The sequence below is a fragment of the Mauremys reevesii genome, unplaced genomic scaffold (assembly GCF_016161935.1).
Source record: "Mauremys reevesii isolate NIE-2019 unplaced genomic scaffold, ASM1616193v1 Contig4, whole genome shotgun sequence".
Lineage (NCBI taxonomy): Eukaryota > Metazoa > Chordata > Testudines > Geoemydidae > Mauremys > Mauremys reevesii.
Window position 1 is genome coordinate 1,443,343 of NW_024100851.1, and position 141,294 is coordinate 1,584,636.

The window sequence follows — 141,294 nt, forward strand, 5'->3', positions numbered from 1 at the left end:
AGCCAAGCAAGGAGCAAAGAAATGTTTGCTCCGGTCACTAGGTCTCTGTTTCTATTGCTCGTTGGCTCTCTCCCCTTCTCTGATAAGGAGCAACGGTAAGAGAAGAAGAGGTTAAACCATGTGCGAGGTGGTGGCTGGGTTTGGATGACAAATTTAAAACCATCTCAGCGCCCTCTAGTGTGACACTGACACCATCAGCTTCTCACCTTTCACTCACACTTCATTAATAACAGTTTCCCTGAACTACTTTGCTGTGATTATTTCAATGGCTCCTACACCGATACCTGCTGCCCCTTCTGGCTGGTTAATTGCACTATTTGGAACCTGCTCCTAAAATTACATCCTTCCTGGGAGCAAGATTCAGAACTGCCCGAGGAAACCCCATTGGGTTTCAAGTGCAGCCCAGGCAGGGTGGCAAGGGGACAGCCCAGGGGTCTCAGAGCTTCTTCTTCTTCCTCACAGAAAGAAGGTTAAGGGGGGGGCACTACTTATGACTCCTGGGTTTTAGTCCTGGCTGTGGGAGGAAAGGGGTGTTTAGTGGATTAGAGTTGGGGGCTTAGGACTCAAAGAGGAAACATCTCCCTTTTCAGCTTCAATGCACATTGAACAAGAACATGGCTTCTCATCTCTTCGGTTTCAGAGGAGCAGCCGTGTTAGTCTGGATCCTCAAAAAGAACAGGAGTACGTGTGGCACCTTAGACACTAACACGTTTCTTAGGTTCTTTTGCCATCATGTGGCCATTTCATTTTACTTCTTATTGTTAAAAGGTTTGGGTACTTCAATAAGGCTAATCATCTAGTGGAATGAGCTCCACAAGGGACGTGGTTAATTCCCCATCACTGCCGTGTGTATATGAAGACCACAGCTCTTGCTGCAAGACACCTGGTGTGTGGGTGTCCCTGTTCCCCCTTCAGAACCTGTGGGACATGGTGCTTCCCTCCTCCCACTTCAAGATCCCCATCACGTGGGTGCTCCCATCCAGGATCTCTGGTGGGTGTCTCTGTCCCCCCCCCATGAACTAGCTCCATGTGTGGTTTCCCCTGCCTGCCCCCATCCGGGGTCTGTGGGTGTCTCTGTTCCCCTTTTCAAGATCTGTGTTGCAGGGGGACGTCCCTCCCCCCAAGTCAGAATCCCCAGTGTGTGGGTGCTCCCATCCCCCCTTCCAGGCTCTGCGGGGGGTGTCTGTATAAAAAGAGACTGTGTCTCACTGTCTTGCCCAGGCTACGCTGCAGGGTCTATTCACAGGCGCAACCCCACTACTGATCGGCATGGGAGTTTTGACCTGCTCCATTTCTGACCTGAGCCGGTTCACCTCTCCTTAGGCAACCTGGGGACCCCAAGCTTCAATGGGATCACCATATTGATGCTGAACTTAGTGTGGACACCCGATTCGCACAGACTGCAGCCCAGAAGCCCAGAACTCCTGGCCACTGCAGCCCAGAACTCCTGAGCTCAAGCGATCCACCGGCCTCAGCCTCCCCAAGCGCTGGGATCACAGGCACCAGCCACAGGGCCCAGCTGCTAACAGTGTCTCCCGCTTCCAATTTCAGGCTCAGCCTGGGAGCTCTGTGCTCAGAGCGGGTGGAAGTGGAGCCTGGAACTGAGCTGATGCGCTGAAGGTTATTTGCACTGTGCGCTTCACATGGAGGTGAAAACACGGGGCACAGATCTTTGAGCACAACCCTCGTCCTGAGGAATGGGGGGGGGGGCTGCATAAAGAGAGACCGGCTCTCCCTGGCGGGGCTGCAGCGGCTCTTCACAGGGGCAGTCCCACTGCCAATTGGTAACAGAGTTTTGAAAGCCTCCTTTTATTGGGCTGGCCTGGCTCCCCTCTCCCTAGGGGGAACTGGTGGCCGCAAACTTCCCAGAAACCAGCATAACGAGGCCAACCTGAGCACAGACACCTGCTCAGCACCCCGGGGTGCAGCCCTGAACTCCGGCAATCAGCTACACTCAGCTGCCCACCCAACAAGCGTTACACGCAGGAGCCTTCGTGCCCCACGTGTTCAGGTCCCTCCCAGCGCCAGCTTTAAACTCTGCTGCTCAGTTCTAAGCTTTGGCCACACGGGGGCAGCCTGGAGCTCAGCCAACGCCTCCCGTTGCTGGTTGCGTTTCCCGCTCCTCGTGGCAGGTTCACACCCCGCAGGCAGATCTCTGAACCGGAGCCGAACCGTTCCCCAAATCCAGCGCTTTAGCAGCAGCTTTGCTAGGAAAGCGCTGACGTCCCCAAGTAACGTAAGAGCCAGAGCGCTGTGTCCAGGATCTTCTATTGGGCCCCTCACCGTGGTGTCTGTCAGGCGCAAGGAGAAACCAGGGAAATGTTTTCAGGGTGTTTAAGGGCAGAAGGGGCCATTAGCTCAGCTAGTCTGACCCCGAATAACACAGAATTACACCATGACACACATTGATCCCACACACCTTAGATAGATCAAAGCGTTTCAGCCCTCAGGAAGGAGGCTAAACTGGGTACCAGAGGCAGCGAACAAGGGGCCCCCAAGGCAATGGCAGGGAGCTGACGAGCTGAAATATGCCCCGATGATCCCAGCAGGCGACCCACCCTCATGCTACAGAGGTGGGAGTCCCTGTTCCTCCTGCCCTTAAGAATCTCTGGTGGTAAGTGGGTCCCCCCAGTTCCCCAGATAAGAATCCTCCATGGGATTTCCCTGGCTTCACCTCCAAATAAGAACATTGTGTGGAGGGGGTGGGAGGAAGGTTGTCTGGCAGATCTGTAAAGGGGGACTGTGTCTCCCGGTCTGGCCCAGGCTCCTGGGAGGAAGTGATCTCAGTATGTCTGGCCGTCTCCATTCGTCCCACCCATAAGAATCCCTGGTGTGTGGGTGCACCCTAGACCATTAAGGATCTCTGGTGGGTGGGTGTCTCTCTCCCCCTAGTCAGGATCTCTGGGGCGTGGCTGTATAAAAAGAGACTTTGACTCACCCAGGCTGGGCTGCCATCATGGAACAGACCAGGTCCTTCTGTGGAGGGTTTGCGTTCCTCCAAGGCCGTGATCTCAGTGTGTGTGGGTGTCCCTGTCCCTTCAACCCTTAACAATCCCTGGTGCGTGGGTGTGCTGGGCCCCATTACAATCCCCTCTGTCTTACCCCCCATGAGGGATCCGGTGGATGTGGGGGTTCTCCATGCTACTGGGGGTGTCTGGTGCCCCTGTCCCTCCTCGTTAATAGTGGAGTGTGTGGGTGTCCCCCCGCCCGTTAAGGATCTGTGTTGTGCGGATGCCCCTGTTCTTCTCATTAAGAATGGTGCAATGGAGCATATGGGTGTGTCCCCCACCCCATGAACTAGCTCCCGTGTGTGGTTCCCCTGCCCCCATCCAGGCTCTGTGGTGTGTGGGGGTGTCGCTGTTCCTCTTTTCAAGATCCGTGTTGCTTGGGTGCGTTCCTCCCCCCAAGTCAGATTCCCCAGCGTGTGGGTGCTCCCATCCCCCCATCCAGGCTCTGTGGAGTAGGGGTGTCTAAAAAGAGACTGTGTCTCACTGTCTGCCCAGGCTACACTGCAGGGGCTATTCACAGGTGCAATCCCACTACTGATCAGAATAGGAGTTTTGACCTGCTCTGTTTCCAACCTGGGCCGGTTCACCCCTCCTTAGGCAACCTGGAGACCCCAAGGTCACCATATTGATGCTGAACTTAGTGCGTACACCTGATCGGCACAGCCCCCTGCAGCACAGAACTCCTGAGCTCAAGTGATCTGCCAGCCTCAGCCTCCCCAGGAGCTGGGATCACAGGCACCAGCCATGGAGCCCAACTTGTTTTGCAGCCTGGCAGCTGGAGCTTTAAACTCTGCTTGTGAGCTCTGTGCCTTGGCCAGACGGGGACAGCCTGGAACTGGGAAATGCTCCTTCTCCCCTTGCCCCCGTCTCATGTCGAGCTGCAGGCGCCGCTGTCCTCCCAGGTAAGATCCCGGATGTTTCGGTGCCTCCCATCCCCCATCCAGAAGCCCAGGTGTCCGGGTACCTCTGCCCCCCATACAGAATCCTGGATGTGTGGGTGTCCATCCCTCTGCAGAGGATCCCGGAGTGTGGATGCCCTTGTCCCCCACCACAACATCCTGGGTGTGTGGGTGCCACTCTCCCCACCGTAGATCTCTGGTGGGTGGGTCCCCAGGGTGTGAGTGCTCCCATCCCCCGATACAGGCTGGGGGGGGGGGTATAACTGGCTCTCCCTGTCCTGCCCAGGCGGTGCTACAGCAGCTGTTCACAGGGGCAGCAACCCCACTGTCACCCTGCAGCTTTAACCTGCTCCAGGGGTGACCTGCTTCACCCTCCTGTGGGAGCCCGGGGACCCCGAACTTCCCAGAATCACCTGATTGATGCCAAGCTTAGCACAGACACCGGCTCAGCCTGGCAGGGAGCTGCCCTGAGCCCTGACAATCAGCTTCCCTCCGCCTCCGGCTGCACAGCGAGGATCCCACGCGAGAGGCTTTGTGCCCAGTTTGTTCAGGAGCGTCCCAGGCTCCAGCTGTAAACTCTGCTGGTCAGTTCTGATCTTTGGCCACACGGGGGCGGCACTAACGGTCCCATCTAAACGCTGTTTGCGTTCGACCCTTCGGATCGCAGATTGTAACCCGTGGGCAGATCTCTGAGTGCAGCCAGATCCCTCCCCAAACTAAACATTGAAGCAGCAGCTCCCGTTGGAAAGATCAGGATTTTTGCCTTTAAAAACAAGGGAAATGTCTGCAGCGAGAGACTGAAGAAGCTCAATTGATTTCATTGACTCCATGAATGTTCCTCTGTGTCCCCCTAGGAGTCATGCCCCACATTTTGGGGACCACTGAACCCTACTCGCTAAGCAGGGGCTAGTGATGCCAAAGCCCAGGGAAAGGGAGAACAAGTGCAGGCCCCCCAGCACTGGAGCCATGTGAAGGGGCTGCAGGAGAGGAGCAATGGGTGGTGGCACAGGGAGTTAAGGGCAAAGGGGGCACAGGAGGGGGCAGGAGTTAGGGGTGAAGGAGGAGCAAGGGTTGGGAGTGCACGAGCTAGCGGTAAAGGGGGAGTGGGGATCGTCCAGGGGCAATGGGGAAGTGCCAAAGTACAAGCTTTGCCCAGGGCACCATTTTCCCTAATGCTGGTCTGAGCAAACAATTGGAAATGACCCTTCAGTGAGAACAGAACCATCGTGTAGAAAAGCCCCTTTGTTAAGTGGTGGTGGCTGAGGGCTTAGGGAGATGGGTTAGAAAGCAACAGGCATTTGTCTGTGGAGGTTTGATTCTTGCTTGCTAGGCCAGGCTGGTGTGTGGTGTCTCCATGGCTGCACTTTCAGTGTCTGATCTGCCACAGGGAGCCAAGTCTAGACATACTCAGAGGCTCTATGCCAGGGTTTCTCAAACTTCCTTTCACTGCAACCCCCTTCTGTCAAAAAAAACCCCAACTTACTACCTGACCCTAGAAAGACGCACCAAGCCCCTCTACATTGAGCACAGGCAGAGGAGACAAAGCCTGAGCCCTGCCCTAGTTAGGGGAGGGCAAAACCAGAGCTTGAGGGATTCAGCCCTGGGTGGTGGGGCTCAGACTTTTGGTTTCAGCCCCAGGCACCAACAAGTCTAATGCCAGCCCTGGCGACCCCATTAAAACAGGGTTATGACCCACTTTGGGGTCCTGACTCACAGTTTGAGAACCACTCCTCTATACTGAGGGGAGAGAGTTTTCCTGGGGGTGTAGTTAATCCACTTCCCAAGAGGTGGCAGCTCTGTCAGTGGGAGAAGCTATATCGGTGGGTGTGCAAGCTGTGGTGTTTGCCACATTTAAGAAGTTTAATCAAACCCCATTTTTAAAACCACCTGTGGTCTGGGAATGGCAACAGAGCTTGATGAAGCAGGGTCTGTCCTTCAAAGTGCTGGATATCATGATTCCATAGTCCTGTTGTCATGAGGATATTGCTCAGTGTTAGAATGCTTGACTGTAGTTCAAATAGTCCTCAGTTCAAACCTGCGTGTTCTCTTATAACCCTCTTTCTTTTTTTTAAAAAAAAAGGAAAACATTTTCATTTCCATTCTCCATTATGTTCAGGGGCTCCTCTATACAGGAGTGCTTGATATGAATGTAAACACTCAACATTTCGCTGTCCAAATGCATAAAAACCTAGCAAAGCTGTCCATCAGCTGAAATCAGTTTCAATCCTCAAAGTGTCAATTTATGTTTTCATCAGTTAAACAAAGGTATCATACAAATGTACATTCGCAGATCCCTCTTCTCCAGGAGCTGTGCTCTGCAGAAGAACAAGAACCACATCCAGCTGCAGTTCAGGAATCTGATGACCAAAGAGCCAATAAATGTTCTGAAGGCTGAAGAAAAATGCCTTCTAGTGAGCTACTGAAGGAGCTCAACCTGTTTAGCTTATCAAAAGAAGATTGAAAGGTGACTTCATTGAAGTGTTGAAGAGCCTTAATGGAGAGAAAAGATTGGGTATTAAAGGGCTCTTGAATCGAGCAGAGAAAGGCATAACAAAACCCAGTGGCTGGAAGGTGAAAAAAGACAAATTCATATTACAAATAAGATTCAAATATTCAACAGCGAGGATGATTCACCACAGGAACAAGCTACCAAGGAAAGTGGTGGATTCACCATCTCTTGATGTCATTTAATGAAGACTAGATGCCTTTCTGGAATGTGTTTGCCCCAAAAGTAGCTATTGTGTCATACAGGAGGCCTGTGATATGCAGGAGGTCAGATTAGATGCTCTAATGGTCTCTTCTGGCCATCAAGTCGAATAATTTCTGAAAAACTGAGTGTAGCATTGGGAGCAGCGTCTGATGTTTTCCTGTCTAGCCGGCTTGCTGCCTAGAACGAACGTTCCTTGAGTGGGGTGATCCACAGGGAGTAGCTCAAACCTCCAAAGTGCCTGGCCAGGGGCAGGACATTAGCACAGCAAGGGAGGGGTGTGGCAGTGACATCACAAAGGCCTTTTGCAGGACCTCAGACTATTGGTCGAAGGTGGTGGGGAGGTGGTGACCTCACAGAGAGATGCTGACATCAGCCAGGCAGGACAGGGGCGAGGGGCCAGGGAAACCTCAGAGACCCCTGTGGCTTTGCTTCAGCAAGTCTCCTTCTCCAGGTATCTCTCTGAGGACTGAGAGAGTATTCGGGTTCATGGACGTGAGCGCCAGGAGGAACCTCTTTTGAGTTTTCTCCTTCCCTTTAGTGATTTTACTAGAAAACAGACATCCCTGTTTAGAAGGTAAGAGCCTCCTCGAGGGAAGGGGTGTCATGGGTGTGTCACAGTTCGGATGCTAGTGGCCCCCCTACAGGAAGTTCCCACCACCCGGCTCTCTGTTCGCAGGGCGGGAGAGAGCAGCATCCACGGCAGTGATTTGCTCCTGGCTGCCGGAGCAGAGCAGCAGGCTCAGCTGTCAGAACTTCCCAGAGCGATGAAAGGGGAGGGGCCCATGGCTCTGTAGCAGGAGTGCAGGGCAGGCGAGTTCACGGCGGGCATTGTGGGATACTGGGAAGGCCAGTTATGGTGATATAATGAACAGCAGCATTTACTCTGTTACTTTAAGTTTGCTGCAAAAAGCTCTAGACCTCTCATTGAAGTCATTTTATTTTGTCACCAAAACAGGGCAGTTTTGTCGCCAGACGTGGCATTGCAGTGTGTGCACCAGCCACAAGCTGCCGACCGAGAGAGCGTTGTGTGTTTTTCACACACCTGAGCAATATAATTCTGATGAAACAACTTTGTAGTGCAGACCTGGCCAAAGATTCACTCACACACAACTTGCAAGGAAAACCTCACCTGCTCCTCTGCTTTGCAGAATCCAAACACAAGCAAAACTTGTCAGGCCCTGGTGGCGATGGCAGGGAGTCAGGTGTGGGCAGACAGTGTGCTATGGCTACGTACAGGCTCCATGGCTTAGCTGGTTAAAGCCTCTGTTTCATTAACAGGAGATCCTAGGTTCAACTCCCAGTGGTGCCTTGTTGACTGGTTGTTGGGGCACCTGCTATTGGCTACTGTCAGAAAAAAAGGTTCAGAGCTAGATGGGCCTTTGGTCCAGCCCAGTGTGGTTTTTCTTATGGTTTAAATAACACTCACAGGCACTGATAACAGAGTTACTGAATGTTTGGGAGTTAGGAGCGGGTAGGTCAGTGGGCCAGTCCCGTCCCAGATGACCCCCCTCCCTCTGGGACAGGGGCAGGTCTGAGCTCTCACCCAAATGCTCATTGTGGCTGCCAGAATCTGTGAGCAGCTTGTTTAGTTTACAGCAAAGGTTGAGTCCTGCTTTGTGCACAGGGGCGGCTCTAGGAATCGGGCTGCCCCAAGCAGCGCGGAGCGCTGCGCCGCCCTTCCCCGGTCCCGCGGCGGGTCCCCTCTTCCCGCGGCTCCGGTTGAGCTCCTGCCGGCATGTATGCGGCAGGTCCACCGGAGCCCGGGACGAGCGGACCTGCCGCAGGCATGCCGGCGGGAGCTCCACCGGAGCCAAATGCCGCCCCCCCGGGAAATGGCCGCCCCAAGCGCCTGCTTGGCGCGCTGGGGTCTAGAGCCGCCTCTGTTTGTGCACCATGTGTGAGAATGAAAATCCTAAACTGCCCTTTGAAATAACAAATGCAGCAGGACGTGTTATTGTCCCTGCCCCAAAACAGACAGACCAATGGAGAAATGCCATTGAGTCCACGGTAATACTCCCCTGCCATTTTACCTTTTTTGCTGGCTAAATTCCTTCTTATCTGCCCGGCCCAGGCTGTCCTCTGCCTCAGCTGCTGCTCCCGGCCTGCTCTAGAGTCAAACACGCAGGGCCCCCAGGGGAACAGAGGCTGGGACAGGGCAGCAGCCTGGGCTGGGCTGGGAAGATGCTGGGAGTTCTCGTTCCCTGAGAACTGGCCTGGCTCCCTTCTCAACAGCAAACAAACCAATTCCACGTCCTCTCCCCAGAAAAACCAGCCTGGAGCCAAGGGCAGCAGGGGACGATTCCCTGCAGTTCCCACCGAGGCAGGAGAGAACCCAGGGTGTTTCTAGCAGAGCTTATGGAACTGATGTGGGGAAACCAGCCTTTAACAACAGGCAGTTCCAATTTAAGCTCACTGTTTTTAACAATTTCTACAACATTAAATAACCCTTCAATCGTAGTGTCACCATCCATAAAATTGCTTCAGCCTTATAGGTTCCCAGGTGCACAACTAAACATCTCTTCAAATCCAAGGGAGTGGAGATCAGTCAGTGTTCAGAGTCATCCCACATAGAAGAACCATGTTGTGGTACATACTGGCCCCATCATGTTGCCATGGCCTTTACCTCCTCTCTGTTAAAAGTTTTAGTATTTTGCACAGAAACTTTCTTCCCTCAGGAGAGACCTGGGAACCAGGGCTGCCAGCCAGACAAACACCCTTAAGAGTAGGCGTAACCTGTCAAAAAATGATCTCCTCTCTTCAGTTCAGTGACACCCTGAAATGTTACTTATCCCGGCAGAACCAGAGGATTGAAAGCAGCTACATCAAACCCCTGTGTAGCTAACAGGAATGAACACAAACACTCCCTTGTATCCGAAGTAATGTTTAGTTTTACCCTTTGTTAACGGCAAGACTAAAGGGAAAGGCAGTGGTGGTGCCAGATATTAAGAGTGAAACACGAAACAATCATCATAGTTATGCCCATAGTGACTGCAAAATCTTTCTATATACTTCTTATTATCATCAGTGTATTATTTTGGCCTCAGAGCAGGGAATGTGTCCCTCATGCTGCTTTTAGGTCACTAGGTGCTTTGGAACTAGGGCTCTGAGTGTAACCTATAGCACACATGGCCCATATGGGGATGTAGCTCAGTGGTAGAGCACATGCTTTGCATATATGAGGTCCTGGGTTCAATCCCCAGCATCTCCAATTCTTTTCACCCTGCTGCTTTGCTCATCCCCAGAGGGGATGGGGCCCACCAGTCTCCCTGAAGGAATGTTAATCCTGCTCATGAGGGGCAAGTGCCAATTGCATGGAAGGTCAGGGTGGAGTTTCTGCTCCTAAGTCACCTTGGTACATTTAAGATTCCCACCAGCTGTGCTGCTTGGGACAATGGTAGATGAGAAGGGCGAATCCTCCAGCACTGGAGGGAAAGGTCCCGTCTGCAAAGACTAGATTTATTTCTTGTCTGGACCCAATCTTTTCACCTGGTATAGCCCTTGTTCCAGCTCAGGTGGTAGCTGGGGGATGTCTCATGACTGCAGCATGTTTGTTCAGTTCCACCCTCTTATACAGCTTTGGTACAAGGCAGGAATCTTTTGTCTCTCTCCTGAGGAAGAGCCCCAGGTTTAAGATGGATTCCTGTACCGGGGGACATGATCACATGTCCTGTGAGACCCCCAAGCCTTCATTCTTCCTGGCCTGACTCACAGATGGTGCAGGACAGAGCCATCTCCAGTCAATTGTCCTGGTTAATGGGAGCCATCAAGAGTCCAAACCACTGTTAATGGCCCATACTTTGCATCATTACAACAGGACCTCAGAGTTATAGTTCATATTTCTAGTTTCAGATCCAAGAATGATCGGTTCATACAAATAGGATGAACACACACAGTAGATTATAAGCTTTGTAATGATACCTCACAAGAGACCTTTTGCATGAAGCATTGTCCAGTCACTTTATATTCACACTCATTAGCATATTTTCATAAAATCCTATGGAGTGCAACGTCACAGCAGGGAAAGGGTTTTACTGCAGCACCTGGGAGCAGTTGAGTTGCATGTTCAGGCTGTGGTATGAGTTCCTCCAGGTTTCTCGTAAGCACACAGGGACCTTAGCAGGTGCTCTTGATACAGGAATGGCCCCGACATGATAAAGTGATGGGGATTGCATTTTCCTTTTTTATTTCTGTATTTCCAATGATGTTTGTGATTTCGTTTTGCTTTGTATAACTGTGTTTTCTCCTGGATTTGATATTTAATGGAAAAAAGAATAAGGCCTCAGGGTGCTGGATGGAGGAGCAGGCTGGGGCTAGGACTGCTAAGAGAACGAGAGTAGCAGGTTTTCTGTATTGTTTCCTGCCCTCATTTTTCATGATTAGTTTCTCTTCTGCAGGAAATTTGCCTCTTTAAAATGTGAGCCTGGCTGGCTCAGTTGGCAGAGCATCAGACTTTTAATCTGAGAGTCCAGGGTTCAAGTCCCTGGTCAAGCAAAGAAACACTTTACCCCCTGTGACATCCCCAAGGATTTTTAGAAGGACTCTCCTTGACTTTAGTTTTTCCTTTTCAGGACATGGCCTTTCCTAGGAAGGGCCCTTTACTGCCTGGGACTGAAGGTGCTACTGCCTCACCTGTCCACTGGCCTCACAGTCTGGAGGAAGAAAGGCCTCTGGGCCTGCAGCAAAGTGCCGTGTGCTGACTTTTTGAGCAAATGCAGGGCTGGTCACAGAGGCATGTTCCCACTGAGTCCTCCCTGCCAGAAAAAATTGTCCCCACAGACAGGGGTGGCTCCAGGCCCCAGCACACCAAGCGCGTGCTTAGGACAGCAAGCCGCAGGGGGTGCTCTGCCGGTCGCCGCGAGTGTCCTGCGACTTCGGCGGACCTCCTGCAGGCAAGCCGCCGAAGGCAACCTGCCTGCCGTGCTTGGGGCGGCAAAATGCCTAGAGCCGCCCCTGCCCACAGAGTCCTCCCTGCTGGAAGTCTACAGTAATCAACAGGTGCTCTGCTGGTCCCATGGTGTAAGGGCCAGCACTCAGGACTTTGAATCCTCCAATCTGAGTTGAAGTCTCAGTGGAATCTGAGAACAATTCCTGTGCCACAAACCCTGCTGGGTCTTCCAAGGCTCTGTCTTGCTTTCTCAAAGGCCATGAAAGCAACTACAAAAGGTTTTTTTTCTCCTGCTGATAATAGCTCACCTTAACTGATCACTCTCGTTATAGTGTGTATGGCAACACCCAATTTTTCATGTTGTGTGTGTGTGTGAATATATATCTTCCTGCTGTATTTTCCACTGCATGCATCCAATGAAGTTGGTTTTAGCCCAGGAAAGCTTATGCTCAAATAAATTTGTTAGTTTCTAAGGTGCCACAAGTACTCCTCGTTCTTTTTGCAGATAAATGAATGGAGGTTAAGTCCATGAATGGCTATTAGCCAGGATGGGTAAGAAATGGTGTCCTTAGCCTCTGTTTGTCAGAGGGTGGAGATGGATGGCAGGAGAGAGAGATCACTTGCTCATTACCTGTTAGGTTCAGTCCCTCTGGGGCACCTGGCATTGGCCACTGTTAGCAGATAGGATGTGAGGTTGGATGGACCTTTGGTCTGACCCAATATGGCCATTCTTATGGTCTTATGAAGGGAGGGGCAGAACACTGGGACAGAGTTTCTGTAGTGTAGTGGTTATCACTTTTGCCTAACATGCAAAAGGTCCCTGGTTCAAAACCAGACAGAAACATGTGGGTTTAATTTTCCCAGCTCCTAGTGGCCTGTCCCTGCTGTTGTAGGAGCTGCAGTGATTTCAATGCTGAGAAGGTCTGTTATACTTCCCCTGCTCCCACTTTTCTCTCCTCTCCCTCTCTGAATGCCTGTGAAGTGGCTTTTCCCCTCCCGCTCCCTCCTGGAATGCTGGTGGGATGAACGTTCTGGTTGAAGAGCAGAAGAGCTCCCAGGTAGACAAGGTGTCTGGGACTCTAATTAGGCAGCACTCACACACCCAGAGCATGGACACTGCCCAAGGTGGAGTGTGAACAACCAGATGCAGCCAAGTCATCTCTAGTCACAGGCCATGAGGAGCAGGTCCTTAAAAGGGGGAGGGGCCCTGTGCTCAGGAGAGCACTCACAAGCTTGTACCTCCAGTGAATGCCCTTTGCCCGACCGCCTGGCCAGTGGTTCTCTGCGTTGCATTTCATTGTGCCTCAGGGAGACTTACCTTCATCACACCATGCATCACGGTGCTGTGGGAAACTTCCCTTGCAGAATCCAGACATCTCCAGTGCCGTGCCTGTCCTGGGAGTGTGAGTGTGACACCCCACCCCCTTTCTTTTGAGCTTAGCTGTCAATATAATAAATGTGCTGCTTTCTGCCAAACTGGTGGGTCATTAGTGCTCCCTACGCTGACTAGCTGGCCCAATTTGGGGTAACACCTGCGATAACCCCAACCCCTGCATGACAGAGGGTAGTGAAATGAGCTGAGAAAAAGCCTTAGCATCAGCACGGGAAAGCTAGAGGATCTTGGCCAGTCATCTTTTGAAGCCTTGTGGCTTGGTCTCCTCTGCCTTGGAGGTTGGCCTATGGCAGCCGGCTCTTCCTGCTGCCTCATCTGCGTGACTTGCCAAAGGAGGGAGTGAGGCAAGAATGGGGCAAAAGAGGAAAGTCGAGCTGAGGAAGGCAGGGCAGAAGCTCAGCGCCTCAGTGCAGCTAAGTGGGCTTAGTAGAGCGTCACCAGTCGTTCTGCAAAGCCTGGGGAGGTGCAGTTGGCTGCTGGGAGGCAGAATCCTGTGCCTGCCTCTTGGCTTCCCAGGGATGGCTACTTGCAGCCCAGGAGAAGGATGGTTGTGGGTGAAAGGAAGACAAGCAAAGCTCTGGGAGGAAATTTGGGTGCGGGGTGCTGGCTCTGCGCTGGGGGAGGGGGTTGGGGTGTAGGAGGGGTGGCGCTTACCCTGGGCACTGTAGCTCCCAAAGTGACCGGTACACACAACCCTCTGGCAGCAGCTCCTAGGTGGGCCATGCCAGGGGGTCTTTGTGTGCCGCTGCCTGCAGGCGCTGCCCCCAGAGCTCCCATTGGCTGCAGTTCCTGGCCAATGGGCGCTGCGGAGTTGGTACTCGGGACAGAGGCAGTGAATGGAGACACTCCCCCCGCCCCAGGGGATGCCAGGACATGCCGGCCATTTCTGGGAGCGGCATGGAGGGACGGAGGCAGAGTGGGCAGGGACCCACCTCAGTGCTTCTGGCACATCTCCGCACACCCATGGGGGGAGGGGAGCAGAGGGCCTCCATGTGCTGCCTGGGGTAGGGGCAGTGCACAGAGCTGCCTCCCCTCCTGGGTCTATTACAGGAGTGGGTGGGTGGGGTCTTTTGGCCTGCAAGGTGCAGCAGGTCGGACTAGATGATCACACTGGTCCCTTCTGACCTTGAAGGCTCTGAGTCTAAAAGGGAGAGGGAAGTAAAGGGAAAAAAATAAAAAATAAACCAAACATTGTAATACCAGGACGACTCCAGCTGCTCATTGTATAGTCCTGCCCCTTTCTTCCTCCACTGGGTGTTTAATGACCTACAGCACATTGATTCTCTCATTCCATTGCTAAACTGATACAATGTGACTGAAATTAAACCAATTCCCAGCAGAGAAAACATCACATCCCTGTATTGGGTAGGAATCAAACCCACATCAACGGCTTGGGAGGCAGCGATGCTCGCCACTATACCACCAATGCATCTGACAAAAGTGCTGCTTATGCTTGCCCAATGAGGCTAGACCAGAATTGAGCATTTTCCTGCCTCTTAAAATGTACTGCAGTCTCATCACTAAAAAAAAAACTACCTCTATCTTCACCCGGGTTTGAACCATCAGCCTCTCAATTAGGTCACCCAAGTGGTTACTCACAGACACATGTAACGACCCTACTTCCCAAGCTTATCTATGAAGCACCTACAGGGGCACACCTGGCTAGGCAGGGAGGCACACTGCTGGGGTTATGAGTTCAGGCCTCACCCAAAGCATCAGTTTTCATTAGCCATGGAGCTTCCCCCACTCACTTTGTCTAATTCACATGGAAAGTGCCATACCAGCGTGATGAGAGCAAATTCTAAACTCTGAAATGCGGAGGTGGCCCATAGATTGGGATAAGGGGTTTGAAGAGAAAAAGCTCTAAGGATATAAAACCAGACAGTCTCCAGGGGCAGGTACGGTACAACGCCTCAACAGGGAGCCATTTGGGGGAGGAGGATTCACTTCCTCTGTTAAATGTCCTGAGAGGTATTTTAAGATGAAGATAACACCATGGCTCACAGGTGACTGGCACGTCCTGGGTTAAAGAAAGGAAGGGACTTGGGTTAGTAGTCAGAAGATTTGTGTTACCGTCACTGTCTGACCCTCCTTCAGTGCAGAGGTTTGTACGTTGCTGGGTGGAACGCACAGACTCCTGGAGAGCAGGGGCAGCTGTTTCCATGGCAGAGAGCCTGGCCCTTAGGAGACTTTCTTGACTTGCTATTTTCAAGCAATTCAATAAAATAACGGTGGAGCTACAATGTCCAGTCCAAAATTTCAGCCCCCCAGTGCAAAAATGCTATTTTAGGATCTAAACAGGAGGCTTCCGGCGCTAGGACACCTGACCAGAGAGCGCAGTGGGGGGTGTAAGAGCTGCTGACTCTGAGGGTCCTGGGCTAAATCCACTTGCAGGTGGAAGTGTTTTGATTTACTTGATGGATAATGAGCACCAGCTACCAGGGGAGAAGCCCTAACAACCAGCTGCCACTCCAGCTGCTGCCCTGGGGGGGGGGGAGCCCCAGGGGGCCTGCTGCTGCTCCGGCCACCCCAGGAGTGCTGCTGCCAGGGCCCACCGAGCTGCGGCTGCTCCTGCTGCCCGCGGAACCACAGGAGGGAGATGATTTTTTGACAGTGACGGATGCCTCGTCCTAAAGGCCTTTGTCTGCCCCCTTCTAGTGACTGTTTGGCACAGGAATGCAGCCCTCACTCCTGAGTCTCTCCTGGGGAAATAATGTTTCTGTGCAAAACTCCAAAGCTTTTGACAGAAAGGAAGAAAAGGAAATGGCCACACGCTGGGACTAGGACATAAGGAACTGAATCAGTCTTTTGTCTTTATATTCACAGAAAGGACAATCTCCTCATTCTCATATTGTCCTTGTCACTTCCACAGGGTTTCGATGTCTATAATTTGTCTTTGATGGTTTTCCATTGGCTTTTCTGGGTTGGTGCAAAGGCTGACAATGGAACAATACGTCAAATAACTGGCTAGCAAGGGACAGGTGCCAATTCCCTCCCACTGGAATGGGCCGTCCCCACCAAGACCGCTGATTGGGGTGACTCACTTTCACAACTATACCATATGGGCATAATTTTCCATGTACTTACATTACCCCTGAACCATGACTCGGACACACCTCTCGCAGTGATTAGGAGTATCAATAATTTACAAGCTTTCAGTAGAGATCTCACTGCTATGCTTCCTGGATAACTATCATAAAAGCAGTGTATTAGCTGTGGGGAGTTTGTCAGGACTGAGACAGGAGTTGCTTGTGAAGAACAGACACCTCTTTGCCAATTGGCACCAATGAGCTTTTGTCACAGATGCACTGAGCTATACAGTCACCCCCTGATAGAACAGAAAGGCCAGCACAAAAAACAGAGAGAGGAACAATAAGATACTAAAATGACAATGGCTGGAACTCTCCATTTCTCTCAGTCTTTGCATTCATGGGCACTAAGAGCTGTAGCTACAGTTGAGGAACCAGGTGAGCAGACAGCTGGCTCAGCCCTCCATACGAGTAACTTTCTCACATATAGGGAGATGGGTCAAAATTGGAATTGATGTTAAGGCTGTGTCTACACTTCAAACACTGGAAATATACTTCTGACAACCCAACACTGCCTACACTGGGGCTCAGGTCACATTAACTACTTCTCTCAGTGGAGAGGACTTTTCACACCCCTGAGAGATGTGGCTATGCCAACACAGCTTTTCTACATCGACCAGGCTTTAGATGGCTTATTGACCTGAAAGACAATGGATTTCAGTCTTTTTCTTTATATTGATGGTTGATGAGTGCAGCTGTGCTAACTGCTGGACACATCCTGTGACAGATGTCAGGCCTTTCCTTTGCAAATTAGAGAAGTGGGGAAGACAGTGACCCTTACATTCTAAGCTGGTAAAAATTTATACAACTTGTCACCTCAAGTAGCTTTCCTTTGAATAGAAATTGACTGAGGCTACGTCTACACTACCCGCCGTATCGGCGGGTAGCGATCGATTTTTCAGGGATCGATATATCGCGTCTCATCTAGACGCGATATATCGATCCCCGAACGCGCTTCTATCGATTCCGGAACTCCACCACCGCGAACGGCGGTGGTGGAGTCGACATGGAGAGCCCCGGACATCAATCCCGCGCCGTGAGGACGGGTAAGTTATCGATATAAGATACTTCGACTTCAGCTACGTTATTTACGTAGCTGAAGTTGCGTATCTTATATCGATTTTCCCCCTTAGTGTAGACCAGCCCTTAGAAACTAAACAAAATAAATTCTATTTGAAAACACAAAATACTAAAATCTATACTGGGCCAATATTCTCTTATACACACTTTCTCACACACATTCTCCCACCCCAACCTTTGGAGTGAGGTTTTCTACCAGAACTCCTTACACTACAGGGGGTAAATTAAATCAAATTAACTATTCAAGATTAGCCACCATTTCCTGTACGACTAACAAAACAAACAAAAAAAAAAACTTTCAGTTTTCCAAAATACTTCAGATTATCACACATTTAGTCTCTTCTTCTTTAACCAATAACTTCACCAATAATCTCATTTTAATAGATGATAAAAACATATTCAAAGATCACAAATTCTTATCATATATGTTAGTTTTCTTCTAATGCCCATTGCCAACAACTGAACCTTGGCTCAAGATGTGGTTTGTCCCAACCACTTCTGTGAGTTCATATATCTCAGGATCTTCTACAGTATGTGTTGGTGGAAGGGGTCTCCTATGTGGGAATCTTTGCATCATGAGGAAAAATACCTCTCGTGTCACACTTTAAATCTTTCAAAGTGAGAGAAGATAGAGAAGTGATGTAAATGCATAAAACACAAGAGAGAACTGTCTGGTCTACACTAAAGACATTTATCGGTTAACTATATTACTCCGATGTGTGAAAAATCCACACCACTGAGCAATGTAGTTACACAGCCCTAACCCCCTGTGTAGATAGCTATACATCAGCAGCAGAACTTCTCCTGCCAAAAGAGCCACTGCCGCTTGCGAGGGTTGGACTAATCAAGTCCGATGGGAGAAATCTCTCCCATTGGCTGAAAGCGTCTGTAATAGCAGCGCTACAGCAGCGCAGCTACATTGGTGCAGCTGCACCAACATCAGCTTTATTGTGTAGCCATAGCATCAGACACAAAACCATAGAATCAGAACTCAACATGCGAGTATCCAGAAGTCTGAAATTGGAACCTGATACATTCATTGCCTCATTGGTTACCATCATTTCTACAGCCCTGAAGTCCTTGTTACCCAATCAGGCAGCCAGTTTGGGATCCACGGGGAAGGAATGTCCTTTGAAGCTCTCTCTCTTTGGATCCAAATGGTAAAGGATGATTGTTCTCAATGTAACCTGGCATCCTTTGGAACTGTAATCAGTGACACTGAACTAGGAAATGGAGCTGTACAAACAATTTTCCTTGGGTCATTGGTCACCATAGCTTCCTTTACTGGGGTGGAAACCAAGAACGGGATGTGGACTCTTTCAGCCCCAGCTCTTTCCAAATCCTTGGCCTTGGGTAGGGTAAATTTACACTTCTCCGAAGTAGAATCCTTTACAAAACCACTCCAAATCTCAGCAGTGTTAGTGAGGCTTACCAAAACATGGAGGCTTACCAAAACATGCCCAGCTTTTCTTTAATTTGGTGGCACAGTTCCAGGCAAGGGACTGGATACAGGGCTGGATCACAATCTTCATTAGTGACCAGAGTTGGAGTTTCTATTAAAAAATAGCTATTTTTCTGCAGCTATTAGATTTCCAAAACTGATTTGATTCGATATACATTTTTAGCACCTACAAAGGATAAATTCAACAAAACTCCACTTCTATTTCCTCAACATCTGCATCATGAAGGGCAGCATCTCTGATACAATAAGATTAGCTAGGAAAGAACTTCTGTAGGGCCTGGGTTACAAAGGCTTTGGAACCAAATACCTGGGCATTGTGCCTAGTTCAAAAATCACTTACCATGGAATTTTCTCCCCAGATCATCTGGGACAATATTGACTTAAACAATTGAACTACACTGTGATCATATGCACTTCCTTCAGTTAGTTGGGGTTCTGCTGTTGTTCACCATTTCTGAGTAGAGATTTTAAATCACTGCTGTTTCTTTGTTAGCCTGTCCAGTAAATTGGAGAGTTCTCTAATGCAGACAGAACTGCACCTCAACCTTCTCCATGTTATCATGCAGGGATGGGGGAAAAAGCAAAGCTGAAGTGAGAAATGATGACTTTAGCAAATAGTCATTTGTCTTAAATTCTCCAATAAATCTGAGCTACATCCTATCAAACTGAACTACTATCCAATTGAGTGACCAAACAGCCTTCAGGAAAGATAGAAACCCACATCACAGAGAGCTAGAATACATGGCAATGAAAGTGTGAAGTGAAATTCCAGAGCAGGTTACATCTGATTATTCAGAATCAGGACAAGAGATTCTCCCATCACATTCTCCTCTGATCCATTCAAACATACTTCACTCAGCACTGTCTCAATAGCCAGTTATGTTTATTTACAAAATTTTTAGTATCCGAGCATTGCTATAATGGGGGACAAAACCATTCACCTTGCCAGAAGTGGCTTTACCAATAGATGGAACCTGGGATTTAAACTCCCAATGATCACACTGTGTTTGGGATCCATTTGAATTCCCCTTCCAGGTCTTTGACACTTTCATCTCCAGTCAGAGTGACTCTGATATAAGATTAAAGAAGGCAAAGCATCATCTCCAAGCACAGACAGCTGAGAACTGTTCCTCACAGGACACTTTGAGAAGTGGATGGATAGAATGTGATGATGATAACCTCTGCATGGCTCAGACAAAAGGTAACAGTTCTGCAGTGATGGGGAAGAAGGGAATCTCTGCGTCTTCCCATCTCCTTCCAGTGTCACAGAGGCTGAAATTACACTTTTTTTTCCTGCCCCTGCTCCTCTTCATTTAACTATAATTTGAAAAATTCCCATTATATCTGCTCTTCAGCACAACCCAGAGCAACGTGAGAACAAGTGGCAATGATACAATCTGTATCACTGGTGACTAACAATAACTTTGAAATAGGAAGAATAGTATAAATGTGATGCTCCCTGGTTCCTGATAGAAAGGGCACACTTGAATTACTCATGGGATAATGGAGTTGATAGAAAGGACAAATGGGTCCACCTCAAAACAGGGCAAACTGCAAAAGGCAAAAATGGGCCCCTCATCTGGTCAAACTGAGGGATAACCATGCTGCAAACAGTTCAAACAGCTTTAAAAGTTACTATGTGGGAATCAGGAAAATTATTAGAGAAAAAAAAGTATTGATAGCCCTAGAGGTGTTTATGTTGTTGATCTCCCTTGCAGATTCTCTGATGACTAACATGGGCTAAGTGCCCACAGAAGGTTTTCCCGCACTCACTGCATTCATAGGGCCTCTTCCCTGTGTGGATTCTCTGATGCCTAATAAGGTCTGAGCTGGTAATAAAGGTTTTCCCACACTCACTGCATTCATAGGGCCTCTCCCCTGTGTGGATTCTCTGATGTTGAGAAAGGGCTGAGCTGTTAGTGAAGCATTTTCCACACTCACTGCATTCATAGGGCCTCTCCCCTGTGTGGATTCTCTGATGTGTAATAAGGTCTGAGCTGCGACTGAATTTTCCCCCACATTCACTGCATTCATAGGGCCTCTCCCCTGTGTGGATTCTCTGATGGTGAGAAAGGGCTGAGCTGTCAGTGAAGCATTTTCCACACTCACTGCATTCATAGGGCCTCTCCCCTGTGTGGATTCTCTGATGCCTAATAAGGTATGATCTGTGAGTGAAGCATTTTCCACACTCACTGCATTCATAGGGCCTCTCCCCTGTGTGGATTCTCTGATGGTGAGAAAGGGCTGAGCTGTCAGTGAAGCATTTTCCACACTCACTGCATTCATAGGGCCTCTCCCCTGTGTGGATTCTCTGATGCCTAATAAGGTATGATCTGTGAGTGAAGCATTTTCCACACTCACTGCATTCATAGGGCCTCTCCCCTGTGTGGATTCTCTGATGCGTAATAAGGTGTGAACTGCGATTGAAGGTTTTCCCACACTCACTGCATTCATAGGGCCTCTCCCCTGTGTGGATTTTCTGATGGGTAAGAAGGTTTGACCTGCTAGTGAAGTTTTTCCCACACTCACTGCATTCATAAGGCCTCTCCCCTGTGTGGATTCTCTGATGTTGAGAAAGGGCTGAGCTGTCAGTGAAGCATTTTCCACACTCACTGCATGCATAGGGCCTCTCCCCTGTGTGGATTCTCTGATGTTGATAAAGGCCTGAGCTGCTAGTGAAGCATTTACCACACTCACTGCATTCATAAGGCCTCTCCCCTGTGTGGATTCTCTGATGTTGAGAAAGGGATGAGCTGTCAGTGAAGCATTTTCCACACTCACTGCATTCATAGGGCCTCTCCCTTGTGTGGATTCTCTGATGGGCAAGAAGGTTTGAGCTGCTAGTGAAGTTTTTTCCACACTCACTGCATTCATAGGGCCTCTCCCCTGTGTGGATTTTCTGATGGGTAAGAAGGTTTGACCTGCTAGTGAAGTTTTTCCCACACTCACTGCATTCATAAGGCCTCTCCCCTGTGTGGATTCTCTGATGTTGAGAAAGGGCTGAGCTGTCAGTGAAGCATTTTCCACACTCACTGCATGCATAGGGCCTCTCCCCTGTGTGGATTTTCTGATGGGTAAGAAGGTTTGACCTGCTAGTGAAGTTTTTCCCACACTCACTGCATTCATAAGGCCTCTCCCCTGTGTGGATTCTCTGATGTTGAGAAAGGGCTGAGCTGTCAGTGAAGCATTTTCCACACTCACTGCATGCATAGGGCCTCTCCCCTGTGTGGATTCTCTGATGGGTAAGAAGGTTTGAGCTGCGATTGAAGGTTTTCCCACACTCACTGCATTCATAGGGCCTCTCCCCTGTGTAGATTCTCTGATGTCGAGAAAGGGCTGAGCTGCTAGGGAAGCATTTTCCACACTCACTGCATTCATAGGGCCTCTCCCCTGTGTGGATTCTCTGATGGGTAAGAAGGTTTGAGCTGCGATTGAAGGTTTTCCCACACTCACTGCATTCATAGGGCCTCTCCCCTGTGTGGATTCTCTGATGTTCGGAAAGGGCTGAGTTGCTAGGGAAGCATTTTCCACACTCACTGCATTCATAGGGCCTCTTCCCTGTGTGGATTCTGTGATGCTTTATAAGGATGGAGTAATCACATACGTTTTCCCCAAACTCACTGCATGTATTTTTTCTCTTTCTGCTGAGGATTTCCTGTTGTGTTGTGGTTTCCTTGAGGTCCTTCTGAGTTTCCTGACAGGAAATACATTTACCCACTTTCTCCCCTGGCTGGTTTCCCTGCTCTCCTTCTGGTCTGTGCTGAATGTCATGGGATTTTTCCTGCTTATGACTCCAGGACACATTCCTTTTCGATCTTTGCGATAATTCTCTGTGTTTATCCACTTGCTCAACATTTTCCTGCTGAGAATTCTCCTCCTCTTTCTCACCTACCATTGCGTCACCTGCTGTGATAGAGACAGAAACCTCAAACACAGATGGAAAGGGGAAGGCCAAACCAATACAAGTACTGGAGAGAGGTCAAATAAAAATCAGGAACTGAACTCCCCCAAGTTCTTCCCCAAACAGGAGAGAGGAGGGGATCAATTCAGGCTTCACATTCCATCCAAATTCACAGGGGGAAGGGAGGAAGCTACTGCCTGGTGTCTGCTAGTGTCTACAGGAAGCCATGAGCTATATTTACCCTGAGGATACGACCCCTGCTAGGGACAATATTGAACTGAGAGACCTTCCAAGGGCATTGTAGGGCATCCCAGATGTTTCCTTCAGGCACTTACAGATTCTGAGTTGGTTTAATATTTCCTCACCTGTGCAGGGAGCTCTCAGGATCTCTTTTTCCTCTGAACCTTGGAGGTCTGGGACCCATGGCTCTTCCCCTTGTTCCAGCTGGGAGATCACATCAGGTTGGGAAATTGGAAACCCTGCTCAGATGAAAGAAAACAAAGGAGGTCACTTGATTTCATAACTTTGTCATAAAAAACATTCTATTAATTTAACTTCAGTGCTTAGTGTGACGGGTGTGCCTGGGGCAGTCCACACTGAAAATGCCAGGGTCAGGGCAGGATGAAAAAGGGAGAGCAGATGCTCCCAAAACTGGTGGTTAACACTGAAGTTAAACTCAACGACCAGTCACAAACTGTGCTTCTGATCCCACACACGGGTTATCGAGAAGCTGAAAAAAGAAATCACACGGCCCCTTTATTGCATTCCAGTTCTCCGACTCCCAATCAGCACCTAGGTCCAGTACAGTGAGAGGTTATTTAAAAACCCTGCTCATATACAAAATGTTTTTCTGACCCCAAAAGGTCAGCCACATTACAAGATCACTATAGGTTTGGATCTTACCCAAAAGACCACACTGCCAGCCAATCCTTTAGCATGGAAAGACAAGACAGGACACGACACAAAAAAAGTTGTTAAATGGGAAAGCAGTGAGATGCATTCCAAAATCTATATATCAGGTTATTAGCAGTATTGTTGAGCTGCTGGCTTGAAAGTCCGTCTGGAACACATCCACAAGTTCGATGGGTCTTTCAGTCCTTTGTTCCAGGCTTCAATTTGTAGAGAAGTTGCTCCAGAGGTAGGAAGAGGGATTGAAGACAAAATGGAGATGATGCAGCTGCCCTTTATATTCCCTTTGCCATGTGGCTTGTACTTCCTGTGTCCCAAACACAAGCTTCACAGCACATGGCATGGAAAAGCCTCGGAAGACTCAGCACACAGACATACCCCTGCATGTCTTGCTGACTCAATAAGTTTATGCCCTTGATCAGGGATGGGCAAATTACGGCCCACGGGCCACATCCAGCCGACAGGACCGTCCTGCCGGTCCCTGAGCTCCTGGCTGGGGAGGCTAGCCCCTCCCCCGCAGCCACACCACCGTGCAGGTAGCGCTCCTGCGGGGCGGGGCTGTGCGCTCCTGCAGGGCAGTGTGTCTGGCTCTGCGTGGTCCAAGTGGCTGCCAGACACGCTGCTCTGAGCGGCATGGTAAGGGGGTCGGGGCGTTGGATAAGGGGCAGGGAGTCCCAGGGGGCAGTCAGGGGACAGTTGGATGGGGCGGAGGTTCTGGGAGGACGGGGGCTGGATAGGTGTGGGAGTCCCAAGGGTCTGTCAGTGGGCAGGGGGGTGGATAGAGGTCAGGGCAGTCAAGGGACAGGTAGCAGCGGGGTTGGGTAGGGGGTGGGGTCCTGGATATGAACCCATATCCACACCCCCGCCCCCTGACAGACCCCGGGACTCCTACGCCTATCCAACCCCCCAGTTCCCCATCCCCTGACCGCCCGCCCAACTGTCCCCTGCTCCCTGTCCCCTGACTGCCCCCCAGGGCTCTCTGCCCCTTATCCAACCCCCTGGCCCTGGCCCCCTTACCACAGCCACGCAGCCTGCTGCAGCTAGACAAGGGGTCCCTCAGGAACGCGCAGACCGGCCCCCTTACCATGCCACTCAGAACAGTAGGAGCTCGCAGCCCCACCGCTGCAGCACTGCCCGGGAGCGGTGGGCCAGAGCGCTGAGGGCGCGGCATGTTGAGGCTGCAGGGGGACAGCGGGGGCGAGGGGACAGCAGGGGAGAGGAGGGGACGGGGGAGCCTCCCCGGCCGGGAGCTCAGGGGCCGGATGTGGCCTGCGGGCCGTAGTTTACCCACCCCTGACTTACACGTTAGTTTGTAAAAAGAACAGGAGTACTTGTGGAACCTTAGAGACTAACAAATTTATTTTGGTTTATCTGCATTTCTTTTGTAAACAATTCTGACTTTTATGACTTGTTACCTGTAGTCACTTAAAATCTTTTTTTTTTGGTAATTAACAATCTTGTTTTATTGTTTTATCCAACTAGCGTGTTTGGATTAAAGTGTGTTGGAAACTGCATTTGGGATGTAGCGGGGTGGACGTCCGCTCCTGCTCTGAAGGGTTAAAAAAGCAGCTTTTAGGCTGGGCTGATTGGGGGAAGTGGCTGCAGCTGGGGCCACACCCCAAACAGACTCAGCTGCCCTATAAAGGCAGAGAAGCCAGGGGCAGATAGAATCTCTCTCTGTTTGTAGAGGGAGATGGGCCCGGCTGCAGGGAACTGGACACAGGGTACCTGAGTGAAGCAGGGCTGGGGAAAGGCAGAGGAGCTGGGGAGCTCCAGCCTGGAAAGCCCCAGGCTGCGGCCTAGCAGAAGGCAATAGGTACTGGGGGGTTGCAGAGGGCAGCCCAGCGGCAGGCAAAGGCAGCAGGTCCAAACCCTCCTTGCCAGTGATGAGTGGCTGATACTGCAGCCTGCCCCAGGGTGTGGGGCTAGACAATGACTGGCCTTATACTGAGCAGAGGTGGGAATAGTGGGTGGGAGTTCCCTGGGGAGGGGAGACCCTAAGACTGAGGGGTTACTGCCAGAGGGCAGCACCCCAGGTAAAAGGGGCACCAGGTCCAGGGAGGGACATGGGGGGCCAGAGGACAGGCGGATCACCGGCCTGCAGAGGGTGCGCCGGAGCTGGAATGAGCTAATTCCCAGAAGTCACCAGCAGGGGGTGCCGCAGGGATGAGTCCACTCATCTACATGGGATAACAAGGCTGATGCATGTCAGTTTCCACTGATGAAATGACAGACGTGATATGAGCTTGCCTTGTTCAGTAGTGTGCTGGACAGGGAAAGATGCACATTTCTGGGGGAAGTCTGGGAACAGAGACTTTTCTGGGGTTTTCCTGTGCTGCACTGTAACTCCTGAGTCGCTGACTAGCAGCACTAAATACTGTGTAGCTGGGAGCGAGTTACATGCTGGAGACTGTGTGTTACCTGCCCAGGAGCGGCTGCTCTCACAGTAAAACAGTGTAAAAGTCACCCCAGCTTGGGAAACTGAGGGGACACAGCTGTTCAACACTCCAGATTGCACTGTGGTTAATGTCACAGACACTCAATTTCAAAGAGGCTCCCAAAACACAGAGAAAGTAAATCCATGTCCCAGAAATCCAAGACTCCAGAGAGAGGGCAAGTCTCCCTGCCACTGCTTCTTGCTGACGGAGAGGTCCAGAGACAATGAGAGAGTCCTGGGGAAGCTGGGAACAGTAACTATGGGCTGGTGGGGTTCAGTGGAGAAAGGGAACAGGAAGGGCAGGGACAGTACTGAATGCAGGATCTCAGCAGTACTAGATGTCAGGACAGCACATAGTGCAGCCCATTGGAAAACATAATCCCAACTATACATATAAAATGATGAGGTGTAAATTAGCTGTTTCCACTCAAGAGAGAGATCTTGGAGTCATGGATAGTTCTCTGAAAACATCCACTCAATGTGCAGCAGCAGTCAAAAAGCGAACAGAATGTTGGGAATCATTAAGCAAGGGATAGAAAAGACAGAAAATATCATATTGCCTGTATACAAATCTATGGTGCGCCCACATCTCGCATACGGCTGTAGGAGCTGGATTTTATAATGTACTGTGAGAATTTAATGTACGATTTGATTTCATCCTGTCAGCCACCCTGTTTGAATAGCATAAAGGAATGACAGACCAGAACAATCCTTCTGACTGATTATGGTCATCTTTTGTTTTAGGATAAGTTACACTGTCTACTATGGTTTCCTCTATGTATTACAAATTAGGCACTCTAGTTAAATCTACATGTCTTTGTTTTAAGGTTCAGTAAGAAAGAGACAGGATTCACTATTGTGTCTATGTTAAGTAGATTAGAGAAACATTGAAGGCAAGGTTTCATTTGCAATGCCTCTTTGCTCGATATAAAACACTACTGTTTGTATTCTCAGTGGGTTTGTGTGAATGAGGATGTATGCATCAGGAAAAGAGAAGGTGTAAAGGCCATTGTTATAGCCAGAGTCAAGGAAGAAGGAGTCAAGAGACTTAAAGGACATCAAAGAATCAACAACGCGCATCCATAATGAAGGGCAGATTGATGACCCTGAGGTCAAGGCTGGCACCCCTGAGGACAATTGATTAAATCAGAACAAAGGACAGGCTGACCCTCTCGGAGGTGCACTGGAATGTTTACACCAGTTAAGAAGTAACCGATCACAAACAGATACAGCAAAATCCATAGAGTTCAACAAAGGAAAAAACCCTATAAGAACCAGGGTGCTTGGCCATGGGACTTTGGGTTCATCTTGCCACACTCCCGGAGCATTGGATTGCGACCGACAAGAACCCAGCCCCACACTCGTGCTCAATCTAACTGGCCATTAGATTGACTTCAGCTACAACAGACCAGTAACTATGAAGAGAGAGAGAGAGAGAGAGAGAGAGAGTGTGTGTGTAAAAAGCATATGCTAACTGTTATATTCTCAATAAACGCTGTGTATTTACCTTCCTCTATAAAGATCCCGTGTGCTTTGTAGGAGCATAACACTGAATGCAGATGTGGTTGCCCCATCTCAAAGAAGTTTACTTATGCAAACAGGAGATATTTGACACTGTGCAATACTGTTCCTGTGTTCTGCAGCAGGGGAGGGTCTGTGGCAGTGTGTGGGTCACTGGCATATTGGGGTGATGCAGAGACAGGACAGAGCAGAGGTGGCATTGTGGGGCTGGCATGAACCGTATCTCTTCATTTCCCCTTCCAAGAACTGAGGGGACAGGAATCCTTACCCAGCGAGGTCACAGTCTCATAGTTCTCCTGCATGACGTCTCTGTAGAGGGCTCTCTGAGCAGAGTCCAGCAGAGCCCACTCTTCCCTGGAGAAATACACAGCCACCTCCTTGAAGGTCACTGGCCCCTGAGAGACCAAGAGTCCAACACTCAGTACCTGCTGCCCCACTCACAGCCCCACTATTTGTGGGGGAGAGAAGCCAATCAAATGCAAGCTCTGGGTGGATCACAGTCAGAGTCCCACCTCCACCCCACTCAGAGCATCCTGGAAACACCAGGTTAAGGGGACGAATAGAGAGTCCCTTTTCTCTCCCAGCAGATCCATCACACTCCTACTAGCCACAGACCGATACAGGAGATGGAGCCCCTAGCAGGGACCAGGGAGAGATCTCCGGTAGGAAGCCCAACACCCTCCTCATTGTGCAGAGCTGGATACGAAAGGAGGGGAATCTCCCCTAAACCTCACTAGTGGGTGCCCCCTTCATATCTCACAGCAGCCACTGGTTAGTCAGGTCAGGCTCCAGCACTGGGAGTCTGGTCAGTTTTCCTAGCCCCATGTAGGAGGGTTATTTTCTGTTTCACAAATTGGGGTATTTCCACCTCCTAATCTCATGGGTCTGTTCCTAGAATCTGGGCCATTTATTAAACTACCTCCAGCAGGAATGTCACAAGCTGTCCTCCTCCCATCCCCACCCTGTGCATTTCCTGCCCTGCTCCAAACCAGACTGTGCAAATCTTCCCATCTCTGGTGTATTTGCTGTCCCTCTCCCTCCTGCAGGAACCCACCAGCAACCCCCCGATAATCCCTACCTGAACAGGCTCCTCTGCAGCCATTGCTCTCCCCTGTCCCATGGCAGGATGGGATGAGCTGGACTGAAACACCGACGTCATTCTGCAGCCTGGGAGGGTGAGAAGGGCAGTTGTGGGGGTTACAGAACAGGCTTTAGTTAATTTCACAGGACAATTCTCCCAGGCCCTTTCCCTGCACACAGACATCCTAGATTCTGCCATCCTGGGAAAATGCTCAATCTCTTTATTACAGTGTGGAGCTGGCCCCTCCTGCCAGGCTAAGCCCAGAGAGAGATTTTTAACCTTCCTTCTCCCTCCCCCAATCGGATAACAAAGTCTCTGAACACAAGGCTAGAAAAGAGCAGAACCCAACGAGTCACTGTGGGGGATTCCCTCGGACACTGACCCCCCGGCAGTCACACCCCAGCAGGGGGAATATGGAGTCAAGAACCAGCTTTTCCTCTGTCTGATCCTTTTCTTGATCACTGGAAAGTGGTTCTGCCCAGGGATGCTGCAATACATGTGTCTGGGTGGACTAGAGAGCTGGAAATCTCTCCCCCCCACTCATTTCTCCCACTGCCCCTTTCAGTCTCTCCTTCCCCTGTCCTCTCTCCCTGCCCCTCTGGCTGGGACAGTCCCATTCCTGGAGGCTTTGCTCTCCCATGGCTGGATTTGCTCCTGGCAATTGCTAATGGGAGGAGAGGCTGTTTGTACAGAGTCACTTTCTTGCCAGTCCCCAGCACTTTCTCAGAGGTCTTTCAGTTACCTGGACTCTGGTAGAATTTGTATTAACGGGGCCCAGGGCTGCCCCAAGGGGCTAGTACCAGCTGCAGAAAGTCATCACCTGGGCTGGGCAGCTATTGAATAACTAGAGGGAAAAGGGGGACTGTTTGATTGGATTTTATATTACAGTCCAATACATAAACATAGAGGGTGGGAGTTCCCTGGGGAGGGGAGACCCTAAGACTGAGGGGTTACTGCCAGAGGGCAGCACCCCAGGTAAAAGGGGCACCAGGTCCAGGGAGGGACACGGGGGGCCAGAGGACAGGCGGATCTCCGGCCTGCAGAGGGTGCGCGGGAGCTGGAATGAGCTAATTCCCAGAAGTCACCAGCAGGGGGTGCCGCAGGGATGAGTCCACTCATCTACATGGGATAACAAGGCTGGTGCATGTCATTTTCCACAGATGAAATGACAGACGTCACATGAGCTTGCAGTGTTCAGTAGTGTGCTGGACAGGGAAAGATGCACATTTCTGGGGGAAGTCTGGGAACAGAGACTTTTCTGGGGTTTTCCTGTGCTGCACTGTAACTCCTGGGTCGCTGACTAGCAGCACTAAATACTGTGTAGCTGGGAGTGAGTTACATGCTGGAGACTGTGTGTTAACTGCCCAGGAGCGGCTGCTCTCACAGTAAAACAGAGTAAAAGTTACCTCAGCCTGGGGAACTGAGGGGACACAGCTGTTCAACACTCCTGACTGCACTGTGGTTAATGTCACAGACACTCAATTTCAAAGAGGCTCCTAAAACACAGAGAAAGTAAATCCATGTCCCAGAAATCCAAGACTCCAGAGAGAGGGCAAGTCTCCCTGCCACTGCTTCTTGCTGACGGAGAGGTCCAGAGACAAAGAGAGAGTCCTGGGAAAGCTGGGAACAGGAAGCATGGGCTGGTGGGGTTCAATGGAGAAAGGGAACAGGAAGGGCAGGGACTGTACTGAATGCAGGATCTCAGCAGTACTAGATGTCAGGATAGCACATAGTGCAGCCCATTGGAAAACATAATCCCAACTAGACATACAAAATGATGAGGTCTAAATTAGCGGTTTCCACTCAAGAGAGATCTTGGAGTCATGGATAGTTCTCTGAAAACATCCACTCAATGTGCAGCGGCAGTCAAAAAGCGAACGGAATGCTGGGAATCATTAAGCAAGGGATAGAAAAGACAGAAAATATCATATTGCCTGTATATAAATCTATGGTGCACCCACATCTCGAATACGGCTGTAGGAGCTGGATTTTATAATGTACTGGGAGAATTTAATGTATGATTTGATTTCATCCTGTCAGCCACCCTGTTTGAATAGCAGAAAGGAATGACAGACCAGAACAATCTTTCTGACTGATTATGGTCATCTTTTGTTTTAGGATAAGTTACACTGTCTACTATGGTTTCCTCTATGTATTACAAATTAGGCACTCTAGTTAAATCTACATGTCTTTGTTTTAAGGTTTAGTAAGTAAGAGACAGGATTCTCTATTGTGTCTATGTTAAGTAGATTAGAGAAACATTGAAGGCAAGGTTTCATTTGCAATGCCTTTTTGCTCGATATAAAACACTACTGTTTGTATTCGCAGTGGGTTTGTGTGAATGAGGATGTATGCATCAGGAAAAGAGAAGGTGTAAAGGCCATTGTTATAGCCAGAGTCAAGGAAGAAGGAGTCAAGAGACTTAAAGGACATCAAAGAATCAACAACGCGCATCCATAAAGAAGGGCAGATTGATAACTCTGAGGTAAAGGCTGGCACCCCTGAGGACAATTGATTAAATCAGAACAAAGGACAGGCTGACCCTCTCGGAGGTGCACTGGAATGTTTACACCAGTTAAGAAGTAACCGATCACAAACTGATACAGCAAAATCCATAGACTTCAACAAAGGCAAAAACCCTATAAGAACCAGGGTGCTTGGTCATGGGACTTTGGGTTCATCTTGCCACACTCCCGGAGCATTGGATTGCGACCGACAAGAGCCCAGCCCCACACTCGTGCTCAGTGTAATTGGCCATTAGATTGACTCGAGCTACAACAGACTGGTAACTATGAACAGCTCTGGCAGAGGGGGTGTGTGTGTGTGTGTGCGCGCGCGCGCGTGTGTGTGCGTGTTTACCTTCCTCTATAAAGATCCCGTGTGCTTTGTAGGAGCATAACACTGCATGCAGATGTGGTCACCCCATCTCAAAGAAGTTTACTTATGCAAACAGGAGATATTTGACACTGTGCAATATTGTTCCTGTGTACTGCAGCAGGGGAGGGTCTGTGGCAGTGTGTGGGTCACTGGCATATTGGGGTGATGCAGAGACAGGACAGAGCAGAGGTGGCATTGTGGGGCTGGCCTGAACCGTATCTCTTCATTTCCCCTTCCAAGAACTGAGGGGACAGGAACCCTTACCCAGCGAGGTCACAGTCTCATAGTTCTCCTGCATGACGTCTCTGTAGAGGGCTCTCTGAGCAGGGTCCAGCAGAGCCCACTCTTCCCTGGAGAAATACACAGCCACCTCCTTGAAGGTCACTGGCCCCTGAAAGACCAAGAGTCCAACACTCAGTACCTGCTGCCTCACTCACAGCCCCACTATTTGTGGGGGAGAGAAGCCAATCAACTGCAAGCTCTGGGTGGATCACAGTCAGAGTCCCACCTCCACCCCACTCAGAGCATCCTGGAAACACCAGATTAAGGGGACGAATAGAGAGTCCCTTTTCTCTCCCAGAAGATCCATCACACTCCTACTAGCCACAGACCGATACAGGAGATGGAGCCCCTAGCAGGGACCAGGGAGAGCTCCCTCGTAGGAAGCCCAACACCCTCCCCATTGTGAGAAGCTGGATATGAAGGGAGGGGAATCTCCCCTAAACCTCACTGATGGGTGCCCCCTTCATATCTCACAGCGGCTGGTCAGTCAGGTCAGGCTCCAGCACTGGGAGTCTGGTCAGTTTTCCTAGCCCCATGTAGGAGGGTTATTTTTTGTTTCACAAATTGGAGTATTTCCACCTCCTAATCTCATGGGTCTGTTCCTAGAATCTGGGCCACTCATTAAACTCCCCCCAGCAGGAATGTCACAAGCTGTCCTCCTCCCTTCCCCACCCTGTGCATTTCCTGCCCTGCTCCAAACCAGACTGTGCAAATCTTCCCATCTCCGGTGTATTTGCTGTCCCTCTCCCTCCTGCAGGAACCCACCAGCAACCCCCCGATAATCCCTACCTGAACAGGCTCCTCTGCAGCCATTTCTCTCCCCTGTCCCATGGCAGGATGGGATGAGCTGGACTGAAACACGGACGTCATTCTGCAGCCTGGGAGGGTGAGAAGGGCAGTTGTGGGGGTTACAGAACAGCCTTTAGTTAATTTCACAGGACGATTCTCCAAGGCCCTTTCCCTGCAGACAGACATCCTAGATTCTGCCATCGGAAAATGCTCAATCTCTGTATTACAGTGTAGACCTGGCCCCTCCTGCCAGGGTAAGCCCACAGAGAGATTTTTAACCTTCCTTCTCCCTCACCCAATCTCATAACTAAGTCTCTGAACACAAGGCTAGAAAAGAGCAGAACCAAAGGAGTCACTGTGGGGGATTCCCTCGGACACTGACCCCCCGGCAGTCACACCCCAGCAGGGGGAATATGGAGTCAAGAACCAGCTTTTCCTCTGTCTGATCCTTTTCTTGATCACTGGAAAGTGGTTCTGCCCAGGGATGCTGCAATACATGCCTGGTCTCCCAGATCACAATGGAGGCTGCAGCGTCTGACCCAGGAAGCTGAACCCCAATATCCCGGGCAGAGAGGGACAGAGCGTTTGAGCAGCTTCCCTCCTTTAGCTCTCTGGGGAGAGCAGCTAATGAGAGCCCCTCCTCACAGGGAGAACTGCTGATCTCATTTGCCCCACTGTCCATCTGGAGTCACTCCTTGTCTTTCCATGCAGTGACTCTGGATTAACAATGGTCTCAATGAAACCAGATTTCAGAATGAATGAGTCCAGAATGTTGTGAAAGAGACCATTGTGTGGCATTTCTAGCCCCCTTCCCACCTGCCGCTCCCCCAAGATCTAGTGTAAGGACTCGGGGCACAAATTTTCCCAATGGAACTGGAAGGTCCTGGAGTTTTCAAGATGTTTGATAAGTGGCTAGAAAGTTATCACGGTGACTAGGCCTGGCTGGGGAATGCTGGGATGTGCTTGGAGTCAGGATTCTGGCACAAGCTGATGAGCTAGAAGGAGCATGGTTAGTAGCAGCCCCCAGAGCCTCCATCCAGGGCTCCCCAGACACCCCCAGTACCCAGAGCCCAGACCCCGCAGCCAGAGTCCCACCAGATATTCCCTGGGACCCAACCCCCAAAATCCCTGAACAGGGACTCCAGATACCCCTCAGCACCCCACTGGCCAGAGAACCCCCACCAGACCATCACTGGCAGGCTGGGAATCCTAAAGGTTCCCCCCACCAAGAGCCCCCAACAGCCAGGGACACCCCCCCAGGGGACCCCTCACTGGGAATTCAGCCCCTCACTGCCTGCCCAGGATTCCCTGCCTGCCTGCCTAGGACACCCACCTGTCCTCCAGCAGGACCTGCCAGGCCGTTTGCCTGGGACCCCCTGATGCTTTACAATGGGACCCCTCCCTCTGCTTGCCTGGCATCCCGACTTAGCGCCTGGCACTCCCCCACCCAGTTCTGTGCATTGGGCATGACTGAGCCCCTGGCACAGCACCAGGCTCCCTCCAGCCCCCTGCCCCGCCTCCCCAAGAGACGCCCACCCTCACTGTTCTGCACCAACAAGTCCCCAGTGCTACCCACCTCCAGGACCCACAGCCTCAGGGCTGGGCACATCAGAACCCCAACCTCCAGAACCCCCTGCCCAGTCACCCAGAGGCCTCCCCCTCCCACAATGCCCCTTCAGCTTGAGCTGCAATCTCCCCACACAGACACCCCATCCCCTACCCCAGCAACAGTCACCTCACTGTGTCTGCTAAGTGGATAGAAAGTTATCACTGCCCCCTGCTGGCCAGTCACCCGGGCAGAGGGATCCCTGGGCGGTGCTGCTTTAACAGGAGAATGGAAGGCCTGGAGGGCAAGAAAGGTCCATGCCCTGTCACTAGCTACATCTTCGCACTGCGGGAAGTAACCCCTCCCAGAGACCATTTGTCATGGGCTTTGGGACACTTCTGGACCCACATTGCACTCAGAGTGACCTCCTCACCCAGTGCCAGCTGGAGAAAAGAAAAGGGTCCAACCAACTCTCCTGTTACCAGCTGGGAACCACTGATCCCCCAAACAGGGGGAGGCCTCTGGGTTTGATGGGTATTAAATCCGTTTAGAGAGGAAAGTGGAAAATCAGAAGGATTTTATATCAGGTGTTGATACGACGTAAAATCTGAGTGTTTCACATCAATATCTGATAACTGAATAGAGAGAAAATGGGCAACATTTGCCAATATTTTATATCCATGTTCAGGAATCTGAGAAAAGGTGTAAATTTGAGATTTTCTTAGTATTTTATAATTAAAGAGACAGGGAAAAATCCCAGGCCATAGTCATTTAGAAATAGACAATTAGAGAAAAAGTGGGGCTTAGGATAATTTTTAGATTTGCAGAGAATACATATCAGAAACTACGCAAGTGATAACATGAGAGAAGGGGGAGGGATAGCTCAGTGGTTGGAGCACTGCCCTGCTAAACCTGGGGTTGTGAGTTCAATCCTTAAGGGGGCCATTTAGGGAACTGGGGTAAAAATCTGGGGATTGTTCTTGCTTTGAGCAGGGGGTTGGACTAGATACCTCCTGAGGTCCCTTCCAACCCTGATAGTCTATGAACACCACCGAGATCTGAGGGGATTTTATATTACTGCTACATAACTAGAGGGAAAAGCAGGCCTGTTGGACTGGATTTTATATTACAGTCCAATACATATACAGAAAGTGATGGCTCCTCCCACCCCCACAGGCAGCAGGGAGCCCTGTGAGGAGCTGCTTTAAGAGGGCAAAGGGGGAGGGGGGGAGCTGGCAGGTCCCTGGAGGAGGGAAGGGGGCAGCAGTGGGGGATGGGCAGGTGGCTGTGTTGGTAGTTAGGGGCAGTAACTGGGAAACCGGGGTCCGGGCAGCCCCCACGGGGGACACGTGCCCCTCCCGTCCCCGCCCCGGCAGAGAACCGGCATCTCACCCCCCCCCCCCCCCGCCAGGGGCAGCCACGTGCTGGGGACTGACCCAGGGCAACAATTTCCCACCCGGACACGGACAACTCGCACCAGGTAAAACGGGGGGGGGACCCCCCATCGGGGAGATTTAAATGGACATTGGAGACTCATGGAGAGACCGGGGGGGGGGACAGGGGAGCCGAGAGAGCGGATCGGGGGGGGGCGAATCTCCCCGGATGTTACAGCCCGAGCGAGACCCCGAGAGAGAAACGGGGCAGAACCGGAGAGACTCTGTGCCGGGGGGGGGCGAGAGGCGCCAACAGGGACAGGAGCCAATTAACCCCCCGCGTCCCACCGACCTTCCGCCCCCCCGCAACTCCGGCTTCTCCCCCCCCCCCATCCCAGCGGGGGGGGGGGCGGATCCTGCTGCGGCTCCGCGGCTTCTCCCAGGTTCCCCGGGGCAGAGTCACGTGCCCGGCCCCCCCCCGGGGTCTGTCACTCACCGGCTCGCACGGAGGCGGCAGCAGCAGCTTTGTTCTCCCGCCCGCAGCGGGGCTCGCACGGAGCATGCGCAGTTCCAGCTGCTGACCCCTCCCTTACCGAGGCTGGGGAGGGCGGACGCGCCCCCGGGACAGGCTGGGAGATGTAGTTCCGGGCTCTCAGAGGAGCGGAAGTGACGTAGGCGAGGGAGGTGGAGAAGGGTTTGTGCCGCTGGGGCTCTGGGCATGCGCAGATCGCGGCGAGAGAGACCTTCATTAACCCCCCCGTGCCCGGCCCGGGCCCTCCGTGGGAAAGGGGGGGAGAGGAGGGAGCCGGTGACCCCCGAGGAGCGGGGAAAGAAAGGGGGGGGCTGAGACCCCCTCGGATTTACCGCTGCCCCCCCCGTGGGGACCCCCCTCCCCTCCCGTCCCGCCCCCTTTCTCCCTCCAGCGCCACGAGCAGCCCCCAGGGTGACCCCCCCTCCCCCAACCCCTGAGAAGTTCCCTGTCTCCCCCCCCCCCGATTGTGCCCCATTTTCTCTCCCCTTCGCCAGTGTCCAGCTCTCCCTGGGGCTGGTGGGGCTCTGGGGGTGTCTGGGGCCCCTGGCCAGGGACTCTGTGTCATACAGGAGGCCTGTGATATGCAGGGGGCAGATTAGATGCTCTAATGGTGTCTTCTGGCCATAAAGTCGACTAATTTCTGCAAAACTGAGTGTAGCATTGGGAGCAGCGTCTGATGTTTTCCTGTCTGGCCGGCTTGCTTCCTAGAACGAACGCTCCTTGAATGGGGTGATCCACAGGGAGTAGCTCAAACCTCCAAAGTGCCTGGCCAGGGGCAGGACATTAGCACAGCAAGGGAGGGGTGTGGCAGTGACATCACAAAGGCCTTTTGCAGGACCTCAGACTATTGGTCAAAGGTGGTGGGGAGGTGGTGACCTCACAGAGAGATGCTGACATCAGCCAGGCAGGACAGGGGCGAGGGGCCAGGGAAACCTCAGAGACCCTGTGGCTTTGCTTCAGCAAGTCTCCTTCTCCCGGTCTCTCTTTGAGGACAGAGAGAGTATTCGGGTTCAGGCACGTGAGCGACAGGAGGAACCTTTCGAGTTTTCTCCTTCCCTTTTCCTGATTTTACTAGAAAACAGACGTCCCTGTTTAGAAGGTAAGAGCCTCCTCGAGGTTTGAAACCTGTTCAGTCTGATCCATCTGGTGACAGTTGAATTCTAGGCATGGAAAACACGAGCTTAAGGAGGCAGAATTTTATTTCACACTTGGGATTTTGTCCCATAGAATCAATGGGGACATTAAGGTTTGTCCATATTGTTTCACCTTTTCCTCCATCCCTCCCTTCCTCCTTTTTCTTTGTCTCTTGTTTCTTTTGTCCTTTTTCCTGTTTCCCTCCCAACAGCAGGAGTGGGGTGTGTGTGTGTGTGTGTGTGTTGCAGGGGAGTGCTCGGCAGCTCCCACTGTGGGAGGTCCACCCAAAAATGTGGGGCTGAAATAGTGCTCGGGCAGTGATCCCCACCAGTGACCTGGGCCATCCTTTGGGCTCTCCGGTGAGAACCCTCAGCCTCCCGTCCTGTGTCTCTACCCTGATTGGCTGAGCAGGGGGTTATTGACAGGGAGGAGACTCAGGTCCTTGTTGTTCTCTTTTAAGACCAAGGAAATAAGTCAGAACCAGTTCTATGTTTGATGAATTTTGCTGCTTCTCTGAATTAATGGTCTCTGAGCAGTTCATGATTCTCTCTAACATTGCAGTTCTCCTCAAATACTTGATGAATAATTACTGTGCACTGTTGTTGGTCTGGAGCTCATATGAGAGCACTTTATTCAGGTCATTCAACATCTGAAATTCAAGATCTGATGGTTAGTTTGAAAATCAGGGCTCTTGTGTCCTACTCCCAACTCTTCCACTGACTGGCTGTGTGACCTAAGACAAGTCAATTCTCCTTTCTCAGCTTTAGCTTCTCCCTCTATCAAGTAGGGATACTAATGATCCGCTCCTACCAGGGCCGGCTCCAGGCTCCAACATGCCAAGCACATGCTTAGGGCAGCATGCCGCATGGGGCGCTCCACTGGTTGGTGGGAGGGCGGCAGGCGGCTCCGGTGGACCTCCTGCAGGCGTGCCTGCGGATGCTCCACCGGAGCCGCGGGACCAGCAGACCCTCCGCAGGCACGTCTGCAGGAGGTCCACCAGAGCCGTGGGACCGGCGACTGCCAGAGCGCCCCCCGTGGAGTGCTGCCATGCTTGGGGCGGTGAAATTCCTAGAGCCACCCCTGGCTCCTACCTACCTCACGGTAGGTGGAGGCAGGGCCGGCTCTAGGTTTTTTGCCTCCCCAAGCAAAAAAAATTTTGTCTGCCCCCCCCCCATCCCGTTGCTGCCTGAGCCCTGGGCTCTCCCCTCCCCACACCTGCACCCCCTGCCTCCCCAGCTCTGGGTCTCCCACCACTCGCACCCCCCTGCCTCCCCAGCCCTGGGCTTTACCCCCTGACCCTCAAGTCCCTGCCAAGCCAGCCCTGGGCTCTCCCCCCCCCACACACCCTGTGCTGCCCCAGGTCTCGACTCTCCCCTTTCCCCCCTACCAGTGCTCCCCCACCCACACCCGCCCTGCTGCCCCAGCCCTGGGCTCCTCCCACCACCTGCACCCTCCTTCCGCCCCAGCCCTAGGTCACTGGTAACTTTCTCCCAGTTTAATAGAATAGAAAAAAGAGAGGATTGAATGTGTAACAGGGAGTTTGGTAAATCTTGGTTATTTTAATTTTGCAACAGGCTCCTGTCCACCCCCAGTAGAATTTTCAGTCCCAATGGCAACTTACTTACCAAATGTAATACAGACTAGTCCATGCCTCCCAAGTGGACGTGGTTCTTGTTTTTCTGCACATTGTAGCCCATGGAGGCCAAGGACCTGCAAATGTGTCTTCATGGGCCTTTGTTTAGTTGATGAAAACATAAACTAGACACTTAGAGGATTGGAACTGATTTCAGCCGAGGGACATGTTTGCTAGGTTTTTATGCATTTGCACAGGAAAATGTTGAGTGTTTCTATTCATCCGTAGACAGTGGAGCTCCTGAACATAATGACAATGGATATGTAATTCTTTTTGTTGAAGGACCAGGCTTTTAAAGGGGCACTTAGATTTGAACTAAGGACCACTTGATCTGCAGTTAAACACTCTACCACTGAGCTATACCCCCCAACAATTATGTTGGCAAGTCAGTGATCTTAAGGATCTTGAAACCTGAGAGTGGAGTTTGTTTCTTCCACACCAGTGTTGCTGTCTGTGCATTCCGGAGCTATGGGGTGAGTGGGGAAGGCCCACAACTAGCTTGTCAGTATCAACAAAGGAGCAGCCGACATCAGGACCAGTGAGACATGTTGGTGGCCCATCAGGAAGAATCCACTCTCCCAGAGACTTCTCGGCGAGGGCAGGGTACACAATGGGGGCTACCTACCCGCCACGTCCCAACAAGGGTCTTTCTAGTCCCACTTCAGTGTTACCCAATTTCTAATCAGTCTTTGGCCCAGATTCCCTCCCTGAGCGGCACCAGCACATGCCTGGGCCCCCTGCTAGTGTTAAATCTGCCTTGAGCTGGGACCCAGCTTGGCAAAGAGCCTGCAGCCCCCTCTGTGCTGGGGAGTGAGAGCAGCCCTGGCACTGGGCAGGGCAGCCCTGAGGAAATGAACCCAATGTGCCCGTGAGGCCCTGATCCAGAACCTCTGCCAGGCAGCTCGTGCTGCTCGGGCGTCTCTAGTCTCCAGCGAGGATTCAAAGCTTCTCTGCTCCAGGGGAACCCCTGGGGGAGGGAGGCAGGGCTCCTGCAGGATAAATCTTCCTGCTGGCAGAGCTCCGGTCCCCTCCTCATGGGCACAGGGCATTGCACATGGCACCCACCACATGCACACACCCCTTTGTGGGGAGAATCAGCTCTGGGATATTGGGGTCAAACCCTTCCCACCTCCTCCCTGCAAACCTTCTCCTGGCTTCAGTGAGGGAATGGGGGTGTGAGGGGCTAGTGCGGTAACAGCAGCAGCGTGGCCGTGGGGCTCGGCCGGTGGCTGGGGCCTGTCACCTGAGCCAACAGGATCATAAGAACATAAGAAAGGCCGTACTGGGTCAGACCAAAGGTCTATCTAGCCCAGTATCTCTCTACCGACAGTGGCCAATGCCAGGTGCCCCAGAGGGAGTGAACCTAACAGGCAATGATCAAGTGATCTCTCTCCTGCCATCCACCTCCATCCTCTGACGAACAGAGGCTAGGGACACCATTCTTACCCATCCTGGCTAATAGCCATTTATGGACTTAGCCACCATGAATTTATCCAGTCCCCTTTTAAACATTGTTATAGTCCTAGCCTTCACAACCTCCTCAGGTAAGGAGTTCCACAAGTTGACTGTGCGCTGCGTGAAGAACTTCCTTTTATTTGTTTTAAACCTGCTGCCTATTAATTTCATTTGGTGACCCCTAGTTCTTGTATTATGGGAATAAGTAAATAACTTTTCCTTATCCACTTTCTCAACATCACTCATGATTTTATATACCTCTATCATATCCCCCCTTAGTCTTCTCTTTTCCAAGCTGAAGAGTCCTAGCCTCTTTAATCTTTCCTCGTATGGGACCCTCTCCAAACCCCTAATCATTTTAGTTGCCCTTTTCTGAACCTTTTCTAGTGCTAGAATATCTTTTTCTTGATCACAGCAAACAAAACCAGCTCAGCCCACAGGGGAAGAGTTCAGTCCAGGGCCTGGTGCATTCTGGGAGCAGAGGCGGTGCAGAGAAAGGGCAGATAGGGGGCAGCTCTGAACACTCCGCGCAGAACTGCCTGTCCTGTCCCACAGCCCCTGTTACAGGGGGCTTTTAGCCATCGTTTTAATCAGGCCAATAAATTGAAACAACCCCCTGTTAAATCATTGCTCAGCCCGAGCCCTTCACCCACATTCCTTAGGGCATTGGGTGTTTCATTTCCTGCCTCAATTTCACACAGAGACACAATTTCCTTTGCACAGATCCGTGAACAGCAAAACCTCCCTGTGTCTCTGGTCTGAGCCAGGGCATTCGATTCCAGTGAACCCTTCTCTCCTGCAAAGCGATGGTCAGACAGAGGGGACGTGGCACCTGCATCCCTGCCAGGGAGATATTGGCTCCGCTCTTTCTTTCTTTCTGCTGCTGTTGTTAGTCCATGAAACATCAAGGATGGAATGCAAGGCTGAGTTCATGCACCAGCCCCCTGAAAAAATTTCAGTGCCCCAGAGAAATCCTGCCGCCTGCTATTGGAATGATGTGCTGGAGATTTGAATGGGAAAGGAACTGTCTGAATTGTCAGAGTGGGGAATGGACAACAATCTACAGCAATGTCATTAACACAGACACACTCTCATCCTGCTCCAGCCGGAAGGGAAATGGGCAGGAATTCTCGCTGTTCACCTAAGGACACATTACACTCATGCGCAGCCATGAGTGGGCTGGGGAAGCTGGTCTGAGCAAACCATTTGAAGTGACAATTCAGTGAGAAGTGAATTATCGTGTAGTAAAACAATTGTATATCAAGTAGTTGTGGCTGAAAGGTTAAGGCGATGGGCTAGAAATCCTTTGGGGTTGCCCCGCACAGGTTCAAATCCTGCCAACTATGCAAGCACTGTTGTTATGATTACTCTAGTTTTAGTGCCTAAGCATCCACAGTGCAAACTGGAGCTAAATCTAGTTTCACTCTGTCTACACTTAAAATGCTGCTGTGGCACCTGCTATAGCACTCTGGAGTATACAGTCAGTGGAGAGGTTTTCCCATCCCTGTAATAGCGGCATTGACAGAACAATTCTTCCTTTTCTTTAGCACTATCTAACCAGGGCTTAGGTCACTGTAACTATATGGGTGGACGGGGGGTTTCACACCCTGAGAGACGTCGCTCTGCCAGTGAAGTGCCCAGCGTACACCAGCCCTTAGATCCCTTTTGGTATTTCAGTGCAGGCACTGACCTGTGAGAGGAAAACATCAGCTCACAAACACAGAGACTGAATTTCCCACATTTAATCTCGCTGCACTTTCCAGAAAGTCACAAAATTCAATTCTTTCTTGCTAGGACAGAGAAAAAATAAGTGACACTAAGTTTTTGTCTTGGTTAAATAAAATTAAGTGTTTAATTAATATAGTAAAAATCTGTACTGATTCCTCTAACTAACACCACAGCGTGAAATAGGAACAGAGACAAAGCTTGTCAGTGATGACTAATTTTGCAAGTGATCTTCCCATTATTAATTTCCACGCTGCCCCCATTGGAGATCTGGGCATCTCCAATGTCATAGCTCTGCATTCACCTTCCCCGTAGAATTGTTATCGGACATTCACCTTTCTCTGCAGCATGGGGCACAGGTCACTTGCTGGAGGATTCCCTGCACGTTGAAGTCTTTAAACCATGATTTGAGGACTTCGATAACTCAGACATAGGTTAGGGGTTTGTTACAGGAGTGGGTGGGTGAGATTCTGTGGCCTGTGTTGCGCAGGAGGTCAGACTAGATGATCATAATGGTCCCTTCTGACCTTAAGTCTATGAATCGATGAATCTATTCCCAAATTTGGAAAATTGTGCAGCTCAGAATGTGAATAGTGACCCCATCTCCTTCCTGCACCTGCTCTACATTGCTCCACAGCAGCTTCTCCACCTGCAGTCACCCCAGCACTGCAGTGCAGCCGCCCAGGGTTCAGCAGGGGCCCCTGGCAAGGACCGTGGGTGCAGCTAACAGCCCGGTGTGCCTGGCCGTGAGGCAACTGTAAAAAAGCAACACCCCGCCCCCCAGAAGTACAGAGACTGAATTCCCCAACTTTAACATCATGACCCTGTGTAGAAAGCCACACGTGTCAGTTGTATTTTCACAGGGAGATGCAAAAATCAAGTGACACCAATTTTTAAGTTGAGTAAATAAAGTTGAGGCGATAGTTATTAACTTCCCAAAAATATACTAAAGATCCCTCAAGATAACACCTGAAGGTGAAATATGAACAGAGACAAACCTTGTCAGCAAAGGCTCATTTCCCAAACTATCCTCAAAATGTTACTAATGCCCACCCCTCCTCCACAGGAGCTCTGTGCAGTGTAACTGTTCTGCAGGCAGCTTCCCATTAAATGCTGTTGTGGGACATTCCCAGGCCTGGAAATGTACCAATGACAGAATTTGAAGAGCAAACCTGGCTCCCCGCACCAGGCGGGATTTGAGTGTTTTGTCTTTGTCAATAGTACAGACGCCATGGGCAGGACTCCAGGCTCTGCTTGAGGGATCCTGGCACAGGGCTGAGGGAGGATTGTAGATTCTCACCTGCCTTCTGGAGAGGAGGTAATAATTGAAGGGGGCATTTTCCACTCCTCCCCGTCCCAGCGCTCCAGGTGAGGTTTGAACTCACAATCTCAGCATAGCTCCTCTCAGCACTGCCCTATAAGTACTGTGCACTAACCAATTGTACCACTGGAGCACCTGTTGAATAGCTTTTTCTGAACCCCCCCTAGGCTGATAAAGCCAAGGCGTGACCCCCAAAATATTCTCAGTGAGGCTGGGAGCAGGTAGCGACAAGTGTTGTACTTGGTGGGGTGGATTCTTCTTAAGGGTTCCAGGCCCCATTTCACCCTTTTGTTCTTCCCTGTGTAATAACCGAGCTGGTTAAGACTCAATGGAGAGTCTTGCTGCAGCCCAACAGATCTGAAATCACTGATAACCAGCTCTAAGCATTAGTCCTGCTTTGGGACAGCGTCTCTCCTGCAAGAAACTGCCCAGTCTGCGCTAGCAGTGAGGCTCCCTCACTAACAGCTGAAATCAGGGAGAGCTGTGTGACGTGCAGGGCCCCCAGGGGTGCCTGAACAGGGGGGAACAACACCCCAGGGCTTTTAAAAATGGGAGGGCTCTGCCTTGCCACTTTCTAATGACCATAAGGGCGAGTGAGGGTGGGGAGGGGACGGAGAGCAGTGAGCGGGAGGAGGGGTCTTGGGCGATGAGGCAGCGTAGGAGCCTCTTGTGGGAAATATCTCCTGCCCCACTGCCAAAAGGAGCCCCTTGAGTGGGAACGGTCAGAGGCCCCACTCGGGGGCTGGCCCTGCTTTCCTACCTGCTTTTCAACTGCTGCAAAAACATCCCGAGCAGAGAAGCAACAGGCCAAAATACTTTTAAGCAGCTGCCAAAGTAGCTCAGTTGGGTGCGTGTTAGACTGAAGATCTAAAGGTCCCTGGCTTAACCCCAGCCTCTGGCAGCTTGTTCTCTGGAAGCACAGCGGTGCCTGCACCCAAGGTGAGCAGGGCTGGCCTAGGGCAAAGCAATTCTGGGGGCCCTTTCCATTAAAAAAGTTGCAATACTGTATTCTCATGGGGCCCCTGAGAGATGAGAGCTGTCTTTCCGAACGTGGTGGCCCTCAGGAATGGTGCCAGAGGGCTGCTGGGCAGTGGCAGGCAGGCATTGGGGATGAAAACTCCTCTGCGCAGTTGAGCAAGGGCAGTACCAGGGAAGGGGCATCTGTGAAAGTGGCCATGTGGAAGGTGGCAGGGATTTGGGGGCCCAGGAGGAGGTGCTTGCTGTTCAGTGCCTTGGAGCAGCTGGACTTGGCCATGGTGGGTGTTCAGGAAATGCACATTAACAACTCTAGGGTAGCTCAATAGGCAGAGGGTGATTGGAGGAAGGGCCTCCTGGACAGGGAAGAACGATGGGGCTGGAGTCTTGTTCTTCACATTCGCGGTGCGAGTACAGAAGGTGGTGGAGCTCCGACCAGGGAGGGCATTGCTGGTGGCTTTGTGCTCTGTAGCACTGATTACTGCTATATTAGTGTGTATGGTCCCCAGTTAAGGCATGAGAGGGAAGATCAAAGGCTCCCTTCCTCTGGACTGCATGATGTTTGTTGTTGGGGGGGATTTTAATTGTGTCAGCCGGCCTGAGGCCCGCTGGTCCCGTTTTCCCAACCTTCAGAGGAAACATTTTTACAATGAGCACTACCTGGCGCAGGTCTGTAGTGAGGTCGGCTTAGAGGAGCTCACTCCAGCCACAGAGGGGGTTCACCTTTCTGCGGGGACAGACCAGGACTCACACTGACCGGATTTATGCTTAGCTTTTGTGTCTTTAGCGTGTTGCTTCTCAGATTCTTTCTTGGCCCGACTTGTTAGACTTTGACAATTAACAGGCCAGAGTTTGTGCACCTTCCTATTATCCTCACTAGGATCTGATTTCCAAATTTTAAGGAATGACTTTTTGCCTCTAATGGCCTCCATTACTCTGACGTTTACCTAGAGTGGCTTTCTGCTGGTCCTCCTATTGTCGTTTCTGATTTAGGGCAAACATTTCATCTGAGCCTCTAACTGCGGTGGTTTTAAACGCTCTGCATGCTGCTTGCAGGCACCTAACACTTGTGACAGCAGCTCCTTTTAATTCCCATCTAACCATCTGTACTTATGCCGATAGGTCGACTTTAGGTCTTTAACTTTGAGCGGTAGCTGAGAAGATGTTAAATCGGGCAGAAACCCATTCGACAAAGCTCTTCATTTCGTTGTTATTTCCTGACTTAGTCATTCATCGCCTTTTCCTTATTTCCTGGGTGAGGCGGCGGCCTGCCAGGGAGCTCCCTGGCACCTCTGGCTGCCTGGGCTGAATGCAAGAGGCAGGCCTAGGCGTGGCCAGGGCCTCCTGTCCCGGAATGAGGCTGCAGTGCTTCCTGGTCCCCTTTTCCCACCCACACCGGCAGGCGGCTGCTGCGGGAGAACACGAGGGAGGCTCTGGGGGCGCTGGGCAGCGCTGTGTGTGTGGCTGTCAGGGGAAAGAGCCGAGGCTCCCGACTCGACCTGCCATTGACTCGCGTGGCTCTGCGCGCTGTCAGCCGGGGCGGGGCGGGCTGCGGACGTGACTCAGGCTTGGGCCGCATGGCCGCGCTTTCCTGACGAGGCATGAGGCAGGCCAAGAGCTTTGCACAGCGTACAGGGAAGTGGGAGGGAGGCGTCTTTGAGCCGGCGTGTCTCCTCCGCTTCTCCCTTGCCGCTTGGGCGGAGGCGGGAAGGGAGCGAAATGTTCCCGGCTGAAGGTTTTGCGCTCGGCCTTGAGGATTAAACCTGAGGCTCTGGCATGGCTGCTGGGAGATGCGCTTTTGCAGCGCGGCCCCCACACTCTTGTAGGCAGCAGGTGACCCCACTGTGTCCAAGAGGGAGCCTTTGAGGCGGCAAAAGGGGAACATCACGGCTCCCAGCAGACCTTGAGGAGCCCACAAGGAGCCTTCAGTGGCATCCCTGGGGGAGCATAACCCCCCCTCCTTTCCATTAACAGCTGCACTCACTGACCCATGATACCACAGAGACACCTACCAGCAGCTGGTTTGCCAGGGCCACTGCCCAGCACCCTGCAGCACTTCCTGCCAGTGCCAGAGCTCACCAGGCACTAGCCTGGAGCCAGGGCCGCTAGGCGCTGCTGAAGAAAAGCCAGCAGAGGGACACAGTGGAAGTGTCCTGTGCCCATAACACAGAGGTCGATCAATCAAAACCCTCTTTTGCCAGCACCAGGCCTCCTGCTTCTTACACTGGGCCTGCAAGCGAGGGGGCAGCTGGCACGGTGCCAAGAGTCTAACCTTTGTGGCAGGAGGTGGCAGACGCCCGCAGCCTGCTGGGGAGCTCCCAGAAGCTTTAAGTGACAGAGACTCCTCAATGCCCTTAGTAACAAGCGTTTGGGGGTCACCAAGGCCAGTAAGGGGGTCACTATGTCGGCCCTATAACCCTGGGTGTCAGGTCACTGTGCAGCTTTGATCTAGAGCTCGGATCCCAACAACCGACCAGCAGCCCACAGCCTCCCCCTGGGTCTGCCCCACCTGGTTCCTCCTTACAGGCCGACCTAACCCCCCTTCCAGCCCCGGATTCGCCCCCTAATCATCCTACTGCCACTCAGAGCCACAGCCGTGGAGGTGCTGAAGGAGGGAGGGGTGACTCTAGGGTGGGGTTCTTCTCTAAAGATGGCTGGCAGAAAGGTGGTGCTCAGCTCTGTCAGCGACCTGCCCAGCTGCCTCGCTGCCAGGGGATGCAGACATTTCTCTAAGGCACATAAAGGGGCTATTTAGTGTTGAAGCAAATGCGAGGAATGTGCATTTATGAGAGGAAATTTCCATCTCTTCAACACCTGTACAGCAGGGCTCCAGTGGCCTAATGGATAAGGCATTGGCTTCCGAAGCCAGAGATTGTGGGTTCAAGTCCCATCTGGGGTGAAGATCTATTTCTTTCCTCTATATTGCAAGGAATGGGCCTTATTTTCAACCAGGAAGCTGGGAGATGTTTCTTTGTTTGAGCACAAAGTCCTGGATCTTGGGAACAATCACCAAGGATATTAGAAGGCTCAGTCTGGTGACCTAATGGATGCAACCACACACCCCCATCCCAGGGCAGCCCCATCTGAGAACCAGGATCCATGGAGCAACATTCCCTCCTGCCCTGACAGGTGGGCTGTGCAGATGATGGTGGAGGGCAGCAGGATGGGAGGTTGCAGTAGCGCTGCCTGGGCTGTATCTGCACCAAGGATAAATGGAGGGGGTCATGCAGCCTGTGCCTGACACTCCACAGTGCTACATTCACTCCAGGAACAAGTCAAATCCTGCACCAAGGGTGGTGAATTCCCATGTGAGCACACAGTGCCCCTGTGCACCACACATGCTGCACACACATCAACTGCAGCAAAGAGACACAAACTGCACACTGAGGAGACAGCTGGTTTGTTTCCAGGTTGCTTTTATTTCCAAAGGTACTGAGGTGTGATCTCTCTTCTTTTTCCGTGGGCAGAAATGCAATGGAGGAGAATCTCACATCCCTGAGCTGCCAGGTGACAGTGGCAGGAAGAAAACGCACTGCAATGAAATTTAAAAACCACTCATAAATAATTTAACAATGAGAAGTAATTAAATAAAAAAAAATCCAATGGGGACACATGCTGGTGGCTTGTTCCCACCCCAGAGAGCGAGGGGCAGGGAGTGTGTGAAAGGCAGGTGGTTAAGTCTGAGGGAGCATATTCATATTTCATACAAGTTAAACAAATTATAGCAGACAGCTACAAAATACTCCATTTGGTAACATCAATACAGAATATATAAATCTACAAGCAATACAGCCATACACAGGGTGTCCACTTAATACCAGAGTTCCCATGGCCAAATAGCTGGAAGTGCCTTCACAGTCACTGCTAAACGAAACAACATTGTGCAGATCCAAGAGCAGCCCTGCTGTGCTGTTAGGAAGCCTGCAGGAGACTCAGCAAATCAATCTATGATTCTGTGCTTCTGCTTAGTAGTTACCAAGTGTGATCAATGGAAGCTGGGGGGGAGGGTTGCTCCCTTTTTTGGACACCCAGCCAGCCAGTAGCTATAAAATCCCTCGGAGGCCTGGTCTACACTATGACTTTAGGTTGAATTCAGCAGCGTTACCTCGATTTAACCCTGGACCCATCCACATGACAAAGCCCTTTTTTTCAAATTAAAGGGCTCTTTAAATCGATTTCTTTACTCCACCTCCAACGAGGGGATTAGCACTGAACTCAGCCTCGCCTGGTCGAATTTAGGGTAGTGGTGTACACAATTTGAAGGTATTAGCCTCCAGAGCTATCCCAGAGTGCTCCATTGTGACCACTCTGGACAGCACTCTCAACTCAGATGCACTGGCCAGATAGACAGGAAAAGGCCTGCAAACTTCTTAATTTCGTTTCCTGTTTGGCCAGCGTAGTCTGCTGATCAGCACAGGTGACCATGCAGAGCTCATCCCCATGATGTGCACATTGCCGGGGCACATTGCCCAGCCCATACTTTGTGAGAAGTCTATGACCATGTCTATGTCCTCATCACTCTTGTCACCGCACTGCTGTCGCCTCCTTGCCTGGTTTTGCTTTTGCAGCTTCTGGTTCTGCGCTGAGAAAAGGTGTGAAACAATTGTCTGCCATTGCTCTGATGGAGGGAGGGGCGACTGACGGCATGGCTTACAGGGAATTAAAATCAACAAAAGGGGTGGCTTTGCATCAAGAAGAAACACAAACAACTGTCACACAGAATGGCCCCCTCAAGGATTGAACTCAAAACCCTGGGTTTAGCAGGCCGTTGATTTCACAAAACAAATCAGGTCAATTTCTTGTTTTGATCCATCTAGCTTTTACATCTTAGGCTGGTAGCAAACGGGGCAGTACAACTGCTAGCCATCGTCCTCTCCTGGTTGCTTGGCAGAAGATGGGAATGAGCTGGCTGAGTCACTCCCTTGTCTGCCCAGGCACCCCAACTGATCTCACTGAGATCAGCTAAAAGAGCACCTAGGAGTACAATGACAATGGCTACCAATCATAATGCACCTTCTGCTGCCAAAAGACAATGAGCTGCTGCTGTGTAGCAATGCAGTCCCATGTCTGCCAGAACCCAGGAGACGTACGGTGTGACGGTGAGCTGAGCGGGCTCCATGCTTGCCGTGGTATGGCATCTGCTCAGGTAACCCAGGAAAAAAGGTGCGAAATGATTGTCTGCTGTTGCTTTCATGGAGGGAGGGAGAGCGAGGAGGGTCTGATGACATGTACCCAGAATCACCCGCGACACTGTTTTTGCCCCATCAGGCATTGGGATCTCAACCCAGAATCCCAATGGACAGCGGAGATTGTGGGATAGCTACCCACAGCTACCCAATTTGCAATGCTCCAGAAGTCGACGCTCCCTTGGTACTGTGGATGCAGTCCAGTGACTTAATGCACTTAGAGCCCTTTGTGTTGGGACACACACAATCGACTGTATAAAAACAATTCCTAAAAAACCCATTTCTATAAATTTGACCTAATTTCATAGTGTAGATAGACCCCAAGACACTTGATCACAGCATGGATAGGCTAAGAGACTACTTACACTTTTGCCTGGTTTACACTGGGGGAAGGGTGGGGGAACAGGGTCAATGTAAAACACAAAACTTCAGCTACAAGAATAGTGTAGCTGAAGTTGATCTATCTTATTTTGACTTACCTCCTGTCCTCACAGCACAGGATTGACAGGTGGGGCTCCCCCATCCACTCTACTCCTACCTCTTACCCTGGTAAAGTTGCAGAATCAACAGGAGCACATTCGGTGATTGATTTACTACCTGCAGACACAAGACAATAAATCAAAGTCCAATAGATGACTTATTACCCAACAAAAGAAATAATATACCCTTGGATCTGAGCTCTAAAGAGCCGAAAAACAAGGCTAACACGCTTGGCTGTTACACAGCCTCTCTGCCCCCACTGCTTTCTACCTCGCCATGACGAGCTCCCAGACACGCACCAAACACCATTCACATGACTTTGAAAATTAGGTAACTAAGTGAGGATCACTTCCTGAAATGACTCCAGTTGAGGAATTCAAAGCAAGAACCATTAACACAGAATTCTGTTCAGAGAGAAGTCTTTCAGCCTCCCTCCTCTCGCTGGTTCCTCTCCTTCCTTCTCTTCAAAGACAGTTCCTTAGAGAATATTTAAAAATAAACAATATAAAGTGTTTGAGGCGTCAGTTATTGTGTCATTGGGGGTAACATACAGGTTGTAGGGAGATGTTAGCATTTTGGTATTGGATGGCATATACATATACACGGTCTGTCATGTCCCCAATGCGGGGTATACGGTGGGAGAGTTCAAGGTACAGCCAGCAAGCAGTGAGGGCACATCACTCATACAAACAGGTTATGGATAGTCGTGGGCGTGAGTAAATGAGCGGACTGGGTAATGGTGATAGGGTGCCCCTCACAGGGCAGAGTTCAGTTCGGTTGGTTCTGGGCTCAGGGGATAAAGTCCAACAGGGGAAGTTTACAGGTCTCTTCCCCCTTGTGGGTGCATGAAGTCACGCCGGCTCACTCTTGGTATTGACGGTGGCCGGTGACGTGCTCTGTGTAAATGTCTCTGGACCACCGAATAGCGTCCGAGACCATTAGGCATCTCATGAGCCGCGCGTAGTGATGGCCCACCCCACAGGTCCGCAGTACTCATTCATTAAGGGGGTCCCAGGCGCCCAAGGCCCCAATGATCAGAGCGTCGGTGTAGACCTCGTAGCCCTTTGCTCGCAGGGTGTCAGCCAGGGGAGCGTACTTTTCGAGTTTGCGGGCTCGGGCTTGGCGGAAGGCCGTGGTCCTATTCTCGAACGGGATCGTCACGTCGACGAGGATGATCTTTTTCCGGTCCTCATCCGTGATGACGATGTCCGGGCGCAGCGGGCTGTCGGTGCCGGGGATGGCGCGATTGACAGCGATCTCTCCCAGGTGCGGGGCGATGGCCTTCACCAGGCGGTCCTGGACAGCGTTGTGGCGCAGCTGCCAGGCTCTGCCGGGGGGCCTGCAGCTGCACAGGACGTGGGGCAAGGTATCCATGGCTACACTCCTACTTTGCACAAACCCACCCACTGACCTGTGACTAGCAGTCTCTCACTGCTAACTCTTCCAGCAAAACAGGCCAAAGAAAGTGTATGCCAGCGGTGTACACAGCCCCAGTGCTCTTTTCATTTCCTTCCCACAGAACTTTCGCTCCATACCAGTCCAGTTCCTTGCTGTTGTTTGTCTATCCACTGCATGTGTGTGCTATACCGTACCCTGAGCTGATTCCCAGCTTTTGTGCTCAACACAGCCTTGCCCCTCTGTGGCGCAATGGGTCAGCGTGTTCGGCTGTTAACCGAAAGGATGGTGGTTCGAGCCCACCCAGGGACGATGCTAAGCCTGTGCTGCTTCCTTGCTTCCCCGAGGCCTGTGGGGGAGCCTCAAAGGTCCCATTTTGCTGCCTCTTGGCCTCAGTGCTTTCAGCTGGTGGTCCAAAGAGCGGGCTGGATGCCATTCAGAAACCCATCTGCCAGCAGCCGTGCCGGAGGCTCAGGCTTAATCCTCAAGGCCAAGCACAAAAACTTTCAGCCGGGAACATTTCGCTCCCTTCCCGCCTCCGCCCAAGCGGCAAGGGAGAAGCGGAGGAGACAGGCCGGCTCAAAGACGCCTCCCTCCCACTTCCCTGTACGCTGTGCAAAGCTCTTGGCCTGCCTCATGCCTCGTCAGGAAAGCGCGGCCATGCGGCCCAAGCCTGAGTCACGTCCGCAGCCCGCCCCGCCCCGGCTGACGGCCGCGCAGAGCCACGCGAGTCAATGGCAGGTCGAGTCCGGAGCCTCGGCTCTTTCCCCTGACAGCCACACACACAGCGCTGCCCAGCGCCCCCAGAGCCTCCCTCGTGTTCTCCCGCAGCAGCCGCCTGCCGGGGTGGTGGGAAAAGGGGACCAGGAAGCACTGCAGCCTCCTTCCAGGACAGGAGGCCCTCACCATGCCCAGGCCTGCCGCTTGCCTTCAGCCCAGGCAGCCAGAGGTGCCGGGGAGCTCCCTGGCAGGCCGCCGCTTCGCCTCAGCCACCTCTTGCCTCATGGCCTAGGCTCTTGGGGCTCTGCTGGTCACCGGCTCGCTTGAAGGCCCAGAGGGAAAAGAAACAAGCGCACGCATAGCAGAGGATGGTTTCGATCCATCGACCTCTGGGTTATGGGCCCAGCACGCTCCCGCTGCGCCACTCTGCTGCTTCTTCGCACCCTCCCCTTGCCACCTAGCCACCACTATCCGGATTAGTGCCTTACGCGCTCTCGTGCTGGCAGGCAGATGCGCAGGCTGCTAGGCAGCTGCCCTGGTCACAGGATTTTACAGCTTCAAAGAAAAAAAAAGTGTACAGTACAGAGTTTCGGCATAGAAGTTTCTGGTGCTCAGGGAACAACGTACAGCTTACCCAAGGGATGTGTTGTTAGGGAGTAAGGTAGCAAACGTTAGTTGCAGAGGTGGTGCATATGCCACAGAAGTCGTGTGCCCCCCCCACCCCCGCTCCCATCCAAGAGTGCAGTATTTCTATAAACCCACCCACTGACTTGTGACTAACAATCTCGCTCTGCTAACTCTTCCAGCAAAACTTTTCTACCAGGTTCTTATGCAGCGGTATATTTCTACTCACTTTAGCTTTTAAATACCATCAAAGACAACCTGTTTAAGTATAACTAAAATTCCTGCTTCTGCATTGAAGATTTTCAGTGTATGCTATAACACATTATTTAAAAAAGAATAATAATTAATTATATTTTTAAACTAAAGAGAAGAAAACCATAAAATATGTGTTTAGAAATTGCTAAAGAATCCCATGGTGTAAAACACAAATATTGATTTTCAATCTTTTTTAACTTGCTATTGTTTGGAACCCATGTGTCTTGTCTAAAGATTTTTATGTTGGTTTGGGTGAGTTCTGAAATCAAGAACTGCTAAGTACCGTTCTACTGTTCTTGATTCATGTCACCAGGATTACTACACTTAATTACTCTTGCCCTATTAAGAAAGAGTTTGGGGATCCCACAGCAGCCAAAATCACCATTTGGACAAGCACCCCCATCATGCAATGCGGGGTGGGTGTGACCATGCACATCAGCAACTAAATGCCTTTGCATCACATCACCAACAGATGGCAGGGTAGAGTTCATTCTGACCCTGCTTACACCCTCCCCCCAGCCAAGAATTGGTGGTCCTGATACATCACACTCCCTGTTATACCAACTCATTGGTATTGAATGCTGAAGTTATGGCTAGCAAAAGTAGCCACCCGTCTCTGCCCTGTAGCATCCAGCTTAGCCCTTGTTAACACAGAAGTCAGTGGATTGTTCTCTGTCCATAGCTGAAACTGAGCACCAGAGAAGTAGTCTGGAAATTTCTCAGTGATGTCCCATTTCAAGGCCAAGAACTGGAGCTGGTGGATGGGATAGCGAGTTTCGCTATCAGACAGTCCTCAGCTGGCAAAGGCCACAGATTTACATTTACCTTCCACTTCCTGGTAGGCGAGTGCTCCCAGACCCTCCAAACTGGCATCAGCATGCAGGATAAACCGTTCGTTTGGGTCAGCAAGGACTAGGACTGGCACATGAATCAGGCAAATAATGATTTCCCGTAAAGCCCTGTCACATCTCTCATCCCGCCATGTCCCCAATGGAGAGGAGAGGAGCCCCTCCCCTGTCCCAGGCCAGGCACACCAGATCTGTGCGGGGAGGTGTCCATGGCCCAGCCCAGGTGAGCTGGAGCTGCTGGGGAGAGAAGTTCCTTCCTCAGCTCAAGCCCACCAGAGTTGATGTTGCAGTGGGGGAGAGGTATCTCTCATCTGGTTTTTAGATGCTCTGATGAGAGGGAGCAGGAGAAAGATTTTTCTTCTCCTTGCATTTCAAACCCTTCACACACACACACCCCCCCCAACCACTTTCTGCTCTAGCCTGATCTCTCTCTCTCATGTCTCCAGGGCCGTCATTAGCCATAGGCAGCTGCCTAGGGCACCACTAGGTGTGGGGGCACTGCTCTGGTGGGAGCCCGGACAGATGGGAAGCAGTGGAGCATGTAAGAGCAGGCTGCTGGGTCCTAGAGAGAGCCGAATGCAGCACAGTCTGAGGGAGGGGATTGGCTGCTGGGGTCTCTGGGAAGGGGAGGGGGTAGGGGTTGGGGAAGGAGCTCACCTGTGAGTGTGACTCTTTCCCCCCAGCTGAGGTGAGGTGAGGCAGGCTCTGTAGCTCTGGAACCAGTGTCCTTTGTTGTCCCCCATAACATCCATTCTTCTCCCCCCCTGCCCCATGGAGCACCCCCTCCTTTCTCCCTCCTCCTCAGGAGGATCCCTCTCTCTCTCCTCCCTCCCCTCCGTCAGGGCTGGGTTGGGTGAGGTGCTGGGGGGTAGGTGTGGGGGAGGAGGCTGGCTGGCTGCCTGCTGAGGAATGACAGTGAAAGTAACTCACTTCCTGGGCAGTGAGCCAGGATTGGAATGTCACACGGGGCTGGGCTGGGGTTAGCCAGATGTGTGAAAAATCAGGACAGGGGGTTGGGGTAGGGTGAGCAGATATCCCTATTTTATAGGACCAGGCCCAATTTTGGGGTCTTTTTCGTATATAGGCTCCTTTTACCCCCACCCCCACCCCCTGTCCTGATTTTTCACACTTGCTGTCTGGTCACTCTAGGTGGGGGTAATTGGTGCCTATATAAGACAAAGCCCCAAATATCGGGACTGGCCCTATAAAATCAGGACATCTGGATCTGGTCACCCTAGCTGGGGAGCGCCTCCCCCCGGGCTGGCAGCTGCCACCGATCCATCTCATCTGGGGGGGAGCTGCACAGGGCAGGATGAGCTGCTGTGGCTCCATGGGTGACCTGTCCCTGAGATCAGATGCTGGGCTAACTTCACCATGGTCCGTAAGGCTGGTGGTGGTGCCCATTGGCGTGTGATTGGACCTGAGGGTTTGCTGCTGCTGTTGCTATTCTGCACCCCAAGAGGTGGATTTTGGGGTCTACTGCAGCTGTTGGACCAGCAGGCTGGGGGTGAGCCAAGCATGAAAGCAGTGCTGTGTTGCCATTTAGATTGTCATTTAACAACTTTGTTTGCCAAAAATTCTTGCTAACAATCCTGAATCCAATTTCAATATTTTTTTTTTAAAAAATCAATATCTTAGCCAAAAACAGAAAATTAAGTTGTTGACAATTATTAGTGACAGGTTTGGTTTGAAGCAGGGAGTGGGCCAGTTTTCATCAGAGAAACAAAAAATGTCGACTGACTTTCCTATAGCCTATTACTCCTGATAAGAGCCCTCCAACAACTGTAATATGCTCATCTCCTTACTAGTGTATAGAGCAGGGGTCGGCAACCTATGGCACACGTCCCAAAGGTGGCAGGTGAGCTGATTTTTGATGGTACGCAGCGGCAGGCTGAGCGGCTCAGCCCATCACTGCTCTGGGGTTCCGGCTGCTGCCCTATTGCCAGCTGGGATACCGGCCGTCGGCCCCACTCAGCACCTGCTGCTGGCCTGGGGACCCCCCAAGGAACCCCAGGCTGGCAGTGGGCTGAGCAGGCCGGCTGAACCACTCAACCTGCTGTCAGCCTGGGGTTCCATTCACTCAGCCGGCAGCGGGCTGAGTGGGCTGGTGGCGGGCTGAGCACGGCCGGTGGAGGGTTGAGTGGCTCGGTCTGCTGCCAGTCTGGGGTGCCGGCAGCACTCAGCCTACTGCTACTCCGGGGTTCCGGCTGCCGGCCCCTTGCCAGTCAGGAGCCCAGCCGCCGGCCCCTGTCTGCCTCCTGCCAGCCTGGGTGAGCAGAATCCCAGGCTGGTAGCAGGCTGAGGGGGGGTTGGCGGCCGGGATCCTGGCTGGCAGGAGTTGGTGGTCAGAACCCCAGACCAGCAGCGGGCTGAGCAGGGCCTGGGATCCTTGTCTAGGGTTCCAGCCACCAGCCCCGCTCAGCCTGCACCCGGTCTGGGGTTCCATTTACTCAGCTGGCAGTGGCCTGAGTAGGACCTCAGATAATAACAATAGTTTATTTATATAATATACACATAGAGAGAGACCTTCTACAAACGTTAAAATGTATTACTGGCACGAGAAACCTTAAATTACAGTGAACTTGGCACACCACTTCTGAAAGGTTGCTGACCCCTGGTATAGACTGACCATATGTTGTACTAAGATTCTCCTGCTTTTTTTTTATCCTGTGAGTCAGTATAGCTTTTGCCAGCCCAGAAGTTGGGCAGCCAATGTTTTACGTTTTCACAATGTTTTCTCCAACTTTCATAAAGTAAATACATAGTTAATATGAGTTAAAAAGGCCACGGACACTTCCTTGTGAAGAATCTGTACAGCAGCTCATGCTAGAGCTGTGAAAATGTCAGTTTTTGATGGGACTTTAGAGGCAGTGATTTATCATGTATTTTATCATGTGAATGTGCTGCTATTGCTAATGTCTTTCCAAACAAAATAAGGCACAATAGGACTTCTGTAACATTGCTGTGCGACCTTAATCTAGATGAGATGATTCTGTGCTGACTTCATTTTGGTCACTTTGTGCTTTACCTAGCAGTAAAACTAGGGTTATATTTTCCCACTGTTTGGAAACCCAGCTTATTAAACTGATTTTGCAGCCAAAAAAGCCAGAAAGATTGCTTTTAATTAAAAACAAATCTTTGTTTCAATACCTCTTCATATAAATTTCCAATACAATTTTGACAAATTAAAAAAATTATATTATTTGCATCATTCTGTTAAATCAGAATTTTTTCTATAGTGCTACTTCTTTAGTGCCAGTGCATCAGCATTACAGCGTGCTTCATTAAGTTAAACTGGTTTAATAACGTGAATGTGGCAAGTTTTCCAATACTGTATGCTTATATTTCTGTTGCTAAGAGCAGATAAGGCACAGGGGCACCAGTTTAATAATCTCACCTAGGGCACCATCAATCCTAAGGACGGCCCTGCATGCCTCAATTCTCTTTTTCCTGGCCTTGTTCCAGAGCCCTCACAGCCCAATTCTCTACCCTAACATTGAGCCCTCTACTGCCCCCTGAACCGTTCATTCCAACCCCACCCCAAAGCCTGCACCCCCAGAGCCAGTGCTCTCATCCCCCTGCACTCCAACTCTCTGTCCCATGTAGCCTGATTTAGGGTGTACTAATAATATTAATTTGGAAAGTATGATGAAAATGTAATTTATTAGCTTACATTTTATTTAATTTAATTGAGTTATAAAGTTACAGTTGCATTACTGCTATTCAAAAGATACATATGGCATTATATGCAACAAAGGTTTGGTTAATATACTCACACCTTTCCTTGATAACCTGGTGGTAAGAGACACAGGACCAGCCTTGCAGTTCAGGTTTTCAATTCTTGAGTGAAAGATGCAGTGCTTAGAAAATGCTAATGTTACTTAGGGTTTACTTGACTAGGTTAAACTTAAAATCAAATCCTAATAAACAAAGAATAAAAACTTAGGGAAACCGAGCTTAGCCGAGTTACTTTGAAACTTAAAGTTTAAGAACAAGTACAGGCACCTACTGATAGTAGAGAGAGAGTGGAGGAAGTAAGTCAGAATGACAGAGCGACGTGCTCTAGGGAGGTGGGTTACCTCTTTTATAGGGCACAAGCGCCGGAAATCCTTCCTTCTATGCCCAAATTTCATTCCTTACCCACAAAACATTAGGGTACGCTTACTTCATAGGCTAGTATGTTTGTGCGTGTTGATGACATGTACATATGCACATAAGTTCCCTTGTGGTGTACCTGTTAATTCTGTGGGTACAACACTGAAAAACCCCTTATGCCATTCTCCATTGTCGATTGGTCTAGGTAAAGGTCTTAGACAGGTGTGGGTACTTCTCTATTTGAGTAACAAGATAAAGGTCAATTTTCCTTTCTGAGTAAAAGGTCACACTATAGAGATGCTCACTTTGCCTTAGCTTAACATACAGGATATGGCCTGTAGGTCCTCGTAAGTCATGTGCCCCAGCCCCCTAATCATTTTGATTGCCCTGTGCTGGACTCTCTCCAGTTTGTGCACGTCCCTTCTCATGTGGGTCCCAACCCCAAAAGTACTCACATTTCACCCCAATGGCCCCAAAATGTACATAGGGTGCTGCCATGGTCAAGTCGCCCTTGAGCCTGCTGGTGGAGAACAAGGTGAAAATTAGCCAGGACGTTGCTCAGTCAATTCCCTTTGCTCCCAGCAGGTGGTATCGGAAAGCTCCAAGATCGCTCACTTCCCTTTCTCTCATCAGCTTCAGGCCCCAGGGTTACAAATGCACAAACCAGTTGGGATTCTCCCCTGGGCTCAGGGTGTGGGGCTGCTCTGAGGGGATGGACTTGCACATTTGGGATATTAGTGCAAAGATACAATTTCAATTTCTCATAGAGAAAACTGAGGGCATTGGGAAAAGTTTTCAACTAGCAATAATCACGCCTCGGATTAACCTCATTGGCTATGATACTGCCACTTCTTATTTAGTGAAAGGAAAGCTGCAGTGACAGCCTGGTTACTGAGATGCAAAACACTTTCCTCCTGGGAGAAACAAGAAGTTAGAATTAGAAATTTACATCGTTTGTTCCAATGTTGGCACAGGTTTAATTTTGCTTCTGTGTAGGTTTGTTTCAGGCTGTGACGGTTTTGGTTTATTGGGTTGTTTTGTTTTTTTTAATTGGAATGGAGCTTTTAATTGACATTTTCTGGATTCGAATGGCTGACCTGCAACACCAGTTTTGACATAGTTCTGCATATTTTATACAGATTTGGCCAGTATTCAAGGATATGATTCCTTTATGGGAGGTTTTAGTGGTCAGGCTTATTTATTTTATGTTAGTTTTTCATCCTGCTGTAGCACACCTTTTTGATAAAATGTTGAAATTATTAATTTATGGCATTTGTTAGTTTTTATTTTTAAAAACAAAGTTTTTCTTAATGTTTGGGTTTTAAATTAAGCATTGTTTTTTGTTTCAATTTTTCATTTAGGTTTTCGTTGTTGATGGGATCTTTAAGAACTTTGGATTTAAATAATATTTTTATCTCAAGGTTCCAAAGACTCAGACAAGGTTTTCATCTCGAGGCCAAAAGACCAAAAACATCAAGACACTTGATCATGTCCTTGGATAGACCAAGAGACTACTCACACTTGATCTGAGCTCATAGTATTAAAATTTGGACAGATTTAGATTATTAAAGTAAACCCTGTTTACTATTTTATTTTAATAAAGGCTGTATTGCTCCCATAAAGGATCAGCAAAGAATCCTGTGGCACCTTATAGACTAACAGATGTTTTGCAGCATGAGCTTTCGTGGGTGAATACCCACTTCTTCGGATGCAAGCAGTGGAGTCCACCCACGAAAGCTCATGCTGCAAAACATCTGTTAGTCTATAAGGTGCCACAGGATTCTTTGCTGCTTCTACAGAACCAGACTAACACGGCTACCCCTCTGATACTTGACCCCATAAAGGATGGAGCCTGCCCCCCAATTTTTTTTTGTCTAGCCCATCTCAGTCCCCCACCAAACGAGAAGAGTCTGATGCCACCTGCTGGTCACTGGGTGTCACTGCTGCTCCATGGGAAACACAATCTGTGCTTTACTGTGACCGGTCCCTGGGTGTCACTGCTCCTAGACGGCAGACACACACTGTGCATTACGCCACCTGGCCACTGGGTGTCACTGCTGTATCAAGGGAAACACCTTCTGTGCATTACCCTGAATGACCACGAGGTGTCACTGCTGCGCCAACGGAGACACCTTCTGTGCATTACCCTGATTGGCCACTGGGTGTCACTGCTGCACCAAGGGAGACATAAGAGCGGCCAGACTGGTTCAGACGCAAAGTCCATCTCGCCCAGTATCCTCCTGTCTCCTGCCAGCGGCCAGTGCCAGGGGCCCCAGAGGGAATGAACAGAGCAGGGAATCATCCAGTGATCCACCCCCTGCCGCCCATTCCCAGCTTCTGGCAAACAGAGGCTACAGGCACCATCCCTGCCCAGCCTGGCTAATAGCCACTGATGGACCTGTCCTCTGTTCATTTATCTAGTTCTTTTTTTTTTTTGAACCCTGTTATAGTCTTGGCCTTCACAACATCCTGTGGCAAGGAGTTCCACAGGTTAACTATGCAACTGCCCTGAGTTTACCCTCCTCACATACCCCGGGTTGTATCTGGAAAAGAGGATGAGGCTGAGGAGAGCCATGATGTGTCTGTCACTGGCTGGTGCCTCAGTTTCCTCTAGGCAGCAGTGCTGCAGGCTCCTTTGGTCAGTTTCCATGCAGCTGTGTCAGGGGAAGGGGGAGTAGAGGCTCATGCTCCCCAGCCCCACGCCCCTCCCCCAGCAGCTGGGGAATCCAGGCCAAATGTAACCCTGGTAGCTGGGCCAAGATTAGCCTGGGCCGGGGTAGGGCTGGGGAGGAATTGTGGGGGAGACAGATGCACCCGCTGTGAGGGGAGATCCTCCCATTCCCTGCCAACCCCCCTCACTCCTTGCAGCACGGTGCCCCCTAGCACTTCCTTTTCTGTCGTGGGGGTGTCTGCTGCCTGCTTCTCCCTTAGCATCATCTCTCCCCACCCTGGGGCACTGGTGTCACCCGTCCTATGCAAACAGGCAGGCCCTGGTGTGCCCCGTGGCACTGCCCTGCAATTGCGGGGGCAGCTGTTGGGTGGAATATGGGGGTGGACAAGGCTGGGGACCAGGACTCCTGGGTTCTCCCCCCAAATCTGGGAGGGGAGGGGGGTTAGTGGGTAGAGTGGGGGAGGGGCAGGGCTGGGATCCAGAGCTCCTGCTTTTTCTGGTTTTCTCCACCTCCTGCAGCTGCCTTGGTCCTTTCAGTGCATTTCCTGTTCCAGATTCATTTGCTGACTTGTGCAACTCACCCCAGAGGTGGCTGCATCTCAGTGTTCGGTGAGGCACCCTTGGCTGCATCACCTCCTAACCGCGTCTCTCTCCCCCTGTAGTTGACCCTGCAGCACTCGGCAAACATCCGCAAGATCGTGGGGCGCTTTGAGCATTGGGCAGGCAGGGGCTAGGCGCCCCCCCCTGAGAATGGGACCCAGCCCCCCCTTACTTTTTACAGGGATTAAAGAGGGGCAAAGGGGGGCAAATCAGAGGAGGGGGGTGGCCAGGGTCCGAGCAGGGGGTGGAAATTGACTGGTCGGGGGGTCAAGCAGCTGGAGGCAGAGTTAGGAGAGGGGCTGAAGGGCAAAGTCAGGGAGGGGGGAAGGAGCCGGGTTAAGCCCAGGGGGAGGCGCTGCCAGAGGGTTAAACCCCGGCACAGGCAGGGCAGAGGGGTAACAGTTACCCCGGGGGCTGAGACTCCAGTGTTTGCAAAAACAGGGTGCGGGGAGCAGAGGGGCTTTTCTATTTCCCCTCCCACAGGCAGCACCTCTCAGCATGGGCTTCCCAGGGCTGGGCTCTTAAAGGCACAGGCATCCCACTGCCTAGACACTGCAGCTCCTCTCTGATGTAACCTACTGAGGTGCTGCAGTAGGAGACTCAATTCAGTGAAACCGGCATTTCCTATATGCCCCCCAGCCAGGGGGCTGTGCACCCCCGCCCCCGAATTTCCCCAACACCCCCCAGTGGTCAGGTAGTTACATGCAGCGCTGCCAATGTTGTCACTGGCTGCAAATCTGAATGGAAATTGAAAAGTTAACACACAGTTTAAAAGCAGATCCAACGTATGAAAAATACTTGTACCTGAGAAAGTAAAATAGGTTTGAGAAGTCTGGACAAAGTCGGGTTTCCTCACCCAGCTGTTGTGTTTGCTGACAATTTTGGTGCATTGGCTTCGGCAATGTTGGCCAACCTCAGAATTTCAAATGATGATTTGGAAGCAAGGTGTGGATGAGCTCTACCCTGAGAGCTAGTGATGAGCCAGGGTTTGGGGAGGCTTTGGGACCAGATTGTATTTACATGAACTCACCTACTCTGCCGAGGTGTCCAGCAGACAGAGCTGTGCTGCCTCTGCTCTAGGTGCCCAGAGGAGGAGGGAAGGTGTGTGGGGCTCCAGCCTGGGAATCTTCTTCCCTCCTGCCAAGCCCTGACTATCAATCCCAGCCCTGACCCTCCTTTCTTCAAGCGCCATGTGGGCCCCAGGAAAAGTGTGGCAGGAAGCACCAGGGCCAAACTTGTGGGCACCAGGTGAAGCAGCAAGAAGCCCAACCATCAGCATGGCAAGTTCTAGAGCCCCAACCCATTGTGGCCACCCCAGCCAGAGACCTGGCTCTAGGAGGTGGGAGTCACCCAGCAGGAGGGGGGAGACTGGCTCTTGCACAACTGGAGACAGGGAAGTTGAGCACTGGGAGCTCCAGGGCTTTACCACAAGATCCCATTGAGATTTGAACTCAGATTGCAGGATTCAGAGTCCTGAGTGCTGCCTGTTACACCATGGGACCAGCTCATGCAGCCTTCTCTGCACACCAGCCTTCTCTAAGGAAAAGGATAAATGGACACAAATCAGATATTAGGAATGGCAATATACAAAAACCTGTAGGAGAACACTTCAACCTCCCTGGCCACACAATAGCAGATCTTAAGGTGGCCATCCTGCAGCAAAAAAACTTCAGGACCAGACTTCAAAGAGAAACTGCTGAGCTCCAGTTCATCTGCAAATTTGACACCATCAGCTCAGGATTAAACAAAGACTGTGAATGGCTTGCCAACTACAGAACCAGTTTCTCCTCCCATGGTTTTCACACCTCAACTGCTAGAACAGGGCCTCATCCTCCCTGATTGAACTAACCTCGTTATCTCTAGCTTGCTTCTTGCTTGCATATATAAACCTGCCCCTGGAAATTTCCACCACTTGCATCCGAAGAAGTGGGTATTCACCCACGAAAGCTCATGCTGCAAAACATCTGTTAGTCTATAAGGTGCCACAGGATTCTTTGTTGCTTTTACAGATCCAGACTAACACGGCTACCTCTCTGATACTCTGCACATCAGTGACCCACATGGGGCTGGCTTGTGTAAGGGGGCTCTTGGCCCTTTCCTACAACTTAGTGTGTGTGTGTGTGTGTGTGTGTGTGTGTGTGGTGGCTAGTTCCCAGTCCCAATAGAAGGGGGAAGGGCCACTGGGAAATCAGGCCCCTGAGACTGACAGTCCCCAGGGGCAATGGGGAGAGGCCAAAGCTCCAAGTTAGCCGCACTGACAGGCCAGGCAGTGTAATGAGGGAGTCACCAGGCCAGGGGGGCCCATCCTCCGTGGGAGCTGGAACTGCCTGGACCAGAGTGGGGCGGAGCTAAGGAGAGAGCAGGAGCCTGAGAAGAGCCGGGGAGCAGAGCTGCGCAGGTGTAGTGCCAGAAACTGCTTCCTGTAGGACTTTGCTACCTGCAGCAGTTACTGAGACCTGAGGTTGTTCTTATTTGCTGACTTGTCCTAATTGGCTAAAACTTGACAGTGGTTTCTGTAGCAAAGGCCAGTCCCTGGCCCCTTGGTCCAGACATCCTCATTCACATCAGGCTTCAAGTTGAGAATCATTTCCCATTCCCGCTCTGTGGGAGGAGAGACTTTTAAACGCGCTCTCTGTGCGACTGCACATGGCTAAGCAAAGGGAACAAACTCCCAATCCCCCCTGTGCTTTGGGAGCCAGGTTTGCGGTGGGAATTCTGTAGTTCAGATGAGTTCACACCTGGGCATTGGGATTCTTTACCAGTTTCTCTGGCACTGGGGGAGTTTTGTGCTCACAGCTGTGATGGCCGAGTGGTTAAGGCGTTGGAATTGAAATCCAATAGGGTTCTCCTGTGCAGGTTCAAATCCTGCTCACAGCGAGGCCTCTGTTTTAGCCAGTCTCTCACCGGGGCAATACCTCTGTACAACCCCCTGAGACACTCTCAATTCTCTCCCCACCCCAAGTAAATCCTGTTCTGCTCCTTTCATAGAGATGCCTGGGACACCACCTCACACTGTGTCCCTGAGGGGTCAGGCAAACTCTCAGCGCCTGAAGCCTCTGCCACTCACCTAGTGCCCCATAGATTAGCCATCTCGACGTGCTCTCCTTCACGTAAATCCAGTCAGTGCGACTCCTGGCCTGTCCCTGCAGAAAGGTGTATCCCCTCTACAGCTGGTGTGAGCTCGGGTCAGAGGAATAGGAGGCTACCGCCCACCCTCCACTGGTTCTGCTACAGAGAAACACGTCCTCTAAGCCGACCTCGCTACAGACCTGCCCCAGGTAGTGCTCATTGTAAAAACGTTTCCTCTGAAGGTCGAGAAAACGGGACCAGCGGTTCTCAAGCCGGCTGACACAATTAAAATCCGCCCCAACACCAAACACTGTGTGGTCCAGAGGAAGGGAGCCAGTTCCTACCATGGATCTTTCCTTTCACACCTTAACATCAAGTGCCTCCTCTTGGGTCTCTGAATCCCTGCCACATTCCACATGCCAGATGCCCCTTCCCCAGCACTGTCGTCACTCAGCTTTGCAGAGGAGCTTTCCTCCCAAGTCCCTGCCCCCTCTGGCGCCATCTCCAAGGGCCGTCCTGCCTCACTCTGTTCCCGCCATTTTGGGCGACGAATAAGTCATGTGGGAAAGACAGCTCCCATCTCTCATCCTTATAGGTCAGGGGGGCCAACTAGGGGGAGAAGCCCATTGACATAAACAGATAGTTACGGGTTAATGTCTCTTTTACCTGTAAAGGGTTAAGAAGCTCAGGAAACCTGGCTGACACCTGACCAGAGGACCAATAGGGGGTCAAGATACTTTCAAATCTTCGTGGAGGGAAGGCTTTGTTTTGTGTTCTTTGTTTTGGGGGTTGTTCGTTCTCGGGACTGAGAGGGACCAGACGTCCATCCAGGCTCTCCAAATCTTTCTGAATCAGTCTCTCATGTTTCAAAATTGTAAGTAATAGCCAGGCAAGGCGTGTTAGTCTTATGTTTGTTTTCTCAGTTTGTGAATGTTTCTTTTGCTGGAAGGATTTTTACCTCTGTTTGCTGTAACTTTGAATCTAATGCTGGGGGGGAGGGGGGTCCCTCTGGTCTCTATGAATCTGAGTACCCTGTAAAGTATTTTCCATCCTGATTTTACAGAGCTAATTTTTACCTTTTCTTTCTTTAATTAAAAGCTTTCTTTTTAAGAACCTGATTGATTTTTCCTTGTTTTAAGACCCAAGGGGATTGGGTCTGAACTAACCAGGGATTGGTGTGGGAAAAAAGGAGGGGGGATGGTTAATTCCTCTTTGTTTTAAGATCCAAGGAGTTTGGATCTGTGTGAAGCCTCTCAAGGCAACCCAGGGAGGGGAAAGTCTGGGGGGAAAGTTAAATTCTCCTTGTTTTAAGATCCAAAGAGTTTGGATCTATGTTCCCCAGGGAAGGTTTTGGGGAAACAGAAAGTGTGCCAGACACTGATCTCTGGCTGGTGGCAGTGTTACCAGATCTAAGCTAGGAATTAAACTCAGAAGGGTCCATGCAGGTCCCCACATCTGTACCCTAAAGTTCAGAGTGGGGGAGGAAACCTTGACACCCATGATCTCTGTTATCCTGCTGGGGAGCTCAAAATCAGGTACTTGCCTCAGATAAAGGTGATGCTGCCTTCCCAGAGGACAAGCCACCCCTGCACAAAGATGGATGAAAGCACCTGCCAAAGCCCAGGATTGAACCAGGGACCTTTAGATCTTCAATCTAACGCTCTCCCAACTGAGCTACTTTGGCAGCTATAAAGTAGCATTTTGGCCTGTTGCTTCTCTGCCCGGGATGTTTTTGCAGCAGTTGCACACAAAAAGGACGTCATTGGGAGCGGCCCATGAAGACAAGACTCGCTTTTGCCTGCCTTGCTCAGCTTGACTTGCTGCCTCACCCCGTTCCTGCCCTAGTGCCCGGGTTGACCTGGTGGGGGAAGGGGACTGGGGGCCAGTGGCATGGGGAGGAAGTTGAGCTGGACCCTGAGCTAGACTTGACCCTGGCGGTGAGAGTCTGGCCACCACTTGCCGCCCCCCTCTGTTGTCCTGGCTTCCCCCACTGGGCGCCATTTCGGGAGGGAAGTGGGGCTTCTGCCTCCCCTCCCCGATTTTCACACCGCAGAGGAGTGTGAACAGGAAAACGAACGGCTGCTCCACACCCCGACCGGAGGAACCCGACGCCCTTAGCTGCTCCCCTCGCTCCCCCCCAGCTATGCTACTGAGTGGAAGCGTCCTGTGCCCATCACACAGAGGTCGATTAATCAAAACCCTCTTCTGCCAGCACCGGGCCTCCTGCTTCTTACACTGGGCCTGCAAGTGAGGGGGCGGCTGGCACAGCGCCAAGAGTCTAACCTGTGTGGCAGGAGGTGGCTGATGCCCGTAGCCTGCTGGGGAGCTCCCAGAAGTTATTAAGGGACAGAGACTCCTCAATGCCCTTAGTAACAAGGGTTTGGGGGTCACCGAGGCCAGTAAGGGGGTCACTATGTCGGCCCTATAACCCTGGGGTCAGGTCACTGTGCAGCTTTGATCTAGAGCTCGGATCCCAACAACCGACCAGCAGCCCACAGCCTCCCCCTGGGTCTGCCCCACCTGGTTCCTCCTTACAGGCCGACCTTACCCCCCTTCCAGCCCCGGATTCGCCCCCTAATCATCCTACTGCCACTCAGAGCCACAGCCGTGGAGGTGCTGAAGGAGGGAGGGGTGACTCTAGGGTGGGGTTCTTCTCTAACGATGGCTGGCAGAAAGGTGGTGCTCAGCTCTGTCAGCGACCTGCCCAGGTGCCTCGCTGCCAGGGGATGCAGACGTTTCTGTAAGGCCATTAAATGGGTATTTGGCTTCTGAATGAATGTGAGGAATGTGCAATACTGAGAGGGAATTTCCATCCCTCTTTTTACTGCGCTTCAAGCCCCCAGTGGCCTAATGGATAAGGCATTGGCTTCCTAAGCCGGAGATTGTGGGTTCAAGTCCCATCTGGGGTGGAAAACTCCTTCTTTCTTGTAGATTGCAACAAAGTCTTGGTGTTATTTTCCCCAAGGAAGCTGGGAGACATTTGAACCCAAAGTATTGGATCTTGGGAGCAATCCCCCAGAAATGGCATCTTCCACTTAACAAATGCTTTCTAAACCCATCAGCAGCAGACAGTTAATACTAGTGTTTGTCTGAGAATAGAAGGAAGGGGAGTGTTTACTCCGACACCTCAGTGAGTGACACAGACAGAAAGAGCAAGGCTGTCCTGAAAGAGAATGGATCTGTCTGGAGACAAAGCAGAACCTGAGAATGAGCAACAGTGTGAAAAGAAGAACTTCAAATGTGTGTTAGGTGTTAGTTAGGTTGGTCTGACAAATTTCAAGAAAATACCAATGCTCGTAGACTGATGCGGACACTGGCTGCTACTGACCTTTTACTGAGAATTCATTGAGAAATATTTTCCTTAACTATGTTATGGAATATTGGGTGGGCTGTGAAGGCACCATTCCTCCTGCTTTCGCCCTTCGAGACAACACGGCTACATGGCATGCGGCCTGTGCTCACCTTCCAGTCAACTGCTAGAGAAGACAACACAGACAGGGATGGCAGCAGGGCAGACTGGAGCTCCACGGAGATGGTGGGACCAGGTCTCATCAATGGGGAGGTGGGCACCCCAGCATGCACAAGGCTGAGCCAGTAAGTGCGGCGTGTGCTTCACGGTGCCCTTACTCCCTGCATGTGGTGGTGGAGGGCAGTTACTGAGTTCGGTTGGTTTGGGAAATTTAGGGCTTGGCTACACTTGCAGAGGTAGAGCGCTGGGAGTTAAACCACAGCAGGGAAACCGCTGCCGTGTGTTCACACTGACAGCTGCAAGCGCACTGGAGTGGCCACATTAGCAGCTCTGCCAATACCACAGAGAGCAGTGCACTGTGGTAACTATCCCAGTGTGCAAGTGGCTGCAATGTGCTTTTCAAATGGGGGACGGGGGTGGAGTGTGACAGGGAGTGTGTTGTGCGTACGTGGGGGGAGCGACGGTGTGTTTGGGGGGCTGACAGTGTCTCAGCATGCTGTCTTGTGTGTTCGGACAGCAGCAGACCCCCACCTCCCCTCATACACACTCACAACAGCAGCAGCATTCCACACTAATGGTTGCTTTGTCCCAGAGCAGATAAGCAGCCGGCTGTCAGAAACGGAGCTTTGAAAGGGGATATCCGCATGCCTGCAGCCGATTTCAAAACAATGACCAGAGTGGGCACTTGACTTCAGAGGATTATGGGACATTTCCTGAGGCCAAACACAGTGCAGTGATGCAACACGTCATCCACACTGATGCCCGGGTATTTCAGCAGGGCTCAGCAAGCTTTATGCTTCTCATGGAGGTGGATTACCAGGAGCGCTCCAGCTGCACAGCCAGGTGCTCCATGTGCCTTGCGAGTGTGGACACCTCAGGAGTTAGGGCACCCGGGGCTGCTTTAATGGGCTCTAACTTGCAAGTGTAGCCAAGCCCTGAGACTATGTCACTTGTGTGACTTACTTGTGCTATTGTAATAAATACAATAGACGTGCAATGGTCAGAAATTGCACCAGCAGAGAAGTATATTAAAGGGAAACCCTAAGGAAATTAAGAGTTTAAATTATCCTCCACATGTCCCGTGTCCCACTAAAATGAATCCAACCCACAGGGCACGTGGGCAGAAGTATCGGTGTCAGGATGCTACATTGTTAGCACAGTAAATGAAGCTGCAAAATAAATGATGTTTAAATGACCTCACTCTATTGTTTACAATCCTGTGTTAAGAGGTAAGAGATACAGATGGACACCAGGCAGGGTCGTTTGGAGGACGAAGCCTTTATGCTTCCATCCCCCACCACTGTCAAGTTTGAGCCAATTAGGACAAGTCAGCAAATAAGAACAACCTCAGGTCTCAGTAACTGCTACAGGTAGCAAAGTCCTACAGGGAGCAGTTTCTGGCACTACACCTGCACAGCTCTGCTCCCCGGCTCTTCTCGGGCTCCTGCTCTCTCCTTAGCTCCGCCCCACTCTGGCTCAGGCAGTTCCAGCTCCCAGGGAGGATGGGACCCCCTGGCCTGGTGACTCCCTCATTACACTGCCTGGCCTGTCAGTCCAGCTAACTCGGAGCTTTGGCCTCTCCCCATTGCCCCTGGGGACTGTCAGTCTCAGGGTCCTGATTTCCCATTGACCCTTCCCCCTTCTATTGGTGCTGGGAACTAGCCAACCAAAACCCCCACGAAGTTTTAGTAAGGGGTCAACAGTCCCTTACTTGAGCCGGCCCCGTGAGGGTCACCGATGCACAGAGACAGCAGCATGAGCTGGTCCCATGGTGTAATGTTCCATGGGCATCCTACTAGATTGCCAGCTGCTTTTCAACTGCAGTGTGGAGACTGTTTCTGTGTGGGGAGAGACAGTGAGTGTGTTGAGGTAGGTAGGAGCGGATCATTATTATCCCTCCTTGAAAGAGGAAGAAGCTAAGGCTGAGAAAGGAGAATTGACTTGTCTTAGGTCACACGGCCAGTCAGTGGCAGAGTTGGGAATAGGACCCAAGAGCCCTGATTTTCAAACTAACCATCAGATCTTGAATTTAAGACATTGAATGATCTGAATAAAGTGCTCTCAGATGAGCTCCAGACCAACAACAGTGCACAGTAATTATTCAGCAAGTATTTGAGGAGAACTGCAATGTTAGAGAGAATCATGAACTGCTCAGAGACCATTAATGCAGCAAAGCAGCAAAATTCATCAAACATATGACTGGTTATGACTTATTTCCTTGGGCTTAAAAGAGAACAACAAGGACCTGAGTCTCCTCCCTGTCAATAACCCCCTGCTCAGCCAATCAGGGTAGAGACTGAGGACGAGAAGCTGAGGGTTCTCACCAGAGAGCCCAAAGGATGGCCCAGGTCACCGGTGGGGATCACTGCCCGAGCACTATTTCAGCCCCACATTTTTGGGTGGACCTCCCACAGTGGGAGCTCCAGACCACTCCGTCGCAACACACACACACACACACACACACCCCTCGCTCCTGGAGTTGGGAGGGGAACAGGTGAAAAGACAAAAGAAGCAAGAGACAAAGAGAAAGGAGGAAGGGATGGATGGAGGAAAAGGGGAAACAAAAAGGACAAAACCTAATGTCCCCAGTGATTCTAAGGGACAAAATCCCAGGTGCAAAATAAAATTCTGCCTCCTTAAGCTCGTGTTTTCCATGCCTAGAATTCAATAGTCACCACATGGATCAGACTGAACAGGTTTCAAACCTCGAGGAGACTCTTACCTTCTAAACAGGGAGGGCTGTTTTCTAGTAAAATCAGGAAAAGGGAAGGAGAAAACTCGAAAGAGGTTCCTCCTGGCGCTCACGTACGTGAACCCGAATACTCTCTCAGCCCTGGTCAACACTAAGGTCGGGGGTCGAACTACGGTACGCGAATTCAGCTACGTGAATAACGTAGCTGAATTCGAACTACCCTAGTTCAACTCACTTACCCGTCCAGACGCCGCGGAAGCGAACTCCGCGGCTCCAAGGTCGACTCCGGCAACTCCTCCTGCCGCGGTGGAGTACCGGAGTTCAAACTAGCGCTTCCGGGGTTCGAACTATCGCGTCTAGATCAGACGCGATAGTTCGAACTCCGAGCAGTCGAACTTGCCGCGTCGACCCAGCAGGTAAGTGTAAACGTGCCCTCAGTCCTCAAAGAGAGACCTGGAGAAGGAGACTTGCTGAAGCAAAGCCACAGGGGTCTCTGAGGTTTCCCTGGCCCCTCGCCCCTGTCCTGCCTGCCTGATGTCAGCATCTCTCTGTGAGGTCACCACCTCCCCACCACCTTTGGCCAATAGTCTGAGGTCCTGCAAAAGGCCTTTGTGATGTCACTGCCACACCCCTCCCTTGCTGTGCTAATGTCCTGCCCCTGCCCAGGCACTTTGGAGGTTTGAGTTACTCCATGTGGATCACCCCACTCAAGGAGCGTTCGTTCTAGGAAGCAAGCTGGCTAGACAGGAAAACATCAGACGCTGCTCCCAATGCTACACTCAGTTTTTCAGAAATTAGTCGACTTTATGGCCAGAAGAGACCATTAGAGCATCTAATCTGACCCCCTGCATATCACATATCACAGGCCTCCTGTATGACACCAGAGCTACTTTTGGGGCAAACACATTCCAGAAAGGCATCTTGTCTCCATTATATGACATCAGGAGATGGCAAATCCACCACTTTCCTTGGTAGCTTGTTCCTGTGGTGAATCATCCTCGCTGTTGAATATTTGTGTCTTATTTCTAATATGAATTTGTCTCTTTTCACCTTCCAGCTACTGGGTCTTGTTATGCCTTTCTCTGCTCAATTAAAAAGCCCTTTAATACCCAATCTTTTGTCTCCATTAAGGCCCTTCAACACTTCAATGAAGTCACCTTTCAATCTTCTTTTGATAAGCTAAAGAGGTTGAGCTTGTTCAATAGCTCACTAGAAGGCATTTTTCTCCAGCCCTCAGAACACTTCGTGGCTCTTTGGTCATCAGATTCCTGAACTGCAACTGGATGTGGTTCTTGTTCTTCTGCACAACATAGCTCCTGGAGAAGAGGGATCTGCAAATGTACATTCGTATGATACCTTTGTTTAACTGATGAAAACATAAACTAGACACTTAGAGGATTGGAACTGATTTCAGCTGATGGACAGCTTCGCTAGGTTTTTATGCATTTGGACAGCGAAATGTTGAGTGTTTACATTGATATCAAGCACTCCTGTATAGAGGAGCCCCTGAACATAATGGAGAATGGAAATGAAAATGTTTAACTTTTAAAAAAAAAAGGAAGAGGGTTATAAAGGAACACGGGGGTTTGAACTGAGGACTACTTAAACTGCAGTCAAGCACTCTAACACTGAACAATAACCCCATGACGCTAAGAGTATGGAACCGTGATGTCCAGGACTTTGAAGGACAAACCCTGCTTCATTGAGGTCCTTTGCCATTCCCAGACCACAGGTGGTTTTAAAAATGGGGTTTGATTAAACTTCTTAAATGTGGTAAACACCACAGCTTGCACACCCACCGATATAGCTTCTCCCACTGACATAGCTGCCACCTCTTGGGAAGTGGATTAACTGCACCCACAGGAAAACTCTCTCCCATCAGCATAGAGCAGTGGTTCTCAAACTGTGAGTCAGGACCCCAAAGTGGGATGTGACTCTGATTTAATGGGGTCGCCAGGGCTGGCATTAGACTTGTTGGTGCCTGGGGCTGAAACCAAAAGTCTGAGCCCCACCACCCAGGGCTGAATCCCTCAAGCTCTGGTTTTGCCCTCCCCTAACTGGGGCAGGGCTCAGGCTTTGTCTCCTCTGCCTGTGCTCAGTGTAGAGGGGTTTGGTGCGTCTTTCTAGGGTCATGTAGTAAGTTTTTTGGGGTTTTTTTTGGCAAAAAGGGGTTGTAGTGAAAGGAAGTTTGAGAAACCCTGGCGCAGAGCCCCTGAGTATGTCTAGACTTGGCTCCCTGTGGCAGATCAGACACTGAAAGTACAGCCATGGAGACACCACACACCAGCCCTGCTTAACAGGCAAGAATCAAACCTCCACAGACAAGTGGCTGTTGTTTTCTATCCCATCTCCCTAAGCCCTCAGCCACCACCACTTAACAGAGGGGCTTTTCTACACGAAGGTTCTGGTCTCACTGAAGGGTCATTTCCAATTGTTTGCTCAAACCAGCATTAGGGAAAATGGTGCCCTGGGCAAAGCTTGTACTTTGGCACTTCCCCATTGCCCCGGACGATCCCCACTCCCCCTTTACTGCTAGCTCCTGCACTCCCAAACCTTGTACCTCCTTCACCCCTAACTCCTGCCCCCTCCTGTGCCCCCTTTGCCCTTAACTCCCTGTGCCACCAGCCATTGTACCTCTCCTGCAGCCCCTTCACATGGCTCCAGCGCTGGGGGCCCTGCACTTGTTCTCCCTTTCCCTGGGTTTTGGCATCACTAGCCGCTGATTAGTGAGTAGAGTTCAGTGGTTCCCAAAATGTGGGGCATGACTCCTAGGGGGACACAGAGGAACATTCATGGAGTCAATGAAATCAATTGAGCTTCTTCAGTCTCTCGCTGGAGACATTTCCCTTGTTTTTAAAGGCAAAAATCCTGATCTTTCCAATGGGAGCTGCTGCTTCAATGTTCAGTTTGGGGAGGGATTTGGCTGCGCTCAGAGATCTGCCCGCGGGTTACAATCCGTGATCCGAAGGGCCGAACGCAAACAGCGTTTAGATGGGACCGTTAGTGCCGCCCCCGTGTGGCCAAAGATTAGAACTGACCAGCAGAGTTTACAGCTGGAGCCTGGGACGCTCCTGAACAAACTGGGCACAAAGCCTCTCGCGTGGGACCCTCGCTGTGCAGCAGGAGGCGGAGGGAAGCTGATTGTCAGGGCTCAGAGCAGCTCCCTGCCAGGCTGAGCCGGTGTCTGTGCTAAGCTCAGCATCAATCAGGTGATTCTGGGCAGTTCGGGGTCCCCGGGCTCCCAAAGGAGGGTGAAGCAGGTCACCCCTTGAGCAGGTTAAAGCTGCAGGGTGACAGTGGGGTTGCTGCCCCTGTGAACAGCTGCTGTAGCACCGCCTGGGCAGGACAGGGAGAGCCAGTTATAACCCCCCCAGCCTGTATCGGGGGATGGGAGCACTCACACCCTGGGGACCCTGAGCTGGGGCGGAGGGAGGCCCCCGTGCACCAGGGTTGCTGTAAGGGCGAACAGAGGCACCCACCCACCCACCAGAGATCTACGGGGGGGAGAGTGGCACCCACACACCCAGGATCTTGTGGGGGGGGGACAAGGGCATCCACACTGCGGGATCCTCTGCAGAGGGACGGACACCCACACATCCAGGATTCTGTATGGGGGGCAGAGGTACCCGGACACCTGGGCGGGGGAAGGGGGCACTGAAACATCCGGGATCTTACCTGGGAGGACAGCGGCACCTGCACCTCGACATGAGACGGGGGCGGGGGGAGCAGGAGCATTTCCCAGTTCCAGGCTGTCCCTGTCTGGCCCAGGCACAGAGCTCAAAAGCAGAGTTTAAAGCTCCAGCTGCCAAGCAATAAAAGCAGCTGGGCTCCATGGCTGGTGCCTGTAATCCCAGCGCCTGGGGAGGCTGAGGCCAGTGTATCGCTTAAGCTCAGGAGTTCGGGGCTGCAGGGGGGCTGTGCCGATCGGGTGTCCGCACTAAGCTTGGCATCAATATGGTGATCCCGGGGAAGCTTGGGGTCCCTAGGTTGCCTAAGGAGAGTTGAACCGGCCCAGGTCAGAAACAGAGCAGGTCAAAACTCCTGTGCGGATCAGTAGTGGGATTGCGCCTGTGAATAGCCCCTGCAGTGTAGCCTGGGCGAGACACGGTCTCTTTTTATACAGACACCCCCCGCAGAGCCTGCAGCGGGGATGGGAGCACCCACAAGCTGGGGATTCTGACTTGTGGGGAGGGACGCACCCAAGCAACACGGATCTTGAGAAGGGGAACAGAGACACCCACAGATCCCGGGTGGGGGCAGGCAGGGGAAACCACACACTGGAGCTAGTTCATGGGGTGGGGGACAGAGACACCCACCAGAGATCCTGGATGGGAGCACCCACATGATGGGGATCTTGAACTGGGAGGAGGGAAGCACCATGTACCAGAGGTTCTGAAGGGGAACAGGGACACCCACACACCACGTGTCTTGCAGCAAGAGCTGCGGTCTTCATTTACACAGGGCAGTGATGGGGAATTAACCACGTCCCTTGCAGAGCTTGTTCCACTAGATGATTAGCCTCATTGTCAGGGCGGCTTCAGGAAGTGCGGGGCCCAATTCGAACAGTTTTGATGGGGCCCTGGCAGGGATGACTAAAACAAAAAAACACTTAAAAAAAACCCTTTCATGTCTTCCATGTATTATTTACTTTCCATGACTATATAAATAATAACAAAATTATCTATTACATACATTGCATCATATATTAATTAGCTGATTTGCACTTTCATATCAGGAAAATAATTTGTTTTGATAGTTGTACAACTGATTTTCTTCACTATTTTATTAAAATTTATAAAATATTTCCTTATTAATATAAAATTGCCCCATCCTTCCCCTCCAGCGCCACCCGGCCCTGTGAAACAAACCCTCCTTCCCAGCTCCGCCCCATTGAAACAAGGTTCAGGGGCGGGAGAAGAAACAGCACACATGGGGTGACCAGATCACAGCAGTAAAATAGGACCTGCCCCCTCCCTGCTCCGCCCCACCATCACATCCTTCTTCACCCCCTACCCCCCCCCCCCGCTGGCTTGCTGCATCCCTCCTAGTCAGTCCCCCACCACCACTCGCCTCCTTTCACCTTCTCCCTCCCCTGCCAGAAACCCCCATGCCCGCCCCTAGAACTCCTGCTGGCTCACTGCTCGCCTCTTTGCCCACTCACCCCCTCACCCTTCCCTCCAAGTATAACACCTCATTCAAAGACCCAGGGGTCACTATATTACTGCACATTGCAGTCCATCAATGCAGTTGTAGATAAATCTCTGCATTATGCATTTTTGTATAACTTTTATATGACTTTGTATTGAACCTTGGTAATATGTTATAGCAGGCCCTAAAGGTAGTGTAATTAAGGTAAAGAAAAATGTCTTTTGCTTGGAGTAGAATAAGATCTTCCCCCCACTTTGTAATCAGTTGCCCTGTTGAATGGATGAGGTGGGACTGAGGAAGGTGTGGAAGGCAGCACCTCCAGACACCTGCAACCCTTGGAGAGGGGCTGGGAGCCAGACGGAGGAGAGCTTTGCCCAGGCTGAGTGGGACGGAGTTTGGGTGCTGGGTGCAGGCTCTGGGCTGGGGCACAGGTGGGGTGCAGGAAGGGTGGAGGGGTGCAGGCTCTGGGAGGGAGTGCAGAGGGCTGGGTGCAGGCTCTGGGATAGATTTTGGGGGCCGGAGAGGGGGTGGTGGATGCTGGGAGGGGACTGCCATCACATGTGGCTTGCTTTCTCCTCTGCTGCCCCTCACCATAGCCTTGGTGGGGAATGGGGCTGCCCCTTGCCCAGTGTTTGCAGGAGTGGTGGCTGGGGGGAAACCCAGTCAAACTCTGGTTTTACTCTTTCGTTGATGGGTCACTTTAACCCATTACACACCCTTTCCCGCCTCTCTCACCCCGCTTTTCTACTGGGCTTGTTTGCTCTTTTCGGTGGAGCCAGATGAAAACCACAAACCCCAGTGAGAGCAACAGGCTGGAAGACTAGACTGAACCCACCACCCAGCCTAGTCCATCCCAGAGCCCAGAACTGAGGGCAAATGTCCCCCCACCCCCAGGCCACCTGTTTCCACTCCTGGCCTCTCCCAGCACTTCCAGCGATTCTGTATGGCTGCATCAGGCGGGATTTCAACCGGACTCTCCCTGCTAAATTCACCCCTGTTTGCACCAAGAGCACCTTCCTTCCCTGCCTAGAGCTGCTGGATGGCTAGAAAGCTGAGCTGGGCATTTGATTGGTCTGGAATATTATCATGCCCCCCCTCAAAAAAACCTTAATATCCACACAGCTTTGGGGGGGGGATAGCCCCCCCCAAGATGGTCTAATTTATTGTTGTAGGGCAAACGAAGGAGCCATAGTTTTATGGAAATATTCAGCCCCTACAGCAGTCTTGCAGCAGGGAAAGCAGAGTTGATGGGAAGGGAACTGGTCTGGATAGAAGCCCCAGTCCTCTTCCTGTGCAAAATAATTTGGAGAGAGGAATCAGATCACTCCGTGCCTCAGTTTCCCCTCTTGCCGGAGGGGGGCGCGGGGGAGAGAAGTCTCAGCCTGCCTGTTGCAGACCTTTCGCATTCTCCCCTCTTGATGTATTTGGTTTCCTCCTCCAAACCTCCCTCTCTCTCACCTGGAGTTCACAGCACTAAGTACCGGCTCGGGGCTTTTTTCCTGGGTTACAGGATCCCGGCTTTAGTTTTGAACCAGACACAGGCAGGCACCAACTCACCCTCAAACAGCAACACTACGAAAACCACAACACCAGCCCAATATTACAACCCTCCGGGGAATCACAGGGTCAGACACTCACGGCTGGAAGCCCCAGCAGCTGCTCAGGTGAGTGAGGTGCACGGCAGAGATTCCTGTCTCCCACCGGGCCGGAAGCTCCCTCGGCGTCTCCTCCAGGTGAGTGCTGGGGTGGGGAGGAAGGAGGGCTGCAAAGCACATGTGCCTCCTCCCCTCCCCCTCCTGACCTGCAACACCCAGGCGGCTGCCTCTGCCTCAGCCCTCAGCCGGCCAGGGTCTCGTTGCCTAGCAACAACAGCTGCTGCTTCGGGAGACGCTGCGGCGCGGGGCCTCTCAGGCGCGGGGCCCAATTCGGGGGAATCGGGCAAATCGGCCTAAAGCCGGCCCTGTGCTCAACACTACGAGTTTATATCGAATTGAGCAGCGTTAAATCGCATTAACTCTGCACCCGTCCACACAGCGAAGCCCTTTATATCAATATAAAGGGCTCTTAATACCGGTATCTGTACTCCTCCCCGACGAGGGGAGTAGCGCTGAAATCGGCATTGCCATGTCTGATTAGGGTTAGTGTGGCCGCAATTCGACGGTATTGGCCTCCGGGGGCTATCCCACAGTGCACCATTGTGACCGCTCTGGACAGCAATCTGAACTCGGATGCACTGGCCAGGTTGACAGGAAAAGCCCTGTGAACTTTTGAATTTCATTTCCTGTTTGCCCAGCGTGGAGCTCTGATCAGCACAGGTGACCATGCAGTCCCAGAATCCAAAAAGAGCTCCAGCATGGACCGTACGGGAGATACTGAAGCTGATCTCTCTATGGGGAGATGAATCTGTTCTATCAGAACTCCGTTCCAAAAGACAAAATGCCAAAACATTTGAAAACATCTCCAAGGCCATGATAGACAGAGGCCACAACAGGGACTCAACACAGTGCTGAAACTTAAGGAGCTGAGAAAAGCATAGCAGAAAGCTAAAGAATAAAATAGACACTCATGGAGGGAGGGGCAACTGATGTCTGTAGCTATCCCAAAGTTCCCGCACTCTCCAAAAACCATTTGAATTCTTGGCTGAGTTCCCAAAGCCTGAAGGGTCAAAAACATTGTCACTGGTGGTTCAGGGTACATGTCATTCCCCCCTCCCCCGTGAAAGCAAAGGGAAAAAAATCATTTCTCGCCTTTTTTCAATGTCACTGTATATCTACTGGATGCTGCTGGCAGATGTGGTGCTGCAGCGCTACACAGCAGCATCCCCTTCCCTTCTCTTCCCTTGCGGACGGCAGACGGTACAGTAGGACTGGTATCTGTCATCGTCGTCCCATGAGTGCTCCTGGCTGGCCTCGGTGAGGTCGGCAGGGGGTGCCTGGGCAAAAATGGGAATGACTCTTCTTTAAACTTTGTCTAATGGAGATTCAGTCCTGCCTGGAATATCATAGCAGCTGGAGGCTGCCCTCCCCTCCCCCCTTTGAGCTCTACTTGCAGAGGCAATAAAGTCAGTGTTGTTTCAAATTCCTGCATTCTTTATTACTTCATGACACAAATAGGGGGATAACTGCCACAGTAGCCCAGGAGGAGTGGGGGAGGAGGGAAGCAATGGGTGTGGTTGTTGCAGGGGCACCCCCTAGAATGGCATGCAGCTCATCATTTCTGTGGGATGTCTGGGGCTCTGACCTGGAGCAGCCGTTTGCCTCTCTGGTTCTTTAGTAGGCTTGCCTGATAGTCTAGACAGGACTGACTCTCCCTTTAGACAAAACTTAAAGAAGAGAATGAATTGGGGAGTCATTCCCATTTTTGTCCATGCGCCCCCAGCCGACCTCACCAAGGCCAGCCAGGAGCACCCATGACAGCAGAAAATGGTACAGTATAACTGGCAACTGTCATTGTCAACTTGCAAAGCAGCAGACGGGACGGTATGGCTGGTAGCCATCTTTGCTAACTTGCAAAAGGCAATGGGATGCTGCTGTGTAGCGCTGCAGTACCGCGTCTGTCAGCACCATCCAGTAGAGATACAGTGACAGTGAAAAAAGGCTGAACGGGCTCCATGGTTGCCGTGCTATGGCGTCTGCCCGGGCAATCCAGGGAAAAGGGCGCAAAATGATTGTCTGCCGTTGCTTTCACGGAGGGAGGATAGAGTGATGACATTTACCCAGAATCACCCACAACATTGTTTTTGCCCCATCAGGCATTGGGATCTCAACCCAGAATTCCAATGGGCGGGGGAGACTGCGGGAACTATGGGATAGCTACGGGATAGCTACCCACAGTGCAACGCTCTGGAAATCGATACTAGCCTCGGTACATGGACGCACACCGCTGAATTAATGGGCTTAGTGTGGCCGCGTGCACTCGACTTTATACAATCTGTTTCCAAAAAACAGTTTCTGTAAAATCAGAATAATCCCATAGTGTAGACATACCCTGTGATTAACAACTTTGGTGGCTAATTGAAAGGCTGATGATTCAAACCCAGGTGAAGATGGAGGTGGGTATTTTTAGTGATGAGCATCCAGTACATTTTAACAGGCAGAAAAGCGCCTCAATGCTGCTCTAGCCTCATTGGGCAAGCATAAGTGGCACTTTTGTCAGATGCTTTGGTGGTATAGTGGCATGCATAGCTGCTTACTAACCAGTTGACCTGGGTTCAATTCCCAGCCAATACAAAGATGTGACATTCTCTCTACTGGGAATTGGTTTAATTTCAGTCTCATTGTACCAGTTTATCACTGAAATGAGAGAATCGATGTCCTGCAGGTCATTGAACACACAGTGGAGGAAGAAAGGGGCGGGACTACACAATGATCTGTTGGAGTTATCCTGGTATTACAGTTTGGTTGATTTTTAATAAAAAAATTCTTTACTTCCCTCTCCATTTTAGACTCAGAGCCTTTAAGGTCAGAAGGGAACAATGTGATCATCTAGTCCGACCTGCTGCACCTTGCAGGCCAAAACACCCCACCCACCCACTCCTGTAACAGACCAGGGAGGGGAGGCAGCTCTGTGCACTGCCCCTAACCCAGGCAGCACATAGAGGCCCTCTGCTCCCCTCCCCAATGGGTGTGCAGAGATGTGCCAGCAGCTGTAAGGTGCCTCCCTGCCCACTCTGCCTCCATCCGTCCATGCCGCTCCCAGAAATGGCCGGCATGTCCCAGCATCCCCTGGGGTGGGGGGAGTGTCTCCATTCACTGCCGCTGCCCCGAGTACCAACTCCGCAGCCCCCATTGGCCAGGAACTGCAGCCACTGGGAGCTCTGGGGGCAGCGCCTGTAGGCAGCGGCGCACAGAGACCCCCCTGGCATGGCCCACCTAGGAGCTGCTGCCAGAGGGTTGTGTGTACCAGTCACTTTGGGAGCTGCAGTGCCTGGGGTAAGTGCCACCCCTCCTGCACCCCAACCCCCTCCCCCAGCGCAGAGCCAGCACCCCGCACCCAAATTTCCTCCCAGAGCTTTGCTTGTCTTCCTTTCACCCAGAACCATCCTTCTTCTCCTGGGCTGCAAGTAGCCACCCCTGGGAAGCCAAGAGGCAGGCACAGGATTCTACCTCCCAGCAGCCAAACGCACCTCCCCAGGATTTGCAGAACGAATGGTGACACTCTACTAACCCCACTTAGCCGCACTGAGGCGCTGAGCTTCTGCCCTGCCTTCCTCAGCTCGACTTTCCTCTTTTGACCCATTCCTGCCTCACTTTCTCCTTTGGCAAGTCACGCAGAGGAGGCAGCAGGAAGAGCCGGCCGCCATAGGCCAATCTCCAAGGGCAGAGGAAGCCAAGCCACAAGGCTTCAAAAGGTGACTGGCCAAGATCCTCTAGCTTTCCCCTGCTGATGCCAAGGCTTTTTCCCAGCTCATTTCACCACCCTCTATCCTGCAGGGGTTGAGTTTATCACAGGTGTTACCCAAAATTGGGCCAGCTAGTAAGCGTAGGGAGGACTAATGACCCACCAGAGTTTGGCAGAAAGCAGCACGTTTATTATACTGACAGCTAAGCTCAAAAGAAGAAGCGGGGGGGGGGGGGGCAGGGTGTCACACTCACAGGGCAGGAACAGCACTGGAGATTTCAGGATTCTGCAAGGTAAGTGTCCCACAGCGCCGTGATGTATGGTGCGATGAAGGTAAGTCTCCCTGAGGCACAATGAAATACAACGCAGAGAACCACTGGCCAGGCGGTCCGGGCAAAGGGCATTCACTGGAGGTACAAGCTTGTGAGTGCTCTCCTGAGCCCAGGGCCCCTTACCCTTTTAAGGGCCTGCACCTCATGGCCTGCGACTAGAGATGACTTGGCTGCATCTGGTTGGTCACACTCCACCTTGGGCAGTGTCCATGCTCTGGGTGTGTGATCGCTGCCTAATTAGAGTCCCAGACACCTTGTCTACCTGGGAGCTCTTCTGCTCTTCAACCAGCCCATTCATCCCAGGAGCATTCCAGGAGGGAGCGGGAGGGGGAAAGCCACTTCACAAGCATTCAGAGAGGGAGAGGAGACAAAAGTGGGAGCAGGGGAAGTATAAGAGACCTTTAGAGCATAGAAATCACTGCTGCTCCTACAACAGCAGGGACAGGCCAGTAGGAGCTGGGAAAAACAAGCCAGCATGTTTCTGTCTGGTTTTGAACCAGAGACCTTTTGCGTGTTAGGCAAATGTGATAACCACTACACTACAGAAACTCTGTCATAGGTAACTGCCTCTCCCTTGATAAGAACATAAGAATGGCCATACTGGGTCAGCCCAAAGGTCCGTCCAACCCCGCATCCTATCTGCTAACAGTGGCCAATGCCAGATGCCCCAGAGGGACTGAACCTAACAGGTAAAGATCAAATGATCTCTCTTCTGCCATCCATCTCCACCCTCTGACAAACAGAAACTAGGGATACCATTCCTTACCCATCCTGGCTAATAGCCATTCATGGATTTAACCTCCATTCATTTATCTGCAAAAAGAAAGAGGAGTGCTTGTGGCACCTTAGAGACTTACAAATTTATTTGAGCATAAGCTTTTGTGGGCTAAAACCCACTTCATCAGATGCATGCAGTGGAAAATGCAGCAGGAAGATATATACACAGAGAACATGAAAAAATGGGTGTTGCCATACACACTATAACAAGAGTGAGCAGTTAAGGTGAGCTATTATCAGCAGGAGAAAATAACCTTTTGTAGTGATTATTGGGATGGCCCATTTGCAACAGTTGACAGGAAGGTGTGAGTAACAGTAGGGGGACAAATAAACATGGGGAAATAGTTTGAGTTTGTGTAATGACCCATCCACTCCCAGTTTTTATTCAAGCCTAATTTAATGGTGTCCACTTTGCAAATTAATTCCACTTCAGCAGTCTCTCGTGGGAGTCGGGTTTGAAGATTATTTGTTGTAATATTGTGACTTTTAGGTCTGTAAATGAGTGACCAGAGAAACTGAAGTGTTCTCCAACTGGTTTTTGAATGTTATAATTCTTGACATGTGATTTATGTCCATTTATTCTTTTACGTAGCGACTGTCTGGTTTGGCCAATGTACATGGCAGAGGGGCATTACTGGCACATAATAGCATATATCACAATGATAGATGTGCAGGTGAACGAGCCTCTGATAGTGTGGCTGATGTGATTAGGTCCTATGATGGTGTCCCCTGAATAGATATGTGGACAGAGTTGGCAACGGGCTTTGTTGCAAGGATAGGTTCCTGGGTTAGTGTTTTTTGTTGTGTGGTTGCTGGTAAGTATTTGCTTCAGGTTGGGGGGTTGTCTGTAAGCAAGGACTGGCCTGTCTCCCAAGATCTGTGAGAGTGAGGGATAGGTTGTAGATCCTTGATGATGCACTGGAGAGGTTTCAGTTGGGGGCTGAAGGTGACGGCTAGTGGGGTTCTGTTACTTTCTTTGTTGGGCCTGTCCTGTAGTAGGTGATTTCTGGGTACTCTTCTGGCTCTGACAATCTGTTTTTTCACTTCAGCAGGTGGGTATTGTAGTTGTAAGAACAGCTGATAGAGATCTTGTAGGTGTTTGTCTCTGTCTGAGGGGTTGGAGCAAATGCAGTTGTATCTTAGAGCTTGGCTGTAGACAATGGATTGTGTGGTGTGCTCTGGTGAAAGCTAGAGGCATGTAGGTAAGTATAATGGTCAGTTGGTTTACGGTATAGGGTGGTGTTTATGTGACCATCGCTTATTAGCACTGTAGTGTCCAGGAAGTGGATTTCTTGTGTGGACTGGTCCAGGCTGAGGTTGATGGTGGGATGGAAATTGTTGAAATCATGGTGGAATTCCTCAAGGATTTTCTTTTCTATGGGTCCAGATGATGAAGATGTCATCAGTGTAGCGCGAGTAGGGGTGTTAGGGGATGAGAGCTGAGGAAGTGTTGTTCTAAGTCAGCCATAAAAATGTTGGCATACTGTGGGGCCATGCGGGTACCCATAGCAGTGCCGCTGACTTGAAGGTATACATTGTCCCCAAATCTGTTATGAGTGAGGACAAAGTCACAAAGTTCAGCCACCAGGTTTGCCATGACATTATCGGGGATACTGTTCCTGACGGCTTGTAATCCATCTTTGTGTGGAATGTTGGTGTAGAGGGCTTTTTTGGCCTGCTGCTTCTCTGTCTGGGAGGTTTTTGTCAGCCCTGGCACACAAAAAGGGTATCATTGCGAGCGCCCACGAAGGCGAGATGAATTTTTGCCTGCCATGCTCAGCTTGACTTGCTTCCTCACCCCATTCCTGCCTTAGATCCTGGGTCGCCTGGTGGCTGAAGATGGTCCATTGTCTCAAGCGGTGCCAGAGCCTGACACAGTGCCCCGGGCCGCCTTTGCTCTGCACATGCCGGCCGTGCACATTTGCAAATACTTTAAAGCTCCTGTCAGTAAGTTCTGGGGACAGTTGCTCACCTTCAGAGGAAGCTCCTTAAAATTGGCCTGTCTCACCCAGTGGTACATTGACCTGTGTTCAGACTGAGTCAAAGGGGGGTGGGGCTCGCCACTGTGGCCGCCGCTGCTGTGAGGGTGGCCACTGTTGCGGATGAAGCCATCCTGCAAGCACCTTCCGCCTAGCCACGCACTGAAAATCATGTAGGGTGTAAGGTGGGAATAGAAGAACACGGGGGGGGGGGGAGGCCTTCCTAATCTCCTCCCCCTTCCGCCACTATCGGCCATCCCATACCCGGTGCTGCACCCAGTGGGGTAAAAAAAATACGGCCATATCGGAAGAGTCAGTTGGGTTCTTTATGGTTGTCCCGTCATTCCCCTCGGGCCTGACCTGCCCTCCAGCTCAGCCACCCACTGAAAATTGAAACACAAAATAGTAGAGCTGTACAAGACTTCAAAGCCCACCAGGCCCAACCCCCCTTCTAATACAGCAGAAAAGCCGCACTTCTCCTGACTAGGTGGGGACGTCCTATGGCCCCACAAGAAGTGGAAGGTCATCGTGTTCGGTCTCAGCAGCACTCGTGGAGCAGGGGGAAATACATGGCTGAGGAAATTCCCCACAGATGGGTCTTGAGCATCACAACCTTGTAGGTAATGACAAGGTCCACTTACGCCACCGGCTGAGCCACTCCTCACAGGCCAGCAACCATTTCTCCCAGTTCGCGTTCCCCACCTCATCCCCAACCGAATGCTAGAAGGCCCAGCCATCAACCTGCCCACTCTTGTAGCCCTCCTCTTCCGCCCTGACTGATAGGGGGGAGTATTGAGCCTCCCTCCCTTAGGCCCTTCAGCATCCCTGGGGAACACCAACACCGCCCAAGTGACTTTGGGCCAGTAGGTCAACCAATAGGGCTGCCTCCCAGGCCAGGCTGCAGCCCAGCTTCAGGACTCAGAGGAAATGGAGCTCGCATCCCTACCTACAGGACTCCAGGCACGGCCAGGCTTCTGGATCAAACGTCCCCTCTTGTGCTCAAGTCACAACAGCTAGCAGGCAAAAGACAGGTTTTCATGGCCTTGGAGAAAGCAAGATCGAGCCTTGGAAGACCCAGCAGGGTTTGTGGCACAGGAATTGTCCTCAGATCCCACCGAGACTTCAGCTCAGATTGCAGGATTCAAAGTCCCCAGTGCTGCCCTTACACCATGGGACCAATAGGGAACCCCCAGACCTCTGCTGAGCTCTGGTGTGTATGACCCTGTGCGGGCAGCCCTGCCTTTGCTCACCAAGTTGGCCTGCAGCAGTTTGCTGCAGCTCCCAGAGGCCTTTCTTAATCCAGCCTGAGAGGCCAGTGGGCATGTGAGGAAGTTGCCCCTTCAGTCGTACATGGCCCTTCCTAGGAAAGAACAAGTCCTGGGGAAAAAAGTGATGTCAAATAACAACTTGGACAGATGCCTTCTTTCCTTTTGTGGGGAACTGTTCCCTTTTTACCTGACCAGGGACTTAAACCCTGGACCCTCAGATTAAAAGTCTGATGCTCTACCAACTGAGCTAGCCAGGCTTACACAGAAAGGAAGCAAATTTCATGAAGAAGAGAAACTACTCATGAAAATGAGGGCAGGAAACAATACAGAAAACCTGCTACTCTGGCTCTCTTAGCAGTCCTAGCCCCAGCCTGCTCCTCCATCCGGCGCCCTGAGGCCTTATTCTTTTTTCAGTTAAATATCAAATCCAGGAGAAAACACAGTTATACAAAGCAAAACAAAATCACAAACAGAAATGTCATTGGAAATACAGAAATAAAAAAGGAAAATGCAAACTACATCACTTTATCATGTCGGGGCCATTCCTGTATCGAGAGCACTCACGAAGGTCCCTGTGTGCTTACGAGAAACCTGGAGGAACTCATACCACAGCCTGAACATGAAACTCAACTGCTGCCAGGTGCTGCAGTAAAACCCTTTCCCTGCTGTGACGTTGCACTCCATAGATTTTTATGAAAATATGCTAATGAGTGTGAATATAAAGTGACTGGACTATGCTTCATGCAAAAGATCTTTTGTAAGGTATCATTACAAAGCTTATAATCTACTGTGTGTGTTCATCCTATTTGTATGAACCGATCATTCTTGGATCTGAAACTAGAAATATGAACTATAACTCTGAGGTCCTGTTGTAATGATGCAAAATGTGGGCCATTAATGGTGGTTTGGACTCTTGATGGCTCCCATTAACCAGGACAATTGATTGGAGATGGCTCTGTCCTGCACCATCTGTGAGTCAGGCCAGGAAGAATGAAGGCTTGGGGGTCTCACAGGACATGTGACCATGTCACCTGGTACAGGAATCCATCTTAAACCTGGGGCTCTTCCCCAAGAGAGAGACAAAGAATTCCTGCCTTGTACCAAAGCTGTATAAGGGGGTGGAACTGAACAAACATGGCTGCAGTCATGAGACATCCCCTAGCTACCACCTGAGCTGGAACAAGGGCTATACCAGGTGAAAAGATTGGGCCCAGACATAAAATAAATCTAGTCTGCCAAAGAAACTTATTGAAAGATCTCTGAGGGTGAGATTTGATCTGCATTGAGTTTCATACTGTATTAGGCTTGGACTTGCATGTTTTTGTTTTATTTTGCTCTGTGAAAAATACAAGGTCCATAGAGAAGGAAAAGAAAATGCCCAAGAAAAGTCTGTGTGTGTGTGTGTGAGAGAGAGAGATGGGTGGGAGGGTGTCTAGAAACCACTTTCCTCTAGTTTCTTTTCTCTGATTTCCTGTAGAAAATCTGAAGCAGGGAGCAAAAGCCATTGTTTTCTCTGAGGCTTGAACTCAGGACCTTCAGATTATGAGACTGCCAACTGCGCTAAGAAGGCTTGTAAAAGTTTTAGGCTCAGTGTATATAGGACCCTCCTACAGCAGTGACTGGGGCAGGGAAGGACCCAGAAATGTGCTGGAAGAAGCAGGGAGCTCTGGTGACCAGAGACTTTTCATGGCAGCTTTCACAGCAGCAAAGAAATCAATTCAGGCTGCCAGTGAACAATCTACTGGAACTAATAGCAGCACAGGGGGGATGTTTCCAAGCTATGCACCTACTGCCACCTTTTAGAACTTACTCTCCTTTTCCTAGTAGGGCACTTTCCATGCAAATTAAGCAAAGCAAGTTGGGGAAACTACACAGGTAATAAAAACCAGTGCTCCAAATAAGGCTTGAATTCATAATCCCAGCAGTAGCCCCCTCTGCGCTAACCAGTTGCACCAGTGCAGGTGCTTCTCAGGCCTTGGCTACACTTGCAAATTTGCAGCGCTGCAGCAGGGTGTGAAAACACACCCTCTCCAGCGCTGCAAATTGAGGCGCTGCAAAGCGCTAGTGTGGTCAAAGCCCCAGCGCTGGGAGCGCGGCTCCGAGCGCTGTCCGTTATTCCCCACAGGGAGGTGGAGTACGGACAGCGCTGGGAGAGCTCTCTCCCAGCGCTGGCGCTTTGACTACACTTAGCGCTTCAAAGCGCTTTGAAGTGCAAGTGTAGCCAAAGCCTTAGGCAAAGCTGGGAAGCAGGCAGTTATCAGTCTCTGTGATTCACACCTTTGCCTGGTAATTGAAAGGCTGATGCATCAAACCTAACTCAAGATGCGGCTTTTCAGCCATGAGACTCCAGGACATTTTGACAGAAAGAAAATCTCTGTTTTGGTTTAGCCCCATTTGACTCCTTCTGCTCATCTTCTCCCCCTCCCTCCAGTCTCTTTCCTTCCCCACTGGGGCCGTGCAGAGAGGAGCCCCAGTCAGTCTCTGTCACAGAGTCGGTATCCCATAAAGGGAGGGAGGGGTTGCTCCAAAACATTGATAATGGGGGGGAGGGGTGGGCATGGTTAGGGGGAGAAAGGATGGAGAATTAACAGTGGGGCCCAGAGAGATTCCCCCAGATTGGGGAGATCCCCTGCTGCCCCCCATCAGCCAGCTGTGGGAAGAACAACTTGGGATTGCTTGGGGAAGCCACCTTTAAAAACACAAGTGTAACATGCTAGTTACATTTGAATAAGACCAAAGCCTCCTCAATCCCAGGGTCACAATCACTGGAATGATTTTGCCTTGATATTTTACCAGCCGCAGACACAAAGCAAGTCAAATTACAGTTTCCGTTCAGAGTCAGTGCACACACAAGAATCCGGAGGCTTTTAATTCCTTAGGTTCTGCTGCCATTTCATTTCTGTCCTGTTCCAAGATTTATCATTGTGCAAAGCAACGTTAGGCCCTTGGGAGTGTCCCCCTCAGTGCTGCCTGCCACCCTTGGGCAATTTAAAAGGGCCCAGGGACCCCCGCCACCACCGCCAGCAGCACAAGGGGACTAAGGCAGTTTCCTGCCCGCCCTCACTCCATGTGGCACGCCACTCCCAGGAGCGGCTGGCACGTCCCTGGTGTGGGGGAGGTCTCCGTGCGCTGCCCTGCCCTGAGTGCCAACTCTGCCAACTGTGGCAATGGGAGCTGCAAGGGTGAAGTCTGCGGGCAGCCATGCACAGAGACACCCCTGGCCCTCCCGCTTAGGGGCTGCTGCCAGAGGAGGGTGCAGGTTGCTTTTGGGAGATGCCTGAGGTAAATGCTGCACCCCTCACCCTCTCCTGCACCCCCAACCCCAACCCAGACCCCACACCTGCACCCAAACTCCCTCCAAGAGCTTGCCCCCTGCACACCCTCCTGCAGCACAACCCCCTGACTGAGTCCAGACCCTGCACCCAAACTCTCCCAGAGCCCAGCCCCTCTCCCTCCCACACCCAAACTTCCTCCCAGAGCCTTAGGCAGGTGTGTGTGTGTGGGGGGGGCAGGACTTGGTCCCATTCTGGGCACCACCAAAAATTGTACAAACCTGCCTCCCCTGTCCAGCCCAACCTTCTGCTGATGCACCTCAGCCCACACCCCTGCAGGGTTTGAAGCTTCCATTGCTTAAATTCCAGGACACTGAGGGATTTCAGCTCCCCTTTGCCCACAGGGAACCTTCACCCCACTCCCAGCCAGGTTCCTGTCCATGGGATCACTGTAGGGGGGCTGGGTCCCACTGGGTCTTTTCTCTCTCTCTGTGACAGGCCAGGGTGCAATAACTGGGGCATCTGAGCACCCAGGACCTTCTGTGGGGCTGCCATTCCCCTTCCCCTTCTGTGGTCTCGGCTGTCATTGACTCCAGCCTTTTTTTCTATCCATCGTCAGCACCATCCCAAGCCAGCTGCACTCGCCTCAAAAAGGCAGTGTCCCCTGTTGGGTGTACATCACTGACCTCCCTCCTCTCTGAGCACTGACTGACCCTCTGTTTCCTTGTCTCTCAGTCTGTGCAGATGGGACCTTTCCCTCCAGTGCTGGAGGATTCACCCTTCTCATCTACCCTTGTCCCAAGCAGCACAGCGGGTGGGAATCTTACATGTACCAAGGTGAGTTAGGAGCAGAAACCCCCCCAGACCTTCCATGCAATTGGCACTTGCCCCTCACTGAGCAGGATTGAAACTGGTGCAGGGAGACTGCTGGGCCACATCCCAGCTGGGCATGAGCAAAGCACCAGGGTGAAAAAATGAAGTTGGAGATGCTGGGGATTGAACCCAGAGCCTCATACATGCAAAGCATTTGCTCTACCACTGAACTACATGCCCACATAGTTTAGTTGGACTATGGATTACACCCAGAGCCCTCCTGTTTCCACTGCATCCAGTGACCTATAAGCCTCATGAGAAGCCCATTCCCCTCTCTGAGGGCCAGTCCTGCTCTCCTGGAGGTTAACTGTTCATAGGGGTCACTTTGCAGCAGGGCCAGATTCTATGTGTGGGACAGAGAGAGTTTGTGCCCTGGACTCAGGGTGCAGAGATACACTCAGCCCTCTCCCCTGCATTGGGTGGGGGGTGCTGCCACCCCGTGCTGCAAGGTCATGGTGGGGGATGCTGTGAGCAGCTCCACACCTCACCCTGGTGGCAGAAGTGGGGTGGGGAGCTCCAGGTGTTTCCACCTGCCTGTAAAGTCCAGCTTTCCCCAGCACATTCACTGCAGTGCAATTGGGTCACTGTTTCCATGGCTGAACAGCAAAGAATCGCTCCCAGTTTCCCTTCTATCGGCAGCAGGATTAGCCTGTGTCGGTGGTTAATGAGGTGGATCTAGTTGTAGATTGTTATTCATTCCCCACCTTGACAATTCACACCGTCCCTTTCCTACTCAAATCCCCAGCACCTCAGTGATCCTGGTAGCAGGGGTTGGGTCCTGAGATTTTCAGGGTCCTTTTTCCCCTCCACCTGGAGTGAACTCAGCTTTTCCCCCATCCCAGACTATCCATGAAATAACAACAGGGGCATAAAGAAAGAGGGGAGGGAATATCTCACGGCCAGGGCTGGATGTGCCCAGGGCCCCCTGCTTGTCCATTGTTTCCATGGAATTTGGCCCCCTGCTTTGCACAAGGGACAGAGAAAGATCTTGCTGTTCCTGTGTCTGTGCAAGGAAAATTGTGCTTCCCTAGGAAAGAGAGGAGGGAAATGGCCCCATGGTGGGACAATATCCTCAGGATTAAGACCTAAGAACTCAGGCTGAGAACTGATTTAACTCCACTCATCTGGGATTTAACAAATTGTCTTCCATGGAGCAGGGCCAGTTCCAGTGTTTTTGCCACCCCAAGTGGAAAAAAAAATAAAAAAGCTGCAATCAATGGCAGCTCTACCTCTGCTGCTTTTGGCCTCCAGTCCTTCCCTCTGAGAGGGACAAATTGCTGCTGAAGCCTCCCCTTTCCATTGGCCGCCCCAGGCACCTGCTTGCTGGGCTGGTGCCTGGAGCCAGCCCTGCCATGGAGACACTGGGAAGATGGGGGGAATCAGGAAAACACCACGGATTCGTTTATGTTGTAAGTGAAGAATAACAAAAGCAGCTCTGGTTTAAAGTCACTTTTCCCTGACTGGGAATTGAACCCAGATCTTGGCAGTGAAAGTGCCAAATCCTAACCACTAGACCACCAGGGAGGGGTAGATGCTTTTTGTCTCCTCACTTATGTTACACTTTCTTAGGCTACTTTCTATCCAATTTCTGAAGTTGCTCCATTGTCCATTCCCTGAGGGGCTAAGAGCAGAGAGTGCAGGAATCCCTGTGCTCAGGGTCACAACCTGAGCCCAACTCAAGCTACTGAAACAAGCACAAATGATGCTTCCTCCAGCAGGATCACAGAGCCACACAAAGAAAACCCATCAGGAACAATCCTCCTCTGCCTTCATTTAACCCATTGCAACCCTCTCAGCAGCCAACTCTTGTGGGAAGGACGCTGAGCTGATAAGAGCTCTGGCATAGAGACCAAGGGAGGGGTGTTGCTCCCCCTCAGTGGGAGCTGATCACATTCTGACTCCAGGCTGGTTTTTCTGGGGAGGGGACGTGGAATTGGTTTGTTTGCTGTTGAGAAGGGAGCCGGGCCAGTTCTCAGGGAACGAGAACTCCCAGCATCTTCCCAGCCCAGCCCAGGCTGCTGCCCTGTCCCAGCCTCTGTTCCCCTGGGGCCCCTGCATGTTTGACTCTAGAGCAGGCCAGGAGCAGCAGCTGAGGCAGAGGACAGCCTGGGCCAGGCAGATAAGAAGGAGTTTAGCAAGCAAAAAAGCTAAAATGGCAGGGGAGTGTTACCTTGGACTCGACGGCATTTCTCCATTGGTCTGTCTGCTTTGGGGCAGGGACTATAACACGTCCTGCTGCATTCGTTATTTCAAAAGGCGGTTTAGGATTTTCATTCTCACACACGGTGCACAAAGCAGGACTCAACCTTTGCTGTAAACTAAACAAGCTGCCCACAGATTCTGGCAGCCACAATGAGCAGTTGGGTGAGAGCTCAGACCTGCCCCTGTCCCAGAGAGGGGAGGGGTGTCATCTGCGAGGGGACTGGACCACTGACTTACCTGCTCCTAATTCCCAAACTTTCAGTAACTCTATTATCAGTGTCTGTGAGTGTAATTTAAGGCCCATCTAGCTCTGAACCTTGTCTTCTGACAGTAGCCAATACCAGGTGCCACAACAACCCGTCAACAAGGCACCACTGGAAGTTGAACCCAGGATCTCCTGTTTACAAAACAGAAGCTTTAGCCAGCTAAGCCATGGTGCCTGTGGGTAGCTATAACACCCTGTCTGCCCACACCTGACTCCCTGCCAAAGCAGAGGAGCAGGTGAGGTTTTCCTTGCAAGCTCTGTGTGTGTGTGTGTGTGTGAGAGAGAGAGAGAGAGAGAGAGAGAGAGAGTGTCTTTGGCCAGGTCTGCACTACAAGGTTACTTCAGCATCATTATATTGCTCAGCTGTGTGAAAAACACACAATGCTCCCTCGGTCGGCAGCTTGTGGCTGGTGCACACACTGCAATGCCACGTCTGGCGACAAAATTGCCCTGATTTGCTGACAAAATAAAACAACTTCGATGAGAGGTCTAGAGCTTTTGGCAGCAAACTTAAAGTGACAGAGTGTTAGTGTAGATGCTGCTGTTCATTATATCACCATAACTGGCCTCTGCCAGTATCCCACAATGCCTGCCGTGAACTCGCCTGCCCTGCATTCCTGCTACAGAGCCATGGCCCCTCCCCTTTCATAGCTCCGGGAAGTTCTCACAGCTGAGCCTGCTGCTCTGCTGCGGCAGCCAGAAGCAAATCACTGCCATGGATGCTGCTCTCTCCCGCCCTGCGAACACGGAACAGGTGGCGGGAGTTTCCTTACAGTGTAGGGGGGCCACTGGAATCCGAACTGTGACACCCCCAGGACACCCCTTCCCTCAAGGAGGCTCTTACCTTCTAAACAGGGACATCTGTTTTCTAGTAAAATCACTAAAAGGGAAGGAGAAAACTCGAAAGAGGTTCCTCCTGGCGCTCACGTCCGTGAACCCGAATACTCTCTCAGTCCTCAAAGAGAGACCTGGAGAAGGAGACTTGCTGAAGCAAAGCCACAGGGGTCTCTGAGGTTTCCCTGGCCCCTCGCCCCTGTCCTGCCTGGCTGATGTCAGCATCTCTCTGTGAGGTCACCACCTCCCCACCACCTTTGACCAATAGTCTGAGCCCCTGCAAAAGGCCTTTGTGATGTCACTGCCACACCCCTCCCTTGCTGTGCTAATGTCCTGCCCCTGGCCAGGCACTTTGGAGGTTTGAGCTACTCCCTGTGGATCACCCCACTCAAGGAGCATTCATTCTAGGAAGCAAGCCGGCTAGATAGGAAAACATCAGACGCTGCTCCCAATGCTACACTCAGTTTTTCAGAAATTAGTCGACTTTATGGCCAGAAGAGACCATTAGAGCATCTAATCTGACCCCTGCATATCACAGGCCTCCTGTATGACACAATAGCTACTTTTGGGGCAAACACATTCCAGAAAGGCATCTAGTCTTCATTAAATGACATCAGGAGATGGAGAATCCACCAATTTCCTTGGTAGCTTGTTCCTGTGGCGAATCATCCTCGCTGTTGAATATTTGTGTCTTATTTCTAATATGAATTTGTCTCTTTTCACCTTCCAGCCACTGGGCCTTGTTATGCCTTTCTCTCCTCGATTAAAAAGCCCTTTCATACCCAGTCTTTTGTCTCCATTAAGGCCCTTCAACGCTTCAATGAAGTCACCTTTCAATATTCTTTTGATAAGCTAAACAGGTTGAGCTCATTCAATAGCTCACTAGAAGGCATTTTTCTCCAGCCCTCAGAACATTTGTCATCAGATTCCTGAACTGCAGCTGGATGTGGTTCTTGTTCTTCTGCACAGCACAGCTCCTGGAGAAGAGGGATCTGCAAATGTACATTCGTATGATACCTTTGTTTAACTGATGAAAACATAAACTAGACACTTAGAGGATTGGAACTGATTTCAGCGGATGGACAGCTTCGCTAGGTTTTTATGCATTTGGGCAGGGAAATGTTGAGTGTTTACATTGATATCAAGCACTCCTGTATAGAGGAGCCCCTGAACATAATGGAGAATGGAAATGAAAATGTTTTCCTTTTTTTTAAAAAAAGAAAGAGGGTTATAAGAGAACACAGAGGTTTGAACTGAGGACTATGTGAACTGCAGTCAAGCACTCTAACACTGAGCAATATCCCCATGACAACAGGACTATGGAATCATGATGTCCAGCACTTTGAAGGACAGACCCTGCTTCATCGAGGTCCTTTGCCATTCCCAGACCACAGGTGGTTTTAAAAATGGGGCTTGATTAAACTTCTTAAATGTGGCAAACACCACAGCTTGCACACCCACCGATATAGCTTCTCCCACTGACATAGCTGCCACCTCTTGGGAAGTGGATTAATTGCACCCACAGGAAAACTCTCTCCCCTCAGTATAGAGGAGTGGTTCTCAAACTCTGTCAGGACCCCAAAGTGGGTCATAACCCTGTTTTAATGGGGTCGCCAGGGCTGCCATTAGACTTGTTGGTGCCTGGGGCTGAATCCCTCAAGCTCTGGTTTTGCCCTCCCCTAACTGGGGCAGGGCTCAGGCTTTGTCTCCTCTGCCTCTGCTCAGTGTAGAGGGGCTTGGTGCGTCTTTCTAGGGTCATGTAGTAAGTTTTTTTTTTTTTGCAAAAAGGGGTTGTAGTGAAAGGAAGTTTGAGAAACCCTGGCATAGAGCCTCTGAATATGTCTAGCCTTGGCTCCCTGTGGCAGATCAGACACTGAAAATACAGCCATGGAGACACCACACACCAGACTGGCCTAGCAGGCAAGAATCAAACCTCCACAGAAAGACACCCACTGTTTTTTAACGCATCTCCCTAAGCCCTCAGCCACAGCCACTTAGCAAAGGGACTTTTCTACACGATGGTTCTGGTCTCACTGAAGGGTCATTTCCAATTGTTTGCTCAGACCAGCATTAGGGGAAATGGTGCCCTGGGCAAATCTTGTACTTTGGCACTTCCCCACTGCCCCTGGACGATCCCCACTCCCACTTTACCGTTAGCTCCTGCACTCCCAACCCTTGCGCCTCCTTCACCCCTAACTCCTGCCCCCTCCTGTGCCCCCTTCGCCCTTAACTCCCTGGGCCACCAGCCATTGCCCCTCTCCTGCAGCCCCTTCACATGGCTCCAGTGCTGGGGACCCCGCACTTGTTCTCCCTTTCCCAAAATGTGGGGCATGACTCCTAGGGGGACACAGAGGAACATTCATGGAGTCAATTAAATCAATTGAGCTTCTTCAGTCTCTCGCTGGAGACATTTCCCTTGTTTTAAAAGGCAAAAATCCTGATCTTTCCAATGGGAGCTGCTGCTTCAATGTTCAGTTTGGGGAGGGATTTGGCTGCACTCAGAGATCTGCCCGCGGGTTACAATCTGCCATCCGAAGGGTCGAACGCAAACAGCGTTTAGATGGACCGTTAGTGCCGCTCCGGTGTGGCCAAAGACTAGAACTGACCAGCGGAGTTTACAGCTGGAGCCTGGGACGCTCCTGAACAAACTGGGCACGAAGCCTCTCGTGTGGGACCCTCGCTGTGCAGCAGGAGGCGGAGGGAAGCTGATTGTCAGGGCTCAGGGCAGCTCCCTGCCAGGCTGAGCCGGTGTCTGTGCTAAGCTCGGCATCAATCAGGTGACTCTGGGAAGTTCGGGGTCCCTGGGCTCCCACAGGAGGGTGAAGCAGGTCACCCCTGGAGCAGGTTAAAGCTGCAGGGTGACAGTGGGGTTGCTGCCCCTGTGAACAGCTGCTGTAGCACCGCCTGGGCAGGACAGGGAGAGCCAGTTATACCCCCCCCCCAGCCTGTATCGGGGGATGGGAGCACTCACACCCTGGGGACCCACCCATCAGAGATCTACGGGGGGTGGGAGTGGCACGCACACACCCAGGATGTTGTAGGGGGGGACAAGGGCCTCCACACTCCGGGATCCTCTGCAGAGGGACGGACACCCACACATCCAGGATTCTGTATGGGGGGGAGAGGTACCTGGACAACTGGGCGGGGGAAGGGGGCACCGAAACAGCCGGGATCTTACCTGGCAGGACAGCGGCGCCTGCAGCTCGACATGAGACGGGGGCGGGGGAAGCAGGAGCATTTCCCAGTTCCAGGCTGTCCCCCTCTGGCCAAGGCACAGAGCTCACAAGCAGAGTTTAAAACTCCAGCTGCCAGGCTGCAGAACAAGCCGGGCTCTGTGGCTGGTGCCTGTGATCCCAGCGCCTGGGGAGGCTGAGGCTGGCGGATCGCTTGAGCTCAGGAGTTCTGGGCTGCAAGGGGCTGTGCCGATCAGGTGTCCGCACTAAGTTCAGCATCAATATGGTGATCCCGGGGAAGCTTGGGGTCCCCAGGTTGCCTAAGGAGGGGTGAACCGGCCCAGGTTGGAAACGGAGCAGGTCAAAACGCCTGTGCTGATCAGTAGTGGGATCGCACCTGTGAATAGCCCCTGCAGTGTAGCCTGGGCAAGACAGTGAGACACAGTCTCTTTTTAGACACCCCTACCCCACAGAGCCTGGAGTGGGGAATGGGATCACCCACACGCTGGGGAATCTGACTTGGGGGGAGGGACGCACCCAAGCAACACGGATCTTGAAAAGAGGAACAGTGACACCGACACACCACAGAGCCTGGATGGGGGCAGGGGAACCACACACGGAAGCTAGTTCATGGGGTGGGGGGACACACCCATATGCTCCGTTGCACCATTCTTAATGAGAAGAACAGGGGCATCCGCACAACACGGATCCTTAATGGGCGTGGGGACACCCACACACTCCACTATTAACCAGGAGGGACAGGGGCACCAGACACCCCCAGTAGCATGGAGACACCCACATCCACCGGATCCCTCATGGGGGGTAAGACAGAGGGGATTATAATGGGGCTCAGCGCACCCACGCACCAGGGATTGTTAAGGGTTGAAGGGACAGGGACACCCACACACACTGAGATCACGTCCTTGGAGGAACGCAAACCCTCCACAGAAGGACCTGGTCTGTTCCATGATGGCAGCCCAGCCTGGGTGAGTCAAAGTCTCTTTTTATACAGCCACGCCCCAGAGGTCCTGACTAGGGCGAGAGAGACACCCACCCACCAGAGATCCTTAATGGTCTAGGGTGCACCAACACACCAGGGATTCTTATGGGTGGGAGGAATGGAGACAGCCAGACACACTGAGATCACTTCCTCCCAGGAGCCTGGGCCAGACAGGGAGACACAGTCCCCCTTTACAGATCTGCCAGACAACCTTCCTCCCACTCCCTCCACACAATGTTCTTATCTGGAGGTGAAGCCAGGGAAACCACATGGAGGATTCTTATCTGGGGAACTGGGGGGACCCACTTACCACCAGAGATTCTTAAGGGCAGGAGGAACAGGGACTCCCACCTCTGCAGCATGGGGGTGGGTCGCCTTCTGGGATCATCGGGGCATATTTCACCTCGTCAGTTCCCTGCCATTGCCTTGGGGGCCCCTTGTTCGCTGCCTCTGGCACCCAGTTTAGCCTCCTTCCTGAGGGCTGAGACGCTTTGATCTGTCTAAGGTCTGTGGGATCAGTGTGTGTCATGGTGTAATTCTATGTTATTCGGGGTCAGACTAGCTGAGCTAATGGCCCCTTCTGCCCTTAAACGCCATGAAAACATTTCCCTGGTTTCCCCTTGTGACTGACAGACACCACGGTGAGGGGCCCAATAGAAGATCCCGCACACAGCGCTCTGGCTCTTACTTTACTTGGGACGTCAGCGCTTTCCTAGCAAAGCTGCTGCTAAAGCGCTGGATTTGGGGAACGGTTCGGCTCCGATTCAGAGATCTGCCTACGGGGTGTGGACCTGCCACGAGGAGCGGGAAACGCAACCAGCACCGGGAGGCGTTGGCTGAGCTCCAGGCTGCCCCCGTGTGGCCAAAGCTTAGAACTGAGCAGCGGAGTTTGAAGCTGGCGCTGGGAGGGACCTGAACACGTGGGGCACGAAGGCTCCTGCGTGTGACGCTTGTTGGGTGGGCAGCTGAGCGTAGCTGATTGCCGGAGTTCAGGGCTGTACCCCGGGGTGCTGAGCAGGTGTCTGTGCTCAGGTTGGCCTCGCTATGCTGGTTTCTGGGAAGTTTGGGGCCACCAGTTCCCCCTAGTGAGAGAGGAGCCTGCCCAGGAAATGAGGCTTTCAAAACTCTGGTACCAATAGACAGTGGGACTGCCCCTGTGAAGAGCTGCTGCAGCCCCGCCAGGGAGAGCCGGTCTCTCTTTATGCAGCCCCCGCCATTCCTCAGGACGAGGGTTGTGCTCAAAGATCTGTGCCCCGTGTTTTTACCTCCGTGTGAAGCGCACAGTGCAAATAACCCTCAGCCCATCAGCTCAGCTCCAGGCTCCACTTCCACCCGCTCAGAGCGCAGAGCTCCCAGGCTGAGCCTGAAGTTGGAAGTGGGAGACCCTGTAACCAGCCGGGCCCTGTGGTTGGTGCCTGTGATCCCAGCTTCTGGGGAGGCTGAGGCTGGTGGATTGCTTGAGCTCAGGAGTTCTAGGCTGCAGAGGGCTGTGCCGATCAGGTGTCCACACTAAGTTTGGCATCAATATGGTGATCCCAGGGAAGCTTGGGGTCTCCAGGTTGCCTAATGAGGGGTGAACCGGCCCAGGTTAGAAACAGAGCAGGTCAAAACTCCTGTGCTGATCAGTAGTGGGATCACACCTGTGAATAGCCCCTGCAGCGTAGCCTGGGCAAGGCAGTGAGACACAGTCTCTTTTTATACAGACACCCCCCGCAGAGCCTGCAGAGGGGGATGGGAGCACCCACACGCTGGGGATTCTGACGTGGGGGGGGAGGGATGCACCCAAGCAACACGGATCTTGAAAAGGGGAACAGGGACACCCACAGATCCCAGCTGGGGGCAGGCAGGGGAAACCACACACAGAAGCTAGTTCATGGCGTGGGGGACAGAGACACCCACCGGAGATCCTGGATGGGAGCACCCACATGATGGGGATCTTGAACTGGGAGCAGGAAAGCACCATGTACCAGGGGTTCTGAAGGGGGAACAGGGACACCCACACACCAGGTGTCTTGCAGCAAGAGCTGCGGTCTTCATTTACACAGGGCAGTGATGGGGAATTAACCACGTCCCTTGCGGAGCTTGTTCCACTAGATGATTAGCCTCATTGAAGTACCCAAACCTTTTAACAATAAGAAGTGAAATGAAATGGCCACATGATGGCAACAGAACCTAAGAAATTTGTTAGTCTCTAAGGTGCCACACGTACTCCTGTTCTTTTTGAGGATCCAGACTAACACGGCTGCTCCTCTGAAACCGAAGAGATGAGAAGCCATGTTCTTGTTCAATGTGCATTGAAGCTGAAAAGGGAGATGTTTCCTCTTTGATTCCTAAGCCCCCAACTCTAATCCAGTAAACACCCCTTTCCTCCCACAGCCAGGACTAAAACCCAGGAGTCATAACTAGTGGCCCCCCTTAACCTTCTCTCTGTGAGGAGGAAGAAGAAGCTCTGAGACCCCTGGGCTGTCCCCTTGCCACCCTGCCTGGGCTGCACTTGAAACCCAATGGGGTTTCCTCGGGCAGTTCTGAATCTTGCTCCCAGGAAGGATGTAATTTTAGGAGCAGGTTCCAAATAGTGCAATTAACCAGCCAGAAGGGGCAGCAGGTATCAGTGTAGGAGCCATTGAAATAATCACAGCAAAGTAGTTCAGGGAAACTGTTATTAATGAAGTGTGAGTGAAAGGTGAGAAGCTGATGGTGTCAGTGTCACACTAGAGGGCGCTGAGATGGTTTTAAATTTGTCATCCAAACCCAGCCACCACCTAGCATATGTTTTAACCTCTTCTTCTCTTACCGTTGCTCCTTATCAGGGAAGGGGAGAGAACAAACGAGCAATAGAAACAGAGACCTAGGGCTTGGCTACACTTGCAAGTTGCAGCGCTGGTAGAGGCTTTCCAGCGCTGCAATTACACCCCGTCCACACCTGCAGGGCACAACCAGTGCTGCAACTCCCTGGCTGCAGCGCTGGCTGTACACCTGGCCAGGTTGGGGTGTAGCGATTGCAGCGCTGGTGATCCAGCACTGCTCATCAAGTGTGGACACACACCAGCGCTTTTATTGGCCTCCGGGGAATAAGGAGATATCCCAGAATGCTTTTAACTAAAATTACTCCCTTTGTTTTGTTATGCAGCCTGTCTTTGTTTTGTTGTGAACCTCCGGAGCTCCGTTTCTACCGGAGCTGCTTATCAGCTCCTGTTTGCTGTGATCAATCTGTGAACAATCAAATGAGATCCTCCTCCCTGTTGTGAACAGCTCTGTGGAGCTCCTCCCTTGCCGCTGCTGCTATCTAAAAAACAAACATAGCTCCTGTTTGCTGTGATCATCTGTACCTGTCTGTAAACAATCAAATGAGAGGCAGGCAGGGAAACAGCGGGGAGTCGTGCAGGCTGTTTGCAATTAAGAGTTAAGACTAAGGGGTCAGAAAAATGTTCTGATTTTTCAAGTCAGGAAGCTAAACACACAGTGTTGGCTCCAAAAATCCCCTCTCTCTTTCCCCCCGCTCCCTGTCACACTAGACCCCACTCCACCCCCCTCTTTTGAAAAGCACGTTGTGGCCACTTGAACGCTGGGATAGCTGCCCATAATGCATCACTCCCAACAGCGCTGGAAATGCTGCAAATGTGGCCACACACCAGCGCTGGTAGCTGTGAGTGTGGCCACACACCAGCGCTGCTCCTACACAGCTGGATGACCAGCGCTGCAAACTACCAGCGCTGCAAACCGTAAGTGTAGCCAAGCCCCTAGTGACCGACCCAACCTTTCTTTGCTCTGCAGTAACTCATCTTGCATCTGCGGCTGTTGAAGCTACAAGGCAGAGGACTAAGTACAACATTTAAACTGATGTTTGACCTCAGAGAATAAAACAAATGTGTCTGTAGAAAGAGGGGAGTCGAGTTCAATCCCTTGTCACCATCGATGTGCAAACCAGGAACCTGTTGGTGTCACTAGGCCTAAGTAAACCAAAGTTGTGAATTTGGGCCTGAGTGAACCCAAGTTCTTCCATGCTGTGAACTTTAACCAGCCTAAAGGCTTGGCTACACTTACAAATTTGCAGCGCTGCAGCAGGGTGTGAAAACACACCCTCTCCAGCGCTGCAAATTGCGGCGCTGCAAAGCGCCAGTGTGGTCAGAGCCCCAGCGCTGGGAGCGCGGCTCCCAGCGCTGTACGTTATTCCCCACAGGGAGGTGGAGTACGGACAAAGCTGGCACTTTGACTACACTTAGCGCTTCAAAGCGCTGCCGCGGCAGCACTGCCATGGCAGCGCTTTGAAGTGTAAGTGTAGCCAAAGCCTAAGATGCTAACAAAACAGCAAGCAAAATGTGTAACTGACAGCTGTCTCAGCTTGCAGCTGCAGGACAGTTTGAAACAGCAAAAAGCGGCGGGGAGGAAAATCTGCATGCGTCTGTGCTGTGAAGGCCATAGATAAATATGCAAATGGGAACTTTTCTAACACGCTGAGATGTAATGTTTAAAGTAACTGCTGTTGGGAAGGGAGGGGTGAGGGGGAAAACCAAACAAAAGGCTTCCACAAACAAGGGGGGTATAAATGCTGGGACCCCGCCTGCGCGCGGGTGTGCAGGATTTGAGAATGCTTTTTCTCCCTGGCACCTTTTTTTGAGCTCAAATAAACGTGGTTTGCTTCTCCACCCTGGTGTGTGCGACGCACACCGGGCAACGAACCCTGCTGTTGCTCCGCCTCGGGCCCTTTGAGCCGGCAACAAACCTGTTGCTTTGCATTCCTGATGTGTCACCATCATGTGACTATTCTGTCTCAGTCCCTTTAATTAAAAAATTGTGTTTTTTTCATAGAAACTATATTTTCCTTGTAGAGACACAGGGGCAGATTAATCTACAAAGGGAAGGTGATTCCAAGGCAGTTCTGGAGGAGAAGGGAACGTTTTCAGCATCACTAAATTATTTTGTTGTGCCTCACAGAGACAGAAAGAGAGAGAGAAAATAAACCTATTAATTTGAGCTACCGACACAGTTCACAGCATGAAATACACAATTTTGTGTTCAATGAGTTGTGTTCATTTACATAATATGAAAAATATGTATTGGGCAATGCATGAAAACCTCACTGCATTGAACAACCCACCTGATCTAGTCAATGTACTACAGAATATTTAAAGAAGTTAAGAAAGATGTGCTTATAAATTAATGTGTTGTGCCATTTACACACACACAAGACACAGAAGAAACTGAATTATTTGAGCTACTAAAATTTCCATTTTCTCACAGCATTTTAGGTCTCAAGGTTGTTTTAATTTGCTTATTTTTTTGGAACTAGAAATCGGGAAAGAGTACACTGAAGTCAGTGGAATTACCGCAGTGAGGGATTAGTCTCATTATTTGCCACTAACAAAACCTTTGTTAACACAGAGTTAACTTTGACAGTGAATATCTCTTACCTTCCAGAACATCGAGTTCAGTAAAACTCAAACTCTGGAAAAACAGGGAATACAGAGTGAGGGTACATGCCTAGATAACCTTAACTCTGCCCTCTAGAAGAGAATCTCTGATAGCATATGAGAACAAGGAAAGGTTTAGGGACAAATTACAGCTACTTCCCAAGAGTTTGTTTCTTCTGTAATTAATTGATCCTGGCCCCATCCATTGATCCTGGCCTGGTGTCTGGCTGTGGAATTTACTATTTACTATTTTTATCCCAGCATATTTAAAGATGAAACTGCTTTACAAAAGCTCCTTTATTCTAGGTGATACAAACAGGTCACTTCCCAGCTAGTTCAAGGAGATGGAATTTTCCTGACCCACAGGGAACTTAAACTAACATGCTCAAGATCACACATTCCTTAGGAGAAAACGAAGGGGGAAAAAACAAACAAAACCCACCAAACCGTTGCTGTTTCTACCCAAATGATCAATGAGACCAGAAAGTGAGACTGTGCAATTAACTGTCTGGGACTACACTGACTCTGCAGTTACTTGGATGCAGACACACCCAGCTCTACGGTTGGTAAACGTACAGAGACTCTGCTGCTGCTCATGAACTAGCAGCACATGACCTCTGAACAGCTGCCATTCGAATGTATCTGAAAGTCACAAGGAACAACGATCTGTGTTAAAGGAAGGCTGCCATTTATTAGAGCCCCAATTGATGCCGTGTGCACAAAGAGAGGATTGAATGCGTGACAGGGAGTTTGTAAATCTTGGTTCTTTTAGTTTTGTAACAGGCTCCTGTCCACCTCCAGTAGAGTTTTCAGTCCCAATGGCAACTTACTTACCAATGTAATACAGACTAGTGCATTCCTCCCAAGTGGATGTGGTTCTTGTTCTTCTGCACATTGTAGCCCATGGAGGCCAAGGACCTGACAAATGCTCAGACAGTGTGTTTTTGCCATAGGCAGGCACCATGGCTTAGCTGGCTAAAGCACCTGCCTTGTAAATAAGAGATCCTGGGTTCAATTCCCAGTGGTGCCTTGTTGACTAGCTCTTGGGTAACCTGGTATTGGCTACTGTGAGAGGACAAAACACAGAGCTCTTTGGTCCAGCCCAGTATGGTTGTTTAAATTACACTCACAGGCACTGATAACAGACTTACTTAAAGTTTGGGAGTTAAGAGCTGATAGGTCAGTGGTCAAGCCTGTCACAGATGACCCCCCTCCCTTTGGGACAGGGGCAGGTCTGGGCTCTCACACCAAATGGCTCATTGTGGCTGCCAGAACCTGTGGGCAGCTCATTTAGTTTGCATGGAGGGTTGAGTCCTGCTTTGTGCACCATGTGTGAGAATGAAAATCCTAAACCGCCCTTTGAAATAACGAATGCAGCAGGACGTGTTATTGTCCCTGCCCCAAAGCAGACAGACCAATGGAGAAATGCCGTCGAGTCCAGGGTAATACTCCACTGCCATTTTACCTTGTTTGCTTGCTAAACTCCCTCCCAACCTCGTGGGGTCCCAGAGCCCAGTATTGAGCTTGATCTGAGATGTCTACAGTGCAAATTTACCACCCCACAGCCCTAGCCTGGGAGCCTGCACTGGCACGGGGCAGCCATGGGTGTTTCATTGTAGTGTGGACATAGCCTAGCATTATGTCTACACTGCCATTAACACACCCACGTCACTATTCTCAAACCCTGGGTCAGTTGATTCAGGCTTGTGGGGCTTGTGCTGCAGGGTTATAAAATTACAGTGTAGAGAATTGGGCTTGAGCCCAGCCTCCGAGACCCCACGAGGGGTGAGGGTCTCCAAGCCTGGGCTCCAGTATGAGCTCCAGGATCCCAAATCAGCTCATCCAGGCCAGCCGGGCCAGCGGGATTTTATCACAGTATAGATGCCCTCTCAGGGTATGTCTACACTGCAATGTAAGCCCAGGGTTAGCAGAAGTCATGTCAGCAGCCCCAACACATAAACGTAAACCACGAGGGAAAGACTCACCCCCCCCCAAAATAAGCTGGACAGTGTCCTTCTCCCTACGATTCGTAAGTCCAGCAAACAAAAGTCCTTTAACATGAGCCATCCCCTCTCTGCACCCCACTCACAGCTGTTGTCCTTAGTCAGTGCAAGCCCAGAGGTGCCTCTGTAGAGTTCACCTGCCATCCTGGGTGGAAAAGGGGGGAAATAAGAAGGCACCGTACTCACTATGTTGTCTAGGGACTCACTCATCTCTTCACAACCACCCTGTCCTAACGTTGGTCTGACACCTCAATTTTAGTATTGAGACCCAGAGCTTGGCCCACTTGGCTTTGGAACCCCTGTCCCCTGCCTAGCAAGTGCTATTGAATTGAGGGTGAGTCCCTCAATCGGGGTCTGCCAAGCACAGTTGTGCTGCCCTCGATTCACACAACAAGGATAAAAACCCTTTATTTCTCCTGCCCCTGTAACATGGAGACTGGGAATCCAACACCAGCCACAAGTGATCATTTCGGCAAGCAACCCAACAGATTTCCAACATATTGTAAAATCCACATGCAGACTCCTACACGAAACCTTGCAAGAAAATCTTCCTGAGGGGGTCTGAAGCACCTGCTGCTGGAGGGAAGGAGGGAACCGTGGGTTGGGATTGAGGAGCAGCATGAGGAGGAGGGGGCCTGTGGATGGGGATTGAGGGGCACTGGGAATAGGAGGGGGCTGTGGGTTGGGACAGAGGAGAAGGGTGAAGAGGAGCAGGCTCTGGTTGGGAGTGAGGAGCAGTGAGCATAGGAGGGACTGAGGGCTGGGATTGAGGGGCACTGGGAAAAGAGGGGACATGGGTTTAGGCTGAAGAGCATCCTTGTTTGGGGATCCAACAGGAAAGGGGAAGGCAGCAGGTGATTCTAATTCCTTAGGGATTTTCAGGTGTGTGTGTGTGTGTGTGTGTGTGTGTGTGTGTGTGCGCGCGCGTGCGTGCGTGCGTGCGTGCAGGGGAGAAACATGCTCTATGCCCAGAGGCCTTTATTCCTCCAGGCTGCAAGGACAGAGGGGCTGTCAGGAAGTTGCCCCTTCAAACCCACACACAAAAAGGCCCTTCTGAGGAAAGGGAAAATCCTGAAGAGAAAAAGTAACATCAAAGAGGACTCCAGCAAGACAGTGTAAGATCTTGGGGAGTAGTTTATCACCTGACCAGGGACTTGAAACCTGGACCCTCAGATTAAAAGTTTGATGCTCTGCCCACTGAGCTAGCCAGGCTCACAAAGAAAAACAGCAAGTTGGTGCAGAGGAGAAACTAGTCAAGAAAACAAGAGCGGGAAACAATAGGGGAAACCTGCTGCTCTCTCTGGCCTGGTCAACACTACGAGTTTATATCGAATTTAGCAGCGTTAAATCGCATTAACCCTGCACCCATCCACACAACAAAGCCCTTTATATCGATATAAAGGTCTCTTAATACCGGTATCTGTACTTCTCCCCGACGAGGGGAGTAGCGTTGAAATCGGTATTGCCATGTCGGATTAGGGTTAATGTGGCCACAATTCGACGGTATTGGCCTCCGGGTGCTATCCCACAGTGCACCATTGTGACCGCTCTGGACAGCAATCTGAACTCGGATGCACTGGCCAGGTAAACAGAAAAAGCCCCATGAACTTTTGAATTTCATTTCCTGTTTGCCCGGCGTGGAGCGCCGATCAACACAGGTGACCATGCAGTCCCAGAATCAAAAAAGAGCTCCAGCATTGACTGTAGGGGAGATACTGAAGCTGATCTTTGTATGGGGAGATGAATCTGTTCTATCAGAACTCCGTTCCAAAAGACAAAATGCCAAAACATTTAAAAAAAATCTCCAAGGCCATGATAGACAGAGGCCGCAACAGAGACTCAACACAGTGCTGAAACTTAAGGAGCTGAGACAAGCGTACCAGAAGGCCAAAGAATGAAATGGACGCTCACGGAGGGAGGGGCGACTGACAAGTGTAGCTATCCCACAGTTCCCGCACTCACCGAAAACCATTTGAATTCTTGGCTGAGTTCCCAAAGCCTGAAGGGTCAAAAACATTGTCACGGGTGGTTCAGGGTATATGTCATCACCACCCCCGTGAAAGCAAAGGGGAAAAATCATTTTTTGATTTATGTCTACTGGATGCTGCTGGCAGATGTGGTGCTGCAGCGCTACACAGCAGCATCCCCTTCCCTTCCATTCTGGCCGGACGGTACAGTAGGACTGTTATCCGTCATCGTTGTCCCGTGAGTGCTCCTGGCTGGCCTCCGTGAGGTCGCCCGGGGGCACCTGGGCAAAATGGGAATGACCATTTACTCTCTGGTTCTTTAGTAGGTTTGCCCGATAGTCCAGACAGGACTGACTCTCCCATTAGACAATACTTAAGGAAGGGAATGACCTGGGGAGTCATTCCCATTTTTGTCCCTGTGACCCCAGCTGACCTCACCAAGGCCGGCCAGGAGCACCCATGACAGCAGCAGACGGTACAGTATAACTGGGAACTGTTATTGTCAACTTGCAAGGCAGCAGACAGGACAGTATGGCTGGTAACCGTCTCTGCTAACTTGCAAAAGGCAAGGGGATGCTGCTGTGTAGCACTGCAGTACCACGTCTGTCAGCACCATCCAGTAGAGATACGGTGACAGTGAAAAGAGGCTGAATGGGCTCCATGGCTGCCGTGCTATGGCGTCTGCCCGGGCAATCCAGGGAAAAGGGTGTGAAATGATTGTCTGCCGTTGCTTTCACGGAGGGAGGATTGAGTGACAACATTTACCCAGAATCACCCACGACACTGTTTTTGCCCCATCAGGCACTGGGATCTCAACCCAGAATTCCAATGGGCAGGAGAGACTGCGGGATCTATGGGATAGCTATAGCATAGCTACCCACAGTGCAACGCTCCGGAAATCAACGCCAGCCTCGGTACATGGACACACACGGCCGAATTAATGTGGTTACTGGGGCTCCGTGCACTCGACTTTATACAATCTGTTTCCAAAAAACAGTTTCTGTAAAATCGGAATAATCCCATAGTGTAGACATACCCTGTGGTTAACAACTTTGGTGGCTAATTGAAAGGCTGATGGTTCAAACCCAAGTGAAGATGGAGGTGGTTTTTTTTTAGTGATGAGAATCCAGTACATTTTAACAGGCAGAAAATCTTCTCAATGCTGCTCTAGCCTCATTGGGCAAGCATAAGTATTGCTTTTCTGAGATGCATTGGTGGTATAGTGGCGAGCATAGCTGCCTTCCAAGCAGCTGACTTGGGCTCGATTCCCAGCCAATGCAGGGATGTGATGTTTTCTCTCCTGGGAATTGGTTTAATTTCAGTCACATTGTATCAGTTTATCAATGGAATGACAAAATCCATGTGCTGCAGGTCATTCAACACACAATGGAGGAAGAAAGGGGCAGGACTATACAATGAGCTGTTGGAGTTATCCTGGTATTACAATGTTAGGTTTTTTTTTTTTTTAAAAATCCTTTACTTCCCTCTCCCTTTTAGACTCAGATCCTTTAAGGTCAGAAGGGACCAGTGTGATCATCTAGTCCAACCTGCTGCACCTTGCAGGCCAAAAGACCCCACCCACCCACTCCTGTAATAGACCCGGGAGCGGAGGCAGCTCTGTGCTCTGCCCCTACCCCAGGCAGCACATGGAGGCCCTCTGCTCCCCTCCCCATGGGTGTGCACAGATGTGCCAGCAGCACTGAGGTGGCTCCTGCCCACTCTGCCTCCGTCCCTCCGTGCCACTCCCAGAAGTGGTTGGCACGTCCCAGCATCCCCTGGGGTGGGGGGAGAGTCTCCATTCACTGCCCCTGCCCCGGGTACCAACTCCGCAGCGCCCATTGGCCAGGAACTGCAGCCAATGGGAGCTCTGGTTGCGGCGCCTGCAGGCAGCGGCACACGGAGACCCCCTGGCCCCACCCACCTACGAGCTGCTTATGCAGGGTTGTGTGTACCAGTCACTTTGGGAGCTGCAGTGCCCAGGGTAAGCGCCACCCCTCCTGCACTCCAACCCCCTCCCCCAGCACAGAGCCCGCACCCCGCACCCAAATTTCCTCCCAGAGCTTTGCTTGTCTTCCTTTCACAAAGAACTGTCCTTCTTCTCCTGGGCTGCAAGTAGCCATCCCTGGGAAGCCAAGAGGCAGGCACAGGATTCTGCCTCCCAGCAGCCAACCGCACCTCCCCAGGCTTTGCAGAACGAATGGTGGTGCTCTACTAACCCCACTTAGCCGCACTAAGGCGCTGAGCTTCTGCCCTGCCTTCCTCAGCTCGACTTTCCTCTTTTGCCCCATACCCGCCTCACTTCCTCCTTTGGCAAGTCACACAAAGGAGGCCAGCAGGAAGAGCCGGCCGCCATAGGCCAACCTCCAAGGGCAGAGGAGACCAAGCCACAAGTCTTCAAAAGGTGACTGGCCAAGATCCTCTAGCTTTCCCGTGCTGATGCCAAGGCTTTTTCCTCAGCTCATTTCACCACCCTCTGCCATGCAGGGGTTGGGGTTTTTCGCAGGTGTTACCCGAAATTGGGCCAGCTAGTCAGCGTAGGGAGGACTAATGACCCACCAGAGTTTGGCAGAAAGCAGCACATTTGTTATAATGACAGCTAAGCTCAAAAGAAGCGGGGTGGAGGGGGTGTCACACTCACACTCGCATACTCACGCTCCCAGGACTGGCAGGGAACTGGAGATGTCAGGATTCTGCAAGGGAAGTTTCCCACAGCACAGCTATGGACGGTGCGATGAAGGTAACTCTCCCTGAGGCACAATGAAATACAATGCAGACAACCACTGGCCAGGCGGTCCGGGCAAAGGGCATTCACTGGAGGTACAAGCTTGTGAGTGCTCTCCTGAGCACAGGGCCCCTTCCCCTTTTAAGGGTCTGCACCTCATGGCCTGCGACTAGAGATGACTTGGCTGCATCTGGTTGGTCACACTCCACCTTGGGCAGTGTCCATGCTCTGGGTGTGTGAGTGCTGCCTAATTAGAGTCCCAGACACCTTGTCTACCTGGGAGCTCTTCTGCTCTTCAACCAGAACATTCATCCCAGGAGCATTCCAGGAGGGAGCGGGAGGGGAAAAGCCACTTCACAGGCATTCAGAGAGGGAGAGGAGACAAAAGTGGGAGCAGGGGAAGTATAACAGACCTTCTGCGCATAGAAATCACTCCTGCTCTTACAACAGCAGAGATAGGCCAGTAGGAGCTGGGAAAATTAAGCCATTGTGTTTCTGTCTGGTTTCAAACCAGGGACCTTTTGCGTGTTAGGCAAACATGATAACCACTACACTACAGAAACTCTGTCACAGGGTTTTGCCCCTCCCTTCATAAGAACATAAGAATGGCCACACTGGGTCAGACCAAAGGTCCATCCAACCCCACATCCTATCTGCCAACAGTGGCCAATGCCAGGTGCCCCAAAAGGACTGAACAGGTAATGATCAAGTGATTTCTCTCCTACCATCCATCTCCACCCTCTGACAAACAGAGGCTAGGGATACCATTCCTTACCCATCCTGGCTAATAGCCATTCATGGACTTAATCTCCATTAATTTATCTGCAAAAAGAACAAGGAGTACTTGTGGCACCTTAGAGACTAACAAATTTATTTGAGCATAAGCTTTGCTGGGCTAAAACCCATTTAATCGGATGCATGCAGTGGAAATAAAGCAGTAAGATATATATATACACAGAGAACATGAAAAAAATGGGTGTTGCCATACACACTCTAACAAGAATGAGCAGTTAAGGTGAGCTATTAGCAGCAGGAGAAAATAACCTTTTGTAGTGATAATCAGGATGGCCCATTTCCAACAGTTGACAGGAAGGTGTGAGTAACAGTAGGGGGACAAATAAACATGGGGAAATAGTTTGACTTTGTGTAATGACCCATCCACTCCCAGTCTTTATTCAAGCCTAATTTAATGGTGTCCACTTTGCAAATTAATTCCAATTCAGCAGTCTCTCATTGAGTCTGTTGTTGAAGGTTTTTTGTTGTAATATTGCGACTTTTAGGTCTGTAAATGCGTGACCAGGAGATTGAAGTGTTCTCCGACTGGTTTTTGAATGTTATAATTCTTGACATGTGATTTGTGTCCATTTATTATTTTACGTGGAGACTGTCTGGTTTGGCCAATGTACAGGGCAGAGGGGCATTGCTGGTACATGATGGCATATATCACATTGGTAGATATGCAGGTGAATGAGCCTCTGATAGTGTGGCTGATGTGATTAGGTCCTATGATGGTGTCCCCTGAATAGATATGTGGACAGAGTTGGCAACAGGCTTTGTTGCAAGGATAGGTTCCTGGGTTAGTGTTTTTGTTGTGTCATTGCTGGTAAGTATTTGCTTCAGGTTGGGGGGCTGTCTGTAAGCAAGGACTGGCCTGTCTCCCAAGATCTGTGAGAGTGAGGGATCGTCCTTCAGGATAGGTTGTAGATCCTTGATGATGCGCTGGAGAGGTTTCAGTTGGGGGCTGAAGGTGATGGCTAGTGGGGTTCTGTTCCTTTCTTTGTTGGGCCTGTCCTGTAGTAGGTGACTTCTGGGTACTCTTCTGGCTCTGTCAATCTGTTTCTTCACTTCAGCTGGTGGGTACTGCAGTTGTAAGAACGCTTGATAGAGATCTTGTAGGTGTTTGTCTCTCTGAGGGTTTGGAGCATATATGTGGTTGTATCTTAGAGCTTGGCTGTAGACAATGGATTGTGTGGTGTGGTCTGGATGAAAGCTGGAGGCATGTAGGTAAGCATAGCAGTCAATATGTTTCCGGTATAGGGTGGTGTTTATGTGACCATCGCTTATTAGCACTGTAGTGTCCAGGAAGTGGATCTCTTGTGTGGACTGGTCCAGGCTGAGGTTGATGGTGGGATGGAAATTGTTGAAATCATGGTGGAATTCCTCAGGGGTTTTCGTTTCCATGGGTCCAGATGATGAAGATGTCATCAGTGTAGCGCAAGTAGAGTAGGGGCATTAGAGGATGAGAGCTGAGGAAGCGTTGTTCTAAGTCAGCCATAAAAATGTTGGCATACTGTGGGGCCATGTGGGTACCCATAGCAGTGCCCCTGACTTGAAGGTATACATTGTCCCCAAATCTGAAATAGTTATGGGTGAGGACAAAGTCACAAAGTTCAGCCACCAGGTTTGCTGTGACATTATCGGGGATACTGTTCCTGAAGGCTTGTAGTCCATCTTTGTGTGGAACGTTGGTGTAGAGGGCTTCTACCTCTATAGTGGCCAGGATGGTGTTTTCTGGAAGATCACCAAAGGACTGTAGTTTCCTCAGGAAGTCAGTGGTGTCTCGAAGATAGCTAGGAGTGCTGGTAGCGTAGGGCCTGAGAAGGGAGTCTACACAGCCAGACAATCCTGCTGTCAGGGTGCCATTGCCTGAAATGATGGGGCATCCAGGATTTCCAGGTTTATGGATCTTGGGTAGCAGACAGAATACCCCTGCTGCTTTTTTGGCCTGCTGCGTCTCTGTCTGGGATGTTTTTGTCAGTCCTGGCACACAAAAAGGGTATCATTGCGAGCGCCCATGAAGGCCAAATGAATTTTTCCTGCCTTGCTCAGCTTGACTTGCTTCCTCACCCCATTCCTGCCTTAGATCCTGGGTCACCTGGTGGCTGAAGATGGTCCATTGTCTCTAGCGGTGCCAGAGCCTGACACAGTGCCCCGGGAAGCCTTTGCTTTGCACATGCCGGCCGTGCACATTTGCAAATACTTTAAAACTCCTGTCAGTAAGTTCTGGGCACAGTTGCTCACCTTCAGAGGAAGCTCCTTAAAATTGACCTGTCTCACCCAGTGGTATATTGATCTCTGTTCAGACTGAGCCGAAGGGGGGGCCTTGCTGTTGTGGCTGCCACTGCTGTGAGGGTGGCCCCTGTTGCAGATGAAGCCATCCTACAAGCACCTTCCACCTAGCCACCCACTGAAAATCCTGTAGGATGTAAGGTGGGAATAGAAGAACACTGGGGGAGGGGAGGTTTCCTAATCTCCTCCCCCCTTCTGCCACCATCGGCCATCCCATACCTGGTGCTGCACCCAGTGGGGTAAAAAAAAAATACAGCCATATTGGAAGAGTCGGTTGTGTTCTTCGTGGTTGCCCCACCATTCCCCTCGGGCCTGACCTGCCCTCCAGCTCAGCCACCCACTGAAAATTGAAAAACAAAAAAGTAGAGCCGTAAAAGTCTTCAAAGCCCACCAGGCCCAACCCCTCTTCTAATACAACAGAAAAGCCGCACTTCTGACTAGGTAGGGACGTCCTATGGCCCCACAAGAAGTGGAAGGTCATCGTGTTCGGTCTCAGCAGCACTCGTGGAGCAGGGGGAAATACCTGGCTGAAGATATTCCCCACAGATGGGTCTTGAGCATCACAACTTTGTAGGCTAATGACAAGGTCCACCTACATCACTGGCTGAGTCATTCCTCACAGGCCAGCAACCATTTCTCCCAGTTCGTGTTCCCCACGTCATCCCCAACCGAATGCTAGAAGGCCCAGCCATCAACTTGCCCACTCTAGCAGCCCTTCTCTTCCACCCTGACTGATGGTGGGGGTATTGAGCGTCCCTCCCTTAGGCCCTTCAGCATCCCTGGGGAACACCAACACCGCCCAAGTGACTTTGGGCCAGTAGGTGAACCAACAGGGCTGCCTACTAGGCCAGGCTGCAGCCCAGCTTCAGGACTCACAGGAAATGGAGCTTGTATCCCTACCTACAGGACTCCAGGCACGGCCAGGCTTCTGGATCAAACATCCCCTCTTGTGCTCAAGTCACAACAGCTAGCGGGTGAAAGACAGGCTTTCATGGCATTGGAGAGAGCAAGATAGAGCCTTGGAAGACCCAGCAGGGTTTGTGGCACAGGAATTGTCCTCAGATCCCACCGAGACTTCAGTTCAGATTGCAGGATTCAAAGTCCCGAGTGCTGCCCTTACACCATGGGACCAATAGGGAACCCCCAGACCTCTGCTGAGCTCTGGTGTGTATGACCCTGTGCGGGCAGCCCTGCATTTGCTCACCAAGTTGGCCTGCAGCAGTTTGCTGCAGCTCCCAGAGGCCTTTCTTAATCCTGACTGAGAGGCCAGTGGGCATGTGAGGAAGTTGCCCCTTCAGTCCCAGGCAGTACATGGCCCTTCCTAGTGAAAAGCCAAGTACTGGGGAAAAAAAGGTGATGCCGAATAACATCCTGGAGAGACACTTTCTTCCATTTTGAGGGGAAGGGTTCCTTCTTCATCTGACCAGGGACTTGAACCCTGGACCCTCAGATTAAAAGTCTGACGCTCTACCAACTGAGCTAGCCAGGCTCACATATAAACAAAAACAAATTTCATGCAGAAGAGAAACTAGTCATGAAAATGAGGGCAGGAAACAATACAGAAAACCTGCTACTCTCGCTCTCTTAGCAGTCCTAGCCCCAGCCTGCTCCTCCATCTAGCGCCCTGAGGCCTTATTCTTTTTTTAGTTAAATATCAAATCCAGGAGAAAACACAGTTATACAAAGCAAAACGAAATCACAAACAGAAATGTCATTGGAAATACAAATATAAAAAAGGGAAATGCAATCCCCATCACTTTATCATGTCGGGACCATTCCTGTATCGAGAGCACCCGCGAAGGTCCCTGTGTGCTTACGAGAAACCTGGAGGAACTCATACCACAGCCTGAACATGAAACTCAACTGCTCCCAGGTGCCACAGTAAAACCCTTTCCCTGCTGTGGTATGAGTTTAGATGCATCCGAAGAAGTGAGCTGTAGCCCATGAAAGCTTATGCTAAAATAAATTTGTTATTCTCTAAGGTTCCACAAGTACTCCTGTTCTTTTTGCGGATACAGACTAACACAGCTGCTACTCTGAAACCTGTGAATATAATGTAACTGGAACATGCTTCATGCAAAAGGTCTCTTGTACAGTATCATTACAAAGCTTATTATCTATTGTGTGTGTTCATCCTATTTGTATGACTCAATCATTCTTGTATCTGAAACTAGAAATATGAACTATAACTCTGAGGTCCTGTTGTAATGATGCAAAGTGTGGGCCATTAATAGTGGTTTGGACTCTTGATGGCTCCCATTAACCAGGACAATTGACTGGAGATGGCTCTGTCCTGCACCATCTGTGAGTCAGGCCAGGAAGAATGAAGGCTTGGGGGTCTCACAGGACATGTGACCATGTCACCTGGTACAGGAATCCATCTTAAACCTGGGGCTTTTCCCAGGAGAGAGACAAAAGATTCCTGCCTTGTACCAAAGCTATATAAGGGTGGAACAGAAGAAAGGTGGCTGCAGTCATGAGACATCCCCTAGCTACCACCTGAGCTGGAACAAGGACTGTACCAGGTGAAAAGATTGGGCCCAGACAAGAAATAAGTCTAGTCTGCGAAAGAAGCTTATTGGAAGATCTCTGAGGGTGAGATTTGATCTGTATTGAGTTTCATACTGTATTAGGCTTGGACTTGCATGTTTTTGTTTTATTTTGCTCTATGGAGAATACAAACTGCACAGAGAAGGAAAAGTTAATGCCTTAGAAAAGTCTGTGTGTGTGTGTGAGATGGGTGGGAGGGTGTCTAGAAACCACTCTCCTATAGTTTCTTTTCTCTGATTTCCTGTAGAAAATCTGAAGCAGGGAGCTAAACCCACTGCCTTCTCTGAGGCTTGAACTCAGGACCTTTAGATTATGCAACTGACACGCTGCCAACTGCGCTAAAAGGGCTTGGAAAAGTTTGAGGCTCAGTGTATATAGGACCCTCCTACAGCCATGACTGGGGCAGGGAAGGAGCCAGAGATGTGCTGGAAGAAGCAGGGAGCTCTGGTGACCAGAGACTTTTCATGGCAGCTTTCACAGCAGCAAAGAAATCAATTCAGGCTGCCAGTGAACAATCTACTGGAACTAATGGCAGCACAGGGGGGATGTTTCCAAGCTATGCACCTACTGCCACCTTTTAGAACTTAGTCTCCTTTTCCTAGTAGGGCACTTTCCATGCAAATTAAGCAAAGCAAGTTGGGGAAACTACACAGGTAATAAAAACCAGTGCTCCAAATAAGGCTTGAATTCATAACCCCAGCAGTAGCCCCCTCTGCGCTCACCAGTGGCACCAGTGCAGGTGCTTCTTTGGCAAAGCTGGGAAGCAGGCAGTTATCAGTCTCTGTGATTCACACCTTTGCCTGGTAATTGAAAGGCTGATGCATCAAACCTAACTCAAGATGCGGCTTTTCAGCCATGAGACTCCAGGACATTTTGACAGAAAGAAAATCTCCTCTGTTTTGGTTTAGCCCCATTTGACTCCTTCTGCTCATCTTCTCCCCCTCCCTCCAGTCTCTTTCCTTCCCCATTGGGGCCATGCAGAGAGGAGCCCCATTCAGTCTCTGTCACAGAGTCTGTATCCCTTAAAGGGAGGGAGGGAGAGAGGGGTTGCTCCAAAACATTGATAATGGGCGGGGGCATGGTTAGGGGGAGAAAGGATGGAGAATTAACAGTGGGGCCCAGAGAGATTCCCCCAGATTGGGGAGATCCCCTGCTGCCCCCCATCAGCCAGCTGTGGGAAGAACAACTTGGGATTGCTTGGGGAAGCCACCTTTAAAAACACAAGTGTAACATGCTAGTTACATTTTAATAAGACCAAAGCCTCCTCAATCCCAGGGTCACAATCACTGGAATGGCTTTGCCTTGATATTTTACCAGCCGCAGACACAAAGCGAGTCAAATTACAGTTTCCGTTCGGAGTCAGTGCACACACAAGAATCCGGAGGCTTTTAATTCCTTAGGTTCTGCTGCCATTTCATTTCTGTCCTGTTCCAAGATTTATCATTGTGCAAAGCAACGTTAGGCCCTTGGGAGTGTCCCCCTCAGTGCTGCCTGCCACCCTTGGGCAATTTAAAAGGGCCCAGGGACCCCCGCCACCACCACCAGCAGCACAAGGGGACTAAGGCAGTTTCCTTCCCGCCCTCACTCCATGTGGCACGTCACTCCCGGAAACGGCTGGCACCTCCCTGGTGTGGGGGAGGTCTCCGTACGCTGCCCCGCCCTGAGTGCCAACTCTGCCAGCTGTGGCAATGGGAGCTGCGGGGGTGAAGTCTGCGGGCAGCCATGCACAGAGACACCCCTGGCCCTCCCGCTTAGGGGCTGCTGCCAGAGGAGGGTGCAGGTTGCTTTTGGGAGATGCCCGAGGTAAATGCTGCACCCCTCACCCTCTCCTGCACCCCCAACCCCAACCCAGACCCCACACCTGCACCCAAACTCCCTCCAAGAGCTTGCCCCCTGCACACCCTCCTGCAGCACAACCCCCTGACTGAGTCCAGACCCTGCACCCAAACTCTCCCAGAGCCCAGCCCCTCTCCCTCCCACACCCAAACTCCCTCCCAGAGCCTTAGGCAGGGGTGTGTGTGTGTGGGGGGGCAGGACTTGGTCCCATTCTGGGCACCACCAAAAATTGTACAAACCTGCCGCCCCGTCCAGCCCAACCTTCTGCTGATGCACCTCAGCCCACACCCCTGCAGGGTTTGAAGCTTCTATTGCTTAAACTCCAGGACACTGAGGGATTTCAGCTCCCCTTTGCCCAGAGGGAACCTTCACCCCACTCCCAGCCAGGTTCTTGTCCATGGGATCACTGTAGGGGCTGGGTCCCGCTGGGTCTTTTCTCTCTGTGACAGGCCAGGGTGCAATAACTGGGGCATCTGAGCACCCAGGACCTTCTGTGGGGCTGCCATTCCCCTTCCCCTTCTGTGGTCTCGTCTGTCATTGACTCCAGCCTCTTTTCTATCCATCGTCAGCACCGTCCCAAGCCAGCTGCACTCGCCTCAAAAAGACAGTGTCCCCTGTTGGGTGTGAATCACTGACCTCTCTCCTCTCTGAGCACTGACTGCCCCTCTGTTTCCTTGCCTCTCAGTCTGTGCAGCAAAATATAATACCGTCTATTGAAGCAGGCAAGTGCTGCTTCTGACTTTCCACTTTTAATTGACCCTTATAATCTTGTGGTGCCAACGTGTTGTAGCTTCATTTTATATCGGCTTACAGGGCGGGAGCGGGGGGGGAGGCACCACCAAAAGGTTATACAAGCCTGCCACCTCCGGCTGTGCTCCCAGAGAACAAACCATCTCCTGCACAAAGGGGATGAAAGGACCTGCCTTAGCCTGGGGTTGAACAAGGGACCTTTAGATCTTCAGTCTAACACTCTCCCAGCTGAGCGACAGCCATTTGGCCTGTTGCTTCTCTGTCTGGGATGTGTTTCTCAGCAGTTGCACACAAAAAGGACAGGAAAACGAACGGCTGCTCCACACCCCCACCGGAGGAACCCGGCGCCCTTAGCTGTGGGGAGTAAGAAGTGGCTGTTGGCTGACAGGGCCTGTCCCCGAGCAGCTGGAACAGCAGCTGCCGCCTCCCCCTCGGCTCCAGGCTGTGGGAAATACTCATTGCCTGGCTGCATGGGCGGCTGCTGCTCCGTGCTCTGGAGAGCGTCTGTATTGCTCTGTCAACTCCCCATCTTCACTGAGCCAGTCTGGTAAGGTCCCAAGTGCCCCCTCCGGCCTGGCAGCTGAGAGTCTGTGCAGACATCAGCCCCCCTGCCAGCCCCACAGGCAGCAGCAGCGCCAGCCCCCCAGCACCACAGGGGCACTCAATGCACTTCCTGAGGGGAAATGGCTCCTTGGTGTCCAGCTGCTAGAGTGAGAGCCAGGGGCAGGGGCGGCTCTAGACCCCAGCGCGCCAAGCAGGCGCTTGGGGCGGCCGTTTCCCGGGGGGGCGGCATTTGGCTCCGGTTGAGCTCCCGCCGGCATGCCTGCGGCAGGTCCACCGGAGCCCGGAACGAGCGGACCTGCCGCAGGCATGACTGTCCGCTGGTCCCGGGCTCCGGTGGACCTGCCGCAGGCATGCCGGCAGGAGCTCAACCGGAGCCGCGGGAAGAGGGGACCCGCCGCGGGACCGGGGAAGGGCGGCGCAGCGCTCCGCGCTGCTTGGGGCAGCCTACTTTCTAGAGCCGCCCCTGGCCAGGGGAGAGCAGTGTCTGGCTCACCGTGGGGGAGAGAAGAGACCTGGTGAGTGCGGATCTCCCTCAGCCTCCCCCGCAATGCTGGTCAGTTGTATTGTCACTGTGAGAGTTGGTGCTTCCCTGCAGGGCCGGCCCTAGAGGGGTGCAGGGCCCAGGACAAATCCCCCCCCTTTCTGTACCAGGCCCTACACTCACTCCACCCCTTCCCCCAAGCCCCCACCCCTGTCCCATCTCTTCCTGGCAGGGAAGCACCAACTCTCACAGTGACAATACAACTGACCAGCATTGCGGGGGAGGCTGAGGGAGATCCGCACTCACCAGGTCTCTTCTCTCCCCCACGGTGAGCCAGACACTGCTCTCCCCTGGCCAGGGGCGGCTCTAGAAAGTAGGCTGCCCCAAGCAGCGCGGAGCGCTGCGCCGCCCTTCCCCGGTCCCGCGGCGGGTCCCCTCTTCCCGCGGCTCCGGTTGAGCTCCTGCCGGCATGCCTGCGGCAGGTCCACCGGAGCCCGGGACCAGCGGACAGTCATGCAGCCAGGCAATGAGTATTTCCCACAGCCTGGAGCCGAGGGGGAGGCGGCAGCTGCTGTTCCAGCTGCTCGGGGACAGGCCCTGTCAGCCAACAGCCACTTCTTACTCCCCACAGCTAAGGGCGCCGGGTTCCTCCGGTGGGGGTGTGGAGCAGCCGTTCGTTTTCCTGTCCTTTTTGTGTGCAACTGCTGAGAAACACATCCCAGACAGAGAAGCAACAGGCCAAATGGCTGTCGCTCAGCTGGGAGAGTGTTAGACTGAAGATCTAAAGGTCCCTTGTTCAACCCCAGGCTAAGGCAGGTCCTTTCATCCCCTTTGTGCAGGAGATGGTTTGTTCTCTGGGAGCACAGCCGGAGGTGGCAGGCTTGTATAACCTTTTGGTGGTGCCTCCCCCCCCGCTCCCGCCCTGTAAGCCGATATAAAATGAAGCTACAACACGTTGGCACCACAAGATTATAAGGGTCAATTAAAAGTGGAAAGTCAGAAGCAGCACTTGCCTGCTTCAATAGACGGTATTATATTTTGCTGCACAGACTGAGAGGCAAGGAAACAGAGGGGCAGTCAGTGCTCAGAGAGGAGAGAGGTCAGTGATTCACACCCAACAGGGGACACTGTCTTTTTGAGGCGAGTGCAGCTGGCTTGGGACGGTGCTGACGATGGATAGAAAAGAGGCTGGAGTCAATGACAGACGAGACCACAGAAGGGGAAGGGGAATGGCAGCCCCACAGAAGGTCCTGGGTGCTCAGATGCCCCAGTTATTGCACCCTGGCCTGTCACAGAGAGAGAAAAGACCCAGCGGGACCCAGCCCCCCTACAGTGATCCCATGGACAAGAACCTGGCTGGGAGTGGGGTGAAGGTTCCCTCTGGGCAAAGGGGAGCTGAAATCCCTCAGTGTCCTGGAGTTTAAGCAATAGAAGCTTCAAACCCTGCAGGGGTGTGGGCTGAGGTGCATCAGCAGAAGGTTGGGCTGGACGGGGCGGCAGGTTTGTACAATTTTTGGTGGTGCCCAGAATGGGACTGTCCTGCCCCACACACACACACCTGCCTAAGGCTCTGGGAGGGAGTTTGGGTGTGGGAGGGAGAGGGGCTGGGCTCTGGGAGAGTTTGGGTGCACGGTCTGGACTCAGTCAGGGGGTTGTGCTGCAGGAGGGTGTGCAGGGGGCAAGCTCTGGAGGAGTTTGGGTGCAGGTGTGGGGTCTGGGTTGGGGTTGGGGTGCAGGAGAGGGTGAGGGGTGCAGCATTTACCTCGGGCATCTCCCAAAGCAACCTGCACCCTCCTCTGGCAGCAGCCCTAAGCGGAGGGCCAGGGGTGTCTCTGTGCATGGCTGCCCGCAGACTTCACCCCGCAGCTCCCATTGCCACAGCTGGCAGAGTTGGCACTCAGGGCGGGCAGCGGGAGACCTCCCCACACCAGGAGGTGCCAGCTGCTTTCCGGGAGTGACGTGCCACATGGAGTGAGGGCGGAAGGAAACTGCCTTAGTCCCCTTGTGCTGCTGGTGGTGGTGGCGGGGTCCCTGGGCCCTTTAAATTGCCCAAGGGTGGCAGGCAGCACTGAGGGGGACACTCCCAAGGGCCTAACGTTGCTTTGCACAATGATAAATCTTGGAACAGGACAGAAATGAAATGGCAGCAGAACCTAAGGAATTAAAAGCCTCCGGATTCTTGTGTGTGCACTGACTCCGAACGGAAACTGTAATTTGACTCGCTTTGTGTCTGCGGCTGGTAAAATATCAAGGCAAAGCCATTCCAGTGATTGTGACCCTGGGATTGAGGAGGCTTTGGTCTTATTAAAATGTAACTAGCATGTTACACTTGTGTTTTTAAAGGTGGCTTCCCCAAGCAATCCCAAGTTGTTCTTCCCACAGCTGGCTGATGGGGGGCAGCAGGGGATCTTCCCAATCTGGGGGAATCTCTCTGGGCCCCACTGTTAATTCTCCATCCTTTCTCCCCCTAACCATGCCCCCCCCCATTATCAATGTTTTGGAGCAACCCCTCCCTCCCTCCCTCCCTCCCTTTATGGGATACAGACTCTGTGACAGAGACTGACTGGGGCTCCTCTCTGCACGGCCCCAATGGGGAAGGAAAGAGACTGGAGGGAGGGGGAGAAGACGAGCAGAAGGAGTCAAATGGGGCTAAACCAAAACAGAGATTTTCTTTCTGTCAAAATGTCCTGGAGTCTCATGGCTGAAAAGCCGCATCTTGAGTTAGGTTTAATGCATCAGCCTTTCAATTACCAGGCAAAGGTGTGAATCACAGAGACTGATAACTGCCTGCTTCCCAGCTTTGCCAAAGAAGCACCTGCACTGGTGCCACTGGTTAGCGCAGAGGGGGCTACTGCTGGGGTTATGAATTCAAGCCTTATTTGGAGCACTGGTTTTTATTACCTGTGTAGTTTCCCCAACTTGCTTTGCTTAATTTGCATGGAAAGTGCCCTACTAGGAAAAGGAGACTAAGTTCTAAAAGGTGGCAGTAGGTGCATAGCTTGGAAACATCCCCCCTGTGCTGCCATTAGTTCCAGTAGATTGTTCACTGGCAGCCTGAATTGATTTCTTTGCTGCTGTGAAAGCTGCCATGAAAAGTCTCTGGTCACCAGAGCTCCCTGCTTCTTCCAGCACATCTCTGGCTCCTTCCCTGCCCCAGTCATGGCTGTAGGAGGGTCCTATATACACTGAGCCTCAAACTTTTCCAAGCCCTTTTAGCGCAGTTGGCAGCGTGTCAGTTGCATAATCTAAAGGTCCTGAGTTCAAGCCTCAGAGAAGGCAGTGGGTTTAGCTCCCTGCTTCAGATTTTCTACAGGAAATCAGAGAAAGAAACTATAGGAGAGTGGTTTCTAGACACCCTCCCACCCATCTCACACACACACACAGACTTTTCTAATGCATTAACTTTTCCTTCTCTGTGCAGTTTGTATTCTCCATAGAGCAAAATAAAACAAAAACATGCAAGTCCAAGCCTAATACAGTATGAAACTCAATACAGATCAAATCTCACCCTCAGAGATCTTCCAATAAGCTTCTTTCGCAGACTAGACTTATTTCTTGTCTGGGCCCAATCTTTTCACCTGGTACAGTCCTTGTTCCAGCTCAGGTGGTAGCTAGGGGATGTCTCATGACTGCAGCCACCTTTCTTCTGTTCCACCCCCTTATATAGCTTTGGTACAAGGCAGGAATCTTTTGTCTCTCTCCTGGGGAAAAGCCCCAGGTTTAAGATGGATTCCTGTACCAGGTGACATGGTCACATGTCCTGTGAGACCCCCAAGCCTTCATTCTTCCTGGCCTGCACCTTCCTGCCCCATTCCTCTCCCTCCCCCACCTCTTACTGTCCCTTCTCCTCCCCCTCCCCGCCCAGCGCCTCCTGCACCCCACTGAACAGCTGATCACTGGCAGGTGGGAGGGGCTGAAGGGGAAGAGGAGGAGCTTGTCAGCAAGGCCTGTAGTGGGGGGCGGGAGCTGGCTGCCAGTGGGCACTGAGCACCTATTTTTTCTCTGCTGGTTCTGCAGCCCCGTAGCTCCCATGGAGTCGCTGACTCAGCTCCTTTCACAAGCTAGAGAGAGGAGCCAGAACCAGGGCTAATCTATGGGGCACCAGGTGAGTGGCAGAGGCTTCAGGTGCTGAGAGTTTGCCTGACCCCTCAGGGACACAGGGTGAGGGGGTGTCCCAGGGATCTCTATGAAAGGAGCAGAACAGGATTTCCTTGGGGTGGGGAGAGAATTGAGAGTGTCTCAGGGGGTTGTACAGAGGTATTGCCCGGGTGAGGGACTGGCTAAAACACAGACTTCGCTGTGAGCAGGATTTGAACCTGTGCAGGGGAACCCTATTGGATTTCGACTCCAACGCCTTAACCACTCGGCCATCACAGCTCTGAGCCTAAAATTGCCCCAATGCCAGAGAAACTGGTAAAGAATCCCAATGCCCAGGTGTGAAGTTATCTAACTACAGAATTCCCACCACAAACCTGGCCCCAAAGCACAGGTGGGATTGGGGGTTTGTTCTCTTTGCTTAGCCACGTGCAGTCGCACAGAGAGCGCATTTAAAAGTCTCCCCTCCCACAGAGCGGGAAGGGGAAATGATTCTCAACTTGAAGCCTGATGTAGGGTGACCAGACGTCCTGATTGTATCGGGACTGTCCCGATATTTGCTTGTTTGTCCCACGTCCCGACTGATGTTTGGTCAGGACACTGGACAAACAAATAATTTTGCCCTCTGCTCCGGCACACAGGCAGATCCTGGAGGGACACTCACCCCCCGCCCCCTCCTTCCCCCATTGGATCCCTCCCCAAATCCTCACCCTGGCCCTGCCCCCAGCCCCACCCCCTCACTGCCCCATTGGATCCCACCCCAAATCCTCGCCCTGGCCCTGCCTCTTCCCCAAGCAGGCAGCATCCTCCTCCCTCCCAGGTTTGCACACGGGCCATGGCCATGGCCGGGAGCGCAGCATGGAGGCTGCTCCAGCCCTGGAGCCTGGAGGGCAGCGCAGTGGGGCTATGGGCTGTGCAGGCAGGACCCATGTGGGTGGGGGGCGGGAGACACGTGAGGCAGACACACTCCTCAGACCTGTCTGTCCTCAGCTCTGCAGGCAGAGGGGAAGGGGCATGATGGGAACACACACGCCCCATTCCAGACACCACGCAGCATCCACAGGGCTACCAAAGCACGTCACCTTCGGCCAAAACCACCCCCCACCCCGAGGGAGCAAAAGGCCTTTGTGAGCTCAGCACACACAAGCCAGGAAAAGATTAACACCCACACCCAGCCCAGCCACAGTGGGAGCTTCCCCCACTTCCCGGCCACAGGCCCACGGGGCTCATGGATGGAGGAGTTTGGGGGGCTGTGGGGGCCCCTGAAGGACTAGCTCAGCGTGTGAATGAGGGACTGGGATGTATGTGGGGGCCGGACTGTGGGTTGGGGTGTCCAGGGGGACCCCAGGGAAGGGACTAGGGGGATTAGGGACAGAGGAGGGTGGGGTTACCGAGGTGCATTGTGGGAATGTGGGATTTAGAGCCCAGAGTGGATGGGTGGGGGCGGGATGGAGGACCCCACAGTGGCTGAAAAGGGGAACCCGGCAGGTTGTGGGGCAGCAGAGATTGGAGATGAGGAACCTCACACCCTGGGGATGGACTGGGGCAGTGGGGGGATGGGAAAGTGGGGCCCAGCCATGGGGAAATGGGCTGGAGGCAGTTAGGGGGCAGGGCGCTGAGGACAGGGATGGGGGGGAGGAGGAGGAGGAAGGGGGGCAGGGTGCTGAGGAGGATGTCGGGGGTGGGGCTAGAGGAGGAGTTTGGGGGCGGGGCACTGAGGACGGGGGGGAGGAGGAGGAGGAGGAGGAGGGCAGGGGTGAAGGGAAAGGACAGGCAGATCGGCCAGGGTGGGGGAGGGGACGCTGGGGGCCGCGGGATCCCCACCGGGGGGGGTGGGGCTGGCGTGAGGGTCCCGGCCGAGGACGGAGGGACATGGGGGGGGCCGGGTGGGGGGGCTTGCCGGGGCGGGTGGGGCCCTACAGGGGGGGGGGGAGGGCGGGGCTGAGCCCTCTCCCGCTGCTGCCCCAGGCCCAGCTGGGGTGAAGCCCTTTCACTCCGCGCTGCCTCTGCCCTGTGCCCCCCCCAGCCCGGATCCCACACGGGATTCGAATCCCAACGGCCGCAGCGCGCGCCCGGAGGGGGGGGGGCAGCGAAGCATGGGGGGGAACCGGGGCCTCCCCCCACGCGCCGAGTCTCTGTCCCCCGCTCTCTCCGCCAATCAGGGAGGGGCGCGGCGAAGTGCCGAGTTACGGCCCTCCTCCAATAGAGGCCGCGTGTGTGAAAGGGAGAACTACGCTTCCCAGAGTGCACCGGGAGGGGGCGTTGTCTGAGCAACTGTCCGTCACTTCCGCTCTGAGACGAGCCAGGAACTACAACTCCCAGCCTGCCCCGGGGCGCCTCCGTCCTCCCTAGCCCAGGTGAGGGCGGGTCCCTGGGTCAACCTGACACCTCCCCCCCCCCCCTCAACGCAACTCATCATCCCCGCCCCGCCCCCAGAGAGCCCCGGCCCCGCCCCCCCGGTGCAGGGTGTGATGCTGCCCCGCGCAGGAACGTGCTGCGCCGCTTCGCCCCTTTCACCCCCCCGCACAAAGCAGCGGGGGCGGGAGCGCGCAGGGGCGGCTCCCGCCGTCGAAACGCCTCCCCGCCCCGCGGCGGGGCGGGGCCGGGTCCGGCTCTGTGCGGGGGCTGGATCCACGTGTCCGCCCCGCGGGATGGTCCCGGCGCCCCTTGTAACCCCCCCCCCCCCGCCGGCTGGGTGTGAGCGGGTCTGGGTGGGTCCGCCGGGCCCAGGCACCGGCCGCGTGTCACCCCCCGACTCCCGCTGCCCCCGCCCCGCCCCCTGCCCCGGGGAGCCCGGCTCCAAACACCCGCTGCAGGGACAGCGACACCCCGGACAGACCCGCCCCTGGCCGGAATGAGCCCCGCTGTGCCCGCCCCCAAAGCCCCGCCCCCCGCTGTGCCCGCCCCCAAAGCCCCGCCCCCTGCACCCCCCGCTGTGCCTGCCCCCAAAGCCCCGCCCCCTCGCTGTGCCCGCCCCCAAAGCCCTGCCCCTGCACCCCTGGGCTGTGCCCGCCCCAAAGCCCTGCCCCGGACCCCTTTCCCAAAGCCCTGCCCCCGCTGGTCCTGCCCTCACATCGCCTGTTCCCCTAATCCCGCCCCTTTCCCTGAAGTCCTGCCCTGCCCCACCCCTTCCTGCAAGGCACCACCCTCGCATTGCCCCTTTTCCCAATACCTCACCCTCGCTCTGCCCCTTCCCCGAGTCCTCACTCCCACATTGCCCCCAATACACCCCTCCTGCACCTTTTCCCCAAGGTCCCACCCCACATGGCTCCTTCCCCGAGTTCCCACCCTTGAGCTTCCCTTTCTCCCTAAGACCCTGCCCCTGCCCCACCCCTTCCCCTGAGACCCCGCCCTGCACCGCCCCTCCCCTGGGACCCCGACCCTGCACCGCCCCTTCCCCTGAGACCTCGCCCCTGCACTGCCCCTTCCCCTGGGACCCCGCCCCTGCACCGCCCCTTCCCTGGGACCCCGCCCTGCCCCTGGAACCCCGCCCTGCCCTGCCCCTTCCCCTGGGACCCGCCCCTGCCCCAAACCTTCCCCTGGGACCCCGCCCTGCACCGCCCCTTCCCCTGGGACCCCGCACCTGCACCGCCCCTTCCCTGGGACCTCGCACCTGCACTGCCCCTTCCCCTGGGACCCTGCCCCTTCCCCTGGGACCCCGCCCCTGTCCCGCCCCTTCCCCTGAGACCCCGCCCTGCACCGCCCCTTCCCCTGAGACCCTGCCCCTGCACCGCCCCTTCCCCTGGGACCCCCTGCCCCTGCCCTGCCCCTTCCCCTGGGACCCAGCCCCTGCCCCACCCCTTCCCCTGGGACCCCGCCCCTTCCCCTGGGACCCTGCCCCTGCCCTGCCCCTTCCTCTGGGACCCCGCCCTGCCCCGCACCTTCCCCTGGGACCCCGCCCCTGCACTGCCCCTTCCCCTGAGACCCCGCCCCTGCACCGCCCCTCCCCTGGGACCCCGCCCCTGCACCGCCCCTTCCCACTGGGACCCAGCCCCTGCACTGCCCCTTCCCACTGGGACCCTGCCCCTGCCCCGCACCTTCCCCCTGGGACCCCGCCCCTGCACCGTCCCTTCCCCAGGGACCCCGCCCCTGCCCTGCCCCTTCCCGTGGGGCCCTCAAGATTGCCCCAAGACCCCACCCCTGCACCACCTGTTCCTCTAATCCCTGCCCCTGCATCGCCCCTTCCCCCAAGACCCCGGCCCCCCGCAGCGCCACACCGCGCCCCCAGCGCCCCCTCCCCGCCTGCTTCTCCCTTGGCCTCCTCTCTCCCGACTAGGGGGTAGGGGGGGCTGTTGGATTGAGCCATATGGAAATACGGGGGAGGGGCAGGGCTGGGAGCCAGGACTCCTGGGTTCTCCCCCAGCTCTGGGAGGGGAGTGGGGGAGGTGCGGGGCTGGGAGCCAGGACTCCTGGGTTCTCCCCCAGCTCTGGGAGGGGAGTGAGGCGAGGGGGGTAGAGTGGGGGAGGGGCAGGGCTGGGAGCCAGGACTCCTGGGTTCTCCCCCGCTCTGGGAGGGGAGTGGGGCGAGGGGGGTAGAGTGGGGGAGGGGCTGGGATGCCTGCTGCCCTAGTGGTGACCAGCAGAGCCCCCTGCAGCTTGCCCCCCAACCAGGCACTGGGTGTGCTGGTGCCTGGAGCCGCCCCTGGTTCTAGCCCCTCTGCCCAGACAGCTCCCCCAGCCTGACACACACACACAGCCCCTGCACCCGCCCCACCCCAGGTCTCCTCAGCCCAGAGGGGAGCCCCCCTGCTGAGTGGGGAATCAGAACCCCCTGAAATTACCCTGGGACCAGCATGATCTGCCTCCGCCCTGCCCTGCTCCGCATGTATTTGGAGTGAGTCAGTTTCCCTGTCCCAACATGTGTCCTGCCCTGTGTCTCTTCTCCTCCCCAGTTCCTTCCAAACCACCCCATTTCCCCTGCAGCCCGGGCTGGGTCTCTGCCAACCCCCCTTCTCCCCTCCTGCCCCCAATAGCTCCTGGCCCCTACAGGTCTATAGGGCTGGATCCCTCCCTCTCCCCTTCTCCCCTCATTTCCTGCCTCTGGGGGTCTATGGAGATGGGTATCTCCTCTGCCATCCCCTCTCCTACCCCCCCATATCCCGCTGCCTCTAGGGGTCTATGGGGCTGGGTCTCTCCCCCCTCCATCCCCTCCCCTGCCCCCAATATCCCTCTGGGGCTCTGTGGGGCTGGGGCTCTCTCCCTGCCCCTGTGCTCCCCCCTGCACACGATGTCCTGGGAGTGACTCAGTTTCCCTGGACCAACATTTCACACCCCCCACCCCCACCCGACATGTCTCCCTCCACCCCACCCCATTTCCCCTGCACCCCAGGCTGGGTCTCTGCCAATCCCCCTTCTCCCCTCCTGACCCCAAGATCCCGTCCCTGCAGGTCTATGGGGGCTGGGTCTCTCCCTGAAGCCCCGCCCCCAGCGCAGGGCTCACAGACAATCCCCGCCCGGTGGCTGTGACGTGCGCTGGGGCTGTGACGTGCGGTGACGTGTTTACTCTCTGCAGGCGACTCATCCATTCGAGATCGAAACGACAGAAGGTGTCACGTGTCCATGGGCGGGGCTATGCAGATGAGCAGTGTCTGGCGGCAGGACGGGGAGCAGCGAGAGGAGCCGAAGGAGCCCGGCGGAGAGAATTCTCTGCGTGTGGCCAGAATCCGGTGTGGGGAGTTCGTGCTGTGGGTGCCTGCACCGGAGTCACTTCGGGGCAGTGATTGCCACCGAGCTGCATAGTGACCAAAGGGGTGTGAATGGGGTGTGGTGCCTGGCGGGGAGCAGCTCCTGGTGAAAAGAAAGCAGCAGATCCTGTCCTAGCGGTGGTTTGTGGGGATGTGGGGTTTCTTTGCAACCATGAGTGGGATTGTTGTGGGTGCAACTAGACCCCCCCTTCTCTGGGGGGGCGGGGCTTCTACTGTCTGCCTTGGGGAGGGAGGGGTCCATGATGTCACAGCCCATGGTGGAGGGGAGTTTGAATCATGTTTCTGAAGTGGGAGAGCAACTTCCCCTGCTCCCACTCACTCTCCACTAGGGGGCGGGGCTGGGATCTCTAGGGAGGGAAGTACAGAAAAAAACAGTTTCCCCTATGGAACCCAGGAGTCCTGGCTCCCAGTCCCCCTGCTCTAGACCCCCTCCACTCCCTGGGCCAGGGATAGAACCCAGGGGTCCTGGTGCCCAGCTGCCTCCCTACTCTGACCACTAGACCCCACTCCCCTCCCAGGGTGGTGCAGGGGTCACTGGGTCTGTGTCCCAGCTCTGCTAAGGGCCTTGACTGATTTTCCCAAAGTGCTTCCTTCTGAATCCAGCACATCTGCCCTCCCCGCCCGGCCCTGTCACTGCCCACCCCCGTGTGGGGGCACCAGCACTGTGCCGGGTCGTGATGGGAAATTGTCCAAGCTGGCCCAGGAGAGACGTGTGTGTCCCTGCTGCCCCCTGCTGGTGGGGCTGAGCCCCGCTCTGTGTGTGTGTGTGGGGGGGGTGGCTTTGCAGGATTTTGTATCCAGCAGCAAGTGACACACACACACACATTGACGCACAAAGGGACTCAGACAATCCCAAGAACACTCACACACAACACACCCAGAGAGGCATGCTAGCCCAACCCGCAAAGAGAGAAACGATCACACCCCCAGCCACACTCACAATCACACACACACCAGAATATTCACAACTGTGCTCAGAGACACAACCACACACAGTTCACTCCCACTGCTCCCAACACAAGGACCTCCTGCCCCACACAGCGTGTGCCGAGGCCTGTGGAACTCACTGCCACTGGACAGTTACCAAGGAGAATGGACCTTTCCAGGAGACCAATAGACATGACTGTGGCGACAGAGGGGGCTGGGCTCCCAGGGTCTGATCCGGGCTGAGACTGGTTCTGACCTAGAGGGGTCTATCCAGCAGGGGGCAGCGTGACCCACACACAAACCCACCAGAAGCGCCTTTCTTAGCGGGTCTCCCAGGCCATCCCCCACCCTGCCCCGGGTTGGGTAACAAAGGGGCAGTACGGGACTCTGGGCTGTGTCACAACCGGCCCCAGCCCCTCGCTCCCACACGCTGGTGAGTTGGGTAACTGCCGAGGGATTGCACAAGAGAGTCAGAGCCAGGGAGAGAACCCAGGAGTCCTGGCTCTCCCCGACACACACTCTAACCACTGGACCCCACTCCCCTCCCAGGGCTGGAGATAGAACCCAGGAATTCTGACCACCAAACCCGCCCCCCCCGCTCTGACCACTAGACCCCACACTCCCGTTTTAGATTTTAGTCTCGCTGCCTCTTCTATCCACCCACCCCACCTGTCCATCCCTTTGCTGCAGGTTTCTGGGGTGTCACCCCTGCTCTGCGCTCCCCCAGTGCAGCCCAAGGCTTTTCCTCCCCCCAGCCACATATCCTCTCCCCCCTCGTGCTGGATTGTCTGGCACAGGCTCCTTCAAGGGTTTGCATTTCTTGGTAGTTTTTAACCCCATCACCACTTCCTGCCCAGCTCCCTCCTGCTGTGCAAGATGATTTGGGGGGGATGGGAAGAACCCAGGAGTCCTGGCTCCCAGTCTCACCTGTGCTAACATATGAGACTCCACTCTAACCCCAGCGCTGGGACTGGAACCCAGGAGTCCTGACACCCATCTTCCATTCCTCTAACCACTAGACCCCACTCCCGCCCTTTTGGGGAGCCAGGGCTCCTGGGTTTTGTCCCCAACTCTGGGAGCAGAGTGGGGTCTAGTGGTTAGAGCAGGAGGAGCCAGGACTCCTGGGTTTTATTCTCAGTGCTGCTGTGTGATACTGGGCCTCTGTTTCTCCTCCCACTTTTTGGGTGTGGAGCCTGTAAACTCTCTGGGGCATGGCCTGTCTCTCGCTGTGTCTGGGCAGCGCCTGGCCCAACGGGGGCCTTGATTCTGCGCCGGTCTCTGAAGGTGCTGCTGTTGTACAGATAAATAGTCGTGATACTAAAAGATGTGGCAGTGCGTGAGTGCACCACCATTACTGTGCAAGGGCTAAATGTGATTCTTATCCCTGTGACCTCCCGTGCACCCTTCCCTCCCGATTCTGCACCCTGAGCCCCTTGTGCCGCTGCCCTTGTCAACGGCAGCGCAGGAAGCCACCCAGCCCTAGCCCTAAAACAAGAAGATGAGAGAAAAAAAATAAAGCTCACACCAACAGGAAACCAGCCCCAGCAGTTTGTGCCTTCACTTCCCAAAATATTATATACACACACACACACACACACACACACACACACACACACACACAGCCCTGCTCAAACAGCCCCCTTTGCCAATGCACCACCTCACCTCGTCCAGGGAGGTCTAGGTGGGAAGCTCCGTGTGGGAGCGGTGATGGACGGCACCATCAAGGTAGGTTCTGCAGATGGTCCTCCAGGTACGGGCGTCTCGGCTCCAACTGGCACTGGGCTCACGCTGGGCTGCGTTCAGTTCTTCTCTCTGGTGTGCGCCCCGGCTCCACAAATGCCCCCGCCCCCTGCTCTTTCCTTCTGGTACAAAAAATATCCTCTTCCTTCGCCCCAGAGAGAGACACCCACGGTGCTGCTCAGCACACGCCTACCCCCCACCTTCCCCCATTCCCAGGAGCGTGCGGGAATGGGGTCAGGATTGGGGAGAGCCCGTGTCCCGAGGGGAGGGTATGGGGGGGCTTGTCCCCTGCTCAGAGCATGGGGGTACCAATAGGCACCTATGGATGGTCCCCCCAAGCAGGGCCAGGACTGAAATGGGAGGCCTGTGCCCCCAACATGGAGAATCTGGGGTGCAACCTTGCTTAACGGGTCAGTCTGTCCTTTCTCTGACTCTCCCATTCCAGCTTCAACTAGCGCTTGTGGTTCATTCGTTCTTTTTCATTCCTTTCCTTCTCTAGCTTGTATGTTCTTGCTTTCTTTTTTCCCCTCTGCCTTTCACGCTCTTCCTTTCTTTCCTTCTTTTTCTAATATTTTTTCTCTCCCTTTATTTCTTTCTCTGCCTTTCACGTTCTTTTCGCTTGCTCTGTCACAAGTTATTTTGTTCACTTGCTCTTTTTCCTCGCTCCTTCCGAGCCAAGTGGGTTCTCCTCGCACACAGATTTTGACAGGTTTTCCTCCTGATCAGCAAGTGGATTAAGCACGTCTTCAGTAGGGGTTTGCCATGCCAGGGAGCAGGCTGACCGAGTGTCTTTGTGGCCGTCTGCTGGCCACACATAGGCATGGTCCTCTCCTCCTCTGGCCCTGCCCTCGGTTGCTCTGTAGCTTTTAAGCCTTCCCTTGGAGCTGTCAGCACCAGCTGCCTCTGCTCTAGGTGCCCAGAGGAGGAGAGGTGCTGGGCTCCAGCCTGGGACTCTGCCTCCCTCCTGCCTAGCCCTGACTACGAAGCCTGGCCCTGGCACTGCTTCCTTCAAGTGCCAGGTGGACAAGAGGTAACGTGGCTGCAAGCAAAATGGCCAAACTTGTGGGCCTCATGTGAAGCAGCAAGAATCCCAACCACAGGAATCAGGGTCACAAGTTCTAGAGCCCCAACCAATTTTGGCCATTCACCACCCAAGACCTAGCTCCAGTGGGCGAGTCACACAGCAGGAGGGGAAAGATTGGCTCTTAGACAGCTGGAGACAAGGAAGTTGAGCACTGGGAGCTTTACCACAAGCCAACACAAGGTCCCACTGAGATTTGAACTCAGATTGCAGGATTTAGAGTCCTGAGTGCTGCCCATTACACCATGGGACCAGCTTGTGCTGCTTTCTCTGCACAGTGGTGACCTTCACGGGGCTGGCTCATGTAAGGGACTGTAGGCCCCTTACTAAAACTTAGTGGGGTTTTTGGTTGGCTAGTTCCCAGTCTCAATAGAAGGGGGAAGGGCCAATGGGAAATCAGGACCCTGAGACTGACAGTCCCCAGGGGCAATGGGGAGAGGCCAAAGCTCCAAGTTAGCTGCACTGACAGGCCAGGCAGTGTAATGAGGGAGTCACCAGGCCAGGGGGTCCCATCCTCCGTGGGAGCTGGAACTGCCTGGGCCAGAGTGGGGCGGAGATAAGGAGAGAGCAGGAGCCCGAGAAGAGCCGGGGAGCAGAGCTGCACAGGTGTAGTGCCAGAAACTGCTCCCTGTAGGACTTTGCTACCTGTAGCAGTTACTGAGACCTGAGGTTGTTCTTATTTGCTGACTTGTCCTAACTGGCTAACACTTGACAGTGGTTTCTCTAGCAAAGGCCAGTCCCTGGCCCCTTGGTCCAGACATCCTCATTCACATCAGGCTGGGGTGACCAGATGTCAAAGATGAAATATCGGGACGCGGGGGCAGAGCAAAAAAAAAAAAAAAAAAAGCCGGAGGCTCCCCCCTCCCCCGCCAGGCGGCAGTGGCACAGCCCCGTCTCCACCCAAGTCTCGGCTCCGACCCCTGATACACCCCCAGCTCCCCCATCCCCTCGCTCCTGGGCCCAGCCTGGGCTCCGAGCTCTGAGCCGCACTCCAGGTCCCTCCTGCAGCTCCCGGGCAAGGGGCGAACCAGGCAGCCGGGCCCGGGCCCTCCTGGCAGAAGCGTGTCTGCCCCATGTGTGTCTCTGCCCCCCACTGACATGGGTCCTGCCCGCTCCCCACTGCCCCCAGCCCCACTGCGCTGCCCCGCAGGCTCCAGGGCTGGAGCAGCCTCCATGCTGTGCTCCTGGCCATGGCCCGTGTGCAAACCTGGGAGGGAGGAGGATGCCGCCTGCTTGGGGAAGAGGCAGGGCCAGGGCGGGGATTTGGGGAGGGATCCAATGGGGGAAGGAGGGGGCGGAGTCGGAGGGGCGAGTGTCCCTCCGGCCTCTGCCTGTGTGCCGGAGCAGAGAGGAAAATTGTTTGTTTGTCCAGTGTCCTGACCAAATATCGGTCGGGACGCGGGACAAACAGGCAAATATCGGGACAGTCCCGTTAAAATCGGGACGTCTGGTCACCCTACATCAGGCTTCAAGTTGAGAATCATTTCCCCTTCCCGCTCTGTGGGAGGGGAGACTGTTAAACGCGCTCTCTATGCGACTGCACATGGCTAAGCAAAGAGAACAAACCCCCAATCCCCCCTGTGCTTTGGGAGCCAGGTTTGCGGTGGGAATCCTGTAGTTCAGATGACTTCATGCCTGGACATTGTGATTCTTTACCAGTTTCTCTGGCATTGGGGCATTTTTGTGCTGATGGCTGAGTGGTTAAGGCGTTGGAGTCGAACTCCAATAGGGTTCCCCTGTGCAGGTTCAAATCCTGCTCACAGCGAGGCCTGTGTTTTAGCCAGTCCCTCACCCGGGCAATACCTCTGTACAACCCCCTGAGACACTCTCAATTCTCTCCCCACCCCAAGTAAATTCTGTTCTGCTCCTTTCACAGAGATCCCTGGGACACCCCCTCACACTGTGTCCCTGAGGGGTCAGGCAAACTCTCAGCACCTGAAGCCTCTGCCACTCACCTGGTGCCCCATAGATCAGCCATAGCCCTGGTTCTGCTGCCCCCGCACCCTGATCCTCAGCCCCAGCCAGAGCCCTCATCCCCCCGCACCCTGATCCTCAGCCTGAGCCAGAGCCCTCATCCCCCTGCACCTTGATCCTCAGCCCCAGCCAGAGCCCTCATCCCCCCGCACCCTAATCCTCAGCCCCAGCCAGAGCCCTCATCTGCCCGCACCCTGATCCTCAGCCCCAGCCAGAGCCCTCATCTGCCCGCACCCTGATCCTCAGCCCCAGCCAGAGCCCTCATCCCCCCGCACCCTGATCCTCAGCCCCAGCCAGAGCCCTCATCCCCCTGCACCCTAATCCTCAGCCCCAGCCCTGAGCCCTCATCCCCCCGCACCCTAATCCTCAGCCCCAGCCAGAGCCCTCATCCCCCTGCACCCTGATCCTCAGCCCCAGCCAGAGCCCTCATCCCCCCCCACCCTGATCCTCAGCCCCAGCCCTGAGCCCTCATCCCCGCACCCTGATCCTCAGTCCCAGACAGAGCCCTTGTCCCCACACCCTAATCCTCAGCCACAGCCCTGAGCGCCCCATCATGAACCCCTCAGCCCCACAGCCCTCACCCCACACCCCAACCCTCTTCCTGAGCCCTCCTGCATCATGAACCCCTCATCCTCAGCCCCACAGCCCTCACCCCTGCACTCCCTCCTATCCCCAAACTCCTCCCAGAGCATGCACCCTTCCCAGAGCATGCACCCTCCCCTTCCTACACCCCACCCCCAGCCCAGAACCTGCACCCAAACTCCGTCCCAAAGCCTGCACCCTTCACCCTCCTGCACACTCACCCCTGCCCCAGCCCAGAGCCTGCACCCAAACTCCATCCCAAAGCCTGCACCCTGCACCCCTCCTGCACCCTAATCCCCAGCCCAGGATCTGCACCCTAGACCTCCCTCCCCCCCAGAGCCTTAGGCAGGTGGGGGCGGAGTTTGGGGGGGCGGAGTTGGGGGGCAGGTTCTGGGCACCACCAAAATTTCTACAAACTTGCCACCCATGAATGTGTTAGTGAATGTGTAAATGGATTGTTGTTTGTGCAAGTCCCATATGGTCTAGTGGCCAGGATTATTGGTGTTTTCATGCAGGCAGCCTGGATTCAATTCCCAGTGTGGGAACAGTCCAGAGCTTTTGCTCAGAGGGGAGGCAGGAAATGAAAAGAATGGGAAGGGAACTGGCCAGCAGGGGAGTTGGACAGTGTTGGGAGGGGATCCCAGAAGTGGGGGTGGAGGGCAGAGGTCTGAGGGGAGATCAGGGAAGAATCCCAGCTGTGTGGGAAGTTGACACTCTGGAGAGCACAGGCCTGGCATGGGGAGTGGGAGGAGTGACTCTGTCCTTCTAAACTCACCACCGGCAGACTCAGCAGGACTGGAAGAATTACGTATTTGTTGGTAAATGTCAATTTCTGTGTAAACACAAAACCCAATGGCAAAATATTTCCATCGATAATAATCAAAACTGACAGATGGGCAAAGTAAGAAACACGCTGCTTGAGAACGTGTCCTGTTCTAATCCATTAGGGGACCCTTCTGCCTTAGGCACCAGCATGTGGGTGTTTCATTTCCCTCCCCATTTTCACACAGAGACACAATTTCCTTTGTACAGATCCAAGAACAGCAAAACCTCCCTGTGTCTCTTGTCTGAGCCAGGGCATTCGATTCCATTGAAACCTTCTCTCCTGCAATGGCAATGCTCAAACAGAGGGGATGTGGCCACCTTCCCCCCCATCCCCTCCGGCAGTGAGATATTCCCTCTCCTCTTCATGCTGCTGTTGTTATTCCATGAGACTTCAAGGATGGAATAAAAAACTGAGTTTACTCCAGGAAAGAAAGGAGCCACCAACTCCATGAAAAATCTCAGTGCCCAGAGAAAACCTGACCTGCTATTGGAATCACAGAGGTGCTGGCGATATGACGGGAAAAGGGACTGTCTGAATTGCCAAGGCAGGGAATGAACAATCTACAGCAGCATCATTAACCATAAACACACTCTAACCATGCTTCAGCCAGTAGGGAAATGGGCAGGAATTCTTGCTGTTCAGCCATGGCCACACGTACAGAGCTGCACAGCAGTGAGTGTGCTGGGGAAGCTGGTCTGAGCAAACCATTGGAAATGACCCTTCAGTGAGAACAGAACCAGAGTGTAGAAAGGCCCCTGTGTTAAGTGCTTGTGGCTGAGAGCTTAGAGATCTGGGCTAGAAAACCATGGGTGTCTTTCTGTGGAGGCTTGATTATTGCCAGCAAGCCAAGGCTGGTGTGTGGTATCTTCATGGCTGCACTTTCAGTGTCAGATCACCCACAGTGCGTCAAGTCTAGACGTATTCAGAGGCTAAGGACAAGTCAACATTTCAAACACTGTCTCTATGTCACTGCAGCTCATTAATGGAGATGCTCCATGCCAGGGTTTCTCAAACTTCCTTTCACTACAACCCCCTTCTGCCAAAAAAATTACTACATGGTCCCTGGGAAGGGAGGTGGAAGGATGCCATATCTTATACTGACATGGGCCAACTTCTCATAAACTCAAGGCTGGATCTGTGGGAAGACCGTCTCCCTACAGAAGAGACTAACACAATAGGAACAGGGATTCTTTGTTCAATCTGCAACTCTGAATAAGACACAATTCTTTAGTTCTTAGCTCCAACACCTGGCAATTTGCTGACCAGGCCTATCTTAGCAAGCAAGGCTTTCTGTTTACCCAGCTTTCTCTTAGCTGATCACGATTTGCTAGGCCTCTGGTCCCTTGACCATACTCTGGACTTTGGGTCTGGAAAAGAGCTAGCAAAATCCATAGACCAGGTTGTTATACAAAATGCAGATGGATTTTAACCCTTCACATTCAGTAATGGCAAAGTTCTTGGTTCAGGCTTGTAGCAGTGATGGAATAAACTGCAGGTTCAAATCAAGTCTCTGGAGTACATCCACAACTGGGATGGGTCATTCAGTCCTTTGTCTAGAGCTTCAGTTTGTAGCAAAGTCCTTCCAGAGGTATGAAGCAGGATTGAAGACAAGATGGAGATGAGGCATCAGCCTTGTATAGTCTCTTGCCAAGTGGTCTTTGCTTTCTTTGTCTCAAGGACACTCTATCCAGCATGTGGCATAGAAAAACCTTAGAGTTCTGTCCATAGGCAGGTCCCTGCACACCTTGCTGAGTCACAAGGTGTATCTGCCTTCTCTCAATGGGTCGATTGTATAGCTGATGGTCCTTAATGAGCCATCAAGCAGGCTAGGCAGAACTGACACCAACTTGTCTGGCTGGGGTGTTCCCCGGAAGCAGAGCACAAGTTTGAAATACGGGCAGCATAGAGCCAATATTCATAACGTCAACTACAAAAATGATACACATCTAGAGATAGCATAATTATAATCAGCCAATCAGAACCTCTCCATAGACCCCTTACACGACAACCTTTCTACCATATTGGCTGCAAATATAGAACAGTGGTCGCAACGGTGATCTATACAGTTACAGATTATGTCAATAACATCACAGGAGGTTGAAAAACATGTTGTGAAATTGGAGCTGGGGCAGCAAAGAGCCACCAAATGTTCTGAGGGCTGGAGAAAAATGTCTTCTAGGGAGCTATTGAAAGAGCTCAACCTGTTTAGCTTATCAAAAGAAGATTGAAAGGTGACTTCATTGAAGTGTTGAAGGGCCTTAATGGAAAGAAAATATTGGGTATTAAAGGGCTCTTGAATCTAGCAAAGAAAGGCATAACAAGACCCAATGGCTGGAAGGTGAAAAGAGACAAATTCATATTACAACTAAGGCACAAAAATTCAACAGCGAGGATGTTTCACCACAGGAACAAGCTACCAAGGAAAGTGGTGGATTCTCCATCTCTTGATGTCATTTAATGAAGACTAGATGCCTTTCTGGGATGTGTTTGCCCCAAAAGTAGCTATTGTGTCATACAGGAGGCCTGTGATATGCAGGGGGTCAGATTAGATACACTCAGATTAGATTTTCGACTAATTTCTGAAAAACTGAGTGTAGCACTGGGAGCAGCGTCTTGTGTTTTCCTGTCTAGCCAGCTTGCTTCCTAGAACGAACGCTCCTTGAGTGGGGTGATCCACAGGGAGCAGCTCAAACCTCCACAGTGCCTGGCCAGGGGCAGGACATTAGCACAGCATGGGAGGGGTGTGGCAGTGACATCACAAAGGCCTTTTGCAGGACCTCAGACTATTGGTCACAGGTGGTGGGGAGGTGGTGATCTCACAGAGAGATGCTGACATCAGCCAGGCAGGAGAGGGGCGAGGGGCCAGGGAAACCTCAGAGACCCCTGTGGCTTTGCTTCAGCAAGTCTCCTTCTCCAGGTCTCTCTTTGAGGACTGAGAGAGTATTCGGGTTCACGTACGTGAGCACCAGGAGAAACCTCTTTCTAGTTTTCTCCTTCCCTTTTCCTGATTTTACTAGAAAACAGAAGTCCCTGTTTAGAAGGTAAGAGCCTCCTCGAGGGAAGGGGTGTCCTGGGGGTGTCACAGTTCAGATGCCAGTGGCCCCCCATGTAAGGAAGTTCCCGCCGCCAGCTCTGTGTTCGCAGGGCGGGAGAGAGCAGCATCCACGGCAGTGATTTGCTCCTGGCTGCTGGAGCAGAGCAGCAGGCTCAGCTGTGAGAACTTCCCGGAGCGATGAAAGGGGAGGGGCCCAAGGCTGTGTAGCAGGAATACAGGGCAGGTGAGTTCACGGCGGGCATTGTGGGATACTGGAGGAGGCCAGTTATGGTGATATAATGAACAGCAGCGTCTACTCTGTTAATTTAAGTTTGCTGCAAAAAGCTCCAGACCTCTCATCAAAGTCGTTTTATTTTGTCAGCAAAACAGGGCAGTTTCGTCACCAGACGTGGCATTGCAGTGTGTACACCAGCCACAAGCTACCGACCGAGGGAGCGTTGTGTGTTTTTCACACACCTGAGCAATATAATTCTGCTGAAACAACTTTGTAGTGCAGACCTGGCCAAAGATTCTCTCTCTCTCTCTCTCTCTCTCTCTCTCTCTCTCACACACACACACACACACACACACACACACACACACACACTTTGCAAGGAAAACGTCACCTGCTCCTCTGCTTTGCAGAATCCAAAGACAAGCAAAGCTTGTCAGGCCCTGGTGGCAATGGCAGGGAGTCAGGTGTGGGCAGACACTCTGATTTAGCCACCCACAGGCACCATGGCTTAGCTGGCTTAAAGCATCTGTTTCATAAACAGACTATCCTGGGTTCCACTCCCAGTGGTGCCTTGTTGACGGGTTGTTAGGGCATCTGCTATTGGCTACTGTCAGAAGACAAGATTCAGAGCTAGATGGGCCTTTGGTCTGGCCCAGTGTGGTTTTTCTTATGGTTTAAATTACACTCACAGGCACTGATAATAGAGTTACTGAAGGTTTGGGAGTTAAGAGCTGGTAGGTCAGTGGTCCAATCCCCACACAGATGACCCCTTTCTCCCTCTGGTACAGGGGCAGGTCTGAGCTCTTACCCAAATGCTCATTGTGGCTGCCAGAATCTGTGGGCAGCTTGTTTAGTTGATGCCAAAGGTTGAGTCCTGCTTTGTGCACCGTGTGTGAGAATGAAAATTCTAAACTGCCCTTCGAAATAACAAAAGCAGCAGGACGTGTTATTGTCCCTGCCCCCAAGCAGACAGACCAATGGGGAAATGCCATCGAGTCCAAGGTGATACTCCACTGCCATTTTACCTTTTTTGCTTGCTAAACTCCTTCTTATCTGCCTGGCCCAGGCTGTCCTCTGCCTCAGCTGCTGCTCCCGGCCTGCTCTAGAGTCAAACACGCAGGGGCCCCAGGGGAACAGAGGCTGGGACAGGGCAGCAGCCTGGGCTGGGCTGGGAAGATGCTGGGAGTTCTCGTTCCCTGAGAACTGGCCTGGCTCCCTTCTCAACAGCAAACAAATCAATTCCACGTCCCCTCCCCAGAAAAACCAGCCTGGAGCCAAGGGCAGCAGGGGACGATTCCCTCCAGTTCCCACTGAGGCAGGAGAGAAGCCAGGGTGTTTCTAGCAGAGCTTATGGAACTGACGTGGGGAAACCAGCCTTTAATAACAGGCAGTTCCTGTTTAAGCTCAGTGTTTTTAACAATTTCTACAACATTAAAAAACCCTTTAATCGTGGTGTCACCATCCATAAAATTGCTTCAGCCTTACAGGTTCCCAAGTGCACAACTAAACATCTCTTCAAATCCAAGGAAGTGGAGATCAGTCAATGTTCAGAGTCATCCCACATAAAAGAACCATATTGTGGTACATACTGGCCCCATCATGTGGCCATCACCTTTCCCTCCTCCTCCAGAGTCAGAATGTGATCAGCTCACACTCAGGGGGTGCAACACCCCTGCTTTGGTCTCTATGCCAGAGCTCCTATCGGCTCAGTGTCCTTCCCACAGGAGTTGGCTGCTGAGAGGGTTGCAATGGGGTAAATGAAGGCAGAGGAGGATTGTTCCTCATGGGTTTTCTTTGTGTGGCTCTGTGATCCTGCTGGAGGAAGCATCATTTGTGTTTGTTTCAGTGTCTTGGGTTGGGCTCAGGTTGTGACCCTGAGTACAGGGATTCCTGCACTTTCTGCTCTTAGCCCCATAGGGAATGGACAATGGAGCAGCTTCAGAAATTGGATAGAAAGTAGCCTAAGAAGAGCCTGGTCTACACTAGGCGTTTAAATCGGTTTTAGGAGCATAAAACCGATTAACGCCACAACCGTCCACACTAGGAGGCACCTTATATCGATTTTAATGGCTCTTTAAATCAGTTTCTGTACTCCTCCCCGACGAGAGGAGTAGCGCTAATATCGGTATTAACATATCGGAATAGGGTTAGTGTGGCCGCAAATCGACGGTATTGGCCTCCGGGCGGTATCCCACAGTGCACCACTGACCGCTCTGGACAGCAATCTGAACTCGGATGCACTGGCCAGGTAGACAGGAAAAGCCCCGCGAACTTTTGAAATTCATTTCCTGCTTCCCCAGCGTGGAGAGCTCATCAGCACAGGTGACCACGCACAGCTCATCAGCACAGGTAACAATGCAGTCTCCTGAGAATCGAAAAAGAGCCCCAGCATGGACTGCACGGGAGGTACTGGATCTGATCGCTATATGGGGAGAGGATTCAGTGCTAACAGAACTGTGTTCCAAAAGACGAAATGAAAAAGTATTTGAAAGAATTTCTAAGGCTATGACGGATAAAGGCCACAGCAGGGACTCAGTGCAGTGCAGAGTGAAAGTTAAGGAGCTCAGACAAGCCTACCAGAAAACCAAAGAAGCAAATGGAAGGTCCGGGCAGGTCGAAAACATGCCGCTTCTATGCTGAGCTGCATGCAATTTTAGGGGCTGCGCACAGTACCCCACCCTGATCGTGGATTCCGAGGTGGGGTTGTAATCTCTGCCATGGCTGAGAATTATGCAGACGGGGAAGATGAAGATGAAGAAGAGGAGGACGACCTAGCAGAGAGCACACAGCACTCCGTGACCCCCAGCAGCCAGGAGCTTTTTATCACCCTGACGGAATTACCCTCCTCCCAGCCCTCCCAAGCAACTATCCCAGACAATGACGCCATGGAAGGGAGCTCTGGTGAGTGAACCTTTGCAAATAGCAAACAGTGTTTTTTAAGCAAGCCTTTTTTAATGATTGATTTGCCCTGAGGACTTGGGATGCATTCGCAGACAGTATAGTTACTTAGAAAAGTTTGTTAACATGTCTGGGGATTGAGAGGAAATCCTCCAGGGACATCTCGATGAAGCGCTCCTGTAGGTACTCCAGAAGCCTTTGCAGAAGGTTTCTGGGCAAGGCAGCCTTGTTCCGCCCACCATGGTAGGACACTTTACCAC

The 141,294-nt window shown here is 52.3% G+C and overlaps 18 non-coding genes across 18 annotated transcripts; 7 read left to right on the top strand and 11 right to left on the bottom strand.

Moving 5' to 3' along the window:
• The first annotated feature begins 9,753 nt into the window (after positions 1-9,753).
• TRNAA-UGC lies at positions 9,754-9,825 on the top strand. The gene has a single exon. It is a non-coding gene; the product is annotated as a tRNA-Ala (tRNA).
• A 2,448-nt stretch (positions 9,826-12,273) lies between these two features.
• Positions 12,274-12,346, top strand: TRNAV-AAC. Its single transcript has one exon. It is a non-coding gene; the product is annotated as a tRNA-Val (tRNA).
• Positions 12,347-38,836: 26,490 nt separating this feature from the next.
• On the bottom strand, positions 38,837-38,908 carry TRNAC-GCA. Its single transcript has one exon. It is a non-coding gene; the product is annotated as a tRNA-Cys (tRNA).
• Positions 38,909-43,081: 4,173 nt separating this feature from the next.
• On the bottom strand, positions 43,082-43,175 carry TRNAI-UAU. The gene is made up of 2 exons: positions 43,138-43,175; positions 43,082-43,117 (listed from the first exon to the last, which is right to left on the bottom strand). It is a non-coding gene; the product is annotated as a tRNA-Ile (tRNA).
• Positions 43,176-46,843: 3,668 nt separating this feature from the next.
• TRNAR-CCG lies at positions 46,844-46,916 on the top strand. Its single transcript has one exon. It is a non-coding gene; the product is annotated as a tRNA-Arg (tRNA).
• A 4,398-nt stretch (positions 46,917-51,314) lies between these two features.
• TRNAN-GUU lies at positions 51,315-51,390 on the top strand. The gene has a single exon. It is a non-coding gene; the product is annotated as a tRNA-Asn (tRNA).
• Positions 51,391-52,157: 767 nt separating this feature from the next.
• Positions 52,158-52,229, bottom strand: TRNAM-CAU. Its single transcript has one exon. It is a non-coding gene; the product is annotated as a tRNA-Met (tRNA).
• Positions 52,230-58,340: 6,111 nt separating this feature from the next.
• LOC120393961 lies at positions 58,341-58,480 on the bottom strand. The gene has a single exon (XR_005592185.1). It is a non-coding gene; the product is annotated as a U4 spliceosomal RNA (small nuclear RNA).
• Positions 58,481-63,686: 5,206 nt separating this feature from the next.
• TRNAS-UGA lies at positions 63,687-63,768 on the top strand. The gene has a single exon. It is a non-coding gene; the product is annotated as a tRNA-Ser (tRNA).
• Positions 63,769-65,571: 1,803 nt separating this feature from the next.
• Positions 65,572-65,644, bottom strand: TRNAF-GAA. Its single transcript has one exon. It is a non-coding gene; the product is annotated as a tRNA-Phe (tRNA).
• A 1,151-nt stretch (positions 65,645-66,795) lies between these two features.
• TRNAR-CCU lies at positions 66,796-66,869 on the top strand. Its single transcript has one exon. It is a non-coding gene; the product is annotated as a tRNA-Arg (tRNA).
• A 14,548-nt stretch (positions 66,870-81,417) lies between these two features.
• TRNAV-AAC lies at positions 81,418-81,490 on the bottom strand. Its single transcript has one exon. It is a non-coding gene; the product is annotated as a tRNA-Val (tRNA).
• Positions 81,491-85,149: 3,659 nt separating this feature from the next.
• On the bottom strand, positions 85,150-85,222 carry TRNAK-UUU. Its single transcript has one exon. It is a non-coding gene; the product is annotated as a tRNA-Lys (tRNA).
• Positions 85,223-89,218: 3,996 nt separating this feature from the next.
• TRNAA-UGC lies at positions 89,219-89,290 on the bottom strand. The gene has a single exon. It is a non-coding gene; the product is annotated as a tRNA-Ala (tRNA).
• A 1,272-nt stretch (positions 89,291-90,562) lies between these two features.
• On the bottom strand, positions 90,563-90,634 carry TRNAE-UUC. Its single transcript has one exon. It is a non-coding gene; the product is annotated as a tRNA-Glu (tRNA).
• Positions 90,635-113,172: 22,538 nt separating this feature from the next.
• On the bottom strand, positions 113,173-113,245 carry TRNAK-UUU. Its single transcript has one exon. It is a non-coding gene; the product is annotated as a tRNA-Lys (tRNA).
• Positions 113,246-122,232: 8,987 nt separating this feature from the next.
• TRNAS-CGA lies at positions 122,233-122,314 on the bottom strand. The gene has a single exon. It is a non-coding gene; the product is annotated as a tRNA-Ser (tRNA).
• A 10,856-nt stretch (positions 122,315-133,170) lies between these two features.
• On the top strand, positions 133,171-133,250 carry TRNAS-CGA. Its single transcript has one exon. It is a non-coding gene; the product is annotated as a tRNA-Ser (tRNA).
• Positions 133,251-141,294: the final 8,044 nt, after the last annotated feature.